The following is a 101,336-nucleotide window of genomic DNA, read 5'->3' on the forward strand; positions in this document are numbered from 1 at the left end:
TAGCCTGTAGATCTTAAAGAACATTATAGATCCAGATGAAACTGACAGAAAGGTGGAAATCAGAGAAAAAAGTCGCAAACCCGTCTGCTACTTCAGCACCACAGACAGCGCCATAGATATACTGACATTTCAGAGCCATGGTCGGAGTCATAAATTCTAACAATCACAAACCTCCTTCAGATTAAGGATCAATGAGTCAGGCAGCCGAGACCCAACATATTCCAGTAATCAGACATTCTCAACTACTGGGTCGCGGCCCACTGGTGAACCTCAGAGTGTCATCTAGTGGGCCGCAGAGGCAGAACTAGTGCTAAATTGATAGATTAAAATTTAAAAAGTTTTACAATTTTACATCCAGTAAAAGCCCCCAAAGCGTGTGGTGAGGAAATATGACCCTCAATGCATTAAATCTGCTTATGTTTTTTCCTCATTTATTTGGAAAGGTGGTCCTTGCATTTTTTTTTTTTTTTTTTATCAATCTTAACCTTATGTTCCGAAGGAACTCTTTTTGCTACTAGAGGATAGAGAGTAGGGATATCGGGTTAACAAGGGATATGGCATCCCTCTTAATCTCTTCTCAAATCGCCTTCTGGTTATATTAAAAATATCTCTTTAAAAAAATCCCATTAAAAATTTTTTTTCTCTTCTTGCTGTCTAAGTATATAGAACATTTAATTGATCATTTAATTTAAAGAGGTGACTGTACAAATGTTCTTCATTCATTTTATGTTATTCTACATTTATGTTTTTTTCTTCATCTTCCTTTTTTCTTCTTGCTTACATTACGCACCTATGATGTTATTTATTTATAATTATTGGTCTTTAATCTGTTGTTTTTGTTGTTGTTTTTTCCTTTATGGAAATTATGCACAAGGATTGGTGGGATGAGGAGGCGGGTCATGGATCATCAAGGACACCAGTGACTGTATTGGCCTCTTTTTGGGGGGAGAAATGCCACTGTGTTATTCCTGTATTATCAAATAATAAAAATAATATTTTAAAAATCTTATTAAACCTGATGATGCCATTATTAGCGGTAGCACAGACACTACAGGCGTCAACAGGAATCCTCTGAGAATTTAATAGTGCACAGATAAAAATGACAAACACAGAGTGAAGGGTTGGTTTAAAATAGGCTTCATTTTTTTCAGGCAGATGTTTGTGGACCCAGGATGTGTGACCTGTCGGGTGCGCGCACTGTCAAAGCCGTGTACGCGCATCATCGTGCTCTCCAGCAGCTCCCCTGCAGAGACGGGTCGCCGAGCTTCAGTCAGAGGATCCAGCTGTCATTCAGCCGCTGTCAGACGGTGTGTGTGTGTGTGTCTGTGCGTGTGGCTGATAAATACGAGACACCGCTGGATGAAGGTGGACCTCCGGCGATCAACAGTGTCCACTCCTCCTCCAGCTGCGGAGAGGACGGAAGAGATGAGGGACCAGAGAGACAAAACCGGAGACAACTGGCACATGTGAGCGGTATTTACTAGCACATTCTCGAGCCCAGTCTCAAAGATATGAACCAATTAGCTCTCCGGATTTGGTTTTAATCAGCCGATGCAACTGTTGTTGGCAGCGGAGCAGCTTCGGTCCTTGCCAACATGACCAGACCATTGTCTAGCATCGCTGTAACGGAACGGGCCCGCAGGAATTTTGGCACAGGTTTTACGCAGCAGACCACATAGTTTAATCGACGTTCCTCGACCGAAGACAGAGCAGCGTGGCGGGCATGGACTCACAATGCGTCCACATCTCGTGGTGATGCTGCTATGAGATCAAATTAAAGAAGCCATCAGTGAAACACGCTGCTGGTTCCTCCCGACAAGTGGAGCAACATCATCAACGGCGGGTTCAAGTTTGGACCTCACCAAGTCCAACACGACCTTCCCCTCCCACAAACAGGATCATCTTATATCTTAAAGCATCTTCACAGACTCGCAGAGCGGTAAGAATGAATTTGTCTATTTATTCCCACCATAGTAAAGATATTTATTTCCATCTTTGTTCCTCATGTGGCTCATTTGTAACCCAATGGAAGCCCTGCTGAGAGTGAATGTCGGGGCTCATGGACGCACCATGTGGCACCAGAACGCACAGGCGACGGTTGCATCTTTGTGCTTCATTTTTTTATTTAATTTCCTCTGGATTTGATCATTTTTTTTGTGCATGTGTAACACGTTGGTCAAGGCCAACCTGTGAGCAACAAGAGAACTTCTCTAGAGAAAAAAAACGTGCTTTCTGAAAGCAGATGCTACCGGCGCGTCTAATTGACAAAATCTGCTAATTTGGAGCCCATATGCCCTCCAGTCCGCTTCAAATTAAACACAATTTGATCTTTTTAAAGACACGATGGGTAAGTTTTTGAGACGGAGCCACAGTGTATCAGAATCTTTTGTTCTCAAACCATTTGAACAGGAACATGGTGTAGATGGGCGGTGCAGGGATTCTCCTGCAGGAGCTGTTCATATTAGTGGAAGTACATGCAGACTCTGTAATGACTTTATTGGCAGACTCTTGAGATTAATTAATAATGAATATGTTTCATCACCAGAGTTGCTTTTTTTCTGAGTTTTGGGGCTTTTGTAGTGATTTGTAGGCTGGAATACAGCGTGCAGGCTCACATTAACAAAAATATAAAGCTGAATTATTTAAAAATAGGATGATGGACGTGCCAATTCCAGCAGCACTGATTATTATAATCACACAACTTCCTTGCTTATTAAACTAAATAGTTGGCAGAAGAATAGAACAATACCACATTTCTAATAATTATCATTCCAGGTTTAAATAATTGCTTAATTAAGCTTAAAATATCAATCATAATCCTATTAACTGGTACATAAATTTGAATAAATTTTCATTGTGCATTAATCTGCAGATTATTGTCATGATTAATTGATCAGTTGTGTAGTCTATAAAATGCCAAGAATTGTGAGAAAGTGCTCATCACAATTTCACAGAGCCCAAAGTAACGTCATCTTCAGTTTGCTGAAACGATTAATCATAATCAAAACGATCAGGAATAATTTTCTTTCAGTTGATTAATCAACCACTGTGCAGCTTCACCCAGAGGTGTTCTCTGGTCACAGGTGCTTTACTCGATGAATCCAAATTGTCATAACATTATAATGAAGTGCTGTAGTGCTGCAGAGATGTCATGGCCTACAGATGTTCTCCAGGTGTAAGAAAACCTGTTTGTTTGATAAAGACCCCAACAAATTTCACAACATCGTGATTTTAATAGTTGTGAATCATATTGCAATCACAGTGTCTGTCAGAATAATCACAATATGATTATTGTTTTACTTATTGTGCAGCCCGAGTCCTAATTTAAATAATCATACATTCTAGAGGGGCTAGGAAGTACGGGATAATGTACAGTTAGCTGGTCATATTGCAAAATGGACTTCTTCAGGAAATACTCAATTCTGGTTGATCAATTACGGCATTCGAAGGTCTGTGCGGGATAATGCACTGTGAGCAGATCATTATTGCAAAATAAACCCTGTCATGGTGATGCAGGACCTCTACGCTCACTGTACATTATCCCTTACATGGTAAATAGATCTATATTTTGATGTTATGAAATTGCTTTGGGTGTAAAAAAACAAAACAAAACTGAAAGCTGAAAAATGAAACTAAAGATCTGCATCATAATGTATAATGTAATTTTCATTTTGTTGAAATTAGGGCTCAACCGATGCGGGATCTTTGGGGTTGATGCCATGACCAGTATTAGGGAGTAAGAATATTGAGCTATTGATATATCTGCCAAAAATGCATGTATTAATGCAGCGTGAAATGTGATTCTCAAGAATATATATGGATCAAAATGTTAGTCAGTTCTTTCACAGTTTTTTTTGAACATTTTCCCTGAACTGCCTCAAAATGTGTCCTACTGTGTGCTGTAAAGAAAATTAAGAAAACTTAAACTTAGGTGATACACAGATAACACGAGAGAGACTTATTTTCATTGTCAGTTGCTTATTTTCAGATGAAATTATACATAATACTATTCTTTTCTTCATGACTTGTCAGACTTGTTGGACTTTTTCAATACATGCGACTCAAACTCTGCTTTCATCCTTTTAAAACTGTTGAAAATTAAACCAACTTAAGATGAGCGATGATTATCTCCCCTAAAAAATGCTGCTTATAAAAATAAAAAATAAAAACAATCTGCATTATGTTCATATCAACGTATACTGGACAGCATCTACATCGATATGGATTTTAGGTGATACAGCTGTGACAGTATGAGCTGTGATAATATCAGCAAACCCCTATATCAGTCTGTCTCTAGTACAAATGGATTTAATAAAATTAATACTGAAAAAAGTTCAGAAACCAGTATTGAAGTCAAGGTATCACTTCTGATTGTAGTATTTTTGAAGACATTGCTATGATGGCTGTTACAGTAGCTTGTTCTTGTCAGAGGTGCTTATATGTGAAATGTTGTTGTGAGGATGAGGGTTGATATGTGCTTCTGTTGCATATAAAACTGGCTCATTTACCCATGATGCTCTGGCTCTAAAAGCCTTTTACAACAGGATGTGCTAACTGTTGCTCTGACAGCCCCCCCTTTACACACATCTGCTGATGCAGTGATTATCTCATCATTTCTGAAGTCGATATATCCAAAGAAACACTCCCACCTCTGCGAGCGGTTAACCTGCGGAGCAACCGGCGCCCGGCATTATTCGCCATGATGAGAAACCGTTTCATTGTGCAGGACGCCTTTGAAATATGCCACACGGGTTTCTGTGCGGAGCATTTGTCAACGCCACAGCAGCAGTGGCTCAATCATGAGCCGCCGTAATGAGTTTGAGAAAATCCTCGCAATATGTAAAGTCTTTGTGATGGATTGGAAAAGTGCCAACAGAAGGAGCTCCATACTGGTGAATGATGCTCAGTTTCTGCATAACGTATGGATGCTATGTATTTATTCAGAATTTATTCTTTGGCACGCTGCCAGTAGAAGCATATCTACCTCCATTTGCCCTCCGTTCCTTCTTCTTTATTTCCATCCTGTAAGTGCACTTTTGGCATTTCACAGCCTCACATGCTGTAGGTGTAATGAACATTTCTGTATGTGAAATTATTTCTGCAAGGCACTCCGTCTCTGTCGTCCGATAACCCTCCCGCCTTATTACCCCGGCGTCTCCCCCGAGACCATTATTTCACTCCTCGTGGATCGGAGGAGAAACTTGTACCAATATGGGAGGGGGGGGGGGTCGACCCATGGGCGCTCCAGCTCTGAGAGAGAGATGAGGAGCAGATTCTGTGTGGCAGCAACAAAATGCCCCATCACTTCAGTTAGCATCATGACGGACGTGCTCCTGTACTCTTTTCATTTAAAATAAAAGAAATAATTTTTCTGTGTTATTACACTCTTGGAGACCAAAGGAAACCTCATGACTTTGCAGATATTAGTGATAAATTGTTCACTGATGTTTGTAAAATGATCAGAGGACGTCCTAGAAAAATCTGAGAGCTGTTATATTGCCTCTCGGCTGGTTAGTGACTTTATGGATGAAATATCCAACAGTATAATATAAAAACAGAAACATTTGTAGCTGTGAGTCCTCAGCGATTCAAAAAGAGCCCGCCCAAAAATGTCTCTGTGATAAGTAGAGAGAAGAGCAACGCTGACAAAGCTAATCCGGAAAGTATTGTCACTCTAGGATTTCGCTGGCTTTTTTGGGGATTGCTGTGGCTTTAAATGCCTGATTTCACAGCAGCTTTTCTAAAAATTGTGATGCGTGTTGTGATGTTTTTCGTGTTTTTCTGTCACGACATTGTGGGAGCATTTGAAAACTGCAAAAACGTTGCCGTGCCGAAAAGGCTCAGGATTACGAAAGATCTAATTAAATATGTTTAAGTGGAGTAAAAAGCACAGTTTTCCCTCCATTATATTTGAGAGAAGGCAGACATCTCCACGGCTGATACCACTTCTCCACATAAAAATCTCTGCAACTCACACCAAAACAATCTAGAGTGATAAACAGCCCTACATGTACGAACTGTCCCTTTAAATACGTGAGTGAATACATTCCACCACATAATAAACACAGAGCTTTATGATACTTTGACTTAAATACTGTACGATTGAGTTCTTAATGACTTATGATTCATGGAAAATCAATACTGCCATTTATTATTTATTATTCGGTTCTTCTTGCAATTTACAGTTAAAAGCTAGAATAATACTCCTGGGGGTTGTAATCAATAATGATCTATTGAATTAAAAGCACAGCTGATTTGCTTGCAACCTTTCAAGAGCAGAATGCATCAAGAGAGCATCAAGGTTTTATCTGGCATTTAACTTTATATGTAGAAATATATAGATGAAAACATTAGGGGTGCCTGTTAAACCCCAGAGATGGTTCTGGGTAGAACCATTAGATCATAGAAGGATTCTGGTTCATAAGGGGTACTGGTTGAACTCTATGAAAGGGTTCCAAGGGAACATGGGGACAAGTTTAAGAACCCTTTATGGTTCTGGTTTTATATCTTTATTTCTCAGAATGTAGCTAACATGCTGTCTATGGAGGAAAACCTCATATAACCTCATTTAAAACGATCCCTTTAATGTCATATTAAACTGCAGTGTTTGTTTCTAGCCAGTTCAGATAACATCAGCGTGAAGCTCCGCCTCTCTCAGCCAGATGTTCATCATACAGTAACATACAGTATTCACCAGCAGCAGCAGCATCAGTCACAGATGATGGTTTTCCCTCATTTCCACCATAAAATCCTTTAATCTCTAAACATCAGAATATTGTGTGTATCAAATTCTCTACCTTTATGCTTTTATTAAAATGTTTTTTATGATAATCACTTGCAATTAAATCAGGCGTTTACAATTACCATAATTGTCAAGTGAAATGTCTGCGGGATGTGTTTAAGTCAATTACATGCTTTATGGGCAGCTATTTTGAATAATTGGAGTAATTCACTTCCTGTTTTTCCCAGTTCTCCCCTTCAGAATGTGTGATGTGGAGCCAGTACAGTAAGAGGTAAATTTTATGCTTTTAGCCACTACATCAAAAACATACCCACTTAAATGAGGAGCAGGTATTTGTGCTGCACAAACACCGTCGACATGGTAAACGACCAGCATCTCAAAAAACTACATATGTGTGGTTACTGCCAGGCTTGGGGAGTAAAGGATTACATGTAATGGGATGACATAATTAGGATACAAATAAATAGTAACAGTAATCCATTACAGTTCCAGAAAAAAGACATAACCAGATCCATTTGGTAAAATTATTATTATTAGCAGGGTTGTGATTTTAAAATACATTTTAAGATGACGAACAGCATACTACCAAGCACAGTGCTCACACATTTCAACACTTCAGGAGTCTCACACACCACTCTGGTGTCAGTAAGACCAGATAATCTTACAGTCAATTCATTATCATGGTCTCCAGTGAAAAACTGCTTCACTGGGCAGAAATTTCAATGTTATTTTGTCATTAAATCAGAGAAGAAGAACAACATCACAGTGCAGTGACAGTTCTGCCTTCAGCTGTGAAAATACTGCTGTCGTCCAAGAACTCACTGTCGAATTTAAAGAAAAATTTACAACTAAGACCAACAGGTGACGTTAGCTACACAGACCAACTGCTAACATTAGCTACAGAGACTAACGGCTAACATTAGCTACACAGACTAACGGCTAACATTAGCTACACAGACTAACGGCTAACATTAGCTACACAGACTATCAGCTAACGTTAGCTACACAGAGTAACGGCTAACATTAGCTACACAGACTAATGGCTAACATTAGCTACACAGACTAACAGCTAACATTAGCTACACAGACCAATGGCTAACATTAGTTACATGGACTAACAGCTAACATTAGCCACACAGAAATCCAGTTAGCTAGCTAACCTCTCAATACGAGTACTGCTACTACTACTACTAGGCTAATACTGCTGTAAAACTGTAGGTGGCGGTGGCGGTTAATGTGAAGTGTGAACAGCATAATTTTACTTAACAAAGAAAACTTGAATGCACAAAATTACTGCTATTAATCTAAACATGCATTTGCACATAACACATAAAGGAAGGAATAGATGGAAAAACAATTAATATCAAACAAAACATTATGTTAGGCTGTTAGGTTGAGGTAATCCAAAAGTAACAGACAGTAATCAAATTACATTACTTTAATATTTTGATACTTGGAATAGGTTACTGACTACATTTATTAACAGGCAATTAGTAACTGTATTTGAGTACATTTTACATACAAAGTAGCCCTCCTAATCCTGGTGACTGCAGTGTTGTTGAGTTGAGGAGGATGATGGGAGATCCTTCACCGCTGCAGCCGCTCCTAACGGGCTTTGTGCAACATGAAATATCAAGGTATTATGTCTATATCTTGTTTAGCAGATGTGAGCACGCTGCCAGCCTTAATCCTCAGAGTGTGGCACACAGAGGGAAAACTGTGTCTTTATGCCTGCCAACTAGTCTGGATTCACTCCGCTTGACGCTGTGTACTCTGCTCTGCGTTTTCTGGTTGCCAGCTCTCGTAAATGACATTAAAGCGAGAGCTGAGGGAAGGTGCTTCGCTTAGTGTGTAATTACCAGGTGATTAGGATTGTTAGAGGTCATCAAATGCACCCGCTTTTACTCCCTAAGTCTACATTTTCTCTTTATTTAAAGTTTGATTCAGCTGCATTGATCGGGCCGTTTGACAGGACGGTATATGTAATTTATGGATTTGGATGTTGCATTGGATGGAACTATTTCTGGAATGAGCAAATGGTAATTTTCTGGGAGAATAGTTTCATCTAGAAGATTGAGTGACTGTAGTGAAATTTGTTCCGTAACGCTGGTATGAAAATAATTGGTGAGGCTACTGAGATGCGTGTCTTTAGATAATTGTGATGATTAAAGCTGGATTGTAATTAAATTGTCATTAAATGTTGAGAATGTGAGCGTCACGGTGTGAGCCATGGATGATAAAGATTTTGACCTTCATGTATTCCCCTAATTTAGTCAGTGGGGATACTGAAGAATCTGTGATATAGCATTTGTACAGATGAGTAGGGCTGCATGTTGGGCAACGTTTACTATCAAAAGAGCCATTTTTGACCAAATTTGTCTGGAGCTGCAAATATTAAATTCTCCATTTTCCTCTGACACTTTTTTTTGCATTCATATCTTGCCACGGGAGACTCGGGACTAGCCATTAGCAAAATTTAGAGGAAAAGGTGCCGAGCAGTAGACATAGACTATGATGCACATTTTATCATATGAAATATCGATATCATATCAACAGCATTTTCTTTTATTCAGTGAATAGGTGATACATTTTTTCCACTGAATAATGTAAGAGTTAATTTAGGTCTACAACAATAATTAATATAAAAAAATGTAAAAATTAATACTCTACAATATATCAATATTATATTGTATATTGTAGACTAGATATGGTGATAGATTTTGGATATTGTTTATGGCATAAGTGTTGTCCTTTCCTGGTTTTGCCGGCTGCATTACAGTTTTAAAGGCTGCATCACCAGACTGTTCTAGCTGTTCTGTTATTTGTTTTACCAACTTAATCATTATACTTATGATTATTCATCAAGAAATCTAATTGGGTTAATATTTTGTAGTAGCACCAGTAATCATCCCTACAACGCTGTCACAATATCAATATTGAAGTATTTGGTATTGATATTACAACAAAACTAATTTTGTCACTTCAGCTGCTTCTGCCCCACAGAGTACACGACACTTCTTCAGGCACAACCTACATGATCAATAATTATCGATATCGATTGATAAGTTTTTCAGCTATATCACCCAGGCCTAGCCATAGGAAGCCACTGAAGGTAGGGAACCGCAGGTTTTCTGTCAGTAAGCTAAGGTAATATGAACAGACTAAAAGAACTGTCAGCACGCTGTGAGACTTAAATTGAGACTTGAATTAAATGAAATTATAATAAGTCTACATCAATTAGTAGATCAATAATTTTGTTTACTCTCTGAATCCATGAAAATATCCTGTTTGTTTTTGTAAAATATGTCAGAGTATCCTTGTTTTCACTCGTTTATTGAACTACTTTGTTGCATAAGTATCAGATTGTTGGTGTCATGTCATGGGGGGAGGAGTTTGTGATGAAAAAGTTTGTAAAAAAATTTGTGTTTCTGAGCTCCTACAGCTTAAAGACAGTCTTAGCTGCTGAAAAGTTGTTTGAGAAATGGTTCATGCATCTTGCAAACGCAGCCAGGACACTGTGCTCAGTATCATCCTCAGAAGCTGAAACTGATCTTTAATATTGATAACAAATGAGCAGAGTTAGAGTCTTATGTTACTCAGAATTATTCAACACATTTTAATCTGTCTGGCATTACACGCCCACCTCCAACTCTCCTGTCCTGAGGTTCACCAGTTCTCATTTGGTCACCCTAGCTACACAGTTAATTGAATTATTATCGAAATTTCCATCTGGCCAAGTGAAATGTTCAAATCACACAAGCTGCAGTTTTTTGTTGTTGTGTACAAAACATCTGCTGCAAAGATAAGCAAACACATGTTTGTTATGTCACAAAATGAAAATTGAAATGCAAAAATGATTATTCACACTAATCGTAAATCTTAATCGTAAGCAGTTTATCTGACAGAATAATCAAAATGTGATTTGAAATGTGAACATCCTTTATGTCCACACCGCCTGATATTTTAGGGGAGATTCCAAATATTACGATGAGCAGGGGAAGGTTGTCTCGTGCTCTCTGTGACTCAGGATGACTCCTCGGGAAAACGAGCCTCACAGTCGGCCTTGACCCTTCGCAAACAGGCGTGCACGTGTCGCCGTGACACCGCAGCAGATCTCTGAGTCTTAAAACAACAACCAAAAAAGACAGAGAAATGTCTGATTTTGTCATGACAAAGGGAATCCTGACCATCATGATTCGATTGCTGCAGCATGAGAACAGTGGTGTATCACTGCAAATGGCACCACAGTACAGTGGAGCCGTATACTTAAACTTCATATTGTTCTGTTTACACACACTAAAGTTGGACTTGAAGTTTATCCATGAGAGTAAATACTCTACTACTGCTAAAATATTCATTAGATGACAACATTTTGGTTTGTCAGACCTTCATCAGGCACATGGGGAGCTTCACAACACTTCCACATATATATACATTATCTGTATACATATAGGAGCTGCCTCAGTCATGCTATCAGCCAATCAGAGGGCTTTCTTAGAGGGTAATTAGGAAAACATTACAGCAGAACTGTACTGTTACCTAAATGGTCTAATAAGGGTCTAACAGTGGCAACAATGCTTTAGTTTACATTACAGTTCTGCTGCAATATATTCCTAATTACACATATATATTATTTATAATTTTTGTCTAATATGATGTAAATTACAGCTTGTTGTGTCTGTAATTAAGTGCAACTCCCATCATGAGTTCCCAGAACAAAGTGACGTCTGTACATTTTCGGACCAAAAGTCCAACAAACTGAAAAGTAGAAGTCATTTCTGATGATGTGAAACAGAGAAAAGCAGTAAATCCTGACTTGGAGAAGGTGTAAACGGCCGGGACATGAGGAGAAAAAGATGGAGACAGACAGAGAGAACCCCACTGAGTGTGGATGAAATCAGATGTCACTTCCACCCAGCCTGTACTCATGAAGAGATATGGGCAGTCTAACAAATGAAAACAGTCGTGAGGCTCCTTCCCACCGGGAATGTCACTATAACATAGTAGGATCAGCTTAGACATACACACTGTGAGCCTGGAAACACACACACACACACACACACACACACACACACACACACACGGAGGCACACAGATGTACTGAGCCCTGCACGTACAGAGATGTTTACGCTCCAGTCAGTGTTGAACATGCATATTCAAACTGATATGTCAGACTCATGAATCTGTGCATGCTGACACATTTACATATGAGCTCGGCTGTCGTGGCCCGGGCCGTGATGTGGGGTGACAGGTCTTATGCCACTTCCCTCGGGTCAGCGGAGGGGCGGAGCCACAACGTGACAGGGGTGAAGGCAGAGAAATGCCTTTCATTCAACTGTCAGCCTGCAATGACACAACCTTTCTCTGCGTTTTAGTCACATTCCTGAGCTCAGCGGTGGTGAGGTAACATTTGGGCTGACTCTGTGCTCGTGTGACTCATACCTGTTGTTTCTCGTTTATCTGTGCTTCATCTCATGTTGTCACGGTTGGTTAAATGTAGTCCCAACTTGGATTAATTCAGAATTTAAGTTTGCCAGTGCTGCTCCACCCATATACATGAATTACAGGTATATTCACATACATAACTGAGTCATTTAACTTATAGATGGAAAAATATACACTGCAGCTGACATTTACTTCAAATATTGATTAACAGGCTTTTTTTTTTCTCAGTTAGCTGATTAATCATTTAAATGTAGTGTACTGGGAGAATATCAGTCCCTCAAGGATTTCACACACTTTTCTTGGGATTGTTACAACCCAAAATGCCTGGGTTCATGGCAGCTTTTCCAAAACAATATGATGCATGTTGCAACATTTTTGGTCAGGGTAAGGTCAACTTTGCATAAAAGTTGTGGTGATTAGATGAAATTGCAAGGTTGTGCAGAATTCATGGCGATTGGTTGAATTTGCATTAATCACAACCTCCTGGAGTGACAGTGATATATGACAGCATAAAATGGAAATTCTCAAGTAGAAGGATCTCTAAAATGTACTTATAGGCATAATAGAAGTGTGTGTTGGTGTCTGTATCTGCAGGGATCCTGCCCTCTGCCTGTATTTCTCATTACTTTGTTGTGCTTGTGATGCTTTTCCAACATAAAAGATCTTTTTATTTAACGTTCTGGGAATGAGGCGGTACAATCAGCTATGTTTCTGGTGCTTTTATGAACATCTCAGACAAATCCTTCTGATTCTACATTTAAGTCTGTGGCCTAGTTTGTGAATGTGCTTAATTACATCCCACCAATCTATAAGATTTAACTTAATTGGTCACTTATACAATCATACACAGTACAACATGGCATGTCATCAATCTGGAGACCATGGCATTTAACAAAAACAGTACCGGCACAAACTACAGGTGTACTGTGTGTATTCTGCAACATGTGGGATGCTGCTGTTTTTTAATCAATGGCCACATGGAAGACTTTGCTTTTTAGGAGTGCTTACTCAAAATGTTCATCTTGCATTTTCAGTGTAAATAAAAAGGAATAAAAACTCCATTATTCATAAAACATCATCATTAAAAAACAAAAACAAATACTAGCTAAGCACCATTAACAAAACTGGCAACCTGAGAGGAGGAACTTATGTCAGCTGTGCTTTTTATGGGTTACTAGAACATTGTCAATCATGAAAAAAGAGTTTTGTAATTTTAATATTGCCATATTATAAAGATGTAATTGAAATCAAGTAATCTGTGACTTGTATTTTTTGTAATGTTATTATGTAATCCATTACAACCCACCCCTGGTAGTGGGTCACCTTGCCAGAGCTGCAAACCCCATCAAAACTTTATTAGTCAGAGTTTCATGAGAAAGTTTTAAAGGTTTAAACATTATTTAACAGACCTTTCCAGCCTGGTAAGAACAACATCCTGAAGGAAGGACTTATCACTTACTACACTATAAATATCAGCTTCAGGCTCATAATACAGTTATTGGTTTCAACTTTCAGAGACCCGTGGCAGCCAAAGTTTCGAGTATTTAAAGTTTTCACTCTCCCGTCGTGTTCAGCCATGTGACTCTTTAATCCGCTGAAACACTATCAACAGAGGTGCAGTGAAGGAGGACGCAGGGATGTCATTACACACACAGAGTCACCTTCATTATCTGAACAAACACACACGAGTGATCAGCAGAGCGCCGCTGACACTGTGGAGAACATATTAGAATCCATAAGGAGATCTGTGCCACAGCGCTGCACACGGCGGACGGCATGCGCTGATCCATCCACGAGCGCTCACGCCTGATTGGCCCAGCTGGGGCAGCCATGGTCGGGCGATGTCCCCCTCGCTCTCTATCACTGGCGGAGCTGAGTAGAGCAGCCAGGTTCACGGACCGCGGCCGACACCCTGTCACCGCCTTGCCTGGCACACTCCGCCACACACATAGGCAGGAACACACACACACACACTGATGCACAGAAACATGCAGAAATGTGAGGAAAGCTGGACCACAGAGCAAAGAAAACACTAAATAGTCGATCGCACAGGGGTGTCACGTGAAATCAGATGTGATTCTGGAAGAGAGAAGGATTATTTTGGGGAGTATTTTTGTTTCCCATGTAGTAATGATTCACTGTAACAACAACCAAATGCTCATATTACTCCCATTTCATCAGTGCTGTGTCAGCTGTTGCAGACCCTCCACCCTCTCCCCCTCCTCCCTGCCGCTGCAAAAAGTCATGACCTCCGTCACTGGGTCACAAAGCTAATTATTTAGATCATGATAAATGCATACAAGGGTTCTTTGCTGTGCACAAAGGAATTTGTGGTTTTGTTTTGTTTTTTTACGACACTCATTGTAGGATTAGCTGTACGATTTGTTATATTTAGTAAAACATTTTTTGTAACCCTGTCTGTAAAGGTCATGCCTGTAATATATTATAACCAGATTCATAATACATTATAAGGCTTTGTATAAAAGCCACCATGCCAAGTGACAACAGTGTTTGAGTTGTTATTTAGAAGTTGTATACTACTGACCCCGAACTCCAATCCCATAAAAGTTTGTACGTTGTGTAAAACAAGAATAAAAATAGAATGCAATGACTTGCAAATACCTGTTGGCCTATATTCAGTCAAATACAGTATAAAGACAAGATGTTCAAATTGATAAGCATTATTGCTGTTCGTAAAGATTCTGAATTTGATGCCTGCAACATGTTCCAAAAAAGTTGGGACCGGGTCATGTTTACAGCGGTGATACATTATCTTTTGTTATAACAACACTCAGTAAGCGTTAGGAAACTGAGGACACTAACTGTTGAAGTTTTGTTCTCATTCTTGCTTGATATACTACTTCAGGTGCTCGACAGTCTGGGGTGTCTGTTGTCATATTTTATGCTTCATAATGCACCACACATTTTCAGTAGGAGACAGGTCTGTACTGCAGGCAGGTCAGTCTAGTACCTGAACTCTTTTATTAAGAAGCCACGCTGTTGTAACATGTGCACAGTGTGTCTTGGCATCGTGTCGCTGGAATAAGCAGGGACGTTTCTGAAAAACACGTTGTCTGGATGGCAGCATATGTTGCGCCAAAACCTGTATGTACCTTTCATGGTCATTGCCATGGGCACTAACACACCCCCATATCATCACAGATGCTGGCTTTTGAAGTTAATTCTGGTAACAATCTGGACGGTCCTTTTCCTCTTCAGCCCAGAGGACATGACGTCCATGATTTCCAACAACAATCAGAAATGTGGACTCGTCAGACCACAGCACACTTATGTGCTTTGCGTCAGTCCATCTCAGATGGGCTCGGGCCCAGAGAAGTCTGCAGTGTTTCTGGATGAATTGCAACAATTGTTAACAATCTTAGAAACATCATCATACCTGTTCATCTCTTATAATAATTTATGACTTGTTATGACTTGTCTTGCATGGTTATAAACGTGTACAACATAAATGTATATTGAATGTGCTTGTAATGCATCATAGATTTTATTTCCACCATCACTAATATAAATATTGAGTCACGTTAGCATGTAAACCCCAGCAGCCCAGTCTCTTTCTTGAATGTGTTGTTTTCTGCCTGTTATAACATGAGCCAGCAGAGTGGTGGCTCAATAATTTCACTCAATTGAACAAATACAAGAGGTGACGCTAATAAAAGGCTAGAAAGAGACAAGCTAGCACAGGGTTATTTTTAGCTGCTGTTCCATATACAACGTGTTCCTCCAGACACTAAGATGCTCTGGGGTCAGGCTCAGTGTTTACAGTCTCCTATGGAAGCCTCATACCTTAGACCAGATTTAACTGGAGCTTTACTGGAGCCTCGGCAATAACTAGAATCGGCTCTGAGGATATGTTGCAGGCAGAGTCTGGATTAAGGTTAGATGAAATTTTTAACCATGACAGGTGTTATCACCCTAATAAGGGATCATTTTCTGACATTTTTCTGACATTTCATTCCCAACTTGTTGTATTTTACAGACTGATGAGCTCAGTTGTAACAGGAGGACTGACTGTACTTCATCATTTTAGCTTTAAGAAAGTCAGTTCTTCTTCCTGAAGGACAGTTGGTGACTAAAGTTCTTGGATAAAATAAATAGTAAATTGTAAATTGTTTTAGAGCTGAATGAATTAGTCAGTTAGCTGATAAATTAGCAGGGCCTCACCAAACAGGTTGGGAAAGTTATATAAAAGAATTAAGCTATTACACTTTTAAAGGTGTCAGTAATTCATGCAAAAATGGCAGAAAATGCTGTTTTCAGTCTCTCAAAATGGAGATTTCCTGCTTTCTCTGTTTGTTATCATATTAAATTGAATATCTTTGGGTTTTGGACTGACAAAACAAGACATTTAAAGACATCACATTGGACTTTAAGTAACTGGGATGGACATTTTTCACAGTTTTCTTCAGCTCAAGATTAAACATAAATATAAACTTTCATCTATGAGGTTATTGGATAACCTCTAATAAATAAAACAGTTTCTACAGGAGCAAGTAAAAAGTTACAGATCATTTCTTTGCATGAGAATGTGAGTTCTCAGAGCTGAAAGTGGTGATCTTAAATGTTTTATTTTATCTGACCAACACTCAAAAAAAGAAGTGTAGACTAGATTATTTTTTTGTCTAACATCATTATTGAATTCCAAAATTTGTTTTATTGCATCCTTAATGCATTGGCAATATTGTTTACAAAACATTCATGCCAATAAAGCAATTGAATTGAGTTGAAATGACAGGCAGAGAGAAACCCTCTGAATGTGGAAAAAATCAATGAATTTAGGAAACACACTATTCAATAATGACAGTAGTTAATAGTTGCAGTATAGACAGGACAGATTTGATTGCAATCAAGTTACACAATTCAATAATATTGTAAGACAGAAGTTGCTGATGCTTTATAACCAGTGAATCGAGGAAAATCCCCTACGTACAACCTGTCAGCTTCTTCTTGCCTCCACGTTTTTTGGGCAACACAACACAAAAGCAGCAACTCCCACTGCTTTTTTCTTTCCTGTTACATCACCAACACGTGATGTGTCTCCCAGGACAGTCCTGTCCTGTCCTGTCCTCTCTGTCTCTTCTCCTGGAGTCATGTTTAAACAAAGTAACATTCATACATGAATGGGTTTCCATGGCCACAAGGCCTCAGGATTATCTGAGCCATAGCCCACCATGGTGTGATGGGTAGGAAAAACCCCAAAGGCGTGCACAGATGCTCTCGTGCTACTAGTGTAGCCTTGATGATAGCCTTACGGGCTAACACTTTGAGACTCTACGTCTAACACAAAAAAAGGGGGGGAAAAAAGATTCACTTGACAGAAACGCTCAAGGCCTAACTTTAAATAGCTCTGTGCCGTTTCTGTTTTTTCCTCCGTCTCTGTTTATTATTGGTGTGGGCCTCTGCTTCACAGGACCCTCTTGGATGCATTTAGCAGTCGAGGGAACTGAGCCTCTCTCCTAAAGAAGCCCTAAGACAGACCGTTTACATAAAGATTACATAAAGAACGTGTTTGTTCTGAGAATGATAATGACTTAGTGATTGTATGCGCAGGCCGTAGGGGAGAGCAGCAGCAGCAGTGGCAGCAGCTTCCTCGGCTGGCACAGTGCGATAGTCTCTGGATCTCATCACCGCTAATGTCTCTGGTTTGGCACAGGAACACAGGAGCAGTCGTGACCCCTCAGCCTCAGCCCACCTCTCTGTCCGACCCTCAGAGCAGACACACACATTTCACCCGGAGGTCACTGAACCTGTCTCATGCACTACACCTGATGATTTCTTTCTTTCAGTACGTATTCCTTTTCCCTTTCTCATTAAAGTTGTAATCCTTGGCACCACCCATGGTTACTGTGGTAACAGGAACTGCAGTCTAATACCTGAGCAAACACTGTTTGAAGAAATGGTGAAGTGTTTACAGTGCAGCCAAACAAACTTTGTACTGCACTACACACCTTTTTCTGACCAGACATTAGCCAGAAGCAACCTGAAAGGACCAGTGTCTAGGACTTTGTGGCATCTTGCAGTAAGGTTGTAGATTGCAACCAGCTGAATACTGCTTGCTGTAACCATCCGTTCCAAGCATGTAAGAGAAACTCCTGAAAAACACGAAAGGCCCTCTCTGTTTGGTTTGTCTGATCTAAACAACTGTAGAAACATGGTGGTTCAACATAGCAGCCTCTGTGGAAAAGGACTTGTGCCTGCTACTCTTGTCAAAAACATAGATTTTTCAACACATATCGATTTTGAATACTTGAAATGATTGCAGCGCTCATTTTCCACAACATTGATACACTAGGACCAGCTGCACTTTCTTCTCACTGACAGCGGCAGAAGAGATGTTGCAAATGGGCTGTGAGGTAGGAGTGTTGACGAGCCAGCGAACAGCAGCGTTAACTAAAAGCATTTAAATGTAGGACTGTAAAATGAGAATGGCAAATTCTGTGTGTGACTGTGACAATATTCTTCACAATCTGGTATCATCCACTGGCTATTTTTGCCTTGTTGTCACACACCTTAGCCAGCAGCTAGTCTACATTGACTGTCAGTTCAAATGGTGACATCCCATTGTTTGGCAGGATGTGTGGTCAAAGGTTGTGTCATAGACTTTCACAATAAAATTCTGCTGTCTGATCAGGCTTAATACTGCTGTATTAGTGGATCTAAATGTCAAAAATGCTGCACAATCATTTTCATTTTTGATTTCTCCATAAACAAAACATGATATTGTATTGTAGGTGTTATACAATTAGTCTGTGAATTTATATAAATATATTTCTTTAGCTCTTACACAACGTTCTTGGGGCTCACCTAGGTGTTTTGCCGGTGCCTGACTTGGTGTAGGATTCCATGCTGGGCTGTGGGTAAACCATTTTATGACTTTATGTGAATACAAAACATCTTGGACTTTCCATCTTACATGATATACTCATGAATATTTTATCTTTTGTTATAACAGAAGCCCTACACATGGGGAGTATCTGGATGTAAACAAATGCACTGTGTGGTCTTTAATGTGAAGAGATTTCATCAGGTTGCTGTGCGCTCTAGATGCTGCTGTGAGGCAGCCTGAAGGATTCACCCCAGGCAACAGCTGATTTATGGAGTCTATACTCTCAGCTTAGAGAAGAAGGTTTATTTCTTTAGGCAATTTTTAATCAGACACATTCTGGCATTTCCTTTGGAGTGTGCTGTGGTTGTATTCCAATGCAGTTTTTTAAAACTAATCATAGCAATCAGATTTTTTGAACATCACATTACTATTTGTCAAACCTTGGCCTGAAAATAGCTCCTGTGCAGCTCTTGTGCTTATTTAAATCTGTTCCACCGTTATTTTCTCTCTGTCCCTTTTCTTCTCTTTGCATTGCTTTCTCTCTCATTGTGGCTGGACGGCATCCAGACTGTTTTGATGACAATGTGAGCCTGGCTTCTGTCATTTCTGGGTTTTAGATCCAATGTCAGTGTGAGAAAAATCCGATTTTTGCACAACCAGACCTGTCAGTTGACATGGCGAGCATAGTTATATGATTAAAGTTGCATTGGAACAAGTGTAACCGTAGGCGAGAACGTATTGCTGCAAAAAGGGCTCTTTTTGTTTTCCAGTCATTCAGTATGTTTCCGTCTTGCCTCTTCTAGCCCTTGTATGCATCTCCAATCTTTTCTTTCCTCCCCTTTAAGTGTTTTGTAGGAAATCTGATTGCTCAGTTCCGTTTGCATTCACTCACCATCTGCTGAATTTGGCTGCAACTGTGAATCAATTCTTAATGTTGGCAGCTTGGCATTGACTTGCCTGCTCTGTTTCTTTGAACCTCCATTTCATCTTTTTTTTGTGTGTGGTCTCTGGTAGGTTTTGATCTCTAAACAGTAAACAAAACACCAGTCCAATCTATGCCTCTCAATAAAATAAAGCTCACAGAAAAGTCACCTCAACCAGCAATAACAAAGACGGAGCCTGAAATGAAATGTAACGTAAAATAAGGGATTGCTAATTGGATGTTTACGGAAGAGGTTTATAAATTAGGTATGAAATTGTCTGCTCTTGAAGTGGTGCAGTTATATGCTTTTGAAGCTGATTGATATTAATACAGAACTTTAAGAATTTTCACAGTTTTTTTTAAATACTCATTGACTAAATCCTTTCAAATTTGTCTCCTTTTAAAGAGACAGTAAGAAACTAAACAGATCAGGAAAAATACCATCTCCAGTCAAATCTTGTCAACCAAAACAACATGTGGCACACTGTGGAGAATTTATCCTGACAAGGCTTATGTCTTAAGTGGAGATATCTTCTTTGTAACTACTTTAGTTTATTTTTGAGAGATTCAGCCACAACAAAAAATGTATTCTAATACCTGGAGGTAAAAACAAGAGCCCACAGCCATGCTCGCGGCTATGTGAGGCTGTACTTATGCACAACAGTTCTTTGAAATGCCTGCTAACCTCAGCATGCTAACATGCTCACAGTGGCAATGCTAACACGCTGATGTTTAGCAGGTTCAATATTTACTGTTTACCATCCATGTTTAGTTTGTTCGAATACCAAAAACAAAACAGATATATAGCAATCAGGAAGCAACACAAACAATGCAATTCAAACATGTATTTCTTTCAAGTGAATTGCTAGTTATTATTCTGGGGGAAAAAACATTTCCAAAATATAACACAGTAATGTTAAAGAAAGTACTGAACTTTAAGATTATAATAGAAAAAAATAATATATAATATTTGAGTACTGTGAATTACAATAAGATCAACACATCAAGAAACAAACATCATTGCAATTAAAGATTATTCCCTTCAACTATAAGATTAGAAGATTTTTTTAAATAACTTTCCTGTAAATAGTTTCTATTTTCAATGCAAAACAGAATCATTCAATTTATAAAACATTACTTCAGTTTCTTATTGGTCAGTGTCCCTCAGTTAAAGGGGTGTTGGTGGTGGGGTTCAGTTCATACAACTTAATTTACTTGAAATTAAAAATATCAAAGAGAGGGATCGACAAAAAGTACATCATGAGGTGGAAATATATGTCATAATTATGCCAATATGCCAAATCAACTTGATGCTTTGATGGCACAACAAGTGCATTGCCAATGAATATTAGGTTAGAAAATACATTTGGTTGATTTAATGTGACTTCCAGACACAGAAACATAGATTTACATAGATTCATTTTGTTGATTGAACAGATACAGATACAGATGATGCAAAAAAATTTACAAAAGCATGCACATCCAAACATGATAATATTCATCGTGTCTGAAGAACCATTTGCATCCGAAACATCACATGATAGTATAGGGAAAAAATGTTGATGGCAGCACTAGTGTGCAGACTTTTTTGTAACAACAGTTTTTACAGTTCATCCTGAGAGTGACATGAATGTCTGCAGCAAATTTGATGGCAATCCATTCAGTGGTTGTCAAAACCTTCTATACAAAACCTTGTGGTGGTGCTAGAGGAAATGTCAGAGAATCGCCAAAGGCATTTGGATTCCTCCACCTAGTCCTCCACGAGTGTCTATACCAAAAGTTAGGACAATCTATCCAGTAATTGTGGAGGTATTTCGGTCTCTAGCAAAGTGGTAGACCGACAGACCAATATCCCTTTTCCATACACACATACTGGCTTGGCTTGGTTTGACTCAGAGCATCAGCCCAGCTGGCAGGAATTTGCATTTCCATTATAACAGAGCTACTTGTAGGTGTGTCAAGCAGCTGTAAAATGGTTGATAAACACTTTATTTTCTATAAAGTCTTCACAGATAACCCCCCCTGTTATTTTATTATCATAAAGCTTTTATTGTGAAACACCAAAATCAGAAAATGTTGGGTTTTTATAGGTCATGGGTTAGTTTCAGTCAGTGAGACATCATTGCAATCTGCTTGGAGGCGGGTTGGACTCAATTCCCTGAGAAGGTCCAGCAGACTTGGCAAAGCTTGGTGCAATAAATGTGTTAATGGAAATGCAAATCAGCACGGCACAGCTTGTCTCGGTGCGGCCAAAAGTGCCATTGGAAAGCCCCACAACAGGCTTCCCTGGATCTGAGCCGGTCCCACAGCTAAATTAGGGTCACTGCTGCACACTGTTAAAGATTTACCTCTTGACTTTCACCTATTAATCTACCATTTATGGCGTCATGTCTGCGGTGTCTCTCTGTGAAGCCTTTAATGAATTCAGTCTGAACTCTGAATCAACTCTTGTCTTTTGATAAACCTTGGCCCTTCCTGCAGCTGGGGTCCTCTGTCAGCCTACTTCGCTCCTCAAGGCGAATACAGTGGCAGTGCAGTGATAGTTTCCATGGTGCAGTCAGATGAAAGTGGATGATAGCTGATGAATGCTGTGCACTGGCACTGACTTATTACCCAGATATTAAAGTATAATAGTGTGGGAGATCCTTGTCCCCTGTCATTCATGGCCCAGCCATGGCCAGATATAAACATGAATGATGTCCTGTGGATTTGACAGAAGAAACAGGGTCAGGGTCGCTGTCTGCCAGCACTTTCGTATGGGTATTTTTTTTTGATCGGGTGTCCCACAACTGGAAGGATGTGCTAAAGCATCCTTGAGCGAGATGCTTAACCTCTACCATCTCCCAGCAGAGGGTTAATTACCCCCTCAAGGCAACGAACAAACTGCTGTTCTGAGGAAGAGAAATGTGCAGAGATGTTCTGTTCTCATGTCTGAGATGTTCATGGTGTACAAAGCAACAAAGCAATGATTCAGGCCTACAATAGTGAACTCTTCCCAGGTTTGACTGCAGTACATTTACATACTTGACATGATTGCACATAATTGCCAAGCTTGAAGCCTCAAAACAGGAAGGATTTTAAAACCAAAACGTGGGGTCTGGGCGGAATAAGAATGAATTTTAAACAATAAAAATTAAAAAAGAAGTGCAAATTATTTTTTTCTTTGGACATGTGCCGGATGCCACAAGTAGGCGGGAGTAGAGAGAGAAACTAATACTGGGAAAACCACAGATTCTGCCTTTTGATTTGTTTTTTGAGATTGAAAGCTTATTTTGATCCATTTTTGATTGAATATTGAAACTGTAACACCCCTATTATCTGGATATGGATCCCATTTTAATATCAGGTGTAAATGTGGTAATAGATTACAATTTCTGGAGAAGGATCATTTCTTTAACATGTAATTACAAGGGGTGATAAAGCAATAATTATGGTCTATTAGACATCACATGGAGGAGAACAAAGGTGGTTCCTTTCTCATGTATTTTACCATCGGCTCTTATTTTGGCGGGGCTCTCCAAACCAAGGGCAGCTCTAAAACAGGGTAAAGGGTTAACAAAGCCTTCAGCTCAGCTCAGAAAAAGTATAAAAGAAGTGGTAATTAAAGCCTATTTGGTGTTAACTTTCTGCTGCAGACAATCTTCAGGCTTTTTCAGAACAAATCATGGTTTTTTAATGAGGGCAAAACGAGGCTGCTTAATTTCAATTTAGCTAGGACAAGAATATAAATGTGCTGTTTAAAAACCCCATCTTTTGTGTTTGTGTGGCTGCAGCTCCGTGCGCTATAGAGGATTTTGTATGCTTTCAGAGAGATGCATCAGTGAAGTGAAACAAACGGCTAACAAGCAGTGGAAGCCAGGAACAACCCCCCCACAGAGCTGAAGATTTACAGACTCCACACAGGGGTCAATTACTGCACACGTGCACACACACAAAAACACACAATTTCGTCTCTTATTGATGAGATTGATTTGTGGTGCTCAGGCGCACTGCCCTGCCAGCTGATGTGTACAGGAGCTGATTAGAGAGGTGATTTATGACTGACCATGAATAATGGCTCTGTGAGCTCAGCCAGATTGACCTGCGAGGAGAGACGCCGGGGGAGCATGGCGAAAAGACAAATGGGTTAAGCGAGGTAAAGCGGGACAGAGGGAACGAGATGAAGGGGGACATAAGAGCATTAGGCTGCTCCTGTGCAGAAACCGGGCTTATTGTGAAGCTCATTGTCTCGGGCCAAAGCAGACCTGAGACCTGCCAACTGCGCTCATCTCCCGCTGCTTTGTCAGGGCTGACTCTGTGAACACTCACCTTACAAACAGACTTAAAGGAGAAATCTGTAAAATATTTACTGTAATAAATCATACAGTGACCATCAGAAATGAAGGACACATGCAAAGTTGAAACAACGCTCCTTTGAAATTTCTATTCCGATCCATAACTTGTGTTTTTGTTTACCTGCTTCATGTTAAATATAATTCAAATTAATGCAGGACGTTCACAGAATGAGTCAATGTTTTGAGTTGTAGGAAATTAATAATCTTTTAGAAGGTACACATCAGAGATACTCAATTTGCTGCCTGTGGCACAAATCTGGCCTTGACAGGGTGCTGAGTGGCCCTCCAGCAATTTCTAATTCACAATGTAAATAAATTGTTTCACCCTGGGAATTTTTTTGTTTGTTTATACATCAGTAAATATTCAATAATGTTACTTGGCTGTTGAGAAGTTGTATATTAATGTACACACAGTATACCAGAGCTTAAATATACTATTTGTCCTGTTCCTGCTAGGAACAATTAGTGGTTTACGTTTATTAATCCAACAGTGACTGCATGATGAAAGAGGTTCAAGGTGTGTTTAATGTTAGAAAAGCCAGGCGGATATCAGTTGGCTGATCCCGGCCTGTACTTAAGTTGTTCTATCTATCTTTCTTTGTTTATAGTTATTTATGATTATTAAAAGTACCAGTGAAGCTTATATCTATCGTATTTTTTTACTCCTTAATATCGGCATGCAGTTGAAGGTGTTAAATGAAAGTTCAATGAATAAATCAGCTAATTTGAAAACAACAAATTTCAAAGCAAGACGAGTTTTTGGCCTTTTCAAGCTATTTAATATGCCGTCTGCGGCTCCAATTCGCTTTTTATACTGCAGTACGTATTTTTGGACGTGCAGTTGTTACATACTGCTCCTTTAATGCGATGTATTAATAGACCATAAATCACAAACAGGTCCTTGAGGATATAATACAATGCAACACTAATGAGCGACTGATTAACAGCTGTCCTATTAAAGTCGTCCCTTTCTTAGCACCTGACATTTCACTTTAAACAAGCTAATAGTTTAACTTCCACCCTTCTAGCTAGCGTGAAATTGGCACTTAGAGCATCATGAGTCGTGGACATCTATTTAGGGTGTGACAATGAGTCAATCAGTTCTGAGCACGCATGACTTCCTGCAGAAATTAATTAGCATTGTGTAATGAAATGTGGCTTTCGCCCTCCGGCAGTGGGCTGTTTAAATCAGACGTCTTAGAGGAGCATGCAGTGACTTCAGGATCCGCGCTCCGTGTTGCTGCATCCCACGGCAGCGGCCCCACACACACATGCTGCCAGGAAGGAGAGCGCACAGAGGCCAAATGCCACTGCCAGCCACAGTTGAATTTGTTTACTGCAGATAAGTAGAGACATCCTTGCCATCACAGTGACTGAACGCTGAGAAGATGATTTTGGCTGAGCTTCTGTGGAGGAAGAGGAGGGGGATGTCTGCAGGCTCATGGCTCATGTTTGGCGTAAATGCGTCTGCATTAACGCACGTACGTGCAGCCTCACGATGCACAGGGCAGCATCGTATTCTAATTAAGGTTTTATTTGGGTTAAGCTGTTGACATGAACCCTTGATAATCTGCAACTGAGTCTCCCTGTTGACATGAACGATTCACTCAGCACAAGTATTCTTGTCTACCTGTGGTGTCTGCAGATTGACCAGTCTGTTGCCCCCTCCCTCTTTGAGTCCCTCTCTCTTTTTGATATAGATTGCAATTTTTGGACTGGGTCAATTTATTTCTTATGTTGCTTTTTAGTTTGGATAGCCCTCAATGCAAGTAAAATGCATCAGAGAAAGAGGTGTCACCTCTGAAAAGAAGGTTTAAAGGCATAATATGCAATATTTTCCTAAAAAAAAAAAAAAAAAAGGCATTAGCTCCTCTGTGTTGCTTGTAAATGGCTGCCATGGACACTCAAAACAGAGCTGTGTACATAAACACTGTTCCCAGTGTAAAACCTTCTGGCCTGTGACACAGCACGAGGTAAAAATGGTGCTTGAATTTAATGTAAACAGTTTCAGGGAGCATCTGCAGTTGAACTAGAAAGCATCTGAGCTGCTGTTAAATTCAATGCACTTCTCTACATGACATCCCACACACGTTGTTTGATATTTGGCTTCACCACAAAACAAAAGGGGATCATCTTATTGTAGTGGAGCAGGGGGCACCCAGAGTTGAACTGGGGACCTCTTGATCTGCAGTCAAATGCTCTGCCACTGAGCTATACCCCCCCTCTGTGTTTGTACTCACATCTGACTGATCATACCTAACATAATGAATGGGTTAAAAATGTTAAAAATAGAAGGTTAAGTTATAGCAATTAACTTTTTTTTAAGTAAGTAAATAGCAGGTGTATATTTGCCTCTACCGTGACTTGTTTTGTCTTTAAGTGGCTTATTAAAAAAATAAGAAACCCAGGAATACCTTTTAGATGGTCTTTTAATCTTTGAATGAACAGAATTTTTTACCTGACTAAAGATGTATTCCAATAAAGTAGGGGCACGATAAAAAAAATCACTCTGTGGGTTGACTCAGTCACAACCAAGCAGAGGTGTTCCCAGTCTGGGGAGTCAGGACCTCCCACTGCTGCATAATTTTACAGTTGCTGTTATAGTGCCATAAATTTAAAAAAGAGAAAAGAAAAGTTACTCCAATGGAAAAGGGAGCTCTGCCAAGTCCAATGATGCCTGCAGCAAGGCCTTATGACAAATGGTTCAAAAGTCTATGAAAGAGAAGTTTAAGTATCGGGGGTGAGGCAAAGTGTCACCAGTGAAAAATTAACTCTACTTTGTCCAATGATGACTCCCACAAGTGCCTAAAACAGGTCATTTGTTATGAAACGGATGTGGGTAAAGTTTAAGAGGCGGGGGTAACTGGCACCATTGAAATAGGTTCAGGAGTTTGGCCATATTGCGCAAATCCATTTAGAAGTTACGGGCCTTTTTGGGATATGCCATTCCCATTACCACCCCCCTGACTTATCAACTGACCCTTGATAATGATGACCCTTGACCCTTTTTGTTGAGAAAATTTAGCACCTTGGTCAACTGTCTACTTTTCTTGTAAAGGCGACATACGTGTATGTTCATATCTTAAATGAGCTAATCTTAGCAAAATGCAGGCTAACTAGCCACATAATGATAGATATAGATCGGTTAGATAGTTTACTAGCATTTTGTTAACATTGGCTAACTGTGGCTGCTGAAGGTTTTTACTTTTTTGTGTATTTGATTTAAGGGTTTTGTAAGTAAATTATGAACAATAAAAATAGTGCCTTCGTCTTTTATGACTGTACACTGAATATGTTTTGGTTTCAGACTGTTGGCATTATGAAGCAATGTGAAGACATCACTTTGAGCATTTTCTATTCATTTCGGACATTGAATTGACCAAATATTTAACTTAGAAAATAACTGACAGATGAATCAACAATGAAAATAGCTGTTAGTTGCAGTCCTACATTATATGGAGTAATCAAGGTCAAATACGTGTTTTTTTCACCCAGAGTTGTGTTTGGGTTGTACTGGCCCACAGGCAGCGTGCTGTGTATACCTGACCTCCAACCTTACATGGAATGAAGCATTGTTCTCATCCAGCGGCATGCGGTGTATGTGATGTGCAAAGAGAGAGTCTCTGTCCTTTTGGATGATGATGAGCAGGAGGAGGTGGAGGTTTTGGAGAGGGGGATGGGGACGGAGAACAGTAGTGAGAGGAGGCAGAATGAGGGAGGTTGGCGGAAGGGTGAGAGTGTGTTGGGATTTGTGGGGGCGGTTAGCGAGGGCCCACAGGGAGGAAGGTGGGGGATGGTGAGCAACGAGGGGATACTAGTGCGCTGAGCTCCCCGTCCCCCCCACCCCCTTCAAATATTATAATACCTTTATACTGTGAGCTGGCTAGGCTCCATTTTCTGCCTTCAGTGCCAAACTATCAGACTATGAATGGGGATGTTGCATGAGAGCTTTGTCTCCGCTCAGCGCCCGGTGCCATGTGGTGAAACAGGGCACTCCATTCATGCACTCTTGCTGATTTCGTCTCATTAGACTGTGGGCGCCATGCGTGTGGAGCTGCCTTTGTGTGCTTATGTGTACATGCATGCCTGTGTGTTTCTATAGAGTGTGAGCATTGATCGCTCCGCTTGCAGGGTTTGCCTCTGTAACATATGTGTGCATCAGGCGTAGGTCAACATCTGTATCCATGGTGTTTTTTTTATTTCCCCTGTGAGCAGTGGCGGATTCAGTTCGTCTGAGGGGCAGGGCCAAAAAAAAATAACAAGTGCATTAAGTGATACGGCACCAGCGTAATGCATTTATAGTGGAACAGTTACAAACCCTAGTTTATATTAAAATTGTCTTATTAGGTGACTTGAAGTATAAGTGCAACATCCTGTCATAAACACACACAGGGAACTATTATCTATTCAACCAACTAATCTTCACCCATGTAAGGCAGATGATATGTCACTGCATCACACTTTCTCCACTAGAAGGGCACTCTAGAGGGCACTTTGTCATGTTTTATCTACTGGAAGGAACTGTACAGGGAACAACATTCACTGAATGGGCACGCTCGAGGGCAGTTTATCATCTTTCGTCCACTGGAAGGCATTGTAGAGGGCAGTTTATCATGTTTTCTGCACTGAAAGGTCAATCTAAAGGGCAGTTTATCATCTTTCGTCCATTTGTAAGGCTCTCAAGACGGCACTTTATCATGTTTTCTCTGCTAGAAAGGCATCATAGAGAGCAGTTTATCCTGTTTTCTCCACTGAAAGGGCACCGTAGGGGGCATGGTATCATGTTTTATCTACCATAGTAGCATCCATTGTTTTGAACATAGGTCCACCGGTGCCTGTGAGGACAACAATGGATAAGTGTCATATCAGGGAAAGGGGAGGGGGACCACTCTCTCCACATTCAGTCAAGATTTTCCCGCCAGTTGTGAAATCGACACACGCTTTGATGGACGCGTTACCATCGGGATCGCGTTGTCCAAAAACAGCCCCTAACGGTACGAGCCGTATTTTAGAGCCCGCTCCGAGTCCCTGACCCAAAAGCTTGGTTTTTGTTTTCACTTTATACACATGTTGAATTGCAACATGCAGAGAGGGGGAAATGAGTGTGTTTGAAACGCACCATCAGCGCTATCCTCCGAGTCAACTCTCATCACCATTCTACTCTTTGTATCTATCAGTCTTTCAGACAGCAGAATGGCCCCTACAGTGTAGACCGAGGCTGAAAGCTGCAGCTGCTGCACACACTGAGCGGAGGCAAGGGACAGCACTCCCCCTGCTCCTCCACACACACACACACACACACACACACACACACACACACACACACACACACACACACACACACACACAGAGCTGCTCCTCCCTGTTTGTCTGATGTTTTGCTTTGCTTTAATAGCAAGACTGATGCCATTTAAATCTTTCGCTTCAATTCACTCAATGCAAATCCAGCTGCATAAGTGGGTTACCAAAGTCCTTTATACTGACACATACTCGAGGACAGTGAATGCAGCAGGCCCATACAGCCAACTTCATTTATTCTAATGTCACATTTTATAACTAATACATTAACCAAACATGAAAGATCTGCAAAAACATGCAGTTATGTGAAGATTGCTGAAATTTGCATTTTTTTTTTTCTTGCACTCTGCTAAATTCACTTAAACTCTGAATTAGCATTTCAAAATGAAAGTGCACCCATTCTCACTTCCAGAATTTCAATTAAGAGATTAACATTTTATATCTCACAACACAACCTTGATATTGGAGCATCAGCTGGGTTGCGTGTCACTAATGGTCATGATTGTTATCAGGTAGCATTTTTTTTCCTTTGTTTCATGTATGCAGTAATTTTCTTCTTTTTCCCTCGGCTCCACTGCATTTCAAAGGGAACTACTGTACTTTTTACTCTGCTGTTGCAAATATTTACTATGCAGATTAAGGATTACACATTTAAATGACACAACAGTAGAGAACAAGGTGATGAATTTAGTTGCATCAGAGAAAGAATCAGATTACTTAATTAGTACCATAATCAGTGGAGCAATGATTTAACCCATCTCACTAGTTTATTAAAATGAGTCCATTTAAATAACTTCTGAACAGCAGTGTTACAATTTAAATATTAAATTGAAAATTGAGCATCCATCCATTTCGGGCCAGTATGATATTGGATCAGCTATTATCAATGACATGCTTATAGTATTGTTCATCCCTACTATTATTGTTATTGGATAAAAGAGTCATTATCCATTTACTGTCGTTATATGTGTAACTATGTTCATATCCTTAAGGTGTGAAGTTACATGTAGCTCCACCTATAGACATTACTACAACATTAACATGCAGCTTAAACGTTAAATTCATCAATATTAATGATAATATAACATTCTGTAGGTACCAGGGGTATATAGATTCATTTCAGGCCATAAATCTCTCAGCTTGCTACATATAGTACATTAAATATTTTCAGTTCTCCTCTTGTTTGTGCTCACCTGTAGCTGTTAAGTCAGCAGCAGTTGTAGCATGGCTAATATTCAGTATGTTAGTGTCATCCTCTGCACTTTCACCTGTGGTTTCTGAGGTGGAGGGCGTGTCAGAGTTTTGTGCTCGTGAAGATACAAAACGATCCATTGTGGCTCATAGGAGTGTCTTCACACCTGGGATAATAATACAGCCGACCGGCCGGCATGTCTCATTAGTGCTGTCCCCCCAAGGGTTCGCAGACCCCTTGTTGAAGACCCAGTGTATATACAGAAAAACAGAAAGGTGGAGGTTTTGGAGAGGGGGATGGGGACAGTTTTCTGTCATATAAGCCCCAAAAATCCACACAAACATGCCACCACTTCCTATGTGCACATTGTAATCTTCCATTCCCATCCCGTTTCACAGCACAAACAGATAGAGTAGATTCCGATAAATTTGGAACCAGCTGTGGTATTTATACGTATTTGGGATTCTATTTAAAGACACATTCCTCTCCTTCATCCGTCTTTCCTCTGCCCGGCTTTTCAGCTCCTGCGGTATTAGAGATACGCCGCGGTAAATGAAGTCATCCCTAATCCCGTATGTGCTGTATGGGCCCTCTGACGAAGACTCATCAAGGTGAAAGTGCTGTGTGATTTGTTGGATATTATTAGCATGGTAATAGGGTCTTGGAAGACACGGAATGAGAGGGTGCGGCACACGCTGTGCATCCAGGTGTGTGATATTTAGCAGCAGCAGTTGCCTCAGGAACAGATCTGTCAGACAAGTGAACACACACTGTAATGAACGACTGGCCACTTCCCTGGAGAATGTGAATAATATGAATAAGAATAACACACATGTACAGTAGTTGGCCCACGCACACAGTCAGAGGCTTAAACACACACAGGCATATACACACACGCACACACACACATTCCCTCTGCCCTCTAAACCTGTCACCAAAGGCAAAGGTGGTCTGCACATGCACCTACACATGTAGACACACACAAACAGCCACATACACACGTCGAATATGCTCCATCCCTGCCTGAAGACACAACAAGAAACATCTAATTCTGAGTCACTCTGAGTCTGACTCACACACACACACACACACACACACACATACACAGAATCATGTTTCCATCACTTCAGAGGACATTACATTGGTTTACATTCATTTCCTGGACACTTACCGAAACCTTGACCCTTAGGACTACTTGCCTGACCCTAACCTAAAACTTTACCCGTACCCTCACCCAAGTCTTCGCCCCAAAATTTAATGATTTACAAATGGGGACTTGCATTTTGTCCCCATAAGGAAGGCGGGTCCCCACAATGGGAGTGTATAAACAGATTTAAGTCTCTTTAAACCTGAGTAATGAGTAATGCACGCTCACACAAACACACAAATATCCACAGACACAACTACAGAGCAGCTTCTCCTGCAGGAGCTCATGCTTCATGCCCTTTAACTTGGTTACTGGGACAGATTGCACCTCTAATTCATCATATATTGCATACTACTATTACTAAGTCAATATATCACACACACAAACAGCCACCTTCATTCACACACAGACCCTCAGCCTCCTCCCTCCCTCCCTTCTTCAGCTCCTTCCTCCCTCCCGCTCGTCCTCCTTCCTTCTCTAATGAGTCTCACAGAGTGTGCAGGTGAGCCGGAGCCCGAGGAGGTGATAGCTGTGTGCTTCCACGTGTGTGCATGTGCGCTGTCTTGGCGTTGCATGATTATGTATGATAACATACACATGCTGGCGGAGACGCCCGAGCATCCGCTCACCTCAGGTTAACTCGTCTTCTCGTCTGCTAATTAGAGATGAGAATCTAAAGGCTGATGAGTCAAAGTATAAATGAAGTGTGGCTCAGCCCTGCTGCTGCTGCTGCTGCACATGTGATGGAGATGAACATGTGTAGTCATCTGCTTTGTACTGCAGTTAATTATACAGAGTTTGAAATAATAGGCTGGGAAAGTTAATGCTCAGCGAGGAAAAAGCAATTTAATACATATCATCAATTCTGTCTGTACAAAAGCAAGAATATTATAGGAATAAGTGGAGACCTCTTGATCTTCAATCAAATGCTCTGCCACTGAGCTGGACCTCCTTCACTGGTTATTTGATTTTTTAATGACACTTACCAAAAAATGTCTCTTAGAGCAGATGTGTTTGGGTGGTTTTGTCATGCCAGTTGTAAATGATAGTTAACACTACCAAAAACTTTTATATTTATTCTTTTGACTTCCCAAAGTTAAAAAACAAAACAAAAAAGTATTTGCAAAATATTGCCATGATCCAAGATTTTTATTATTATAGCTTCTGGTCACTGTGCTATTACGCTGCAGACTAGGGATGAACACAAATCTGAATATATTATTCAAAAAAATCACAAATAATGCTATGGAAACAGATATTTCTTTTACCTGAATTTACGTATTATTGAATGTTGTTATTATTCAGGAAAAGATTACTTCTAAAATGTCATATAGTAATATCAAGAACGCTACTTTTTACTTTTATCTAAATACTTTTTTTACACAAATACTTTTATATAATATTATAAAATGATTGTATTTTATGATTATGTTAATATATATGTATAATGTTCTAGTACTGTGAACCGTTGTAAGATTTACATAAACACAGCATCATTGCAATTTATCAATATTCCCTTCAAACGAAGGATTTTTTAAAAATATAGGTAAAAAGAAAAGTGAGAAAGAGAGATGAAGTACAGTACTATGATGTGGAAATATAGTTAATAATTAATTGTATACCAATATAAAATCAATTTGATGCTTTAAAGGCACAACAATTTAATCTCCAATGAATATTAGGTTAGAAGCACAAGATTTGCTTGATTTAGTCAGACTTCTGTTGTAAACCATTATGAATTATTTTAGTCTTTGTTTAGCATCTTTTAAACTTTCCAACCTGCCCTACATACGTTTTCTTTTTTCAATACAAACTCAGGGACAAGTCTGACTCATAATTTTGTCAGTTTAGCAAAGAAGCTGTCAAAAACCCAAAACACAAGCAAAAATAACACAATCATCTTTATAAATGTCAAATAATTCACTCAAAAATATATATTGCCTCATGTTTTATACACACAAATACAGCAGAAAAATGTAGAAAATAAAAGTCTGAATAAATTATTTTCAATACCTCCTTTTCATTGAAAATCTATGTATGTCATTTTAAATAATATTGACATTCAAGTTGTCCCCATTAGCCTCCTTCCTGTGATCCACACACAAACTGTAAATAATGGTTTACGGTCAACAGACGTCAGTGAGATTCTCTGTGAGACATCTGCACTTTCAACTAGTTTCCTCAGCTTGTTTCTAAATAAAATGTATATTAAGTTGTTACGATAAAAAAAAAAAAAAACATGTACAGCACGTTCACAGATGAATAGGGGGACTGTGAATGCATTTTAGAGCAGACAAATCCAAACAAGGACAAAACTCCACATATGGAGTCACTGCTATGATAACGTGCTATCAGCAGAAGGGGTACTAAGAGCTATAAGGGATTCTTTATCTGCAGCCACGTGTTCTAACTCTGAGAAATGACTGCATGAGAGTTACTATACCAATATAAGATAATGTTTTCACTGTAAGGTGGAGGGATGCAGGGCTCTTATCTTCTTATGTTGCGGTCTTTGGGCAACAAATTGAACCTGTAAGATAAAGTTATATGAAAAAGGGGAAGCAGAGCTCAAATAAATATGGGTCTTAAGAGCTCCACGTTTGCATGCTTCAAAGCCTTTTTTCACTGAGCTGCAAGCTCCTCTATGATTTCTTACAACATGCTGCATAGCTATGTCGCATGTTCCCAGAGTGTTGTTTGCGTAAGGTATACACAGAGGGGGGCACCCACAGTTGAACTCATGACTTGTTGAGCTGCAGTCAAACACTCTACCGCTGAGCTATACCCCCTCGCAGAGACCACCTGCCTTCTCATCCACCGATTTATTAAATTTGTTGGTTCACTCGTGAGCCCCTGAAGGTCTCAGAACTGTGTTTGATAATGAACATGCCCTTGTAGATGCTGTAGCCTCCTTTCACCCCGCCGTGTTAATTAATTTGCTCCATGCTAATTACAGACAAAATCAACAAGGGTTTAATATTCCCAAGGACTTTCATCGCAGTTAAGGGTGAAATGAAGTGTTTCAACATTGGAGTGAGTGAAATGGAGATACACAAACCTTACAGTGAACTCATACTTTAAAAGCTGTGCTCTTTTTCTTGTCATTCCAGTTGTCGATCAAATTAGTTGATGTGATATGTTCACTTTTATATTAAAACATGAAACTGTACACATTTTCAGAAATGGACTTATCACCATGGCCATGTCAGCCATTTTAATGTCATGTCATGATGTCTGCTCTTGTGTTTTGATGGTCAGCGACTACAATAAAGCAGTGGTTCTCAACCTTTTTGAGTTGCGACTCCCCATAATAAGCAGGTTAGTTTTCGCAACCCCCACAAAAATATACAGCAGTAAATCAGGGTGATATTTCTGAAGCTTGATGGGGGCTCGGGGCTCTTTTGGAAACGCTAGTGTTTTGTGTTTCTTAGTTGATTGTGCTGCAGCCGGATTTTGGGTGTGCTGCACGTCACAATATGTTGTTTTATTCCCAGAAATTATCTTGCAACCCCCTAGGTGGTCCCAACCCCAAGTCTGAGAACCAGTGCAATAAAGTCTAGCCTAGGTTTTTGGTTCAGGAGATATGGTGCAAAATAATTTAATCATGGTGGAAAGTAAAATGGCTGCCACAAGGTTTTTTTTGCAATGGTTCCTTTTCTGAAAAATATTAAGGGCCCCAAGTTAGTTTTAATGCTATATTGAAAAAGTGAGCGTTTTTTATATTTGTTGAGAAAGAAATACAAGGACAAAATTGTAAAAAACATGATGTATTTAGGAAAATATCTACGTCAGACTTCTTGCTATAGATGTGAGCTTAATTTACAGACTAATCACTGAAGGCATGAGTAAACAGGCTTTTTTTTTTCTTCCAGTTTGCATTAATAGATTCTCAGTAGCATAGATTGCATGATATGTTTGGTTGGTTGGTTGGTTCATTAGTATCAGCACTATTTATAGTCTGTTCATGATATGCTATTTATAGCATATCTTTAGACCCTATATACATCTATTCATCCATATATCTACATTCATATACTCACTGCCTCATGATGAAGAGGCCATGACATGGATGAAACAAAGGAATGAGCTTGTGAATAGGGGGTATAGCTCAGTGGTAGAGCATTTGACTGCAGATCAAGAGGTCCCCAGTTCAAATCTGGGTGCCCCCTACACTGACATTATATTGACCGTTTCATGCTGTTCATTTCAGCCTAAGATGCTGGTTTTCTCTTCTGTAGAGGCTGGAATGGCTCTAATCAAACTAGCAGGAATCCGTGTCTTGACACTGAGACTGGCAAATAAAACAAAACATTATGTAACACCTCAGCCACAGGTGTCAAACTGTGTACTACTGTGTTCTGAAGCTCTACAGGTTTCCGTTCCAGTCAGACACCACACACGACACTGCTGGTACTAATGCATCCCCCCTCTGCGGCTGTGAATACAGGGTGCTAAATAAAAAGATCGAATGCATGCTGTGTAACCTGCGGTGAGCGCTTTGCATCAATCGATTCACTAAAGTGGTTTTGCACTGAGGCAACAGTTTGAGCAGATACTCCTGCCATCAAACCGAGGAAGAGGCCTTTAATGATCCGTAAAATGTTTCACGTAGAATTAATGTGATTGACTCATTTCCTTTAAGCTTTGTAACCGCAGACTGTCTGTACTAATTACAGGGTTTTTATAAGCATGAAATGATGTGTGACTGCACGGGAAGCTATAGATGCACCACAGGTAAAGGAGCTATAAAGGAACATTACAACCTTATTAACTACCCAGGGTTATTGTTATAAATATAAAAGCCAATTAACTGATGCACCTCTCCATTACTGTATATCTTCTGATCACTGACCTGTTGCCCTCGAGAAAGAGCAGGTTTACTGTGCTGTGCTTCTACTGTTGTCATAGTAACCGATGTCTAGATTTCAAACTGAGTCAGTTGGGTGATCACTGTGGCCCTTAGCGGCCAGTTAAGAAGAGTGAGAAGTGAGAAGTCAGCTGTCAGCGGTCACGGCGACCTTGGCCTTTGACCTTTGACCACTGAAATCTAATCAGTTCGTCTTTGAGTCCAAGTTGTAATTTGTGCAAAGTTTGAAAAAAAATTCCCTCAAGGTGTTCTTGAGATATCTATAAGATATCTGAGAATACATGATAAAGAAAATATATGCAAGAACAAATATTAAAATCTAAAAATTTAAAGATATGTAAGCTGTTCTGTATTAATCAGTAAATGAAACTATTGATCAGCTGTGCTGTCTCACTGATTCTGCTGTGTTTGCTCACACTTCTGTTTTGGATGCGCTGAAACAAAAACTGTCAGCGTGTAAACAGGAGAGACGGCGGAGGCAGACAGAGTTGAACAGAAGACCTCCTGATGCTGTCACACACTTGGCCAATGATTTATTCCAGTGGAGGTAACGAGGCTAAGTGGTAGACAAACAGTCATTCCAGCGGGAGCTGCTCACTCGAACCGAACACCAAAAAAGTCTCTTTCTCCCTGGTTGCTTTCTCCAGGCGGGGCCGTGGGGCCACGTGATGTGTCTTTGGCTTCATAAACAACACAAACATCATATCTTCAGCCACTTCATGGTGACTTTATTTAATACCAAATTTAAAGAATTCACAGAGTTGTTTGCGAACGTGTTTAATACTCGACACTGGTTCAGCAACAACAAGCTGATTTATAATCTTCTCACAGTTTATCCTGAACTGTCTCTGAGACAGAGATTCCTGTGACTCTGTGTGTGAAATATGCAGACAGAGTCAAGAGGTTCAGTCAGTGTTTGACTAAACATGAGACCAGCAGGAGATGAGACTTACGGTAAAACAGTAAAAATCCCATTAAACTGTTTTTACTCACCTACATTCTTAGAAATATTAGTCTGAACGGGTTCTCTTGAAGAGAAGGAGATTTACCTCTAAAGAAAATGGTTTGTCAAAGGTTCTTTGTGAGGCTAAGGGTTCCATTAAGACTCCTCTCATCCAAAGAACCCTTGTGGCAGAAATCAGGGGTTCTCTGTACCATCTTGGTGGAAACCCCTGGGTGATTCTAAATAAAACCCTTGGAATATGAAAAGGTTCTTGGTAGAACCCCTTCAGTAGGTTCTAGATAAAATCCTTGGAATATAAAAAAGTTTTCAGTAGAACCCCATAGGTGGGTTCATGTTAGCACCCTTAGAAAATGGAAAGGTTCTGGATACAACCCCCGTAGAGGGTCTGAAATGATTCCAAGTGGTTCTTAATAAAATGTTCTACCAGGAACCAAAGGGTTCTATTATGGAGACAAGCTGAAGTACCTTTTAATGGTTCTAGTTAGAAGTTAAAGTTGGGATTATTTCATTAAGTTTCATTAAAAACATTTGTTTTCACTCTAAACTGATGTTACATTCACTTAAAAACGTGGTTGTTTCTTTGGTTGGAGTTTTCAGAAAGTTTAGTCTCAAACTAAACTTTCTGGCTCTAAACTCGGAGATTCCTGACATCACCTGCTGACGAGGACCACTCAAATATACTATGTTGTCATCTTTAAAGATGCACTATTTCCCAGAACCGTTCCACATTTCTCGATGACACTGCTGCCTCGGGCTTAATGCACATTAATAGCAACCCGTCAGTCTACAACCGGAAACAGAGAAATTGCTGTAATGGCTTGAGTGGAACCATATTGTGAAAAATATGACAAGTAGACGTCTGACAAATCTGTCACTCAAGCCTCTTCTCAAAAGTGCTTTGATGTTTACATGGACGATAAACTGTCAAATGAGCCAAATTAGTTTGGTTTATGCAGACAGGCTGAAGGATTATGGGAGTTAAGCCACTCCAATCTCCTCACTCCATCTATGAGCAGTCTGCTTTATGACACGCTGATATATATAGGCTACATAGTTTTTGAAGGCTGCTTATATGCGCTCTGAATATCAAATTTTTCAGGCAGAAGATTTCCAAGACGCAGGTGTTGAAAAGTGTGTTCTCGTGTCTGACAGTGAAACTGTTGTTCCTGAGCTGTGGAGCAGAAATGTCTGTATCTAACAATGACATACATATTTATGTGGTCATTTTAATACTAATCCTCACTTTCTCCTCATAGAAGAACCCTTTTGGATCCTGGTAGAACCCTTTATAAAGGTTCTACTTGAACCCTTGCAGAGGGTTCTACCTAGAGCTTTACACAAAAGCTTAGACCTAGAACCATCTGAAAGTTTTTCGACACACAAAAAAAAAAAAACTATGAGAGGTTCTACAGAGTACCTTTCCATGGTGTAATGGTTCCACCCAGGACCCTCGCTGGGGGTTCTATCAAGAACCTTATGAATGATAACAAGAAATCACCCACCCACCCAACCTTTTTATGTTCCAGAGATTTTATCTAAAACCCACCTGGGGGTTTCTAGAGAGAACATTTTAGCCCACCCAGGGGGTTCTACCGTGAACCCTTTTATTTTACAAAGGTTAACTTAAACCCATCTTGAGAACCATTTTATATTCTCATATACCTGCTTTAAGAGGTTCTATGGAGAACCACATATTCCACAATGAAAACTCTCTCTTGGGGTTCTATCCGGAACCTTTCCATCTTCTAAGGGTCCTAACAAGAAACCACCCAAGGGATTCTATCAAGGACCTTTTTATTCCAAAGGGTTTGAAAAAAAGTATGAAAAGTGTCTTTAATGGAACCTTCAGTCTTACAAGGAACCCTTGACAAACCCTTTATTCAACAAAGGGTTCTTTAGAAGCAAGGTTTTTTTTGGACCTTTATTTCTAAGTGTTGGATGAGCAGCGTGGATGGAGGCTCAGATTTACAAACTACGGGCTGATGAAGTCGTATTCACTGAGGGTAAACTTTTTTTTTCTTACCTGTAATCTGGATCATGATCTAAACAGCATCACAGTTTGTCTTCCAGACGTTCTCATCTCTTCTGGTTGAGAACATTTCAATGAACTCCGCTCAGTCTTAGCTGCGTTTGATGAAACAGAGTCAACAGATTGTCGCTGCATCATTAACTCTCATCTCTCGTCTTTGTGAGGAAGCCAGCGTCTGCACACCGACCAGTCTTATATCACAGTTTGTCTTGATTGCAGAGTCACGCTAATGAAGCTGGGATCTATCTGATCTTCATCATCACCTTCTCAGCACAGCAGAAGTCGTCTGTTGCAAATGTGTTGACAATTTTTCATAGGTTTCAGACATTTTTCACACCCCTTTTCAAAACAGTTGACACAGATCTCATAGAAAGAACCAAAACTCTCTTGGATTAATTAGTTTTGTTTAGTTATTTTTTTACAATTGCTAAAAAGCATTTAATCACAGTTATGATACATTTCATAAAGTCTTATCACAGCAACACACCTGTACCACACAATACCACACAAATGGTTCATTTTTTGCTCAAAATTTGGTTTTGAGCATTAACTTTTAAGAAACAATTGTGCATGTAAAAATGAGTACTAGCAAAATGAGTAAATTGACTACATTTACCATCAATAATGACTGGGCATGCTCATGAAAAGTGCAGAAGTTTTCTTTGAAGAGATTAGAAAAAATCGTTATGAATTGTTTAAACAAATGTGATATAACAAGTTTGGCTGAGGTGAACTGCATCCAACGGACATCTGCTGCTGCAAACTCTGCATGAACAATGTGATGCTTTAATGAGTTCAAGCACGAAAGACTGGAGCAGCCTTCAAGTCAACGTTGTTGCATATTCATAATTCTGATGTTTCTGCGCTATTAGTCCAAAGAGAGCACCCAGAGTTGAACTGAGGACCTCTTGATCTGCAGTCAAATGTTCTGCCACTGAGCTATACCCCCTGTGTCTTGTAACAGGTAGTGACAGCAACAGAGAGTTGTTCCTCTTAATGTCAGCAGAAAATAAAAGTAATAAATCATCTGTACCACTGTGCAGGCTGAGTCTGCAAAGACGACCTTGACTGTGGCATAAACAAACGCGCGCGCACAAATAAAAAAAGTGACTTACGTAGCAATTTAGTGTGAATTAATCACAAGTTCGAGTTTGAACTATTGACATCTATAGTTCTGCACAGTGGGAAGAAGTGGAGCCACGGCATCCATCTTTATTTATGTCAATAGTTTGAACACAGGGTCTCCTCAGCTGAACTCTTTACTGTCACTCAGAGCCACACAGGGAGGGGCCTTTAGTCTGATTAATACAGGTGCCATAATTCCTCTTTAGTGCTTGTATTACAGCTGCGTGTGCGCTCACAAGGCCAACGCAACTTTGGTTTTCCACAGGTTAAAGGGACACTTCACCCCAAAATCGAAAACACGTTTTCCCTCTTACATGCAGTGCTATTTATCCATCTAGATAGTTCTGGTGTGAGTTGGTGTGAGTTTTGGAGATATAAGCCATAGAGATATCTGTCTTTTTTTCAAAATAACGGGACTAAATGGGACTCGGCTTGTTGTGCTCGAAGTGCCAAAAATACATTTGATAAAATTCAAAACCGGTGTTTCTTTCCAGGAATCATAAACCTGGTACTCAAGAAACCTCACTTACCTTGTTGTGAGCAGTTTTCATGTAGGGACTACTTTTAAAAAGAAAGAAGTTACATTCTTGCTAAATTCTAGCTAGAACCATAAAGGGTTCTTTGGATTGTCACTATAGGAGAACCCTTTCTGTTACCTGTTAGAACCTTTTATAAAGGTTCAACTTGGAACCCTAGAACTCTTCTATGGTGTAATGCGTCTACCCAAAACCCTTTCTACTTTAGTTTCTTAACAGAACTCTTAGTTTTGCTAATAACCTTTGTCAAATTCTTTCTTCAAATTAGGGGCCTTCAGAAGCAAATGGTTCTGGGTAGAACCACAGCCCTTCAAGAATAGTGTGCCATAGATTCTACTGTTGAAATAAAGTACTTCCTGCGTGAAACTGTTCATAACAAGATCTGTGGAGTAACCAGGTCATAATTTGTGGAAAGAGACATTGGTGCTAAACTTTTCACCTGTATTTTTGTGGCGCTTTGAGCACCACAAGTCGAGTGTTATTTGTTAAAATCTAGATGGATAAACAGCACCATAGTTCAGAGGAAAAACAAGTATTCCTGATTTTGGGGTGAACTGTCCCTTTAAGGACTTTTTCTGTGATAGTTTTGGATCATCATTATCATCATCTCATTACGCAGATGTCTATAAAAAATCAGTGAGTAAAGAAAGTGCTCCATAAAACTACTCACATCAAAAGAACATCAAATTATTCACGGTTATTACCAAGATGACACGTCCCCCCTAAAAAACACCATACATTTCACTACTTATCAACTTCATATTTAAGAAAAAAAGGCAAAATTGAAATAGCTGTACATTAAAGAAGAACATATTTAACAGAAGCTGTGGACTTTGAGCGACATGATGTGAATTTAAAGAGGATTTATGCCCCCTGATTTCTCAGCACATGATCTGTGAAATTTGGAGATAGCGATTGGTCCGCTCAGAAGACGCAGATAAGAAAAGAGGCTGAGATAGCGTGCAGTCCTAATTTGAGCAACCACCGCTGGTGAGTGGATTTGGACAATATCAAACGAACATCTTTTATTGTTCGAAGCGTTGCATGATTATGACTCTATGATTATGACTCTATGTGAGGGCATTAGGGAGGGAGCGGAGTGATGGAGTGAGAAGGGCACGCCGAGGCTGAAAGTGATGGGGAGGATTATGCCCCAGTGTCCATATTTCAGCGAGCGGAAACTGCAGTATATGTGCTCAGTATAAAATGTTTAACACCAGAGTGGGCAGGGTCAGCCGAATGTCTGGATATTTCCCAACTTTTTTGTCACGGAGTTTGCCCTGTCCTCTCATGACTTCTCTAACAGTTTTTTTTTTTTTTGTCAGATTTTTCAGTTGGCAGCTCGTTGCCCTTCTGTCAGAAACCCAAATCTACTGGCAGTCGTCACACGGAGCATAATGAACATCAATTATTTCTTACACGTTGACACACTTGATTTGTTATCAAACTCACTGTCAGTGGTTCAAACAATACACTCAAAGAAATAAGGGTTCTAAAAGGGTCTTACCAGAAACATTTGCTTTTGAAGAACCTTTGTTGAAGACAAAGTTTGTCAAGGGGTTCTTTGCAAGGGTTCCATTACTAACCGTTTTCATTCCAAGAACCTCGTTTGGAAGAATGAGTTCTTCAAGGATTGTTGAAATCCTTGAAAAACTCTTGACAAGGGTACCATGAAGTAAAATTGTTCCTAGTAGAACCCCTGGGTGGGTAACAGATGAAACACTTGGAATTGAAAAATAGTTCGTGATAGAACCTCTTGTTGGGTTTTGGATAAAATCCTTAGAATATAAAAAAGTTCTCAGTAGAATCCCAGGGTGGGTTCTAGATAAAAATCTTTCTAATGTAAGAGGGTTCTTGGTAGAACCTCTTGGTGAGTTTTAGATTAAACCCTAATGATACAAGAAAGTTCTTGGTAGAATCCCTTGATGGGTTCTAGAAAAAACCCTTGTAATATAAAAGGGTTGTTGGTAGAACCCTCTGAGTATGTTCTTAATGGAAACCCTTGGACTACAAAAAGTGTTCTCAGTAGAACTCTCACGGTGGGTTCTTGTTAAAATGGTTGAACCATTTCACCATAATAGGGTTCTCTATTAGGACCTCTCAGTTTTGACAGGCCTTTTCCACCAACAGTAAACTGGTTTGGAACCTGAAAAGTTGGTTCCCAGCTGGAACCAAAAAATAGCAGGTGTTCCTTTGGAACCAAAGTTGTCGTGTGATATTCTACAGGTCATTATGCAGAGCCCTCTGTTGATGACATCATTCATTACAATTGGTCCACTGAAACTGGTGGAACCTGAGCTAGTTCACTAATAAGCACCAAGGTTGTAAGGATCTTCAATAGAACCAGTTCAAGAAATGCCACGGGGTGAGACCTGTCACAGATGGTTCAAGGTAGAACCCTTAATGTTGTTGTTGAGATAGAACTCTATGAAAGTGTTCTAAGTGGAACCTTCATAAAAAGTTCTACCTGTGACCAAAAATAATTGTCCTATGAGGACAAGCTGAAGAACCTTTATTGTTCTACTTAGCAGTGCATTTTTTAGAGTTTACTCAATTATACATAAATATAACCCAATTTATTCTGGAGTTTTAAGACAAAATCCTGAAAATTAAGTTTTTTTTTAAAATCCAATATCATATGCAAAATGTTACCCAAGTGATTTTATTCCACATAAACACATAACTCATCCTGATAAATATTCCATGAATTTAATTTATAGTTTGGAGTTGCGACCGCCATGTGTACTGAGCAGAGTTTATTAATTGACCGAGAGTCTACCACCACACAAGTGCTGAACAGTTAATCAAAATATTGTCAAAATCGCAATATGGCCAAATGCAATATGCAAATCAGCATCTGCAGCTTTTTAATAAAGGTGAAACGTGTCACAGCATAACATTATAAATGAAGCGTTGTGATATTACACAGATTCTCCAGCCTATAAATCATATTCTCTGAAAAAAAAAAAAAAAGTTTTCATGTTCTTTAACTTTCTCCATGTTGATCATTAACCCTTAAATGTAACACAACTTATTACTTACTTACTGCATTCCAAATCGCATACCGTTTCTTTTTAATTTTAGTACATACTGCAACTGAAGTACACACTGTTGCATGCAGTATGGGACATACTACTTCCTTATAACATTGCACCTTGAACTTAGAGCTCATTCTCCCATCACAAAGGATTGTGGGTCAGAATATCCTGAAAAGCTTGCTGGGTACTAGATATTTTTCTGGCATACTCTAAATATCGTGGCAGTATGAGTATTGGAGTGTTTAACTGCTTTTGCTTCCATTTCATGACCTCTACTTCTTCTACTCTCTTTATTAGCGTTGCCTATACCGCCAGCTTCTGACGAACCTGCACTAGTTTATTCACTCCAAAATTATTCTCGCATAGACGCAAGAAACGTCTGGCTGCACACATCTATATTCTGCTATAAAGGAAAAAAAACGGCCTGCAGTGTTTGTATGTCTCTAAACCAATCACAACTGTCTTGGGCGAAGCTAAGCCCAATCCACCTGCATGATAGTTTTGATGCAGAACTTTTGGTGGAACATTTGCACATGCAGAGGTGAGTCCTGGTATTAAAACTGCTAGCCTGTTTGCATTTGTACCTTTAGCAACCCAGGTGCTAATATGCCATTTTCAGTGTCTGGGTTGCTATTTGAAGATGTACATAGCAGATGCCTCAAAAGCAACCAATGGCAGGCTTTATATCTGCAATGTGCATCCTGTGAGTCAGACAACTCTAAAACAGTTGCTGGAAACAAGCCAAATTCATAACATTTCAAAAGTTTGCTTCAAATTCGCTTCACAGTTTTATTCAAACAGTGCTAATGTTTTTCCTGTCCTTTTTTGCCAGCCAATGGCCAAACAAACTATTTGTTTAAAAGTTTGGATCTTTTGGTCTGAAAAGGCTCCATGAAGAACCTTTTATTTCGTCATCAGAGATGCATTTTAACAGTGTTATAAAAGCACAAATGGACACATTCTTATTATTCCTAATTGCTTACCCTCTCCTGAAAGCCCCGTCCCGTCGTGCTCGTCTCCGGTGGCCAGAGGTCTCACAAAGTCAATGAGCTGAGAGTCATTTACCAAAAACCATTTACTTCCCCTCCCACCCTATCACTGCCTGTCAGTCCCAGACCTCCCCTCCCCTCCCCGCTGCCCTCCGAGGGGTATTAAAACCCCACCACCTCCCTCCTCATCCTCATCATCACCACTCATACAAACACACACCCACCCATCCATCCCCACCCCCAACCATGACCCAGTTTGGAGAGGATAAGGGTGTAAGTGAGGACCATTGTGAGTACCACAGGGGAGAGAGACAAGATGCTCTGCCTCCCTCCTCTTCCTCTCGCTTTCAGGAAGAGCTCACACTTGGTTAAGCACACACACTGAGGCTCTTCACCAGAGAGCGGCCGCACCGACGTGGGTTTTGTTTTGAGTTTTTGTTGTCGGGATGCCATCGTTGATTTTAGGTCAGGGCTGTTTGATGTCAGCCGAGGTTAAGGGGTATGTAAAGGAGGCTAAGTGAGACGAGGAGACAGAGACAGAGATGAGGGGCCTCAGGTTGACAGACAAAGGACACAGTACCTGGCATCTGGGAGAGAAGGAGCAGAGAGTGAGTATGCTGCTGCTTCATCACTTCACTTTGCTGCTTGTTTGTTGCTTGTATGTGTTTGTTTTTTTTATTTTTTATTCATTTGAAAGTAACTTTAAGTGATGACAAAGGCTATGATCTTTAATTTGTAACTGATCAAGTCTGTCAGGAAGTCAAACCCCCGACCTCCTGACCAGAGGACAGACATTTACGAGCTCTGGCCACAGTGTCTTCCTCAAAGGTATTTCTGCAACTACGTGCATTTTTAAGTCCCAGCAATGAAATTTTGGATTTTGGATGTTAAAATTTGTCATATGATGCATATTTCAGTGTTATTAAACATGTTGAGCTAAAGTTTAGACACATCTTCTCATTCAGTGTTTTTTTTTCTTTACTGTTATTATTTTTTCTACATTGTTGATTAATACTGGAGACATCAAAACTATCAAATATGGAATTATATAGTAAGCAAAAATAAGAAAACAAATCTAAAATACCAAAGATTCAATTGTTGTTATTAAATCTTTAATTGCACATGCAGAGGACAGTATGTGAGTCTTTGTTTTTTATTGATTATCCTACACACCTGTCAAACTACAAATGTGCAAAAGTTTTTCTTTCTTTAACATTTAAGATTCTTTGAAGTGGCCACATTTTGCTTTGATGACAGCAATTAGTATAATCTGAACCATTTCTGATTAAAAAAACTGAATGAGAAGTGTGTCCAAACTTTTTGCTGGTACTGTAAATAAAAATTACTAAATAATGTCATTTAATAATATTTATGATGTATTTTATGGCTCCAAACATCACTTTTGTTCATGTCCTACGACAGCAGTCTCAATGTTCAGATATGTAAAATGAGTTAAGAAAATTGACATTATTTTAAATGAAATTGTTTCATATACATTTTAATTTACACTATATTATTAATCTTTTTGTTTGTTTTTTCCTGATCATTTTTCCAGATTTTTTTTTTCATCTAATGCCATGGTTAAAGATCTTTTCAAAGCCAAACGAGTGTAATTTCTAAGGCAACAGGAGTCAGAACGGAGTACATGGGTGACATGTTGCCCCCCCCCCCCACACTGTAGGTGACCCTTAAGACCAAGAAAAACTATGTGAAGACCATCGTCTTTACTACACAGTTTAGTAATTGTGTATTTTGAACTACATCTTAAAAATAAGTTTATATTAAAGTTAAATTAATTGATATAGGTGCTAAGAGTCAAAGCGAACATGGCAGACCTTGCTAGCTGCCGTTTTTCTGCAATTTTAGCAACAACTTTAGCTTTAGGTCTCGCTTTAAGACAATGTCAAGACAAACAAAGATTAACATCTGTATTTTTCACCCTGGACAACAATTTTGGAAAATGGTCCATTAATGAGGACTGCTGCAGCCATCAGCCGTCTGTCATAATAAGGAACATGTATTATCTTTTGTCTGGACATTTGACATCTTAGGTTACTGTCTAAATTTTCCATTGTGTAGAGAAATAAAGTAAAAATTTTGTACTTTTTGAATATCAGTGTTTACAATAATGCACAAAGCTTAATGAAAATACATTTAAATGTCTTAAAATGTTATAGTAATTAATTAGATTATAAAAATGTATAAAATGAAAGTTACGGTATTGTTTTAATAAGGACATTTTCTATAAGAACAAGTGGTTCTTATACACAGTTGTACATGTTCCAGATTATATGCAAATTTGGGCACCTGTTTGTATGAATTACAGACTCTGATGGTGAAAATGTATTTCTGGAGAGTCAAATAAGCCTGTAGTTGCAGAAACACCCTCATACTTTTCAAGAACTTGCTGTAAACATTGCTAACACTCAGAAGATGATTTACATTACGTTTACTCTTTCCCGGCATGAAGCTGAATAAAAGGCACAGATGCACACAGGAAGGCTGCTCCTGCCTCAGAGATTCATCCTGGAACATATGGAACCGGTTTGCCGTTGCGTTTCTTCCCCTCGGACACTGTTAATGAGGGAATTTTTTCGTTTCCCACGAATACAGAAGGAGGAAATGCTTCTTCTGAGCCCACCGCTCCCCCTCTCTGCAAAATGAAGAAGAAGAATAGCTCATTCATCCATCTCAGCAAACATTTCCTCGTCTCCAAATTTTTCTCACTGGCTAAGGTTGGTGTTTGACAACAAAATGTCCAACAGCATCTATTTTTGTCCCTCACGAGTGAACTTGTCTGATTAGAATTCCCTCATGAGGTCCAAACTGGGGGCGAGCTGTCTAGTCAACCTTGTGGAATTTATGGTTTATTTGTGTTTCATGGTTGTGTGCATTGATCACCCTGCAAGTAAGATTTATGTCTGTGTTTGTGTGTCTGTATAAATACATGCAGCATACAATCTGGCAGAGATTAGTGTGTGAAATGGAGATGATTAACAGCTCTGATAACCTTCTGTGTGGGGAAACTGCAATGCAAAGTCACTTTTGGCATGCATGTTTTTAATCACATCAAGGACTATTTTGAACAAAGTTGGAGACAACCAGAAAGTGTTGATAAGAAATCCAGCTTTAGCTCTGTTGGATTTTTTTTTTTGGTGATTTGAATATCTCTGAGTGCCTAACAAAGGAGCTTATCCAGCGCCTTCAGAGCAGGAGAAGGGGAACCACAATATGAGAAACCCCCCTGTGCTTTTTAAGCTGAGCATTTGCAGGCGGTCGGTCTTTCACAAGGCGCTGTTATCTCCGCTCATATCGTGAATGCGCGGGCAGAGGCGGGTGACCTTTTTTATGACATGAATTTAGTTTTATGTGGGGTCTCTTTGCTTCAAAGCAGATGCGCTTTAACCTAAATATGACGATCCAGAGGGGGTTATCACGGACAGATGTCTGGCCAGCCACTGTGCAGGCAGATTAGTTTGATCTGTGCGGTGTGTGTGTGGGACAAGGTGGAGGCTCAGAGGGGCATCGGTGAAGCCCGAGGATGCTGCCAGCAGAACAGAGGGAGAGGGCACAGGGGCGTTGACCCTCGACGAATGACAGTCAGACGAACATCGGTCCCAACAGAACACGCTCAGAGGTCCCAGCCTCCCTCTCACAGCTCTCTGATCTGAGGGTTTGTTCCTGTTTCTGGTGACTGGATCCAGTGAAATTAACTTTAACAAGATAAGATTATAGACCCCAAATCAACCATGTATCTCTCATTAGCTTGAGGTTACCCTGATATCAGAATCTCTTAATTAAGTGATTTATGTTTTTATGGCTTTAAAAGAAGCTCACAATCTATTGACTGTAGTGTGGCCCTCATTGTGACAATTAATTATGAGCTACAGTGTCCATTTTTCACAGTAAGGGTGTTTCTTTTTGATGTGATTAAGCTTTAACAAAGCCAGCATGAATCATCACACACACTGCAGCACTTTATTGTCTGAAGGCCTTCAAAGCCAGTCTGGATCTTCACCAGTTATATTCTTTTGTTTATATATAAAATGTAAAAATGTGATGTCTTCACACAGGGAGTGTAATTAACCTAAAATTATACTTTTCAGCAAAGACTGTTAAATATGTTCACCTTCCTTACTCAGTTATCTAATCCCTTTTCTCTGTGAATAAAGGGATATTTGAATCTCTCAATTTTGCACATTTACAAATGTTACCTTTAACATGGTTCCCTGGTGGTTCAATTGGAAGATTCCTCAGCAGTGGCATCTGCAGCCTCTGACCTTTTCCTACCTGTCTTCTCACCCATCTCCTGTCTGTCTAAAGCTGTCCTATCAAATAAAAGCCAAAAAGCGCAAATAATCTTTTAAAAAAGAAATGTTTCATGCACAAATACTATGCCCAGCCAAAGTAGGCTACAAGACACCAATATTTAGAAGAAGAGACCACAAACAAGGATAGTGGTGCTTACAGCCACACCCGACCTCGTCCGATCCTCGTAATGCCATTGAAGAGTGTGAGAGACCAGTGTAATGTTTTTTTTATTTTATATCATTCAAGCTCTTCCCTTGGGCAACATTCATGCCATTGTTTGAGATGCTGCAGCGAGAGAAAACTGTCACGGCGCTGAAGCAAATAAACTTAATTTTGTGATACATAGCCATTAGGCTCAACTGCATATGAGAACAGATGCAAAGTATGACAAAACAGCAACCAGACATTATCATTCCCGTTTCCGTTATTAAAGAATTAGCTCAGTTAGTGGAGAGTTCGCCCCATACTCTAAGAATGGGTCCTTGCAGTGTGCAGTTTAAAATGGTATCAAAATTGGATTTATTTATATGAACACATCCAGTCACTCAGCACACTTAATATGAAATAATTCTTATTTATTCTGCTGAGAGGAGATGTGCCGCTATCAAATCTGAATGTCCATTGTATCAGAAACCTCTCGCAGCATTGCAATATCATTATTTGTTTGGGTCTTTGATAGCCTGACATTGCATGTCCTCTCTCTCCCTCTTCATGCATGCGTGTCTGTGTGGGTACAGTTTAATTTGGCATACTCTCAAGGCTTGTTGCAGTTGAAGTTAAATACAACCTATTATTTTTGTTATTTGAGCTACCCCTTTATATTTGTTTTCTTTATTTTTGAGGCAAAGATCAGAAATGGAAAATAGTTTTGTTGCATTGAAAACTACAATTTGGCAACTTGTGAACAGTAAAAATTTTGTTTTAATATTATGTTGTTTGGAAAATTGGTTATGCACCACAATATTATTGCTATTATTTATGTATTGTTTATTAAAGATAAAATTTGGATTTTTTATGTTTATCAATTTGGGTGGATTTTGAGCAGTTTTTGGGCCTGGAAGACAGTTAAAATCACTCTGCAGCACGTGTTGCTCACCAGAAACTGTTGAAAAAATAAACATGGGCACATTAGCCACACTGAGTGTAAAAATCTTTCATATTAAAAATTCATCATCCTACTGGAAATTTAATGAAAGCATGTATATTGAATATACGAAATTTGATTTAATATTATTACACTAAATATGGAGAGTGCTACTGAAGTTATTGCTGAATGCTGAAGGGCTTCATACAACATTCAGAGGGATATTTGTGCCGTCGTGATGATGGAGACAGTCTTTTTCAAGTGAGACTGCAGGGAAAGCCGTAATCATGCCAGTCATTAAAAGTTGCAGACAAACCCCATAAAGCAGAACTGTGCACAAGCAAAGATGCAATCTAATCACATTAAAGAGTACGATGAGGAGTGTTTTTAAAAGTAGCAGATCAGCAGGGACGGAGCCGAATCAATCTTGGCCGAGGAAAGCACTGACAGTTTCTTTTACTGGCTCGGATCTTTTTACAATCACTTTAAAAACACTAAGAGAGGTCTAATAGATAATTAGGATGAGGATGGAGCAGACTGTGATGCTGTTTACTCTGAGCCTGCGCTGATGTTCAGACTCTGCAGGGGAAAAAGTACATCTGTGCTGTGAGCTGAATGAGGGATAGCGGCTGCCACATCTGTACGGATGTTTGCCTGTGAATGAGACCTGTGTTAGGTTAGCAAAGAAACAGAGACAAAATACTGCTAAAAATAACTAGGAAACGATCCAATATGTGACCATATGATGCATTCGTTGATATTATACGCAATAATGTTTTGACGTAGTAGTTTAATATGTTTCGTGTGAGTGTATAGCCTCTGGATGACCTTTAATGAAGTGGATGCTCCACTTCATTAAAGGTCATCCAGAAGCTAATAAATCCACCTTACATACACTCATTACAGCCTTTTTCTACCATTTACATTATGTTCATTATCCAAACTGCCTTTAGCCTGTGTTTATTAATATGAATAATGCTCTGTGTGTGTGTGTGTGTGTGTGTGTGTGTGTGTGTGTGTGTGTGTGTGTGTGTGTGTGTGTGTGTGTGTGTGTGTGTGTATGCATGTGCGTTCATACATGGATCTGCATACATTAGAGCCAAGCAGGAATAAGTAATGTGTAGACAAACCGTTTAGAGGCAGAGAGGAAGGACACAGATAATCTCAATTTTAAACTCCCCTTTATTAGCAGCCCAACACAGAGAGACTCAGACAGAGCTTTTTCTCTCAGGGCATCATGACGGTGACCTTTGACCTCTGCAGATCCCTGGCCTTTTCTAGTACATTGTCCTCTGTGAATCCTTTGCATTGCCCTGCACATTTGTAGTTGAGTATGTGCAAAATATAGTATATATGATATATGTACATGTTACTTTTTACTGAAAAATTGCACAGTCCACCTACATAATGCACAGTTTTAATACCTGTGTCCACTGACAAGTGTGCTGATATGGGTCTTGGGGCCCACTGACGCTAATTTCAACGAAGCAGCTCTTGTGGTATGTTTCACCTGGATGTATGAAATTTGTGAGGTGCATATATCATGTCCAGACTTGCAAAAAAGCCTCTTGTAGCTAAACTGTAAACCCAACAGGAAGTCGGCAATTTTGAATTTACTGAGCAATTTTTTCCATTTCCAGGTTAGTGCTTACATTCGAGTATGGATTATTGTGCGATACTGTCAAAGCACTCTGAGTAGTCGATTGACAAAGAAAGTGGTATGCAAATGCAGGTCCACACTGTCATCTTAATTTTTCTGTGTTTTCACTGGTCGCTGTTGAGGGGCAGTTACTTTATTTAACTCAGCCATAAAGTGTGTAGATCAGCTCAGATTACAGTTTAATAGTTAGGCTACTGTATGTTGTTTGCTGCCAGAGAAAAGAAATAATAAGTATATACATCTGTGTGTATTTATGTGCAAAATTTTAAATATATTACATATATTTAAAAAAGAAAAGAAGTGCTACAACTCTAAAGTTTGACCTGTTATGGCTGGGAAATATGGACAAAAGTGAAAGGCAAATAATAGAACAGCTAGAAGTAAGTTTAGCTTATGGCATATCGTGATATAACGATATCCAAAATCTAAGACAATATCAGGTCTGATATCACGATATTGATATGATATCAATATGTAGCCCTGACCTAACAGAAACTATGAGCTGGCACACCTGTTGCCCGCTGCTGCACAGAACTCCCCTCGATGATGCATGCAGCTACAGCACATCTTCCTATTTCACAATTACAACGCTCGTCCACCTGCAGTGGTCCCCTGCACTGGCCGGGGTTTGTCCTGTGTTGGGCTCATTCCTCTGGTGTCCCTCCCAAACCAGAGGCCCTCCAGCTGGAACGCTGCGTCCACATGATGAGTCACTGCTGTGAATAAGGAGCACCTCAGCTAACCCCAGTGCAGTGTTCCTCATATTCATGCCGCGTTTGTGTACAGGGACATCGTGGCTCCGCTCTGCGTGCTTTTTGAGGCTGTTGCACGTGTGTGTGTGTGTGTGTGTGTGTGTCTGCCTGTCTGTGAGTCTGTCTTTGTTCTATATCTGGATGAAAGCCAGTGACTGAGGGGATCCCTGCAGTGACGCTGACTGTAATTGTAAGTGTCTGTTTGAATCGGCGCGTGAGGTCGTCATGTGGCTAGTTCAGCCCTCAGGAACCGATCTTGTTGACCTTTGACCTTGTACTGTTCTGGTAGAGTTATGAGCTACGTCATGAGCTCAGATGTATCAGAGAGACTGATAGTTTGATGACCCGTGATTACACGGTCGTGACCTTTTGGGCTCATGGCTATAGAGCCATTGATCCTGAAAGTTATTCCCTTTCAAAGCTCATTAGAAGTGTCCTCTTATATAAAAACACTGTGGGATTACACTGCAGGGAGTTGTGTTTCCTTTTCAGACTTTAGAACCAAAGTCTGGTGTGCTTTTTGATGTTTTCACGTGTGACATGATTTCCACCAATTTGCTGTTCATGGTTCATATCAGAGTAACAGACAGAGAGCCTGCCTGCTGTGTCTGCGTGCTGCTATTCGGGAGGCTGACTCACCCGACTAACTTAATGCACAGAGTCAGCTTCTTACCCCTAACTGCCCCACTAGCTCCTGCAGACATAAATTGGATGAGAAAGCAAAATGCCAGGTTATATGTGCCTGAGGTAGCAGAGGTAGCAGAGGAGGATTAAGCCCAGGCAGGCAGCCGTGAGCAGCCGGGGCTGGAGCGTCCCCCCTGGTCAGGCGGGAGCGTGACAGTTCCTGGTGCACAAACTAACGAGGAACTCTGCAAAGTAAAAACAAGAACGCACTGAAGATCCTCTATGTGCAAGGACTGTTTTCAGGTACAGAGGTGGACTAAATGGAGTCCCTGTTAAATCACGCCAAAATCTGAATCGGAAAACTATTTGGCAGCTTTTATTTAAAGCTACCGCAAGTAACTTTTTGTGGACCTCAGTGAAGAAAAGTGGGACTGTTTCCACCACCATAACCACACAATATAACATCAAAAGAAAAATTATCTAAAGAAAAATCTCCTGCTAACATATTGCTCATTGTAACTTAGTGACATAGTAACATAGGCTCTTCCAGTCGGCATGCTGTAAATCATTTCATCTGAGTTCAAGCAGATTCGCTGTAAAAATGAAAACATTTTAGAAAACTCAAAATTTCAAGGCAAACAATGCTGTAATTAAAACCAACACATTGAAAAATCAATTATTTTATTGTGGTGTTCAAATATGACTGTGTGCAGTATAATGTTGCTCTAACTATAAATACAATAAGAGATCCTAATACACTATTAGACACAATTTAATTAGCTCATAGTCTAATTAGAACTCAAATACAATTCAATTAAGTGCATACATCCCACTAATTACCCCGAAGTTGCAGTTATAATAAAAAAATATTAAAACACTTACAAAGCAAAGACGAATTCAGTTATCAGGAAAAGTAGAAAATAATGATAATTTGTTGCCCTGAAACATTAACCAGCAGAACAAGTTAACCTCTGTGTTAAATCACAACAGTTTCACCTTTGTAGCCGTCTGTGTCTGAGTGAATAATGTTATTATTGTATCCAAAGGACAACACGGCGCAGCACAGTAAGAGTTATGTAAAGAAATTCAATGATGTAATGTGGGAAAAGTCAGACGGAGCTCGACCATGGAAGGACGCCACTATGACTGTGTGTGCTTGTGGCAACCTCCCGCTCCGCTCTGCTCCGCTCCGGCCATTTGCTGCTTACTCACACATGTCGGTCACAGACGCTCACAGTTAGCTGGCTCACATGGACCTCACTGCTCAGTCAGACTGCAGGACTGAAGGCAGCTCAGGCCTCTTTACTGTATGACGGTAAAGTGTGTGTGTGTGTGTGTGCGTGTGTGTGTGCGTGTGTGGATTCCTGACATCTACCTCCTGTGTCCCAGTCATGTCCTTATATGGTCATAATGATCAATATGACATCGTGAGTCTTCTTCAAAACATTCCCGCCCTCTCTGCTCCGACCCTCTGAGGAATAAAGATGCTAACTTGAACCATAAAGGGTTCTTTTACTTGTCCCCATCGTGCAACCCTTTTTTGTTCCTGATAGAACCTTTTATAAAAGTTCAACTTGGAACCCTTTCAGAGAGTTCTGCCCAGAACCCACAAAACCCCCTGTTTGAGGTTCTACAAAGAAACTGTATATGATGTAATGTTTCTACTTGGAGCCCTCTCTGGGGAGTGTGTCAAGAACCTTTACACTTTCTGGGTGCTAACAAGGAACCAGAGAGAATGCTTTTATATTCCAAAGTTTTTATCTTGAACCCACACAGGGGGTTCTACCAAGAAAATTCTAATATTTCAGTGATTTTATCCAGAACACACCCAGGGGCTTCTACTGAGAACCCTTTAATATTCCAAAGATTTTATCTAGAACTCACAGAGGGGGGTTTACTGAGAACCCTTTTTACATTCCAGAGGTTATACAGAGAACACACTCAGGAAGTTGTTTCAAAAAATATTTTTTGTGTAATGGAACCTTCAGTCTTACAGAGAACCACTGATGAACCCTTTCTTCAACAGTGGGTTCTTCTGATGCAAATGGTTCATGGTAGAACCTTCTACTAAGATCCGTTTTGTATTCCAAACATTTTATCATTTTATCTAGACACAGTCAGGGAGTTCTACTGAGAACCCTTTAAGCTTCCAAAGGTTTCAACCAGGACACAGACAGGGAGTTCTCCTGAGAACTCCTTTAAGATGGTACAAAGAACTCTTGACAAAGGTTTTTTTTTTTTTTTTTGGATGAAATTGAACCTTCATGAACCCTTTCTTCAACAGAGGGTTCATCTGAAGCAAATGGTTCTGGGTAGAACCTCAGTCCCACAGGAAGAACCTTTTTGGAACCCTTATTTTGGAGAGTGTAATGGAGACATGAAGCAGAGGCTGCTGGCAGCTCCAGCTCCCTGCTATAAGCTCTCAACCTGCCTGCTAAGGATATCGTCCCTGGAAGCCCTTTAAACCCCAAACTAAGCTAGTATTCATGGCTGGATTTTCCTCTCAGTCTAGCTGACAATAAGCCATGCGCTATTCCAGCTTCATAAGGGTGGAAAAGTTCTGTGGAGGTGTCATACTCATCCCCCAAAGCCGCCCTGAGGGACAGCAGTGTTTGGGTTCAGCTCCACCGCCTGAGCTAATGTGGGTCTGCTGTCTGACTCCCCGCTCCACCGGTTTGTGCCCGGCCACCTGCTGATTCTGCTGGTTTGGATGGACTGCCTGGAGCCCAGACCTAACCTACATAGGCAACATGGCCCTCTTCCTAAACTGCGCTCAAATGCACACACACACGAGAACAGTGCAACACAATGCCATTTACCTCTCAACCAGAACAAAGCAGTCAAGTTAATACAATCCTGAAAACTGCACCTCACACAGAAGAAGACTCACTAAGAGGATTTATTTCTTCAAAAAGAGATAGGCTGCTAAATAAAGTGTGTGTGTATTTGATGATAGCAAATTCCCTATTTGGATTATTTCGCCTCCTTCTCAGTGCTGCTTGATGGTACTTTTTAATACCGATATCCTCTTTCCACCCTGTTTGGTCTTCTAATTCTCTAAAAAGCCCCAACTTGACAGCAACCTCTCCGTGGCACTGAGCTGAATTCAGCGTGTGTGTATTTGTGCTGCAAGAAGCAACAGATCAAATTAAGGATATATTGATTGCCTGAGCTTAGAGAGGAACACTTATTTTAATTAAAGCAATTACTATGTCACCCTTTTTCACATATTGCAACTGCACTTGCAGAACTAAAACTGTTTCCACAGGGAGAAAAAGAAAACAATTCTCAGAGGTGGGATGTAACTTACTTACTTTACCTAATTAGACTTTTCAGGTATCTGTACTTTACTTGAGTATTTATTTTCCTGACAACTTTTTACTTTTACATTTTAACACACATATCTGTACTTTCTGTGACTAATATTTTCAACAGGCTCATTACTTTAGTTTTATTGCATGAAGGAAATTATTGATTATTTTTATTTTGCATCACTGCATGCCACCTTAAAACAAAAAGACTTAACTTAAATGGATGGAACGATTGTGCATAGAAAAGATTACTCCTTAATGTATCCATCAGTGCATCACACACAACAGACAAAGTAAAAGACGAGAAATGCTAGTCATAGTCTAATATTATTTGAAGTTATTCTGTGCAGTTCTGGACATGCCCCAACCTCCACTCCTTCTGGACTTCTGTGTTTGATTTTTACCCAAAAGTATTTGACAAGCACTGGCTGTTCTAGGGTCTGAATTCTGATGGTGACAAATGATCTGTGTATCCGGGCACTATACTGGCTAGAAAACTTTGCTGATGCTATACCTTCGTTTGAGATGTGGCTGAGAGAGATGAGCGCGATCCTCTACTTGAAGAAAGCTTAGATTCAAGATTAAAGGGAGGAGCGAATTGTTTGATTGGTTTGTTTGGGACAAGTGTTAAGACATTTAATGGGATGAATGATTGACATTAGCCCTCTAACAGTGGTAGATGTATATATGTTTACTTGTTTCATACTTTTACCTTTACTTGCTTTTCTCTCCTGGTTTGTCCTCCTTGATTTTTAACATTTCTTTACCCATTGACGTATAAAAAAATCCACTATAAAATTTATAACTGTATGTTTTTCTAAGCTGCTATGTTGGAAAAATAAGATTGCTTTTATGCTCCAAAGAGGAATGTATCCTACATTAACCTGGAATAACAATACTATTAAAAAAAAAACATAAGGAGACGAAAAAAATGAAAGTGACAAAAATGACACAAGACCAAGATGATGTAAAATACATAAAACAACATAACGAGACTAAAACGACATAAAAGACATAACTACACAAAAACAATGTATATTACTTTAGAAGATGAAAATGATGTAACAAGACAAAGACAAGTTAAAAGACACAAAAAGACAAAATATAATGGAAAGAAAACAGAAAGAGAGTGAGACTCGCTTTGCACCGAAACAGCAGGTAAAAATGCTTTTCAGAGGGGGACTTTTTACTTTTATACTTTGAGAACATTTATAAGTCTGCAGTTTTTCACTTTTATTTGAGTGAAAAAGTTGAATAAGCACTTCTGTCTTTACTAGAGTCTTTTTTTTACACGAATGTCTATTAAATTATGTGTGTACTTTTGCCACTTCTGACAAGTCTTACGACCTGTTTTTATCACATTTTGGAATTTGCATTTATTGTAACATCTGTCTTCCTTTCTCTCTCTCCCTTGTCTTCCCTCCTCCTCCTTTACTGTCTCCAGAGTCTGTGAACAGGTGAGAGAGGGACACTGTCTGCCCCACTGTCCAGCGACACCATGAGCTGGAGCTTCCTCACGCGGCTGCTGGAGGAGATCCACAACCACTCCACCTTCGTGGGGAAGCTGTGGCTCACCGTGCTCATCGTCTTCCGCATCGTTCTCACCGCTGTCGGGGGAGAGTCCATCTACTACGACGAACAGAGCAAGTTTGTCTGCAACTCGGGCCAGCCGGGCTGCGAGAATGTCTGCTACGACGCCTTCGCCCCTCTGTCCCACGTCCGCTTCTGGGTCTTCCAGATTATTCTGGTGGCGATGCCTTCTCTCATGTACATGGGCTACGCTGTCAACAAGATCGCACGGTTAGATGAAGCCAAAGGTGGAGCTGGTTCTGCTGCAGTTAGATCAGGAGGAGGGGGCTACACGCACAGGAAGCCCAGGAAAATCTGCTTTGGAGCGCGGCAGCACCGCGGCATTGAGGAGACCGAGGAGGACCAGGAGGATGACCCCATGATCTATGAGGTACCAGAGATTGAGCCCCCAAAAAGGCCACGGGATCCATTGCAACCCACACCCAGACCCAAAGTCCGGCATGACGGGCGCAAGCGAATTCAAGATGAAGGGCTGATGCGTGTCTACGTGCTGCAGCTGGTGACTCGTACGGTGCTAGAGGCAGGCTTCCTTGCAGGCCAGTATTTGCTGTACGGTTTCCGTGTAACGCCCGTGTTCGTGTGCTCGGGGAAACCGTGTCCCCACAGTGTTGACTGCTTTGTGTCACGGCCAACAGAGAAGACCATCTTCCTGCGTATCATGTATGGCGTCACCGTCCTCTGCCTCGTGCTCAATGTTTGGGAGATGCTCCATCTTGGGATTGGTTCCATCTGTGACATTCTTCGCCGTCGGCGCTGCCCACCTCAGGAGGACGAATACCAGCTGGGCTTGTTGGGCACTAACGGGGGTGTGGAGGGCTCAGTAGGGGGGACAGGGCCTGAGGCAGGTTCTGAGGGAGGGGTGGGTGGAGATGGGGCTGCTGATTATGTGGGTTACCCCTTCTCGTGGAACACCCCATCAGCTCCACCTGGCTACAACATCGTAGTCAAACCAGAGCAGATGCCCTACACGGACCTGAGCAACGCCAAGATGGCGTGCAAGCAGAACCGGGCGAACATCGCCCAGGAGGAGCAGCAGCAGTTTGGCAGCAATGAGGACAACTTCCCCACTGGAGGAGAGGCCCGTGTGGCTTTGAACAAAGACATGATCCAGCAAGCCCATGAGCAGTTGGAGGCGGCAATCCAGGCCTACAGTCAGCAGCACCGGGCGGAGGAGCAGCTCGGGGACAACCAGGATGACAAGCCCCAGAGTAACATCATCCAGGCCCAACCGCAGCCACAGCCGCAGGCCCAGAAAGAGCGCAAGCACCGTTTCAAGCACGGGAAGGGAGGCAGCAGCGGAGGAGGCAGCAGCAGCAACAGCAGTAGCAGCAAATCAGGAGAGGGGAAGCCCTCTGTATGGATTTAAGGCCAGAACCAGAGACTTGTGTTGAAACCATGTATATATTATAGGTTGGATGATGAGCTGTTGCAATCTTCCTTGGATATTTAAACACCACTGTGCCTTAAAGAATCCTGCAAGCTGGAGAAGATATGTGTTTGTGTGCAAAGGTGTGTAAAATAATGTGATGTTGCAGCTGACAATTTGTGTTGTCTGGGCTCTCACTGTCTAACTTGAAACATCACACCAACACAAACTGTAATAGGCTACAGTCTGTCGTTTACATGTCTTGTTTTCCTCAAGTCCTAAAGCAGATTATTGACCTCTGATGTCTTCCCGTTCATCCTTTCTTAGGGATTTGAACTATGGAAAAATGATAATGAGTTCTGTTGCAAATCACATTGATCCCAGATTTGGCTTATAGCTCATTTTCTGGCCGCTCCTCTGCAAAGACACCGTCTCCATTATCACATTGGCATCCTAATTCTCGGGACGTGAAAACACATCAAAATGAAGTATGGTCATAATACAAAGGCAGAGGGATGCCATATCATCAGCTAAAGCTATGACTTCATACTGTAATGACGTTATCAAAGAACGTCATAACAACGTAAACGCAATAAAAATGATAATTCAGAGGCAGCGCCTAAAGCAGTGACTTCATAATGCAGTGAGATCATCACCTTCCTGACGGCTGCGTCCTGTCAGTCACGTTCTGTCTGCTTTTTCTCCGGTGTCCGTCACAGTGTTACGTTGCTGTGACTTTGCATTTGACAGTATGTTTTCTCTGTTCTTTTTTTATTTTGTTTTTTATATAAGTGTGCTACACCAGCTGCTGCTCGGAAACCGATGAGTACAGCAGGTGACTTTGTACGGTCTACATCTGAAATTTCCTAAGTGAAAAATGTTCTTTTTAAAGGGACAGTTCGCCCCACAATCAAACATACAGATTCTTCCTCTGGCCTGGAGCGCAATTTATCCATCTAGATTGTTTTGGAGTTGCAGTGTTCTGGACATATCAGCCGTGGAGATCTCTACCTTTTCTCCAGTATAATGGTGCTAAATGGTATGTGGTGTGTGGCGTTGAAAATTGAATTGAACCCTCTCGTGAGAGCTTTCGTGTAGGAACTACTTTCTTTCTAGTAGAAAATATAGTTCCAGTAGATTCTACTCCAGAAAGTAAGTAATCCCAACATGGGGCTGTGGATTATGATTTTCAGAGAGAGACCTTGGTTTTGAATTTTTCAAATTTAATTTTTGGTGCTTTAAGTTTGAACACCACAAGCCATTTAATCCCGTTATACTGTAGAGGAGGCAGACATCCCCATGGCCGATATCTCCAAAACACTGCAACTCACACCGACACAATCTAGATGGATAAATAGCACTACGGGCCAGAGAAAAAATATGTATTCTTGATATTGGGATGAACTGTCCCTTTTACAAGGTGCATAAACAATCCGTTTTTTTTTATGACTTTTACTCTTCAACTTCTCAGTTTCTCTCTCTGGCTCTTCATGGCTATAGAGCAAGGCTGCTCAGCACTCCACTGCTGTTCCACCTGCCTTGTAGTTGACTGCCCCCTGGTGGTATCTTCCTTCATGAGGGAGTACAGTAGATACCAGTTGCCAATGCTACCTGCATCCAGCAACACCTTAACCAGCTGTAGTGTTCCTTTTCTATCAGTGAGCCTTGCTTCAGTCGAGTCATCCCAAGGCTGCAATATCACCACATCGTAATGGAAAAGGTTTAAAGCCATTACTATAATAATATAGTGAGACCAAACACTGTTTGTGTGATGCAAGTGTCAGTGCCAAGATTTTCTGCTGGGCTGCTATGAAGCCTGGTTGTTTGTAGCTTTGGAATACTGTGGCCATGCTACTCCAGTCGTGGAAAAATGCCTACATGAGACCAACCCTTTTCTAAAAGTCACCTGTTTTTTCTATTACAGTATCTGTATGGCTTTTTGGAATGGGGTTTAAAATAGCAAAACTAAACGAGTCCATTTTTATGTTCGAGCCAGTGTTTTGGTTTTTTTTTTTTTATATGAAAATGCTCTTTTTTTCAATACAGTTTTTTGTAAAATAAAGAAAAAAATGAATTAGCTGTATGAATATTTATGGTTATTGTGTTTTAAATTGCCTTCCAATTGTAAAAAATGTGAAATATGGCATAGTATATTTTTATAATATGTCGGCTACAGTGACTTAATGACATAAAGAGAAAAAAAAGCCAGAATTTTCCTTGTATGTTACAGTATCAGTATTTAATGTATGTAGCAACCCTCCGGGCTGTGTTTTACTAAACAGTGTTACTCCTTTTTCAATGTAGATCTGCTGAACAGCTCTGTGTGTGTGTGTGTGCATGTGTGTGTGTGTGTGTGTGTGTGTGTGTGGAGACAAACTGGCTGATGGGATCAGTTGGGAAAAGCACATAAAGTGCCAAATTATTCCAACCATTCCAAGCGTTGCCCCATAATTTCCAAACAAGCATTTACTCATTAAATTGGGCGGGGAAGCAAATCTGAAAAGTTGGCACATTATGTTCTTGATTGACTGAAAAAAAATTATTTCCCAACAAATCATCACCCGTGTGAGGCTGGACATTGTGGCGCTTCCTTCACATAAACACAGCAAACAATACAACAGGGAGTAGGAAGAGTCCTTCTGATTGGCTTGTTAACCGCCGGGCACTATGTCTGTTCAACAACCCAGCCAGCAGACAGTTATAAATCTGCAGAAAGTCGCTCCCCAGAGCTGTGACTGACACTGGCTCCACTGATGGCGCCCTGTTGCCAATAAGCCACAGGTGATTTACAGTTTCCCAGTCAGTGTCAGTCTGCTCCCCTGGTGGCCAATCAGCCCTCATTAAATTCTTCCGCAGCATGCAAAGTTTCTAAACTAAAGTATTTACTGCTTTTTTTGACGAGGAGGAAACAAACTGAAGTGCAGCTGGCGATGCTCTGCAGTCGGAGCCAGCTGAGGCCATTAGAGGGCGACTTCAGAGGAGCCGTTCAGAGGATGTGCCATAGGCGTACTCAAAGACCCCATCTGCTCAGAGCCTGCATGACTGGCAGCTTGGCCTGAACATCTTCAAAAGTATTCTAGGTTATGTGGCTCAGACTTGTCTGTTTTTAGGGGAAAAGTAAGGAATTCGGGCAGCTATCCAGGTCAGGAGAATTACCCTGTGGCACAGTTATGTATTTGTGTGGTCCTGTTCTCTTTTGTCTATTGAGAGGCTGAGGAAGAAAGAGAAGAAGGTAGACAGAAAGACAGTGTACTCACAGGAGAGAAATGGACTTCTTTTTTCAGGGTTTATTCTCCTCTGCATATCGTTGCTGTCCTGTGTAAACTCAAAACAAAGGCTAAAAGCAGGGCAGGACAAACCAAAGGAAAAGTTCTCTGTCTGCTTTAGTCCTCTGCAGGGCTTAACAAAAATGACTGGCCAAGTTCAATGCCATGTCATGCTAATGAATCTAGCAAATCACATGCCCAGAAAAAACACAAATCAGAGTTCAACATTAATGTTCTTTTTTGACTTAGCTGATCAGGCAAGTAAGTCGATCTTTACTTACCCCTGTACAAATTATTAGTTATTAAATAACAAAAAGGATTCATGTTTATTTAAGGTCTGAAACATTTATAAATTGTCAGAGAAGAATGAAAAAATGTACATCTCAGTTTTTCAAAGTCCAAGGTGATGTCAAAAATCCAAGGATATTAAGTTTAATGTGATAATAAACTTTAAAAAGCAGAAAATTTCCATATTTGAGAGGCCAAAAACAGCACATGATCCCTCAATTTTCAGTTTAGCAGCACAGTTTGTTTATTTTTATGTTAATTCTTTGTGTAAGTACCAGAGACAATTTTCTTGTATGTTTGAGCCTACTTTTACAGTACTCTCAAAGCTGTTTTTAATCTATTACTGCTGTATTTATCCATCTAGATTCTTTTGATGTGAGCTGCAGAGTTTTGGAGATGTCAGCTGTGGAGATGTCTGGTTTCTCTTCAGTATAATTGAACTAGATGGCACTCGGTTTGTAATGCTCAAAGCAGCAAAAAAAAAAAAAATACATTTGAAAAACTCAACACCAGTGTCTCTTTCCAAAAAACATGACCCAGTTACTCAAGATAATCCACAGACCTTGTTGCGAGCAGTTTCATGTTAGAACCACTTTCTTTTTACCGTCTGCCTACCATGTCAGCATGCAGAAGGAAGTGTGCATCTACTCATGGATGAGAGGCTCGTGCTCCTGACAGTCTTCTTTGCCTGAGCTGTAACCTCTCATCCATGAGTAGATGCGTGCGTCCTTCAGTGTGTTGATACAGTCGGAAAGAAAATAGTTCCCACACGAAACTGTTCACAACAAGTCCTGTGGATTATCTTGAGTAACCGGGTCATGATTTCTGGAAAGAGACACTGCTGCTGATTTTTTCAAATGTAGTGTACCACTTGGTTTAGTGCGACCGGATCCCAACAAACCAAATGTGGGACAAGTCTGTTTGTGTGAGACAATGTGGGACACATTCCCAATGCAGTAGAGCCATAGTCAAAAAATTTTATATTTAAAAATTAACATTTCTTTATCTTGAACATCTCTATTTTTGGCCTTCTAGTTGACTCAGGAGCACAGAACAGACAGAAAAAGTAGCTTCCCTCTCTCTGCTGAAGTTGCGTTTCCTTTTCTTTATGGAAGTTTCCATCACATTCTGCTTATGTCTACATAGCTTGAGACTTTGTGGTGACTCAGAATTTTTCCTGTTGGGTGTAGGGCAGCAGTGACGCTGATAAACCTGTACTTGACCCACATGTGCACAGCTTGATTGGCATCAAACAGCCCTGTGATGACAGCGCGCTTTCTTCACGGTCATTGGATAATGTGGTCATGGTTAGACTTTCAATAACTAGAGCCAATCGAAATGAGAGATATCATGTCAATGTGTGGGACGTGGGACAAGGGATAAAAATGCAGTGCGGTCCCAACAAAAGTCGGACACCCGGTCACCCTAATTTTGTTCCATTATATTCGAAAAACAACTCACATCAACGCTGTTTGGGGTGAATGATCCCTTTAAAACCTCACAAACACAGAACTGACAGTGTGGGGGAACGTAACTTCTGCTTTTGCAAGGTAGCAAAACAAAAAATACATACCATAAAATCACCAAAATTTGAGATATGTTTCACTTGACAGCAACAATATGCATTAGTGTACCCTCACACCTCTGGGTGAGACACTGAAAGCTCCACATCTGGCAGCTGAGAATAAGAGTTGGTGCAATAAGCCATTATTAGGTGGTGGTGTAACAATACACACATTCATTCCTTTGTGATTTACCTCTGTACTGTTTACCAACACAGACAGGGAATAAGATGAAGTCTCTTGTGGGTCTTTTCATCAGGGATACCACAATGTCCACCCTTGGCATCTGTCTGTCTGTCTGTGTAAAACAACGTGTGCGTTCAGAGGAAAGGCTGTTGTGTTGTTTCCTTACATGTTTCCTGTAGTCGCCCGTGTCGGATGTGACAATAAAACCAGTGGTATTACCAGTACAAAACTCTGATTCATACATGTGTGTTTGTGTGTTTTTCTATGCCTTTTGTAACATGTACATTTCTTTGAGTGCCATTCTGGTATCCCCTGGCAACGATTTTTTTCATATTCTTTGATGAATACAGTTGATTTGCATGTGAAAAGACCTATTTTCCTACAAAAATAAATCAGAAATGCATACTGAATCAAGTCTCTGCATCTTTTCTTTTGGGCTCTGGAACAGGAAAAAAAAAACAAAAAAAAAACGTGAGGAAATAAAAGGCTTCCCACTCTTGAAATGTTGAGTATTGTCCTGTTCTTGTTGTCAGTATGAGACCTGTGTCTGAGTTTGATTGGTGGAGAGCAGGGGGTCTCGGCGGCCCTATCAGGAGAATTACAGTCACACGGGCTGATGTTGTGTCACTGGCAGCAACAGCACAGGAGGCCGGAGAGATGTCGCTTCAGCTCATGTCAGCCGTGTCATTGTGTTTGTCACTTTGGCAGTTCATTCGGTGACAGTTGAACTTCAGCTTGTGACGAGAGAACATCTGAGTCTGTGAGGCTTTAAATTACATTAATGCATTACGAGCTCAATGTTTGCGCCGATTAAATTGACCTGATTTTAAAAACTGAAGTAACCTTGATATAATATTCACCTCTTCAGTCTATGGAAGCCCATTTCTGACTTTATATCTTATTTTGATAAAGTTTCTCTTAAGTTACAACTTTTTTAATATTATTTTTTTCATCGACTCAGTAAGGATCTGAAAAAAAAACTGAACCAATCTCAGTTTATCATACCCACATACCATAAAGACATCACAGGTAATATTGCATCCACAACCACGCAAACATAGTTTACACACATACAGAGAAACGTATACAGATACACACTCACACGGGACAAATTAAAGACAAAACTAAGGTTTCCAAAGAGTTTATGGACGTCGATTTTGCAGCTCCACTCAATCTACAGAGAAACGTAAATCATGCTTCATATCTTGTGAAATTGTTTCTCTTTGTTGTTTTCCTCCTACATGGTCTTTTCAAGTCATACGTCATCAGTGTTCTCCATTTTTTAATGGTCAGAGTTTCATTATTTTTCCAGTTTTGCAAAATAAGTTCTCTATAAACTAATGGTGAAAAAAGAACTTGTCCTTGGGTATCTTATTTTTTAACTTATTAAAAAAAAGTCATTGTCCAAAAAATTGTGTGTTATTATTTTATCTGACCAAGTTTAACAGGTGTTGTACTGTATTTGCTCACTTTAACTCATGTCATTGGTGACATTCATCTCCTGTGTTGATTAGAATTGTGATTAAAAGTTTGGGTGAGTTGCAGAAGATTTGCAGATTTCAAACTGGGAGTCTGGGAATGACTGGTTTAGAGGATGTTTTTAATTTTTCATCATACTGGTGGAAATGGCCTCCCATGTTATCAATCCAGGCTGAGCCAACAGAAATGTTCAGAAATCATTCCCTGCTTCTTAGAAATTGAAAATATGAGTATCAGGATTGAATGTTTGTTCTCACTGTCTTTTCTTTGAGACTGAGTTTTCCACTCTCTGCCTGTCGTCATTAGTTAGTTCACAGCCAAACTGCCCGGAGAATAAACATCAAAAGTGGAAATGGAAAGTATGTTTTTGTGATTCTCTGAAATAAAAAAAATTGTCCCTGGAGAGACTAGCCAGTGGGAATGAGAGGAGAGTGCTGCAGCTGGATGTACAATGAGGTCACTGCTGATATGACAGGAATCCCATGAGCAATGTCTGGGATGGCAACTTGTGGCAGCAGGCTATTTTCTCCAAAAAGAAACAAACAAATCAAGCCATTAATGGCCTAATTGGCCGGATGTACTAACCGTACACAGATGTCATTTTAGAGACAGCACACAGAAGCAACCATTATGAATTTGGGGACAGGGAAAGAGGACAAACTGCTCCAGTACTTTTCCAGTGCATGCCTGGTTAGTTTTTTTTTCTAGTAAAGCATCATCCAGATGTTTGCATGTCTGCTCCACACGGTAACTGTGTGACGCCCTGCAGCAGGAGCACACGCAGGAGAAACTTTGTGAAGTGGAAGATGCAGTAATGTATGGAGAATTGGTCTTCAACAGGGAGCCCGGCACCCCTAGGTGGCCCTCTGTGTTACTGCACGAGGTCCCGCAAATTATTTATTCATAATTATTTGAAAAATATGTCTGAAAGTACACATTAGAGCAGCAAAAATGGCAAAGATAAATTGGCCTATTTGCACGCGTGCCAACCCTCCCAATTTTTCCAGGAGAGTCACATTTTTCATTGCTCTCTCTCCTCAGTTATTTATACACCTTTTTTCTTTTTCACTATCACAACCTGTCTCTGGCACTTTGCAGCGTGTATAAACCCTATAACTCTTAAAGTCATGTGCTTCCACCTGGAAACCAAACCAAACTAAGAAGAATTCCTGTTTCTTCTGGAAAGTTTTAGCCGCCAAATGTTTTATGTCCAATGTCAATTTTCTTTTGGGCACAAAAAATGCTGGAAAGAAAATTGATGAATATTTGTTTATGACACATGTTCATGGCAGAGGGACAACTTATTCTGTATTCTTTCCTGAGAATTAAAAGTAAAATTCAAAGTATTTTACATAAAAATGCAATTGGAGTGTACTTATTATTTCATTATTTCATTTTATAAAAGTCACAAAAATGCAGGAAACAAAGTCTCTGAAACTTGGTTCTTTTCAAGGATTACAAATATGCCTATTTGAAGAAGAAGAAGAAGAAGAAGAAGAAGAAGAAGAAGAAGAAAAAGAAAAAGAAGAAGAAATCAAGGCAACTTCATTTGATAGACTTCTGAGTTTTGACCCCAACTCAAACTCTATGTTTAGAAGAGGTTTTGCCATTAATAATATTTTGATGATATAATTTACTTTTCTTCCCTATATAAACCTCCCAATTTGACATTTGACTGTTATCCATCCATTGACACGTTATCATCACGAGTGCATTTAAACTGCAATCATTTAGTCAATAAGCAAAAACAACACAACAAAACAATTTAAGGTGACATAATATGGGTGTTGACATGAGAAAACTGTTTTGCCATTGCATGTGCAAACTATTACTATCCTTTTTATGGTGCAGACTTGAATTACAGCACAAAAGTGAGCTTGTATCTTAACTAAGCATGATTTTACATGTCTGCTTTGAGGTTGTCAGTGACGTTACATTGATGTTATTGGAAAAATATTAGGTTTTGGCATAGCTGAATGGTAAACTGGTTAAGTAATAAAATGATTAACTAATTGCATGCAGAGATTCACTTTAAATTTTCCCACTAGCTTCAAAGTTAGCCAGTAAACATGACTTTTTTCCCCACTTAGCAAGACAGTGTTACATATGTATTCTGTATCTGCTCTCATCCCAACATGCTAAAGTTAAATCATTCTCATACTGAGTCAAACCCATGATGCTTGTTTTATGGCTGCATTGGAAGCATTAATGTTAGCCCACCTCAAATGGAAAAGTCCAGATGTTTGGCCATCGTTGTAGACACATTTCCATATAATTCGGCCTGACATGTTTGATATCTTTGGACACTTGCTCATCTAAACTGGAATGTAACACAAAGTTCTGTGTCTTTGAACAAAGCTTGGCTGCATTTCATCCCACATGAGGAACCTGAGAGTCGAGGTTAAACCAGGCTGCTCCTCTGGCAGCACACCTGGTACCTGTGAGTGTGAGATAAAGGATTGTAATGACATTTAAACACTGAAAATCTTTGAGTTTTAGAACCCCCTCCCAAAACTGTATTTGGAATATTGTTGAATACACTCATAGATGCAAAAGTGAATAATAATTTAATATTTTCAGTTGCAACCATTTAATTTTCAAGCACCCAAATAATAACAAGTCAGGTTTGGTTTTTAAATTATCTCAACAAAAGATTGCATGTCAGCAAAACTTTGTTTGGTTTATTTCACAACTTAAGAGCCAGAGTTTGATTTAAATGCAAAAATCTAGCCAAGACAGTTGCCTTGAAGTTTTCTTCTTTATAGTGTACTGAACTAGTTAGCAATGTATAGATCCTTTTTCGTTTACAAGTTGTGAATGATGACCAAGTTGTGTGCACAGTTTGGCAATGGAAGTATAACAGAAGACAACAACAGCTCGTCTGTGAGCGCTGCAAACACAAGCAGTTTTGATCGTGTTCTCAGTGCAGTCAACACGTTTAATGGTCTGCAGGCGTAGACGGCGCCAATTGCTCTGAAACGGTCGTGATCCTGTCTGAAACCTGTACAACTTAAGTCGAACCATGGAATATTGATTCTGACAACCATACATGCGACAACCAGACATTTTGGTGATTTTGGTGCTGGTAAAACATCTAATGCAATGTTTGCAGCTTTGTAACTTGTCTGGATGACTTGGGGAGACCACAAGCTCCGTTGCCAAAATGCGTGCGCAGAATTTTGATGATGTCAGCTGTAAAAGAGTTTATTACTCAAAACATATTGCAAGTGTGCAGACATGCTTGTGAGCCACAATGGACAGTTCTGTAACTTAATGGGACAGAGACTCTGACATGTCCTCCACCTCCAAAATCAAAAGTGTGAGGTCTAAGGCTAACACAGCAGCAACGCAGCAGCAACATTAGCCATGCTACAACTGCTGCTGGTAAGGTAAAAGCAAACAAAGGAAGACCTGAAATCATTAAACACAATATATGTTTTCAGGGGTCCCTGCTCCGGCTCTCTTTCAGTTTCAGGGTCCGTTGCCTGCAAAATGTTGAACACCCCTGGTATCACAGGGGTTACATCACAGCTGTATCAAAATCAGAGGCCAAACAATGAACAGAAATATTACTGTGGAGTCACACCTCACTGCCATATGGCTTAAATCAGGTTGAAAATGCTGTATGAGGTGTAACAAAAGAGAAAAGAATCAATACAAGAGTGCACATAAAAGGCTGTGCAAAATTCTGTTAATAAATCACACAGTGTTCCAGCCCTGACCTGAACACTGAGCACAAACTGTCTGTGCCCCAAAATATGCTGTTTCTCAGCAGAAACGCTGCATTCTATTGACAATCTTGGCAGGTTTTAGGCACTTAAAGGCTCCTGCAAGCTGAGATGTCTGGGAAAAAAAGCCTCCGCCTCATGGTTAGACAAGTAAATTCCAGTAAATTACACACAAATAACTTTTTTCTGATAAATATTTATTCACTTTTGACTTCATTTTCCCTCTCACCTCGCGCTGTTCACAAAAAAAATAACAAACTCACAAACATTCAACAATTCTAAAATTGGCTCACCAATAGATGGGTCATCTACAGCTTGTATATTATTTCTCTGGGTGATAAAAATCGCTGTTAAGACTTTATATAAATGTCATGAAAGGTAATACTCCCAGTTGCACAAGACCCATAAGTCACATGAGTCTTGATGCAAATTTTACAAAAAGAAGCTCACCCAAAGGTTACAATTTTCACCCACAGTGCATAATTCACAATCATTACATCACCTTACACTGAAGTCAGTTAAATCTCCATTGATTCAGCTTTCACAATTTATAAAGTATCTGTTTACAAATGAACATTGTACCAACATGTGTATGCTGCACCTCTGTGACAGCACGTATCCCTGTCTGGTCACTATGGTTACGAGGGGTACCACATTGTAACGCAGGCTCACCATAGCAACCTTTGTGAGGAGGGACCTCCTGTTGGTGTTACTGGTGTCTTTTTTTAGGCCTTGGCCTTGTTTGCAGCACTGCAGCCCGGTCTACGAGGACACGACTCCTGCGGGCACTCTGAGATCTCAACCTGACTTCATGTTTGCACCTCATCCATACAACTCTTCAGCTCTCTCCCTAGCGCTTTCTGAGTGTAAATATTGTTTGTGCAGCTGTTGCACCTGTACACAAAACTGTATCGCCTCCGTTTTCTCAGAGCCGAGCTCCGCTTAAGAGAGAAGAAATAAGCATGTTCACTGTAAATTGAGATAAATAAATGTAGAGCTATTGTAATGACATGCATTGCACAGTAACAACATCGTCTGAGTAACTTTAGCCTGTTGTTTCGCACAGAACGGAAATTTTATCATTAATTTAGTCTAAAATGGAGACACAATTTTCTGCCTGGTGTCAGACCGATGACTGGGAGGCTTACGGACCACTTTTCAGGTGGTAAACGTGTTAACTAACACTAGCTAGCAAGTTCTATTGGCTTGTTCCTTAACTATTGCTGAAGAAAATACAAGCTCTTCTGAATCTGTACTGTCACTCAGTCTCCAGGCCGCGAGCGGTACCGTAAAAAGTTCACATTAACTAATGAGACCTGACTGGCCGACCCGTACACGCTCACTCTATGGATCCATACAGTTGGGTAATCGGACAAATATATTGACGACTGGCTGATTCTACTGCTGTTTGAGATTTTGGGGCATCTTTTGGTATTTTATTTTGCTAATTGAATGGTCTGTTCATGCGACGGGTGATAGTTGTCCTCATTTTCTTTTGACTGGCAGCTAGTACGGAATAAAACTTAAATGCTGACCCATTACTAATTTGACTCTGGCACCCAACAACACACAAAAAGAGGACATTTTCTCCTGGTTATGTGGTTCACTGTCTGATTCATGTTAGCCTCCAGTTTTTTCATTGTTTTACCTCCAGCTAACACTGTGAAATAATCATGTTGTCTGCAGTACAACGGATAAATGCAGATAGTGTCATTATTCTATAGCTATTACACTGTGCGATCAACATTTACTTAATAATGATAAATTAAAGTAAAAACATTGTCTATTTCCACTTTAAAGTATGCGTACCATAACATTTCCCCTCAACAGATTCCAGAATATTGTCTGGTTAAATGGTTGAAAGTGGTTAAATGTGTGACAAAATCTTCACATTCAGTGTTTTGCTGTTTTCATTAAGTAATAAAGACTTTTAGCCAGACAATCTTCATGTAAAGGAGGTATTTGATTTTCTTCAATATACATTCAGTTTGTTACAAAAGCTCCCATGAGCAGTTACATAACTGTCATTAGTTTGATAGTTTGATTAAAGGGATACTTCTGACTTTTAGAAGTGTGGTTGTATTTGGTACTTTTCCACAGTCAGTGTATTACCTACAGTGGATGACAGTCAGCATGCCGACTGTGGACGAGGTGTTTTAAGTGTATGCTATATTTTCTCTGCTTTATTTTACTGTCATAAAACAGTAAAGAGGAGTTGCTGGTCTACAGCCGCCTCAGTTCGTTAATTTGTTTATGTTATTGTGTGACTTTGGTGTTTTCACGGGTTAGTCCTGATTCACCAAAGCCACAAACAAATTAGCTGAATGAGTCAGCAGTAGGGCAGTAGGGCGGCCTACTGTAGGTAATACTCATAAAACCACACTTCAAAAAAGATTTTTTAAAAATCTGAACTATCCCTTTAACATAAGGCACTACAATGCAGATCCCCACAGAGGCCTCCCTCCAGACTCCAGCTGGAACATTTGTGGTAATAAATACAGTTTTAGATACACTAAAAGACTATTTACAGAATGTTTACAGTCTTATGATTGTTGCATTTTGATTTCAGTGCAAACGTCTTGGCCGCTGGTTCGCCAACTCAGCATTATTTAAGTCCAAGCATCCATGTTGCTTGGACACAGTTAATCCAGCAAAAATAGGCCTGTCCATTCATACAAAACTGCATTAAAAAGCCTTCATGAGTGGCTCGCTTCATCCTGAGGCTACAGAGAAGGCACTTTGCTCCCGTCCTGTCAGCTGGCCCCGCGTCTTGGAGCTACTTTTCACAATCTCCCAGGTGAAGCCTGAGCACCCCCTGACTGTGCAGCCGCAACAGGAGGTCAAACTCAACCGGCATGGCGTGGAATTTCGTTTTGGTTTGTCTGTCATCATAGTAGTGGTTAGTGAGGGCGTGGAGTCCATGTGGGTGATTGCTGAAGGGCCAGAATCCGTACAGATGCACATTGTTGCAGAGTTCCAGTGCCAGGCTGACCATGATGAGGCCGCTGCTGAGCCGCACAGCTCGCAGGCCCTGGGCGCGCCAGAACAGGGCTAGACTCTGGAGATACTCAGGATTGAAGAAGATGGGCCGGTTGGGGCTTTCAAAGTCCTCGATGGTGTAGAATGCCCGCAGGGACACGGGAGTGTTGTGGCCGTAGGAGAAGGCGGGAATGAGCAGCATGGAGTTTCCGTAGGTACGTAGACTCTCCACAAATGGACGACGACGCCCCATCAGAGCCCCGTACCTGAAAATAAACAGCAGATTTGAAGCAACAAGTCAAAAAAGAAACATTTTAAGGGGACAGGGCGGTGCGATTCTTACTCACTTCTCCAGGAGGATGCTGGGGTTTGCAGTCACAAGGTCAGTCTTGACACCCACATGTTTCTCATAGCCGTTTTGTAGAGGAGGTAGATTGCACCTGAACAAGAAACAAAACAGATTAACAGAGATCCTTCAGTGGGATTTCCGAGAGATATTTTAGATATTTTAACGTTATCATCAGCTGCTCAGTCAGCTCCACTGGACACGTTTCTCACCTGATAACAAACTCAGCTGAGTCGATCATCTTCCCACAGCCACTGTTGCTCAGGATCCCTCCGTTCCCAACAACAGAACATGTGTCCCATGTTTTATTTGGGAAAGGACGCTCCTGGAATCAACACCAACAAAACAGGCATTACAGCACCACATTTATACTGATCATGATACCATGTGTGAAAGACAAAGAGGCATTTTAAGGCAGGGAAATCTATGATCTCATTTGCAATTGTTTGCTAAGATGTGTGACTGAAAATCTAATTTGCTGATATACCAGATTAAAGCGCTGAAAGCAGTTTCAACTGGTTAAGAAACAGTCTCAGTTTAATACTGATGCCTCTTTATGATCTACATAAGTTGCTGTGACCGTCAGTGAAAAGACAGGCTGTATCTATATGCCTATGCTTAATGGCTGCCGCTGGGTCTGATTCTCTTTGAAATCAGATGAAACGAGCCTGTGTTTACATTTTTCCCAGGCAAAGTTACAGTGAGTTGTACATTAGCCAGTTATAAATAAGCATGAGGAGATTTTTCTTTAGATAATTTTACTTTTGATATTATATTTTGCAATTATTGCGATGGAGACACGAGCACTTTTGTCTACGTGGGGCCTCCAAAATCAAAAAATATGAATGTTTGTTGCAAGATTCCTTCCTTCTCTGGTTGAGTTGCCTCAGAGTCTTGTAATTTTAAAGATATAAACACAGCCTGAAATTCCAAATAACTGTTTGACTGTTGGCAAATATGAAGGCAATTATTCGTGTTTTCATTTCGTGATGAGCAGAGATGTTAATCACATCTTAGTAATGCCAGTGGAACATTTTTTATGGGTTGTCATCAGTGTGATATGTTATGATCAATGTAATTGACAAGTAAAATCTAGATTTCTACTGTGTTGAGCAATGAAGTTGTATTTCATTGTTACCATGTGTTATTAAGGATACACCAGCTGTGCCCTCGAGCCAAAAGAAGGCTGCAACCACTTTTGGTAAAACCTTTGTATAATCAGTTATAAATAACAAAATTATGGTTACAACTAATGATTGTTTTCATTATAGATTAATCTGTCCTCAAATGTCTTGTTTTGTCCACAACCCAAATCCTTTCAGTTAACTGTCATAAAGAACTAAAGAAACCAGAAAATATTCATATTTGAGAAGCTGAAATCAGAGAATTGGGAACCATCAGGAATTTTTCCTTAAAAACTTTATCAAGTGAGAAATTGAATAGTTGGCACATAAGCATTTAATTGTTGCAGTTTACAAAACGGATGATGAACAGTCTGAGATGTCTTGGGAAAAAGTTTCAACAATCAGGGATAGCAGTGCATGCTATTGAAAAACTGGATTGAATGACTTCTCTGCAATCTCTGCAGTCCAGCTGGCCTGACTCGGCCTTTTGGTGGGCCGGTTTTGGCCCATGGGCCCTATATTTTATACCATTAGATAATTTAATAACAGTTAGACACCAGATTCATTGCCAGTTGAAATAAAAAAGAAGACGACACCTCCTCCTCCTACAGCCCAGAGGTAGTGTTTGTTCATTCTTGGATAAATAGGTTGCACAGTGATCAAGAAAACGGTAACTGTGTTTACGGCAACTCTTCACTGTGGTATGAAGACTGTACATATTTATCCCAGCTGTTGATCGCAGCCACTCAGGACACAAGTGAACTACACAACCTTTCTGGATGAACTTAAAGGGAAATAGATCAGTGGTTAGTTGTTTCACTGCAAAATATACTATCCAAATCTGCATATATCATGATGATACACATGTTTTATATATGTAGTTTTTCATGTTATGTTCATAGGAGGGGGTATAGCTCAGTGGTAGAGCATTTGACTGCAGATCAAGAGGTCCCTAGTTCAAATCTGGGTGCCCCCTCAAAGATCTTTATTCTTGTTGTTTTAAATAACTTATTTATCTAATGGAGAATTACATTTTTCACAAATTCTTACAGAACCAGGAGAAGTTCAGCTCCCATACTATTCTTCATCAGTATGCTTCAGTATACCAGTACTTCCCACTGCTGGCAGCTTTAACAGGATGATTCAGATTATCTGATGTGGAGTTTTTACACTGTATTTATCCATAGTTAGTGTATTAGCCTACAGAAGATGCCAGCACAGAATCAAAGTCTTTTGTAAGCAACAAAATGTTTTTAGACACTTAAAAAAGGTCCACCTGAAAAAATCTATATCAGTTTAAGTGTACACTGTATTTATTTACTTTATTGTTAGACCACTCTTTCTGACTAGAATATAAACCAAATATTACTCCAATTCAACCAAACTCTACAGGCGAAATCAGTAATTTTACCTGGGAGGCGCTGGTGTACCATTGCTTCAATCTGTTAGTTTGTTTGTGTTATTGTGTGATTTCTGTGTTTTAAAAAAATAGTTTGGATTCAACAAAGTCACAAATAAAACAAACTAACTAACTGACCGAGGCAGCGGTAGACCAGTAACCCACGTGTTCTGCAAAGTAAAATGACTGATTTTTGCTTATGAGATTTGGTTGGTTCGAAGAGAGCAATAATATAGCTGATGTTGATTTTTTTAGGTGAACCTTTTTAGGTGGCTAAAATACTATTTGTTGCCGACCCTGTCCACAGCAGTACAGCTGGCCATGTTAGGTTATTGGAAAGGTTCTGCTATACTAAATAAAAAGGACCTTCATTAGTATGATTGGTAACACCTGTGTTTACCTACTGCTTCATGTCAATATGGGCTGCTGTGAAAAAGATCTGTTTCTCAGCTGAGGCCACAGTCAAGATAAGAACTATTTCCAGAGCGAAGCCAGGAAGAAAGAAAAAAACATATATGTGGCTCATATATTTAGCTATATCTGCTTTTTGCTTACACTTATGTTTAATACTACATTTTTAACATTATGTCATTATACTACTTTAGATGCCATCATATTGTATGAAATGTTGAGTATAGTCAGAGGGGGTATAGCTCAGTGGTAGAGCATTTGACTGCAGATCAAGAGGTCCCCAGTTCAAATCTGGGTGCCCCCTTAATCACTTTTAGGAACATGTAATTTAATAAAGTACAATATAAACTTCTTGTAGTAGTGATTTCAGGCTGGGTCAAATGTATTAGCATGCAATTGATACTTGTTTTATCACATGGATATGAAGTAATGAGACAGGACAGCTGTGCTCCAGGGACTTTTCTGTCTCCATCATGAGCAGACTGTTTCTCGTTGTCTGAGCAGACTACACAGGGTCACCTGAGGATCATTAAGTTTTGCTGCATCATGTTGGCTCACTTCTGGGAGTCTGTCAGACGCTTCAAGGAGAGTGTGTTTCTCATTGAGAGAAAATTCCCTTTTTTTTCCCCCGTTATGATTTCAGTGTGCTTGCAGCACCAGTCTCAAGTACCCAGCTTTCTACACATTGTCATGTATAAAAGGTCCAAAATGAAGCGGACTACTTCATCACTGTAAGCAAATTATTTAAACAATATTTGAATAGAAATGACTCTGTACCAGGATGTGAGGCTTCCACTGGAACTTATCTACTCCAGCGTGACATTTTATGAAAATGCACAAACTCCCAGACTTGACTTTATCTTTCATTGAACTTTTATCGGGACGCCTCATCATGAAGCATAACCCCCACCATGTGTTTGACATTTGTGGTTTTGCTGGAAACGTCTCAACAATTTGATGGGTTGCCGCAATGTTTTGTAAAGTTAAATCTTCTTGACACTCTGAGTTACGTTCAATCAATTTCATGACAGTAATTATTTTAACGTGGATTGCATTTGTCAGTGGTCAAATGATTCCACATGTTTATTGAATACTTCAGATTTTTACAATTCTGTTTTCAAATGTAAAACCGATGTCCTTAAAAGTAGATTGTGGAGTATATCGAATGCCACGGTTGGGAGGGGTAATTATTTGTTAAAAAATGTAGCCAGTAACATAATCCAAGTATCACAATATTAAAGTAATGTAACCTGATTATTTCCTTATGAATGTGCCGAAATTGTTTATCCTAATATAGTGTTTTTAGGGCTGCAACTAACAATTATTTTCATCATCAATCAGTCATCATCAATGATTATTTTCTCCACTGATCGATGAGTCGTTTGGTTCAGAAAATGTGGAAAAAATGTCGATCAGTGTTTCCCCAAATTCTAAAGTGATGTCCTCAGATGTCTTCAGCCCAAATATGTTCAGTTTACTGACAGAGATGAGTCAAGACCCCAGAAAATATTCGTATTTAAGAAGCTGGACTTTTTTTTTTCTTTAAAATTACAGCCCCTGATCTCTTTACAACTATATTTGCCTTGATTTGAACATTATTTTTTGTACTTTTGGTCATCTGTTTAAGCGTGTAACACAAGTAAAAGGCCTCCTTTCTACATATGAATTGTCATGGGTTTAGAAACCAACAACAGAACCTTCCCCACTTTACAAATCTAAAGGATAGGGGGCACCCAGACTTGAACTGGGGACCTCTTGATCTGCAGTCAAATGCTCTACCACTGAGCTATACCCCCTCTACATGTTACACTAATAAAAAAAATCATGTGACATCAATTTGATCTGCTCTTCTGGACATTATTTTTTGATGTGAAAAAACAGTATATCACTCAGTGGCAGAGCATTCGACTGCAGATCAAAAGGGTCAACCCTTGGTGCCCCCTGGCCCTTACATTCTTCTTTTAGAGAAGACAAATGTCTTCTTTGTCAGTTAAATAAGCCATGGATTTATAAATTGCCCATTCACATGCAAGGACACGGCCTTTACTTGTGCTGCATGGTTAAACAAAAATGTGTTGACCAGTGAGAACTAGATGTAAAAAGCGAGCTCAAATCAGGGTGCCGTCTGAGCAACGTTAGCCACATTTAGTGTTAAATTAATCACAAACTTATCTAATCGAGCGTGACATTTTATGAGAATGCACAAATTCTCTCAGACTCAATGTAACTTTTGCTTTGATTAAACAGTTAATAATAAAGCATGTTTACAAGCTGTTACATTCAGTGTGGGTATAGTTCTGTGGTAGAACATTTGACTGCAGATGTAGAGGTTCAAATCTGCTTGTTGAGAAGATAAACTTTCTCTAAGCTGAAATAAATGCACAATGGACGGCTGCATTCAGCTTAGAGGAGGTCCTTCTATTGTGCACGCTGCCTCAGTGGCACTGTTGCTTACGGACACTTACGGAAACTGAGCCGTAATTACTGATATTAAGGCCACCTGTGTTTTCCTGCTGTGACGAGTCACAATGGCTGCTGTGCAACCAGTCCATTGTAAATTTGTAAACTGTTCATTCACACGGTAAGACACTGCCTTCACTTGTGTGACATGGTTAAACAAAAATGTGTTGACCAGTAAGGACTCAAAGTAAAAATTAGGTTCCAATCTTGGCAAATATATTTCTACAGAGACATCAGGGCGCTTCATCATTAAAGCATAACCATAATAATGTGGTTGACATTTGTGGTTTCGCTGGAAACGTCTCAACAATTGGATGGTTTGCCACGACATTTGGTAAAGAAGTAAATCCTGTTGACACGCTTGGCTTATTTTCAATAAATTACATGACTGTAACCACTCTATTGTGGATTGCATTTGTCAGTGGGCTGGAAAAAAAAATCCAAAAGATTCAAAATGTTTACTGAATCATTTGTTTTCTTTCAATTATGTGTTTACAAATGTAAATGATAAGTAAAAGCAGATGATTGTGTAGATTGAAGTAACATGCTCAGTGGTAAAGCATCTGACTGCAGATCAGCAGGTTCCCACTTCCTTTAATTCTTTGCATAAAGAAAACTATTCTCTCTGTTGAAATTAACAGAGTTGTGGAGTTTTGTAATTTTTTGCACATTCACATGTAAGGACACTGTATTTAGTTGTCTTGCAGGGTTAAACTATGGTGTTAAATTCATTACAAACCTATCTAATCGAGCGTACAAACTCTCACACTCAAGATAACTTTCGCTTTGATTAAACTTTATCAAGATGCATCATTATGAAGCATAACACCGCCGTGTGGTTGACATTTGTGGGTTTGCTGGAAACATCTCAACAATTTGATGGTTTGCCACAAATCCTCTCGAAACAGAGTCACTGTAATCACTCAAAAAAAAAAAAAGATTCCACATGTTCAATGAATGCTTTCGATTCTTGCAATTATGTGTTTACAAATACAAAAATTATGTCCTTAAAAGTAGTGTGGTGCATATTAAATTGGCATCATATTGTATGAAATATATCTGTTTTTAAGAGGGGGTATAGCTCAGTGGTAGAGCATTTGACTGCAGATCAAGAGGTCCCCAGTTCAACTCTGGGTGCCCCCTGAAATCTATGGGAACATTCTCTAAAAACCTATATGAGTCTTAATTTTTTTACCAGTGAGTGCTAAGAGTAAAAAGTATGTGCAGCCCAGCAGTGCAGGAAGTCTCCATCCTAAGTTTGTGAGTCTTTTACCCAAAATAAACTGTGCTGTCTAGTCCTGTTTATGAAAGAGCTAACATGTGAGTGGACACATGACTTATGGGAGAACAAAGGGTAACACTTTATTTGAAAGGGGGTGTGCATGAGCGTATAAGGAGTCTTTATGACTTTTTATGACTGTTGTGACCGAGTGTAATTTAGTCAATTATGACATCGCATTTTTTCTGCAGCTGATAATAGAAATAGCTGAGAAGTGTCACATCTCGCTTCCTTCTCATATCTACTGAGAAATGCATCGCATGCAAGTGTCAGTTGGCACTGGAAATCCCCCAGAGACCTGGACCAAACACGCTTTGATGACAGGGAATACAGTACTGAGGTGGTGTTCAATATGAGCTTGGCTCCTGGCCCCCCTGGGGGTCAAGTCTGCTACTCAGGCGGCTAGCTCTATGGCTAACTGAGCTAACTAGCTAATACCAGCAGATAACAGCAGACAACTAGCTAACCGCTATCTGTGCATCAGCTAATTCACCTTGGTACTGTACTCTGTTGTCAAACTGGCCTTATAACATTTACTGACGTCTTTATGACAGTCCAAATGGTGCCACTTTACTCAAAGCCCAGGAAATTATTCTGACAGTATTACAAAAGCATTTGGCATTGTGATATAATGAAACCACATGACAATATAATGTCATGCCAAACATAAAGCCAAACTGTTTCTTTAAGGTCGATAATGTCAAGTTCTCAGGACAAAGACATTACTTGCTTAATTGTCAAGTTGTAATGACAAAGGCGTCTCAAACAATGTCAACTTTGCATTAAAAATGACATAGATTAGTAAATAATACTTAATGACAGCAGTCATTAACCTTCATAAAGACTCCTTCGTGTCCATGAAAGTGTAATGACTTCTTATACACCTTCTTACACACGTCTTGTACACGCCCCTTCAAATAAAGAGTTAACAAACAAAGCAGTGCAATAACCTCTGTGGTAAAATATGTGAGAAGCGCTGAAACAAGCTGCAGATGTTGTGGTGGATATTACATGAATGACAAACAGTATACCTTTGTGAAGGTGCTGAAAATCTCCGGCGTCACCTGGAGGCTCCTCCTCTTCTCCCCGTCGTACACAAGCTTTGTTCCCACTGGAGTGTTGGCCTGGGTAACGATGGCCTTGTCGGACCCATGGCACTTGGCACTCAGCTGAGACCTGGGAATCCACAAGGATTTGCTTAAATAACATACATGGAGGCAGATTAAGTCTTATTTCATGATTTGCTGAATACTATAAGAGCTAACTGAACAGGCAGTTTGATCAGCTTATAAATAAAAATGTTTTTGCTTTCATATAAGGACTTTAATCTCTGATGACATGTTATGGTCATTTTATGATTTATTACAGCAACTAAATTACAGATTTCACCTTTAATTCAATAAAAAGAGCCTTTCTGAAAACTCTCGGCTCCTTCAGGTGAAATCTCTCTGTTTGTTGTAACTCACAAGATCTCCAGACGTGTTACATTTAGACCATGTGGTTTTAAGTTCCTCTGCTTTTGCTTCCTACTTCCCCTTAAACATTTGTACTTGTTCTTCTTTCTATTCATGTTAAAGGCAAACAAATACCACACGGACTTTACTTTTTTGTCAAACAAAGTTCTCTTTAAGGTCAAGCATCACATTTACTTTTTCAAAGACCAGACGCAGTAGGACATTCCCAACAGTGTGACAAACGTATATCAGACGAGTGCGCTTTGTTTCACAAAGATATTTTAGACTAGTTTAATTTTACTGACAGTCTATCGTAAGTTAGTGCATTTCAGTAGGACCCAGCAACAAAAAACAGGGAAACATGGCTTATAATTTGTGGTTTGCTAGCATCACTATGGAAAGGACAATGGTTTATTTGCATCTTGCACCATATTTTTTATAGCTTTTTTTAAACATTTTTGATATTGTTACACTCTTTCACAGACTTTCCAAGTAAAATTCCTTGTAACTGTTGAGCTCCTTTTGCTGGAGTAAACAGAGCTGAGTGGTTGCATGTGGTCACTTGGGCCGCCTTTTTTTTTTATTTTGAAAAAGGTGTTAATTTACCCAGAATTCATTGTGTCATAGTTCTACTTAAGAATGTGCAACAGATGAATTTAGACATGTTTCTGAAGCCTGACTGTCTGTTTTATTTAAGCCAAAGTCGGCGTCTGTCTTTGTGAAACCGGCCCCTTGGACTTGCCTTAAAGGAAAAAACACAATGGGAGGAAATATTTTATTTACTTGGTTTAGTTGTTGGGAAACAAATCAAAGCAGACTGTACTTCTTAAAACTGTCATATGAGACCCACCCATCATTACTTAATGTTGTTTATGCAAAACATAAAAATCAAAATCAATTTCCCCAGTTTTTATTAGAAGTGGTGCAATGATATGTGTGCTGTCATTATAAGGAGGAGACTGGGTGTTCTTAATCTGACTCATAAATTTGTTGAGATTTAGGGTCTTTTTTAATTATAACAGAAAGCAAATGGACTCAGCTGCAACTAAATAATGTGTGTTGATCTATGTGTCCCTTGTGAGCACGACTTAAAGGGACAGTTTATCCCCAAATCAAAAGAACATATTTTTCCTCTGGCCTTAAATGTAATTTACCCTTCTAGATAGTTTTGGCGTGAGCTGCCGGGTTTTGGAGAAATCATTCACAGAGATGTATGATGTATAATTATTCTATTATTATTTTATAATTATTTAACCAGGTGTGATAGAAAAGAAAAGTTTTAACCATTCAGTGGTGGAAGAAATATTTACATTATTCATATATTTCTCTTATGTATACCACAGTATAATTTTGCTTTGTCAAATCAAAGTCCTGCATTTATAAAAAAAAAAAAAAAAGTAGAAAACTATTATCTATGTATTAACTTAAAGCAACAAAAGTATAATGATGCAGAATGAAAACTTTCAGAGAGTTATATTATTACATTAGATTATTGGATTATTATAGAAACAACTGTTTTAGCTCGTCAAGAAGGAGTTAATATTATCTATTTTATACACTGCTGAGCAGTTTACTCCAGTTTAAACCATATAGTTTGTACACGTGTTAAATTCATTACAAACTTATCTAATCGAGTGTAACGTTTTATGAAAATGCACAGATTCTGTCAAACTCAAGACAACCTCAGCTTTGATTAAACTTCATTTGGATGCTTCATCATGATGCATAAAACCACAGTGTGGTTGACTTCAGTGGTTTAGCTGGAAATATCTCAACATTTTGATGGGTTGCCACAAAGTTTGGTAAGGAAGTAAATCCTCTTAACATTTAATTATTTTCAATGATTTTTATGACTGCAGTCATTCCAGTGTGGACTGTATTTGTCAGTGGTCTGGAAACGAAACAAAAATGAAATGTTTACTGAATACCTTGGATTGTTAATGTTAAATTTATAGTACTGAAGCACATGAGAGTATATGAAAACTTTATGATCTGTGAAGGGGGTATAGCTCAGTGGTAGAGCATTTGACTGCAGATCAAGAGGTCCCCAGTTCAAATCTGGGTGCCCCCTGTCCCAGCTTTTCCTCCTAAACTATCAATGTAGTGAGGTTAAAGGTGCGATAGTCCCTCTAAAAAGCAAACTCTATTTTCCCGTGTGTGACTGATGGGAACAACTCCTTTTGAAACTGGTCCAGTATTGAGAGGGGTCGATGCAGCCAAGAAACGAGCTACTACGTGATTCTTGAGGATTCTCTGTCTAAGTTCGTCCATTAAAAGTCCTTGTTTTCGCCACTGACCGGCTCATGTTGACAGCATAAATCTCTGACAACAGCATGTATAAAGAAAAAGTATAAAGTAGCATATTTTAATACAGTACAAGTACCTCAGAACTGTACTGATGCACTGAAAAAAAAATTATGTTGATGTGTTAAATTTTAAAGTAAAGGGATAATTCACCCATTTCAAAACTGGTCACCATTCACTTATGCTGTTTGGGAAGGTGAGTAGATAATGACTGAATTTTCATTTTTCGGAGAACTGTTCTGCATTCAGTTAAAAATGAGATGAGTATGCATTGTTTTTAACCTTTTTCATGGCTGCTGTATTTTGGTAGAATGCAGTAGTTTTGATATTTATGGACTGGCGGGGAATGTGTATTTTTGATTTTAAGATGAACAGTCACTTTTATGTTCAGTTTATTTGACTTCCCTGGACCCTGACAATGTTTGGACAATTCCTGTCTGCATGGATATTTCTATGGACAGCTATGGAGACAGAGCATATCTGTGCATGCATGGAGAATTATTTGCAGAGGATGTCATGTTTTTTATACCTGAATTTTTGGTAACTGTCCTCCTGCTTCTTCCAGGTTTGAGAGTAACGCTCTAACACTTTGTCGATGACCTCCCTGTGAGACACACACACACACACACACACACAGAGTCAGGTGAGTAATCCCTGTAGCACTAACATGACTTGATCTGATGAAAGCATAAACAAAAAGGTCACTCCAGGAGAAGCAGTGACTGCGTTCGCTCTCACTTGCAGCCTTTGCAGAGGTCAGAGGACTGAGGGGCGCTTTTCTTTTGAGGAGGCGGTTTGTGAGGTTCCACATTGCTGTTGAGAGAACGAGACAGAAACAGCACAGGTCGGTAAAATACAGAGAAAAACAGGTAATCTAACAGGCTCTGAGCCTGCATTTTTCTCTGATTCATATTACTGTTGTTTACATGAGCTGAGAGGAAAATCCTGCTCTAAATGTGCTGCATTGTTTGTTTCCATGCACATGTTCGTTACACTGGGTGGAGGTGCAGGTGGGGGTCAGACAAGGGGAGATAAGGGGAGAGGGTGAGGTCAGTTGTGGGTTAGAGGTCATATGTTTGTTTATGATATGTAGGAAGTGTGTTTTTTGACAGTTTGTGGCCTAGAAAAGAAGCAGGGCAGCTCCACGTTTTGTTATCTTTGAAAATGACGCTGCAAAATAAAACATCTTGGTCGTATTATAGATCACAAACCCTCCTGGGATCAATGTCCCGATGCTGTTTTTAAGAGGGACCAACAGCACATTTATTGCGAATGATTCACGATTAATGTGGATCATTCTTACATCAATCTCTGCACTTCAGTATTTCAGTATAGTATTATCACACATTTTTCCGTGGCCTCTGCTAATTGGATATTGCATGTGGCCACACGACAACTTCAATAATACTTTGATAAATTGTGCAGCCCTAGTCCTAGAAGTAGGGATACCCCAAGATCAGAACCAAACACACAAAAAATGCATATATTACCATGACAATAGCTTAATTAAACAAGATGCAGCCGTAGTGAGACTGGGGAAATACACGGACTAGTTCAGGGGGCCTCCCCTCAGACAAAGCATGAAAAAGACGCCTCCCTTTAGTTTACTTGCTTGGTCTTGTTCGGTTCTCCACTTTGACAACCTCTGGACTAAGGCAGTGGTTTCCAACCTGTGGTCGAGGCCCACCCGCCCTGTGGGGTAGCTCGAAAGTCACAGGTAGGGTCCCCAAGCCTTTGTCTTTGTCAAAATTAGATTTGCTCATGTTTCATTCATGTTCCCTCTGTCCTCAATAATAAAACAGTGGGCCACACCTCAGTGACGTCTCAAGTTCTGTGATAATGAATCATCATTATTGTTTTGGTGAGGATGAGCGTGCAAACGTTACTCTGCTGGGTTGTTAAAAGAGGAAATGTCAGGCTAGTAAAGAGACATTTACCAAAGGAAAAGGTTCAAAGAATGTAAACATTTTTAATCTGTGTTATTTTTTGCCAATAAAGCAAATGAATCACTTATGTGTTTGGTGTGTGTGTGTGTGTGTGTGTGTGTGTGTGTGTGTGTTCATGTGACTGACTCAACTTGAATACAAGGAGGGGGGTTCCAAGGAACTAGGATTAGGATTTGTGAAATACATGGACACAAAGGGGACGTTTCGAGATAATCTTAGACTATTGTTGCTTCTGTGTTCTGTGCTGTGTCACAAATTGCCTGTCAGAGGACAAAGTGTGGCAGATGCTAGTGTGTGTATAGTCTAGCATCGCAGAGACAAGCATGGCATTTGCACCCAGGCTGCAAATTGCCAGTGTGACTATTTACATCCTCATGGCAAAAACAAACAATGATCCTTCCCTAAACTTAACCGACTAGTTTTGTTGCCTAAACCTAACCAAGCTGCCACTGAAAACTGAAAAATAATAATAAAAAGAAGCCCACTCTCCTGTGAGAAAGCCCTGTGCTTAACTCACTCGTCTACCTATCTAACCGATAAATGCTTTTATTCAGTTAACAAGTAGCTCTGTACGCATGAATTTCTAACTTCAAGACACACTACAGCACACAGACATTGACACTGACCTCACTGACGTGGGGCAGAGCAGTGGTAAATCTGTCAGCTTCATACAACATAAATGAACAACCAGCGAGCAGAGACCTTTGCTTCTCAGCTGCATTTCAACCCGAGGCAAACCGTCTGCCTGTTCGTGACCATGAGTTGTAACGTCTGTGGTCTGCAGTATGTGCTGCTCATACGTTTATGACTCTTCTTTTCTTCCTGCTTTTAAGTTTCCACAGAGGGCTGTGATTAAGAGGGAAATCTTTGATAGAGTCCAGCTGGAGTCTCGTAATCTGTGAGTCTGTCTGATTCCCAGTCTTCACACAGTCTCGTGTGATCACCTGTGGGACTGCAGGACCCACAACCTATCGCATACTGTTATTAAATATATCCAGATAAATACCACTTACATTACAGGTGGGTATTGGTGTGGTTGGCCTCTCATATTATTTCACTGTCAGTGTTTAGGTGGCAGCTGTGGTGGACTGTAACTAAGTACTTTTACTCTGGTGCTATACTTAAGTACAATTTTGAGGTACTTGAGGTATAGATTATTGACACAAAATATTAATCAACTAATGAATTATGATATATATAGTATACAAAGTAGTTAAAAAAAAAGATCCACAGTTACTACCTGCAACATTAAAGTGATTAACACATTAATGCATCAATAATGATAATCCAATAATATATAATATTATGAAAAGGACCATTCTGCATGATGTGTACATTTAATTTTAGTTATTTATACATATAATGATGCAAATATGTTTGTACTTTAATCGCAGTAAGATTTTGAAAGCAGAACTTTTACACTGGTATTTTTGTGAGACGTGTTGACATCAAAACATCAACTCATATTGTGTGTAATTTAGACTTAGAAAAACTATTTAGAGCAACTTAATTTTCAAAACAGCTTTCAAATGAAAAACTGCAATTAAGCACATAACACTTAAAAATCATTTTAATAATGTGGAAAAACTAGTGGGAGCATGTGGAATGCTACCAATTATTAAGTAAGTGGTCATTAAAAATACCTTTGATTGGAGAAGGAAAGCTAATTCCCCAGACTCAGTGTAGTTCGCTGGTTGAACTGAATTTCATTAGGAGTTGCAATAATTAAAAACGTTTGATGCAAACTGTGACATCACAGATTTCAGTGTGAGTTTTGCTACCATATTTGCAAAAAACATTCTGCTTCTTTTGAGTTTTCTCACATAGAAACCTATAAAGGCAATAACAGCCTTATTTCAATGCAGCTTTGTAACAATAAAGTTAAAAAGTTAGAAAAATAAATTATTTTGTATGGATGAAGATATGTTCTTTCAAGTTGATTTTCCATTTTTTTCTGGTAGTATCTCAGTGCTGAGGTGAAGTTAACTACATGTAGTTCAATTAGCAGTTAATAATCAGAAGATTAATTGATATCGTTAACTGCAGCCTGCCTGCCCTGGCTGCTAAATCAAACACTTTATTCAGTGTCAGTTCAGTTGCATCTCTGTGTAACTACACAAGGTTCCAGACTTTGACTGTGGTCGTTTCCTGTAATGCAGTTAAACTACATTTTGAAAGTAGTTTTAGTTTGATAAGCTGAATGACTTTCATCACGAAGTGGGTAATAGTTTGTCAAAACTAGAGTTTTAAAATAGTTTCCTGAAGGCTGTAGTATCTTTCTTCTAACTTGTGTGCTCAGTATTGTGAGATGAATCATGACATTGAGAGATACACATGGTGCCTACTGACATGTATTCACACATACATGAAAAAAAAAAGAAGCTAATTCAGGCTCCTTTTCTCAACACAATCATTTCACAGTAACCACACCTTACAGCAAAAACAAGCATGGCTTAAAGAGGAAAAACAAGTTGCTACCAGCTCTGTGACAGATGAGTTAGATCACAAAAAGGAAGTAGCTTTAGTACTGTGTGGTTTGGACAATAGAGCAGTAATAAACAGCGATATGTAGGCAGTGCAAGAAGACTATAAGAACAAAATACTGAAAACTATTTTCAGCACCTCAACCAGAAGCACCTGGTTGAGTTCAAGTACCTAATGGGATCTGCGTTTGTATCACAGTCTAATTTTGATGCGATCTGTGCCAAAACGTGCTCATTTCTTCCTGTCTCAGTTTACATTGTTATGTTGGGGTGGAAGTGTTCAGCGGTTGATGATGCATTAAAACACTGACACAAATCTCTGCATATAAACTAAGGATGTAACAAATATCTCAGATATTGCAGTATCGCAATTACAAACAGTCTCAGTACCATCCTGGACTGTGATGATATATACTGCAGCACTGAATGATTAAATATTTTATTTTTTCATTTTACATCCTGAAGACAATTCATGCAGTGTTTTGCACATGCTTAAAACATGGCTGGCTACTTTTACTTTATTTCATTAAAGAAGGAAAGCAGACGCATTTTAAATTAAAAAGAATAAAACAAATTTTACATGAACAAAAAATACTGTACACATCAGATTTGTTGTTTGCTTAAGGATACTTTGTTTTTTGTTTTTGTTTTTTTACAAGTAATATCGCGATAAATATTGTATTGTGGACCTTTTATTGTATCTGTTGCACCATGTGTTATTGTACCTCAGAGTTTTTGGTATTGTTACATCCATAATATAAACTATTACACTGGAAACCTCTTTTTTATGACTATAACTAGATTATTATAACCAAATTCTTTTTTTCTTCATTTCTCATACAGATTACTGTCTAACTCACATTTGTATGTTCATTACATGAATATAAAAGGACTGTGTATTGGCAAGAACCTAACAATACAATACGTATCATGATACAGGGGTAACGATTCAATACATTTCAAGATATTGCAATACTGCAAGCAAGATGACACACTGCTTATTTTTAAATCTAATTTTGGGGAAACTGTCACAGCGTCACATGAACAAGATTTGAGTTAAAAATGTTTACTTTTTTAATGCAGTTGTCACAGTGAGGATGGGTAACAGCTTTTCTAATTACTGTACAAATTAAATTACTGAGCTGTGTAATTTACTAGAAACAAATACTTTAAACAACTTTATGATTCATATAAGTGATTAATTACTTTTCCGGTAAACACTATAAGAAGTTTCCACTGGATTTAAAAATTGCAATAGTGTTTTTTCCAGAATCGATATCACAAAACACATCACGATACTCAAGTGCATCAGTGTTTTCTTGCTGCATCAGCACCTTCTAACACTTTTGTCTTGCAGTCTTCACCGTCTTTAGTGTGTGTGTGTGTGTGTGTCATGTGTATAGTTACACACTTACCTGCCGCCCAACACGTAGGTGAGAGAGGTCAGCAGGCTCCCCAGACAGAGGATAGTGATCACCATCGAGAAGAGTGACTTCAGAAGCTGTCCCCTCATACCTCTCCCCTCCTGCTGATTTCACCCGGTGGCTCCCTCACCTTCTTTCTGTCCCTGTCTGCCCTGCTTCACCTTGCTTCTCCCTCTGCTTGCAGATTTCCTCCCCCCTTCCTCTGCTTGTTCTTCCCGGCTGAACCTCTCTCACACACACACGCGTGTGCGCTCTCTTTCCCTGTCAAGGGTGTTACTTTTTTGACTCTCTTGCTTTCTTATGTTTTCTTTAACCCCCTCCTCCTCTTCCTCCACCACCACCTCCTCCTCCTCCCTCTTCTCACCCTCTTCCTGTCTGTCTGGTTTGACTCAGTGTTCCTCTCTCTTCCTGGGTGTGAGCACGCCTCCTCAGTCTTCTTTCGCTGCCTCTTGTTCAGGCAAGTCCTCTGTTGTGCACCTCTGCTTTGTCTCTTCCTCCTCTCTTCCTGTTTGGGTCCAGGTCAGCTGAGAGAGAACACAGATCTGTAACTTTTAATCCTTATCATGTCTCCTTTTGTGTCCACCCATCTTCTTTCCTCTGTCTCTGCCTGTGTCCACACAGACAAAACTCACAGCCCCACTCTCCACCGTATAGTCTCAAAGCTAGAGCTCCTTCTGCTCGCCGCCCCCACCCGTCCCTGAGCCCCAGCCTTCCCTCTCTCTGCATTCCCCTCCCTCCCCCAGCAATCCCCCCGCCCACACCCCTCATGCCCCTCTCCCCTTTGCACAAAAAGGAGGCAGTAACATGAGTGCCCGGTACTGAATTAGCCCACAGTTTGCCTCTTGACTAGTGTGTGTGTGTGTGTGTGTGCGCCAGGAAACACGTTCAACACCAGTGAGTGGAACCAGAGCAAGCGAGGGGGCAGAGGCTTCTCGTCCAATCACAGCCGTTTAATAATACCCCTCAAACTCTTACCAAGAAGTGTCTTTTATCCCAAACTCAAACTTTGCCAGCTGTATCAACTCCTGTCCTCTTACAGTAAGAGTGTGTGTTTCTCCGTTTGAAGGGGTGGGAGGTAGTTGGGGGTTGGGGGCCTGAGGAAGGGAAATTGCCTCTCAGCTGAGATGGGAACCTGGAGCCATATTACAGAAACCTATTTCTTAAGTCTCAAGTTAAGATAGGAAGAGTCTTAGATATGATTTTCCCCAATTTGTTAATATAGAAGCTAATCCTAACTCCTTTTAGGAATCCTATTCTACTTCTTTCTTACGTCATTGTGTCTGTTATAACAGTAATTTGTTCACAACACTGCCTTCCCAGAATATTCCTGGTCATGTTCTTGAGATTTCCCACAAAATCAATTCTGGCTCTTAGTCATACTTGGTCCCTGCCAAGGAAAATGTAGTAACATTTCTGGGAAAGGCAGCATCAAAACCAAATTTTGAAGATGGTTAAAAGATGTCACTGTGACACTTGTAAAAAACAACATACAAATTCACATCTTAAATTAGCTAATGTTGGCAAAACATTAGCTAGCTAGTCAGCCATTGCCTTGCTAACTTATATGTTACTTTTATGGAAGAGGAGAAAGTTGTTCGAACTTATTGGGACACATAGCAAAAAGAGGAGGGACTTATGAAGGATCAATTTAGCGTTCTTAACATTTATAATATTATATTATATTATATTAACAACAACGCTAACCTGGATGACAAAAAGAAAGACAGCGGGCTAAAATAACAGACACAATCTTCACCATATCTGACATCAATTGAAAATGAGTGAAAATCAGGACATCTTAACAAGTATCCCAAGTGAAGACAGTTTATTTAAGATTAGGGGAAGTTAGTTTACTTGTGTAATACACTTAACTGATACATTAACTGAAGACCTATCTGTCCCTAACTGCCATTTTTATAAAACATTTAAGATAGGAAGAGTCTAAGATGTGATTTTTCCCAAACAGTTAAGATAGGATCTGCAAGTTTGGACGTTTCTTTAATACTGTCCCTGTTTGTGACATGACAGCACTGCTGGCTGGATCAACAGGGTAACCAGCTAACGAAACAACTGGTGGAAATGAGAGGAACAGAGATTCAGTGAGAGACAAAAAGCAGAGAGGAGTGGAGAGCTGATACTCAAAGGAGCCATAACTCATGTGTTGTTTGGCTTTCATTTGGGAGCTCTGTGATGTCAGCTGTGCTTTGTAAAGGGAATAAAACACAGCATGTAAAGCTAAAGGACGATTGCTGGGAAATACATTGACCGTCCAGGATGCATTTCACAATAGACATCCAGAGACACACGGCCACACCCGGTTCTCCTGCATTTATCCCTCCGGGTTTGAGTTTTCAGTGGAAAAACGCCACGCTGAGCTCCTCGCAATAAAAGCAGCTATGCCTAGTAACGACATGCTGAGTAAGCTGAGCTGTGCCACAGCAACCCCACCGCCCCACACACAGAAATCCAAAACAAAAGAGCTCTTGGAAAGTTTTTATTTTGGCAGACGTCAGGGTTTGCAGAAAACTCTTTGGGGTTATTTGAGGCTGCTTTGCTGCGACCAGACGGAGGACGAGGGCATAATCAATAAAGAAGGTTGTGCAACTAATAAAACCCGGCTAATAGTACTAATAGAGACAGAGGGTTGTCTGAAAGCTTTACTTGACCTGCTTTTTACCCCAAACACACATTCACGTAATGGCTCCTTGACTGCTGAGCAGATCTGGTGACTCCTGTGAGCAGCTAGGCCTCTCATGGGGAATGTGTGCTATGTGTTGAACATAGTACAGCATCCCTTTTCCATACACGTGTGCTGGGTTAGCCTTGACTCGGCACGGCAGGGGTTTGCATCATCATTACGACAGGGCTACCAGATTTAAGACGAGCTTAGCTTGAACTGAGCAGGTGTAAAATGGTGAAAAAAAATGGAGCTGGAGAAAGGGAGGTTTTCAGCCACAGTCGGCGAGACCTCACTGCAACCCACATGGAGGTAAGTCATCTCGCTTTGGCCCTACTTGGTGCAAATAAAGTGGTAGTTGAAATGCAAATTTGTCTCATCGCGGACAAAAGTGACAATGGGAAAGCCCCACAGGTGTCACTTTGCATCCAAAACCCCTGCGGTGAATAAATGGGTCAGTGGGGCATTGATCCTGTATAAAGAGGTACAATACAGCACTCATCAGATCATTTAGGTAATTACCATTAAAACATGCTTTTTGGTACTAGCATTATTTTATTGGTTTTGCTCTCTTTTTAGCTCCTTTGTCTGTGTTTTCAGCCCTATTACTGCTACGTTTCAACCACAAATTCTTGATTTTTGTTTGTCATTCATTACTGAACCTCTCTTCCCACTCACAGTGAACATGGTTCCATTTGTTGCTTACTTCGTCTGTGACGTTTTACAGGAGATGACAGCTTTTTTTGCAGTTAAAGCTGTATTATGTTATGTTTTTGCATACAAATGTCTAAAAGTGCAAGACGTAATATATTTTGACTGAGTTGTGTACTTGCATTATCTCAAACAGTGTTAATGTTAAAATGCAGAGAAATACATAATTTAGGTTTCTTTCTCTTTCTTTCTTTACTTTTTCAAGGTAACAGTGTGTCGCCTGCTAGCCATTGCTCGCTAGTTGCTGTAACTTCCAGGAAAACACAGTATTTTCAATACGTCAGAAAGCAAGAAAGGAAATCAGAGTCATATCAGATAGATTATCATCTGCTATACGATGGTTGATTAAAGCGAAGATAAGAATTCCCATGATCCCACACTACTTTACATCAAACTAAATCTTTTGTCATTTTTTTTAATGTGAGAAAGACCCCTAGTGACAGAATTTACATGTTGGTCATTTAATGATTTAAAATATTGAATAGAAAAGGTGGGTTAATCAAACTTACAGTTATACTTTTTTTTTAAATTAAACTTAGCATAGCATAATTATGTTGGGATTCATGCATGACTGATATTTCTTTAATGAACTTTTTTAAATTTCACTCGCCCCCTGCAGTACTTTAAAGTACCAGCAGGGGTACCAGTACCCTTAAATGACTGTACAACAAATGTCTTCTACTCAATCATTTCCTGGATGTATCCTGATCAGACAAAACACAACAAACTCATCCCTGAGAGACAGGCCTCTGGGAGAAAACACACATATGCATGACCTTTCATGCATCATGAGACACTAGCAGGAATGTGGAGAGAAGTGTGGGAACAAAAACGTTTTTTTCTCCAGCATAGAGAACTCCATGATAATAACAAGGCTGTTAGCAAAAGAGAGGCACTGCCCCAGAATAATTGTAGTGTATCGAAGATGAGGTACATCAACAAACACCTTGCCTCTCTGGCGGTCTGTTGAATCAAATATCCAGACCTCTCATCTGGTTTCCCCTCATCGCGGGTCGTCCTGCTGCCTCCTGCACAGTCAGTCATTAGCATATTACAGATGATGCCTTTTCCAGACTTCATGATCTATTTAACCACATTAAAGTCAAAGAAGTGATTTTTCAACGTGACATTCATAATCTTGTAACACAGGAGATTTCTCAGCATCGTGCAGCTCTTGTGTGCCTGTCGGAAGCCCTCAGTCTGCTTTACTCAGCATGGATGAATCAGGCCAGAATAATTATCTCAGTGATGGATAAGAATGATAATTGTCATGATAATTAGTGGCTAACTTTTTGTGATTAATCTGTTATTCAGCAGAGGGAAGCATCGGTGCAAAGTTTGGCAAATTTCTGCTAAATTCAGCAAATCATTCAAATGTCTTCCTGTGTACATGCACTAAAAATTGGCAGGCTTTAAACACTGAACATTTATGATTACTCAAGCTATCGCAGCATTTTATTTAAGCCACCATTTTAAAAAATATGAAGCTGTAAAACGGTTTGCTTTTTGTTTATTGTGCTTGAACACATCAATATGAGCTGCGTTTCCACCAAAAGTGCCTGGAAGTCTTAGGGACGACTTTTCAGGAAGGAATTAAAGTGTTCATCCAGCATGTTGTTGTCTGTGTCGCCACTGTGGCCTAAAGATCTCTGACAAATTGTCAGATTAGTCTGTTGACAGTAAAGAAGCAAAAGCTGTTCTTAGAAGTCACTTTTGCATGTGACTAAACTTACTGAGAAAGTTGCTGTTGTGGAAGGGCAAGTTTAAGTCGAGGTCTTACTGAACGTTTATTCAAAGGACAAAATCTAACAGGAAATGGAAAAATGTGGACACACATCACCACATTGCTTTTTCATGCATCAGTGGAATTTGCACAATCTTTGCGGATTCCTAATCTTGGCGTGGAAACACAGACAACAACAGAACAAGCTGAGGGAACCTTTCAGGTCCATTTAAGAACAGTGTCTAGGACTGAAAGTACTGGGTAGTTTTGGTGTTTGAAGTGGTAAAATGGTTTTGTTTGCTGTGTTTGCATAGCTTACAGCTGAGAAAAATATTTGTTCTTGGCAAATAGTTTTCATGCGTGTTTGTGTGTTTATGTTTGGTTGCGTGCGTTTCCCAGTGGAAACGCCCCAGCTGCTCTTGACAGGAAGTCTGGAGGATGCTTCAAGGTGGCGTGCAATGAGGGGGAGGGGTGGGGGAGCTAATGTCTTCATCTTAAAAGCCAAAGTGACATGATCACAAGGCAGAAGCACTACTGTCCCATGTCCACACTGAAGCCTTTTGAGTTAACGCCGTATTGGTCCTGGCAAGACTGGCCTGTGAACAAATACCCATAAACATGGGAGCTGCAGTTTTTCTGGATAAAAAGCACTATAATGTTTAGACTTTTTTGATATTTAAGGATTCTTTATCTATGTAGAGTAAAGCAGAAAAAAGCATGTTTTTTACGTACGTGCATGCATCCACAGTCAGACCAAGTCACACCACTGGAAAAAGAAACTCTCTGCCAAGTTCAATGACACTTGCTGCAAGGCTCCATGACACGGTTCATGAGTCTGTCCCTTTGATTCCACTGGGACTGTTGCGTCTACACTGTGGTTTTGATCGGTACTCCACATGGCTGCACCAGCAGCATTTCAGAAGTGGGTCAATTTACCCTCCTGATTATGTTGACTTGCTTAGATTTTGTTGATTTGTAAGTTTTTCCTTGCACGTCTATCATAAATGGACTAAACAGTTTCTTTTTGTATGTTTTCATGATTGCGAGTCGGCACTGGGTCTTTTATTTTGAAAAATGACTGGATTCTCTTTGCTGTTTCTCAGTCTGACTTCCTGCACGCTTGATCGGCTCTGTTCTGCTTGACGAGACATCCATCAAAAATATAGACACGGCTCGTATTTGAAGGGAAGCAGAGCGGAGAGCCATTGTGGCTGGTGAGAATGGCCGCAATCACCTCCAGAGCCTGTGTCACAGCTGTAATGGTATGCAGCCATGCCCAGTGGAATCAAACATGAACACTTCGCACACACACACACACTCCATAGAGCTGCTAAAAATATTTTTCCTATGTCATGTAGATCATAAAGCCTTGACTGTAACATGACTTATTGGAATTAGAAATAAATGTCTTTGTGCTTTTTATCAGAAAAACAACAGCTCCCCTTGCTTAAACAGATATAGCAACACTGAGGTATCACAGCAACAGACGAAAGCAACCAACAGTAACATCTATGTATATGTCTGTAGTTCACATGGCCCCCCTACCCTTCAGCCGTGATGAGACTGCTGCTCTGATCATCAGTGAGAGACAGGATGTGGACCAGGCTCACCTCCCTCTCTGCTCAACAGCTCTAGACGACGGGGGTCCCCCTGAAAGCACAGTGAGCTTCCTGTCAGGCAGCGTGTTAGGTTATGGCGGGTATTTTTATCTAGACGTCAGAATTAAAAAAGGACAGGTGTGCGGCAAATATCAAAGGAGAACACAGAACTGACACTTCCTGTCAGTGTCAGCCGCTCCTACTTTGGCAAAGTCCTCAGAGCAGAAAAAAAAAAGTTTGTGTCCATGTGTGCTCTGACTCAGACCTGTTGCCTGAGAGTTAACACCTGGTAACAGGTTGCGTGATAGAAACTACAGTGACCTGTCGTAGGCAGACTGCACTGATCTCAAGTGAGGCAGATCTGTTATTTGCTGTACTGTCACACAAAATGAATCGACGCGGGCGGCAAAACATTCATTTCCTCCTCCTCCTCCTCCTCTCTCAGTATGAGTGTGACTGTGTGCAGATGACCAGAGAGGACAGATGATGCAAAAGGATCTAAAGTGTATGTGTTGATGTTTTTGAGCTGGCAAGGACTAAAAATAACTCAAGACATTCGAGGTGGCAGCTCTGTGTGCTTAAAGACTGGCCTTGTTTTTTTTAAAAAAAAACAAAAATCAGTGTACATCAAATGGGAAAAAAGTCTTCTGATCTTCTTCAGGAATGTCTTAAACGACAAGAAACCACAGTATTTTCTTGTGCATGAGAAGCAAAAATTATCATCTGACCAGACAGGTCAGTTAAGGACATGTCTTACATGCGAGACTGAGGACAAACCTTCTGTTATTTGAAGGATAATAACTGCATTATTTTAGAGGAACTGACAGCCTGTCGAGCTGTGAAGAGACCATCTTTAAAAGAAAGGACAAGAACTTTGTTTGTTTGTGGAGCTTATAATTTTCATTTGAGGCTTTTTGTAAATGCGCTTGATGTGATTTGATTTTATTGTATTACTGTTATTATTTATTTCATTTATTTATTTTTGCAAGGGGTGGCAGTAATATACTCACTTTCTTTGTTAAAATGTTAATATTTACATTTAATGTGTTTAACTCAATTAAAAAAAAAAAGATTTTAAAAATTCAGCTGAAATTTTCAGAGCTGCTTTCAAGAAAGTAAACTGTAAGAACACTAGATGACTCATTTCAATCAGTGTAGTGTGAAGTGATTCAGTGATAGATCACAGACTGTAAGTATTCAGTTGTCTGAGTGTCTATAATGCATATGATTGTTGTTTGGCAGGAAGCAACATGTGAAGAGTAGCTGACAGCTGCCATCTTCCCTCACGCTTACGCACAAAAACTGAGATAAAGTCAATCAACATACGTCAGTGGCTTCCTCAGAAAAAAGAAAAAAAAAAACCACAATTAAGGAACTATGAAAATGGCATAAAACCCACATTTACCTCAATCACATAAATATAAATTCACCACCTTTTCATCTGTCTCATCACACATCCTGTATTCTTTAACCTTTAAAACAACATATAAAATAATAACCTGTGACTCCCACCACATGAATGTGATCTGTGTCCAAGGCTTTGGGACTCTGATGCATATCCATGTGCATGGACAAGAGCCGTGGTTCCCACTCTCAAGGGGTCCCGAGATAAATCTGAGGGGTCACCAGATGATTAAAGGGATAAAGAAAAAAAGACCTTAAATGCACCAGAAATATAGCTGACTGTTGAGTCTCATTCCCCAAGCACTGATGTTTTGTGTTGGTAAAGTGTCGTGAGCACAACGAAATAATGAGAAACCACGGCGCACTTCTAGCCGCCACCACATAACTTATGTGAGCGGTGGTTGGGGTTAAAATAGCTACATTACATATGACAGAAGACAGAAGAAGTCACGCACATAACAAATTCACGCAGGACTGAAACCCTGGGTGAAACATGGGTTGGAATAAGCTACTTTCACATGTGTTTTTCTGGTGAGGAAACACCCAGAGACACTCAGGGCTCCGACACGTAGGCTTCTGACAGTTTCTGACATTTCTCAGGATGGAAACACGACCAGAACAAGTTTCTCCCCCACTGTCTTGGCTACCAGAGAGATAAGTTCCATCCCATCTAATGATACAATTGGTTGCCTGAAAAGGAGCAATACAACTAAAAAACAAACAAACAAACAAACAAACCAATCGACTCAGTCATACATATTAGCAGCATGTGTCAGTCATTTTAAAAGTTTCAGTTTAACAGGTGCATATTTCAGTCTAGGTGCTCAATGATTTTAATAAATGAAAGCCTCTCTGCGTTTGTCTGTTTGGCGTCATTGTAAATAAAAATCTGCTCCAGGAGAAAAAAACAAGATGTCACCTTGGGTTTTAGGTAATTACGATGGGAATGTGTTTGTGTTTTAATAGATGAAAATAACTGTTAGGTGCACTCCTACATTCACCTCCTCAGGCCACTAAAAATCCCTCAAATGACAGCTTATAACCCATGACCACTGCATGTGGCTTAACCTTCAATCTTTACACATTACATGTAACTGTTATGAACATTTCTGACCATGTTTTCCTCCTCTGATGAGGCTCGACTGAAAAGCTTCCGAGATCTAATCATGAGCTCTGAGACCTCTGAGTCACCTGATGGAATAATTTTGTAGGCTTTCTCCAGCTGTGGGCCCACGAACTTGTCATCACCTTCCACCTCGCTTGCCTCGGCCGTGAGCGGCGAACGGCTCCACGGGGAGGTGTGATGGAAGACACGGGCCTGAGGGGGGCGGTAATGGGGTCATGTGGTCGAGAAACAGCTGATCCCGGTGCATTCCACTGCCGCTTAGCATGAGGCCTGGTGCCCTCGTGCCTGTTTGAACTATTACCACCCGGCTGCATGTCTCACAAGCGCCCTCGCAGCCAAAACACACACAAACACTGTGCACAAATCACTTAAAGAGGGGAGCATGCATAATTTACACATCCTGCCACGGCTGTAATGGACATGAGAGACCCCCAACTCCAACATATTACAAATCTATCCTTAATAGCCTGAGTGGAGTGGACTGTTGTTGATTGTGTGCATCATACAGAGAGAATAAACACTTTTATCTACATGTGAAATAGCGGCTATTTGAAAATCTGCTCTTGATCCCAACAAACTGACCATTCACTAAGCCCCACCCTCCTTAATTACTGTTGCTATACCTGTCAAGTTTTCCACTCTCTGCTGCACATATGCTGTTTACAGTAAAAACGGTGGCTCACACTGATGAAGGCCAGGAGGCTGAAAACATTTTGTGTGTTTTTCTGCTATGCATGATCAGATAAAAGGCTTGTTGGTTGTTGTTAATCCTCAATATGACCCTGTTTTCTCCACAAGATGGTGGCAGATTTCACGTCGAAATTGGCAGTAATTGTTGAGACATGCGGTCTTTGAGCAGCTCGCTGGCAGTTTCCTTAAGTGTGGCTGGCTAATGCGAGCTAAGCCTGACGCTTAAACTCCCCAGTCAGCTGAGATGTCCGTCTCCAGTGGACTTTTTCATGTTTCCATCTGACACATTTTAAAACAAAAACCCTGTAAAAGCATTAATATATATATTGATATAGCATTAATACTGAGAGACTGAAGCTAGCTGACTTCGCAGGTCGAAAGGTGAAACACGAAACTCCAATCTGATTTTAAATGCTCCACAAACCTGGTTGTCAGTTTAACAGACTGTCATGTAATAAAAGAAAAAACTACTTGATGCTTTTTGGTGTCTGGCAAAACCTCAACTCCAAATCTAACTCTTTAGTTTTAAATTGTAATGACAGCAGAACTCTTGAATATTAAATATTTAGGTGTGTGGACTGACTCAGAACTTACAAATTAACTTTAACTATCCTGATTTTCTTTAGTAAGTTTTTGTTCTTTATACATCAAATTACTCAGGAAGACGCCCTGATCAGATCCTCTTTCACCTTTGTATCTAAGGAAGCTGGTTTAAAGAAGCTTTTAGGACCTTCTGCGTGTTCTGTAAATATCTTTCTCATCATTTCCTTTATTTAAATAAAGTTTTCACTATTGCTTCCTCAGTTATTTCCCTTTGTTTATCTTTAGATTTTATCATAGTTCCTTTTTTTTGACTGTATCGTGTCTAAGGTTGAAGTTTTTCTTCTGTTCTTTTATTTAATTCACTGACTGCTGGACTGTCTGTGGTTGTTCTGTTGTTGTCATTGTCGTGTTATATAATGTTCTGTCCTGTTTTCCATTTGTGAATGTTTGTTTGGGATCCCCTTGAAAAGAAGACAATACATCTCAAAGGGGTTTATAAGAAACCTCTGCAACTTTTTTCAGTGCGTGCCTATGAAGAGTAACTTCCTGCAATTTTGTTGCAGAGCATTATTACGT

General features: G+C 40.0%; 2 protein-coding genes and 8 non-coding genes across 11 annotated transcripts; 6 read left to right on the forward strand and 4 right to left on the reverse strand.

The window, feature by feature from the left end:
* The first annotated feature begins 1,250 nt into the window (after window positions 1-1,250).
* Window positions 1,251-61,173, forward strand: gjc1 (gap junction protein gamma 1). Its single transcript, XM_084743618.1, has 2 exons — window positions 1,251-1,939; window positions 58,659-61,173. Exon 2 carries the CDS (start codon window positions 58,713-58,715, stop codon window positions 60,168-60,170), a length of 1,458 nt encoding a protein of 485 aa, XP_084599744.1. The 5' UTR covers window positions 1,251-1,939; window positions 58,659-58,712; the 3' UTR covers window positions 60,171-61,173.
* Window positions 26,437-26,508, reverse strand: trnac-gca (transfer RNA cysteine (anticodon GCA)). Its single transcript has one exon. It is a non-coding gene; the product is annotated as a tRNA-Cys (tRNA).
* On the forward strand, window positions 36,022-36,093 carry trnac-gca (transfer RNA cysteine (anticodon GCA)). The gene has a single exon. It is a non-coding gene; the product is annotated as a tRNA-Cys (tRNA).
* trnac-gca (transfer RNA cysteine (anticodon GCA)) lies at window positions 40,662-40,733 on the reverse strand. The gene has a single exon. It is a non-coding gene; the product is annotated as a tRNA-Cys (tRNA).
* An 11,879-nt stretch (window positions 61,174-73,052) lies between the features above and the next one.
* Window positions 73,053-90,616, reverse strand: st8sia6 (ST8 alpha-N-acetyl-neuraminide alpha-2,8-sialyltransferase 6). Of its 2 annotated transcripts, XM_084743811.1 has the most exons (7): window positions 90,280-90,614; window positions 85,174-85,248; window positions 84,965-85,039; window positions 81,709-81,853; window positions 74,217-74,329; window positions 74,006-74,098; window positions 73,053-73,924 (listed from the first exon to the last, which is right to left on the reverse strand). In XM_084743811.1, exons 1-7 carry the CDS (start codon window positions 90,375-90,377, stop codon window positions 73,456-73,458), a joined length of 1,068 nt encoding a protein of 355 aa, XP_084599937.1. In that variant the 5' UTR covers window positions 90,378-90,614; the 3' UTR covers window positions 73,053-73,455. The 2 variants fall into 2 exon arrangements, with proteins under 2 accessions (XP_084599937.1, XP_084599938.1); XM_084743812.1 differs by lacking the exons at window positions 84,965-85,039; window positions 85,174-85,248 and having other exon boundaries at window positions 90,280-90,616.
* On the forward strand, window positions 76,033-76,104 carry trnac-gca (transfer RNA cysteine (anticodon GCA)). Its single transcript has one exon. It is a non-coding gene; the product is annotated as a tRNA-Cys (tRNA).
* Window positions 77,171-77,242, forward strand: trnac-gca (transfer RNA cysteine (anticodon GCA)). The gene has a single exon. It is a non-coding gene; the product is annotated as a tRNA-Cys (tRNA).
* trnac-gca (transfer RNA cysteine (anticodon GCA)) lies at window positions 78,663-78,734 on the reverse strand. Its single transcript has one exon. It is a non-coding gene; the product is annotated as a tRNA-Cys (tRNA).
* trnac-gca (transfer RNA cysteine (anticodon GCA)) lies at window positions 80,470-80,541 on the forward strand. The gene has a single exon. It is a non-coding gene; the product is annotated as a tRNA-Cys (tRNA).
* trnac-gca (transfer RNA cysteine (anticodon GCA)) lies at window positions 84,131-84,202 on the forward strand. Its single transcript has one exon. It is a non-coding gene; the product is annotated as a tRNA-Cys (tRNA).
* Window positions 90,617-101,336: the final 10,720 nt, after the last annotated feature.

Source organism: Lutjanus erythropterus, chromosome 19 (genome assembly GCF_056507025.1).
Source record: "Lutjanus erythropterus isolate fLutEry1 chromosome 19, fLutEry1.hap2, whole genome shotgun sequence".
Classification (NCBI taxonomy): domain Eukaryota; kingdom Metazoa; phylum Chordata; class Actinopteri; order Lutjaniformes; family Lutjanidae; genus Lutjanus; species Lutjanus erythropterus.

Excerpts from the sequence above, each read along its gene's own strand:
- gjc1 (XM_084743618.1), top strand. The coding sequence starts at position 58,713 with ATGAGCTGGAGCTTCCTCACGCGGCTGCTGGAGGAGATCCACAACCAC.
- st8sia6 (XM_084743811.1), bottom strand. The coding sequence starts at position 90,377 with ATGAGGGGACAGCTTCTGAAGTCACTCTTCTCGATGGTGATCACTATC. Across the intron at positions 85,249-90,279 it reads ACCTACGTGTTGGGCGGCAG|CAATGTGGAACCTCACAAAC; the intron begins GTAAGTGTGTAA and ends TTCTCTCAACAG. Across the intron at positions 74,099-74,216 it reads TCAGCTGAGTTTGTTATCAG|GTGCAATCTACCTCCTCTAC; the intron begins GTGAGAAACGTG and ends TTTCTTGTTCAG.